This window comes from Sorex fumeus, unplaced genomic scaffold, assembly GCF_029834395.1.
Source record: "Sorex fumeus unplaced genomic scaffold, SorFum_2.1 ptg000063l, whole genome shotgun sequence".
NCBI lineage: Eukaryota > Metazoa > Chordata > Mammalia > Eulipotyphla > Soricidae > Sorex > Sorex fumeus.
The window spans coordinates 84,400,859-84,522,754 of record NW_026606120.1 but is presented as its reverse complement, the minus strand read 5'-3'; the positions used below and the strand labels follow the sequence as shown (position 1 = coordinate 84,522,754).

General features: G+C 39.1%; 2 protein-coding genes across 2 annotated transcripts in view; both read left to right on the top strand.

Moving 5' to 3' along the window:
• Window positions 1-13,290: 13,290 nt before the first annotated feature.
• On the top strand, window positions 13,291-78,053 carry ABCA6 (ATP binding cassette subfamily A member 6). Its single transcript, XM_056127257.1, has 39 exons — window positions 13,291-13,496; window positions 15,244-15,344; window positions 16,575-16,776; window positions 18,486-18,647; window positions 20,325-20,428; window positions 21,094-21,320; window positions 26,204-26,345; window positions 27,993-28,178; window positions 29,858-30,005; window positions 31,302-31,470; window positions 35,539-35,597; window positions 37,426-37,536; window positions 38,539-38,714; window positions 38,942-39,061; window positions 39,515-39,653; window positions 40,369-40,459; window positions 41,248-41,387; window positions 44,597-44,713; window positions 46,372-46,561; window positions 47,151-47,317; window positions 49,512-49,645; window positions 53,201-53,338; window positions 55,537-55,644; window positions 56,885-57,058; window positions 57,242-57,355; window positions 58,724-58,843; window positions 61,218-61,295; window positions 63,696-63,787; window positions 64,437-64,557; window positions 65,205-65,319; window positions 67,148-67,239; window positions 67,491-67,669; window positions 68,102-68,177; window positions 68,251-68,345; window positions 69,773-69,892; window positions 70,404-70,544; window positions 72,297-72,376; window positions 74,682-74,737; window positions 74,867-78,053. The coding sequence occupies exons 2-39, from the start codon at window positions 15,249-15,251 to the stop codon at window positions 74,963-74,965; spliced, it is 4,878 nt and encodes a 1,625-aa protein (XP_055983232.1). The 5' UTR covers window positions 13,291-13,496; window positions 15,244-15,248; the 3' UTR covers window positions 74,966-78,053.
• A 20,397-nt stretch (window positions 78,054-98,450) lies between these two features.
• Window positions 98,451-121,896, top strand: part of ABCA9 (ATP binding cassette subfamily A member 9) — a 75,889-nt gene continuing 52,443 nt past the window's right edge. The window contains exons 1-16 of the mRNA XM_056127435.1: window positions 98,451-98,546; window positions 100,625-100,832; window positions 102,205-102,369; window positions 103,190-103,293; window positions 103,851-104,077; window positions 106,147-106,288; window positions 106,603-106,788; window positions 107,630-107,777; window positions 113,195-113,363; window positions 115,783-115,844; window positions 117,003-117,113; window positions 117,497-117,672; window positions 118,061-118,180; window positions 118,406-118,544; window positions 119,059-119,149; window positions 121,649-121,788. Of these exons, the coding sequence (XP_055983410.1) occupies window positions 98,451-98,546; window positions 100,625-100,832; window positions 102,205-102,369; window positions 103,190-103,293; window positions 103,851-104,077; window positions 106,147-106,288; window positions 106,603-106,788; window positions 107,630-107,777; window positions 113,195-113,363; window positions 115,783-115,844; window positions 117,003-117,113; window positions 117,497-117,672; window positions 118,061-118,180; window positions 118,406-118,544; window positions 119,059-119,149; window positions 121,649-121,788 (2,284 nt within the window). The remainder of the gene's footprint in view (window positions 98,547-100,624; window positions 100,833-102,204; window positions 102,370-103,189; window positions 103,294-103,850; window positions 104,078-106,146; window positions 106,289-106,602; window positions 106,789-107,629; window positions 107,778-113,194; window positions 113,364-115,782; window positions 115,845-117,002; window positions 117,114-117,496; window positions 117,673-118,060; window positions 118,181-118,405; window positions 118,545-119,058; window positions 119,150-121,648; window positions 121,789-121,896) is intronic.

Below are 121,896 nucleotides of genomic sequence, written 5' to 3'. Positions count from 1 at the left end.
GTTCCCCTCAGCCAGAGACTGCTCAATTAAATGACCCTTCTACCAGGGACCACTGAATTGGTGTGTCTTTCCCCAACCCACTCAAAACCAACTTGGTGAAAACAAAAATGTGAGGAGAGACAATTGATGCAAACTGGATAAAAAAAAAAATCCAACCTGGCGAAACAGTCTCAGTGGGGAAAAACAATTGGGGAGAGAGCAGTGATGGTTGTACCACATCCGGTGACACACAGGGACTCTTCCCGGCTCTGTAGTCAGGAACAACTATGCTCAGGAGACTGCATATTACCAAGAATTGAACCAGGTCAGCAGCATGGAGGGCAAATGCTTTAACCCTAGTACTATCTCTATAGCTGATCATCTTTCCCCCAAAGTCTCTGATATTTACTTATCTTACAGAGAGAACGGGATTGGGGGAAAGCATACCCCTAGAAAAGGGGAAGAAGAAGAAGAAATATTTTTTAAAAATAAAAATCAATGCCCTTTACTTCTGGACAGGTACAAAAGGCAGAAAGAAAGGACTTCTTGGATCTAGGAGCCATTATGTTCCCAGATTAATGAAAGATTGGTAGTAGTAAGGCAAAAAATTGTGTCTAAGATCTTTTTTAAGGCTTGTAAAAGCAAAGTAAGAATTGAGATCGTTGTAGTCAGTGAACCTGTAAATCTATTGAAATCTGAAGCTCAGTATCAAGGATAAATGGACACAGTGCTTAAGGAACGCGGAATCTCTGGACTAGAAAATACATATATTTACATCTTTATTTATCGTTTGTTTATTTAGGGTTTATACCTGGCAGTACTCAAGGATTATTTCTGGTAGAACTTGGGAGGGAATCCCTTTGTGGTACCAGGGATTGAACCCCAGTCAGCCATGTGCTGTCTTTTTCCTCTCTTCCCTGGAGGAAGATTATGAAGATGTGTAATATCCCTAAAAAGAAAAGTTCTTATCCGACTCAAGTATTAAACTCCAGAGCTTTATTAAAGGATCACATCTTGACCCACAAGAACCAGTTAAAATGGAGAACTCTGCGTTAGAGAGAAACAACCCATAGAAAACAAAGATGTTTTAAAGAGCCATTAATAGTCATGCATCCCTTAGTGGTGGGGACATCTTGTGAGAATGAGATGTCTGAAGCACTGTGGGAGCTTCACAGAGTCTAAGACACAGCCCATGCGAGAGAGAACTTGAGGGCCCCATGTCATAGGTGCAATCTGTTGCTGATTAAGATGCTGTAAAAATAAGACGTGGCTATAAAACCTACTTTCAAATTAATGAAACTGCTAGAGAAGTTGACAAAGCAGAAATGAGTAAACATGATTCTACATCAATCCCCAACCTCCACCTCTCTCACCATCAACAAAGTTCTATGAGTTCTGTGGCTGGATATCTCTTGCCCATTGATGGAGAAATAAGAATACCGGAACTCATAATAGTGTCGTTATGTTGATCGCTAGACATGAAAGATTCACAGCTTCAGAAGTTGCCTAGAGGGCCAGAGCAGTATGTAGGGAGCTTGCTTTGCATGCCACTGACTCAAGTTCGATTCCCGTCATTACATATGATCTCCTGCACCCCACCCTAAGAGCGATTCCTGGCAAAGCACCAAGAGGAAGCCCTAAGCACTTCTGGGTGTGTCTCAGAAACCAAAAAGAAAAGAAAATGTTGGCAAGAGGTTTTATGTGATACTGAATATTTTATGACACTGCTGGAGATGCTTAGAGATGAGGGGCGAGAGGAGTTACCTCTTATGTCATAACCTAAGTCTCTTGTGAATTTCCAATTGATGTAGGATATAGACCAATTTCTATAACTTCCTAACAGAAATCATTTCTTTATCCACTTTTGTGTCCAATGAAAAATAAGGCTTTTTTGGATAAAGCAATATCTCTTTCCTTGTTTGTAAAGTGTACTTGTTTAGTTTTTTAGTTTATTTTTTTTATTATGGTATCAGTTATTCTCCCGTTGTTCATCGATTTGCTCGAGTGTGCCGTGTAACGTCTCCATCATGAGACTTTGTTGTTACTGTGTTTGGCACATCGAATATGTCATGGTAGCTTGCCAGGCTTTGCGGTGCGGGAGAGATACTCTCGGTAGTTTGCCGGGCTATCCGAGAGGGATGGAGGAATCAAACTCGGGTCGGCCATGTTGGCTGCTTGCAAGGCAAACGCCCTACCGGCTGTGCTATCGCTCCAGCCCATTGACTTATGAATACAAGTGTCTATATTTTTAAGGGCACAGTGTTACTCTATGAAATATATTTTACATTTTAGTTCATTTTAGTAACTAATTAAACAGTTGTCCTTTTAGCCTTGGCCCGATGTGATTAAAATGTGTTCTTGTGTTTATTCTACAGAGTCTAGTATGTCATATGTAGATGTAATGGAAGAAAAAGCCCAAGATAAAGTTTAGATGCTCTAATCCTTTGGAAGGCATCTAGTCAGTCCACTTTGGTCCAAATTCCATCAGCAGCATTTCAGTGTCCAGGCAAACTTCCTCTGGCTGGACTTGGAAGCAGAATATCTATGTAGCTATTCTGGCCTTTTATGTAACATATCTTAGAGGAAGAAGTAACATAATGAGCATTCAGTAAATACCAGTTTAAGAATATGAGTCTCAGCCTGTAATTAAACTACAATGAAGTGGATTGATAGAGAAAGATAAAAACACATCTCAAGCACATTGAAAAGGATGAAAGGTAACAAATGGGTCCTTGTATGGTAAGAACATAATCATGTTTTTCTTCTGAGTCTGAGAATACTGTCTGATCTTGCTAAGTCCATGCCATCTGCTTGGTAGACTCCTCCCTGGAACTGAGATACCTGTGGTTTGGTTAATCCTATCTCTGCAAAGACCTCAGAATACATTATTGGATTGCGCATATGCAATAGCAATACTGACCTCTCCACGTTTCCTAGATCGCCCACAACCATAAACCATGGGAATTCATTAGACCTCCATGATTTGAGTCATTTGTAGAAAAACAATCAGTAAGAGAATTAGACAACATAAACTTTTGCCTTGTACCTTAGTAGAAAATTCAGCAAAGTTCTTAAAAGAAAGAAGCATAGTTCATTCCAGAAATGAAATATCTTTAAATCCTATTTTGAACTGAGCATGAGTCACAGCAGTGGGGAGAGCTTACAAAGCTTCTAGCAATTTCCCCTTTTTTGAAGACAGCTTGATCTTTTGGCAGGCTCACAGAAGTGACTCTCAAGCAGCTGCACCTTCATCATGTGACTCCACATTTGGGATAATAACAGATTGGTTAGAGCATTCCCAAGCTCAGACAGGGGTCATCTGAGCTCGTCCCAGATGCCTGAATAAGAACTGAGATTCTGGCACTTGACGTAACTTCATAGAGAAGTTTCAACAGACTCTCAGAACCAGGCTATTATTTTGAATTAATGTTGGTATAATCCTGATTTTTGATCAGAGTTTTTCTGGCCACAAGTAGATATGTGTTATGTTCTTCATAAAAAAGATAAACAAAGAAGGGCTACTTGTAAGGGGAAAGGATGAAAAAGGAGGGGATATCCATGGCTGAAATGATTGGAATGATTGCTTTGGTCAATAGTTTGGCACTAACTTGTTGCCAAACTTCCAAGTTTGAGTTTACTTGCAAAGTTTCTTTGCAAAAGAATCCTGACAGTGCTTTGTCTGACCTCAATGAAATTTTGATTTAATCTAAGTGAGTCAACATCCCCAGGCTCACTCCTGCTCTGGATACAGCAAGTCAACTCTCTACCACAAAGGCAGTCTGGGAGCACCTGGGCAGAGTCAGATTGGCAAGAAAGCCAGTGCCCTTATCTACACCCTTGAGGCTTAACCTTCTCCTTCTTCACCGTTTTTGTCTGGTGAAATCGTCCTGTTGGTTAAGCCTAAATTGGGTAGAAAAGACACAGGAACTAAATAATTCATCTCACGGTAAATGAATGACCCCTACCTTTAGGTGGAGCTCAGTTGATTCCATTCTCCTATTCTGTTTGCTGTGGAAAAATCGATGATGAAATAATATGGCCACATCTTATTTTTTCAATTTATGTAATTAATTTATTTTTTAATTGAATTACGATGACATAGCCCATTACAAAGCTGTTTGTGATTGGGTTTCAGTCATGCAGTGTTCCAACACCTATCCTTCCACCAGTGATCACATCTTCTTGCTTCTCAAACTCATATATTTCTCCTCTTTCATTATCAGCAGAAGACACTGCTTCCCACTTCAGTGTGAAAATGGAGCCATGGAGAGATGTCTATTTACAGATATAGCCTCAGAGACCCACCAAGGTTCCTTGTCCTGTTACTCTCTAGGATGTTCTTAGCACACATGAATAACATTCCTGTCTATGTAACCCAAGTCCCTCTCTGTCCCCTCTCCCCTGTTCAAGTTCAATCAAATGTCCCCTCCCATCCTTTGCATTATCTTTACAATTAGAGTTCAAAAGGGCTTCTTTTGTTAAGTGAAATAGGATTTCCTGGGGTTAAAGCATTGGCACAGTGGGTAGGGTATTTGCCTTGCACATGACCAACCCAGGTTTCAACTCCCAACATCCCATATGGTCCCCTAAGCACTGCCAGGAGTAATTCCTGAGTGCAGAGCCAGGAGAAACTCCTGTGCATCGCCAGGTGTGACCCCAAAAGCAAAACAACAACAACAACAACAACAACAAAGAAGTAGGATTACCAGTAACAAATAGATGAAAAGGGGAGTTAATGTTATTAGCATTGGGCCCTCCATATCAATTCTGAGGTAAAGGATGGCAAAATAGAGAGGGAAAACCTTAACACTCCCCATGCCAATTTATCAGCCTTTACCTAGAAATTAAATCTATGAATTGATAGAAAACTCCATGATTTCATTAGCAGAACTTGAAGAACAATGTAGGTTGTCAGAAAGTTCTGCCTCTCCTTCCACTAAGTTACAATTCACAGTTAATAGATATTTAACTTATTCACCACAACTTCTAGAACTCAGCTCTTCATGTCTGAGTTCAATATCCTTTTCAAAATCTATTTTATTTTAACACAAGATCACCCTTTAGTTGTTCTTTTAGCCAGATTCTGTTGAAGCTAATTTTTCCCTATTAGTAATTTGTTTCATACAAACTTAGCTAGGTATGGAATTTGAGGTTAACAATTCATTCTTTTCAGTATTTTGAAGATATAATTCCTCTATTTTATGACAACTTTCAGTTTGTATCAATTCTTAGTTGATAGTTCCTTCTTTTTTACTTTGTTTTAAAATATTTTCTTTTTTCTCTTATGCTTTGAATACACACTGCAAATGTATTCATTGTTGAATTTTTATTTGTTTTTAACTTTGAAGAAGACATATTGCTTTTCTAAGTTTTGTCTCATTTCTTCAATTTTGTAAAATTCTTATCCTTTTTATCTTTGAATATGCCTTGGATTATTCTCTTTATTTTCATTATTATTTTATCTGATTTGATGGTGTTCCAGCATGTAGTCTATCTATGGTAGAAACATAGAAACACTCTTTCAAAAGAACATACGTTTAAAACAATAGTCATAGGAAAAGATTTGCTACTGTCTGTAAAGGCTCAGTGATGCTTCTCTATGAAGGGTTGAGCACAGAATGTTCAAAGAAGTTTTCTCTGTACTAGACAAAGTACAGAAAAACAACCCAACCCACTGATGATGGCTAGGTGAATTAATAAATCACCTTTCTTAGCCACATAATATACTACCAACTAGCCACAAAGTGGAATGAACTACTGATAAATGCTGAGAGGAAGAATTAGATAAAATAGAAATGTATTTTATTCTGCTTACGTAAATTCTAGAAGATAAAGGCCAATTTATAGACAGGAAGTAGAGTTACTGTAATCTAGGTATTGCGTGAGGGGAGTGAAGAAACATTAGAAATAAGGATTGCAGGGGCCAGAGAGATAGTGACGTGGGTAAAGCACTTGACTTGCATGTGGTAACTCAAGTTCAATCTGCTGCATCCCAAATGTTCCCCTGAGCCCACAGGAGTGAACCTTGAGCACACAACCATGAGTAAGCCCCTAGCACCACTGGGTGTGACACAGAAACCAAGGGAAAAAGCAAGAAGAAATCAGAATTTGAAAGACTTCAGAAGAAAACACTGGGAGGGATTTATATCTTTTTGTCATCATATTTGTGCAGATGAATAATGTACGCATATTGTAGGATAACATTGCTTTGTCCTTTCTCCCTTGCCACAGGAGCTTAGGTTTATCAGGTTACACCCATCACAGTGCTCCCTAGTCACTCCCATTCATTCGTTTATCTGTAACTGTCTTCCCCAACCAGTTAATCAGCTTTTCCCCCCTAATTAAAATCTGTTAATTTGTAAGGTCAGATCCTTCTAGGACACTGAAATTATATTCTAAGTTAATATTGTCTTTCTCCTCTCCTTATGTCTTTTGAATAGTTTACTTTAAAGCAATGTCCTTTTTGTATAGATACAGGAAGACCGTTAATGTTGTGCTTTGTAATTTAGGATTTAATTGGCTTTGAATACTATTCACTCCCATGCATCTGCTTTCTCAACTTAAGCCTCAGTTGCCCTTGGTTCCTAACACCCCAAAAGCAGGGTCCCGCCAAGGGACGAATAGACCCAGGGCGAGTGGTGAGCTACCCTGGCATTGAAATGGGCCAGGCGAAAGTGTCACGATTCTTAACTATAAGTTAAGAGTTTGATCATAGACAAATGCTGTCATGATCCAAAAGTAACAATGAGACTAGGACCCTGCTAGGGATAGGAAAGACTATCTGGCCTGAGCACTGTAGTCTGAGATTGAGATGACCCTAGGAAAGCAATTCTATAAATTTAAGATATTTCTTACTGTATCCATACAAAATGATTTATATTATGAATGCTTATATGTTTCTTGGATAAGAAGAGGAGAAACACACCCATGGGATTCTGCTCTAGGGTGAGTCCTCCTGCTGAGAGAATATCTGTCCTAAGAAGCGGCTTTCCCTGAGGGACAGAATTCTACCTTTATTGATTGTGACCACACCTATGTGTAATTGTTACTCCAACCCCTCATGCTTTGGGATTTAATTGTACTGTAAGAGTGGGCTGGGGGATCAGAATCGAGACTCCAGAGAAGGAGGAGAAAGGGGATCAGTATCCAGATTCCAGAGTCAGAAGGTGGATGACGGGGGATCGAGAAGGAGAATAAAATAGCATGGGGGAGGAAGCAGGAGAAGAATCAGAGGAGAATGGAGATGGGCATGGAATAAACTGAAACGAAGACCAACCAGCGCAGCCCTTGTTCCTTCCTTCGCCTGCCCATCGCCATTGATCTCCCCTGGGGTGGGGGGAGTGGTGTGAGACTACCAAACGCAGGCAGCGGGAGAGATAGAGCACTGCTGCTGCTGTCTTTTTTTGAGTTTACACAGCATATTATATGCCAAAATATATGTTACAGTTCACTGTATCACTATCCTCCCGTTGTTCACCTATTTGCTCGAGCAGGCACCAGTAACGTCTCCACTGTGAGACTTGTTATTACTTTATTTTGAATATCAAATATGCCACAGGGAGCTTGCCAGGCTCTGCCGTGTGGGCGGGATAGTCTCAGTAGCTTGCCAGGCTCTTCAAGAGGGATGGAGGAATGAAACCCAGGTCGGCCGCATGCAAGGCAAATGCCCTATCCACTGTGCTATTGCTCATAACACTCTAAATATGTATAGTTTAGTGCATATTAGTTATACATCACTAAACATTTAAATATGTCTTAATACATAACCTTGACATTTTACTACCCTACCTTAAATTGACTAATATGGAACTATTATACTCCAATTAATAGTGAAATATTTAGCAAAATATATAGAATCATTAGGGAATTTTATGGATTTTTAATGGAAAAATTAAATAATTAATTTTCTAAGTCAATCCTTGGTAACTGATATAGCTTTTAAAATTGACATCTGATATCAAAGTTTCCTGGTCCCGCGCCTGGCTGTCCTCGCTGGGGCCCCTTGGAGGGGGCGTGTTGAGTTTCCCTCCCTGCCCGAGCAGAGCCCCAGCAGCTGAAGACCTCCAGAACCATCCACAACCATGCTGAGACCACTCTCCACACGTATGAAAGTACTGGAAGAGGAACAAAGCTATGTGAATCCTGGGGCTGAGATCTCCAAGCCTGCTTGGATCGGGACTGAGCATCCTCCACCCAGATCCTCCATCTTCCAGTAGGCAGGGGTCACACCCACCAACTGGCCCCCCAGCACCATGTAATTCCATCAACGGCCAAGACCCAGAGGCTATAAAACCCAGCTCCCAGAAACATGCGGCCACATTTGCGGCTGCGCGACATCTTATTTTCTCATTCTTACTTTGGACAACCTGGCAGGCTACCGAATGTAACAGGCCCACACGGCAGAGTCTGGCAAACTCCCCGTAGTGTACCCAACATGCCAACTACCAGTAACAATGATGGGTCTCATTCTCCTAACCCTGAAAGAGCCTTGAATATGGCACTTTTTAAAATCTCAGGGCTAGGGTGAAGGAGACATTACTGGTGCCTGCTCGAGGCAATTGACAAACAACAGGATGATCGTGATTGTGATTAATTTGTTTCATACAAACTTAGCTAGGTATGGAATGTGAGGTTGACAATTCATTCTTTTCAGCATTTTGAGGGTGTAATTCCTCTGTCTTATGACATCTTTCAACTTGTATCACTTCTTAGTTGATAGTTCCTTCTTTTTTACTTTGTTTTCAAATATTTCATTTTTCTCTTATGCTTTGAATACTCACTGCAAATTTGTTCATTGTTGAATTTTTATTTGTTTTTAACTTTGAGGAGGACATATTGCTTTTCTAAGTTTTGTCTCATTTCTTCAATTTTGTAAAATTCTTATCCTTTTTATCTTTGAATATGCCTTGTATTTTTTTTATTTTTATTTTTTCTATTTTCTTTTCTTTTATTTCTTTTATTTATTTCATTTTTAATTTTTTCAGTGAATCACGACAAGGTACAGTTACAAACTTACAAACTTTCTTTTTTTTTTTCCTCATTTTTTTTATTATTTTTTTTTTACAGTTGTAGATTCACAACTTTCTGTGCTTGGGCCTCAATCATACAATGACCAGAAACCCATCCCTCCACCAGTGCCCGTTTTTCACCACCATGGATAATATCCCTCCCACCCCCATCCCCTCATCCCCCCCCCCCCCGCCTCCGTGGCAGGGCAATCCCCTGTGTTCTCTCTCTCCGTTTGGGTGCCGTGGTCTGCAAAAGAGGCATTGAGTGGCAAACATGTTCAGTCCACAGTCCACCCTCAACACGCATCTCCCCTCCTGGGAGGATCCTCCAAACATCCCCCACTTGGTGCTCCCTTCTCCATCTGAACTGCCCTTTCTTCTAGGATACCCGGCTGACCTCTAAGTTATGGAGTAATCATCCTGGTTATGCCTTGTATTATTCTCTATATTTTCATTATTATTTTATCTGATTTGATGGTGTTCCAGCATGTAATCTATCTTGGATTATGCCTAATGTGCATTGGAGAATTGTATTTGTTTTTTTGAGGGTGAAAAATTGTATCTATATCTAATAAATGCCTGTGTTCCATTTCTTCCTTCAAAGCAAGTATTTCCTTACTGGGGTTTAGTCTAGTTTATCTATCAAGAGGTGACAGAATAGTATTGAAGTCTCCAACTACTATTGTGTTGCTTTTAATGTCTTTTTCAAGTCTATTAGCAGCTGTTTTAAGTATTTTTGTGGTCTCTCATTTGGTGCATATACATTTAGGAGTGTGAGTTCTTCCCTTGATCACAAAGAAATGAACTTTGCTGTCACATAACTTTTTCAGCCTGAAGTCTATGTTGTCTGGTAATAGTAATTTGGTAACCCCAGTCTTTTGAGGGGTTTGTTTGCTTGAAAACCAGTCTTTCAAACTTTAGCTTTCAGTCTGTGTATGCTCTGACCATTCCAATGTGTTTCTTGCAGGCAGCAGAATATTGGGCTCCATTTTCTAAACCATCCTACCATTCTGTCTCTTAAATGGTGCATTTAGCCCATTGGCATTGAGAGAGAGAGATTGTTGTCATGAAGTTTTGTGCCATCTTACAACAGAAATGTGGTATTCCACATACATAACCTCTTTGGTTCTTCTTGTAAAGATGGTTCATTAATCTATGAAGTTCCTGAGTTGTTGTTTCTCTGTTAGATTGTGTATTGTTCCTTCAAATCTGAAAGAGAGAGATTCTATCTGGGCAAAGTATTCTTGGTGAGGCATTCATTTCATTGAGTTATCCCCCCCACTATATATTACTACTGTCTTCAGGCCCAGAAGGTTTTATTTGATAAATCTGTAGTAAGTCTTAAGAACACTCCTTTGTATATAATTTTCTTCTTTGATCTTGCTGCTTTCAGTCTTCATTCTGATTAGGATGCAGCCTGGAGTATTTTTAATTGGATTTCTTTTAGCTGGTACTCTTCAAGCCCCCTGGATCTGGGTACATGCACCTTGTCAACTCTGGGAACTTCTCAGCAATATTGTTTTTGACTGTTGCTTCTTCAGGGTTGCCTTCCTGGACCTCTGGGATCCTGATGATTCTTATATTGTTCCTCTTGAGTTCATTCCAAAGTCCTTTTGTCATTTGTTTATTGTTTTGAGGCATTCTCCCACCATCTTCTGCTGTTGCATGGACGTTTTCTGCACCTCATCTTGGAGCTCACTGATTCTATCAGTGGCTATTACTCTGCTCTGAGGCCTTTTAGTGAGCTTTTCATTCCACCTACCAAATTTCTCAGTTATGTCATTTCTTTTTGTAGTTTCCTCATTTCTGCTCTTGTATCCTTTTGTGTTTTATTGCCGGTTCATTCCATTGTTCCTTTGAGCTCCTTAAACATCCTCAACATTCCCTCTCTAAATTCCATACCAGAGTGGGTGTAGAGTTTGTTATTACTGGTCAGGTCATCAGGTCTACCATCCTCATTCAGTAAACCTGGTGGAGTTCTGCATTGCTTTCCCTTTGTGATGTTTGCAATTTGGAGTTGCTTCTTGTGTGTTTTCGTGTGACTATGTGACCACGGTTAGGATATCTTTGTTTGCTCACGTGAGTTTTAGAGAGATAAAGAAATGTGTGGCCACAAAGCATAGCTTCATGGGTAGGGATAACCCCAACTTGGGGTTCAAGATGGTGAACCTGACTGTCAAACCAGCCCCCAATAAGCAGTCTCTGCTGCATTCATGTCCTAAATTGGGTCCTGTGATGTGTCACATATGCTTAGGGTTTTTTTTTATTTTTTCGTTTTCATGGACATAATCTGATATGTGATGCATATGCTTAGGTTTTTTCATTTTCATGGAAGAAATAATTTGCATTAAGTCAGAAACTGAGCAAAGAATACTTTATACTGCCTTGACATAGTACAGTCTGTTGTTGTTTTTGTTCCTAGGCTCTATACCTAGCACTGATAAATCCTATGAAGTTTCTGGATTGATGAAGAGATACAAAGATTAGGTTCATAACTACCAAGGATTAAGACCAAACCCAAGGCTATGAAGCCAACTCTTTGAACTATTGGATTTAATAACATAAAGTTTGGATGTAACTCACAGTTTTGACTTTAATTTCCCTTTAAATTTTTAACACTCGTGAATTGTTTTCCTTTCTCTTTGTTGCGTGTATTGCTTCTGAATTTTTTAAAATGTTTTATCATGCCCCTTGTGGTTATGTATCTGACATTCTTATTATATAGTTCTTAATCTGTTGCTACCTGGAGGGTGGCTATTTTCTAATCTTATTAGCTAAGCATTTGTGGGAAACCCTCAGGTTTGTATAAGAAAAGTGGTTCCGGGTCAGAGACATAGTTCAGTCAGCTGGAGCACAGGCTTTGAATGTGAGAGTCACAGGTTCGATTCCCTGAACTTCACGTCCACTGAGCACTGATGAGAATGAGCCCTAGGCATAAAAGCTGGAGGAATACCCTGCACATGAGTGGTGCTCAAAATAAAGAGAAAATATCATTCGGGGAAAATATATCAGAAAAAATAAGTTTATAAAGAAGAACAGAAACCATCTAAGAAAAACAATGATAAAAGTGAAACTAGTACCATATTAAGTATTGCTACTACAATTGTCAATAATTGTTCATTGTTTGAGAGAAATGTAAAAATGATTTCTAACAGAATTTGTTGAGTTAAAAACAACAACAAAATTATTGAAAACCTGAACTCTATTTCAGGACATTTTGAAGAAGCATAGAATTTTTGTTTGGATCATTGACCTATGATTGATGCAAAATTGTAACTGTGTCTGACCTCTTACACTTCCCTAAGAAATCTTTAGAACATCTTTATGAAATCTGTTTTTGCCAATTCTTAATGTAGAAGAGATAGATATTTTACTGTTGACTTTAAATTAAAATAGAATTAATTAAAGAGGAAATTACATACGTAATCTCAATGCTTAAACTTAGGTTTCTTAAAAAATATTATTCCCCCCCTTTTTTCAGAAATTACCCCAGTTTTATGATTACTAACATCTGTGACTTGGGAGCCATGTCAAATATTTGCGATTTCCCAATTCATGGACTTTGGTTTTCTGTTTTGCCATTTACTTTGGCAGGTCAAGAAAAGTTTGCAAAGAGAGAGAAAAAGTGAGGGAAAGAAAGATAGAGAGTGAGAGACAGAGAGAACGATAAAGAAAGAGACTATGCAACGGACATTAAATAAAGTTTTATCCTAGTTTTCACGCAAAAATATTGACCCTAATCATTTTATAAGTCACTTAGACCTTAGCAATCATTTTTATTGCATCCACATGCCTTACGTAATTCAGCATCTGCTATGAATAGAACAGAAGAACGTTTTAGTAAACCTTCATATGCTCAGCTGAGGTGTTTCTTCCAATAATACTATGAATTACTTAGTTTCATTAGATTAAAAAGGAAAATAAAGTTCTGCTTCAACACTTTTCCCTCATTGAGTGTAAATGAGACAAATTGGCAGTTGTGTTTAGAAGTCACTGGTGGGGAAATAAAAAAAAAATAAATAACTCAAATTTTTTCAGACACTTTGCATGCTGGGCTTCACCAGAATTTGTTCTGACTCTTTCCCCATCTTGGTCTCATCATGTCCACAAACTTGCTCTAACTTCTTTGTTTACCATTTTGCCCTTATCCCAGAGGATGAAAACCCAAATGCACAAACACAGAGTTTGTTTTATTCTCAACCAACCACGGAGCAGTCCTATTCTTGCAGAATAATTGGCTTAGGGAGAAAAATACAGGGGTGAAACACACACACACACACACACACGCACACACACACACACACACACACACAAACAGTTGATCATGTGCAGTGGAGTCTGACTACTCCCTTTTCAGAAACCAGCCTGGGGCAGAGCTGCTGGGAGTAAGCAGGCTTTAAGGAAAAATGAAGAAGTGGCAATAACATTATTTTCATCGCTGCCTTAGACACAGAGAGCTGTCTTTGACAGTATTTTCAGAAGACTCCTTTGTTTCAAATTTTCCTGACAGTAAGTATATCTCTGTTTTTTTGTGTTATATAAAAGTGTGGGTGGACATAGCTAAATCAATCTACCTTTCAAATGTGAATACTTACGTGTTTCCTAAAGATCTAAGGATGGAAGTTTTCTATTTTTTCCAACCAACGTTTTTTTTTGTGTGTATGCATCAGTAGCATATAGAAAACTAGTGAAAAGCTTTGGTATTAGCTGAAGGAAAAGTATATGAATATTTTGCTATGTAAATCTAAAATAACTTTTGAGAATATAAAAACAGAATTGATCTCTGCTTATTTGAAAACATTTGGGAAAATTTTCTTTCCCGTGTGATATCTTTTAAATTTACTTTGTAGCTTGCTTCCTTGCATATATCAGGACTTCTGAATTCAGAAAATTAAGATTTATTATTTTATTTTTTCTGTTTCATGGAGACACTTCCAAATCATTCAAGTCTTGATTGTTATTTCAGACTCATTCTTTTTCAGTTATATTGTTCATTCAATTTAGTAGATAAATGCTGAAAGAAAGTATTTTGTTATGCTTTCATCTAGTGGACATAATTAATTGTTATTACAGGTTCAACTCATCAAAATTTTTTGGTTTTGTTTTGGGTCACCCTGGCTAGAGCTCAGGATGAGTCCTGGCTCTGTGCCCAGGGATTACTGGTGCTTAAGAGACCATGTGATGCTGGGGATTGAACCTGGGCCTCCCATATGCAACGCATATGAGCAACCCATTGAACTATCTCTCTGACCCTGATCAACATTTTGATATTAATTTTATTCTGCTGTGGGATTTGTATTTAAATGCAAGAAGCCAAGAAATGATCAATATCAGATGAGATATAATTCAATTACTCTATATATTTGAACTTATATTATCAAATATCAAAGTAATCACTTTCTGAGACCAGAGAGATAGTACACAGCCAGTAAATCACTTATTTCTTTGCACACAGCCAACCTGGGTTTTGTTCCCTCACCACATATGGTCTTTAAGTTCTGCTAGGAGTGATTCCTGAACAGAGTCAGGAATACGCACTGCTAGGTATGACCCCAAGTAACAAGCCCCCCCCCCCAAACTCAACAAATCAATATTATATTTTACAGAATATGAATTGATATATTTTCCTTTGTAATAGTTACTATAAAATAATGATAATTGTCCCCTAATTCCTTACTATACCCTCTTTCCAAATGTTGTACAGTGAATATGTTTGATGCAACATATTTCAAATCATCAATTACTAAAGTAACATTTTAAGCATGTATTTATAATGTGTGTAAATAAACATATATATGATATACTTTTGTTTTTTTTTGTGCTTGTGAAGGTAGGAACTATTTCCCACCAGATATCATCCTGTTTTTGATTTTTCCTTTCTTTTTCCTAGGTCTTTTCCTTCCTTCCTTCCTTCCTTCCTTCCTTCCTTCCTTCCTTCCTTCCCTCTTTACCTCTCTCTTTATTCTTTATTGCTTGCTTTCTTGTTTTCTCCTTACTCCCTTTTGTGGGTCACACCCTGTGGTGCTCTAAGCTCTGTCCTGCCTCTGTGCCAAGGATCACTCCTGGCAGGTCAGGGAACCATAGGTGAAGCTGGGGATTGAACTCGGGTAGATCACATGCAAGGCAAGTGCCTTCCCCACTACAACATCTCTTAACCACCTCCCCAAGTATTTCTCATGTCACTTGCTTTTCTATCAAACTTTTCATAGTTTATGTTTCAGTGTGAAAATTTTCTCCTTGTTTGTTTAATGAACAGGTACAATGCATATGAAACAGAAAAGTGTGTATCACCAAACTCAAGCACTTCTGTGCAAGATTCTTCTTGAGAAATGGAGAAATAAAAGAACGAGCGCCTTGGTACGGTGGGAAATTCTCTCTGCTTGAGCTCTTAGTCCTAGTCACTCCCAGTCTAGGCTTACTGACTCTCCTGAATTTAAGTAACAGGCTGGACTGATTTATTTTGAATTGAGGCAAGCATAGGAGAGTCTGATAAACAATCTAAAATTGAAGACCAAAAGTGTTACCCATCTTAAATGAAATGAAAATAGATTAGATAGTAAATTATAGAACCTATTCAAACTGTTCCACATGTAATACTTTTAGAATCTAGAAACACCAAGAAAATCAAATAAAGAATTTGAGGCGCTTGTTTTTAATATCTTCAATTTTCTACCCAGAAAGTACTTTTAAGAATTATGGCTAAATAATACCATTGATCCTTAGTGCTCAATAGACATGTGGGTAATAGCACAAATTTCAATGGTAAAATATGGCAAAGCACTTATAGAAATTGTATATGGAGCTTAAGGAGGTTGAGCAAAGCACTTATAGAAGTTGGGTATGGAGCTCAAGGGGGTTGAGCAATGAAGGGATCTTTGCATTGTCACCCAAGGGGTCAGGCTTTTTTTGTCTAGCGCCTCAATCATCTTCCTGTACCTGAAGACCTGAGTGATCAGTCCAAAGATTAGGAAATAGGAAGACAGAGAGAACACTGATGAATCCAGGAGGCAGCCTGAGAGTGATGCATCATCAATTCTGCCCACATTCCACTCTCAACCCTCTCTCACTTGATTCTTGTTCATTTCCAGAGGGCGCAAACTTAACTTTGTGTCAAGCCAGAAGCAATTGCTACTATCAGTGAACCACTAGGTACTCTCCAGCCATCAGCTACTTTTCCTCAAGTTTGATTTTCAATATTAAGATAAGACAATGGGCAAAGATGTTGCTACTGGCCACCCTACATCTACTGAGGAAATTCTGTGTCTTAGAGATTCTCAAGTTAGATACCCATACAGTAGATAGACTTCTCCCTTGAGTTTTCCTACAAGTTCATTAAGGCCTCTGAATCGTTCATCACTGAATGCAACATTCTGGTATTTAAGAATTACAGATGTGACCACTATGTCTCTAGTTGTAGTTTTCATCCTTTCTCTTGGTTCTGAAGAGTGCAGAAGGAAAAGCAGCCAATGATGTAGCAAAAAAGGAATTTGTTGTCAACAGTTTTTTTTTCTGGTTTTGACAGGTTTTTTAAGGGATTCTAATCAAAGTATAATGTAAATGTGTTCTCCCTGCCCCTCTGTGTTACAGGAATGTGGGATTCCAGCACTTCTAGGACTCTATCTGGGCCTATTTTCTTATTTTAAAGAAAATATTCATTTTCCTGGAATGCCACCTCAGGATCTGGGAAGAATAGACCAATTTAATAGCTCTTTAGTTGTTGTTTATACACCAATATCTGACATAACCCAGCAGATAATGAATCAAACGGTCTTCGCTCCCTTCTTGACAGGTAGGAATATGAATGGAAAAAGAAAAGAGTTGCTTATGCTATATCTTATTTATAGAATGTACACTGTTTAATCTGAAGAGGCCCATTAGGGTGTTTGCCTTGCACGCAGCCAACATGGCTGACCCGAGAGTATCTCGCCCGCATGGGAGAGCCTGGCAAGCTCCCCATGACGTACTCGATATGCCAAACACAGTAACAACAAAGTCTCCAATGGAGACGTTACTGGCCCGCTCGAGCAGTATATCAAGATAATATACAAATTCCATTCATTTCTCCCCACTACCCTTTGAATAAATTAGCCTTTTAAACTCCAAACATCATCAAATGGGTGGTGGTTCATTAGGGGGTTATCTCCCATTTTTATTTGGATGTAAGTAAAATGGTGGGTTTCTAATTTCAGATCTGTAAACCATTGACTAGGAGGAAGAAGTCTTTGGTAGATATGGGTGTTTTTAAAATGGAATGAAATGATTAAAAAACATCTCTATAACAACACTGGGTAGTGGTAAATATAAAAACTAAGGACGGGTCATTTGTTCTGCGTGTGGTGTACTTTGTAAATGTTTTAGGGTGTCTCCTAAGTGGTGCTTGTGTGGCCACTCTTGGTGACGGTAGGCCAGCTGGGTTAGGATTGTCAATGCTTAGCGGAATGTGGTATCCGAGAACCACCAAGGCCATCCCAAGGTGCTTGAGGAGCATGTTGAGCCGGACTTAGTCCTGATGCATGCAAAGCTTGCAACCCTGGTTGATGAGTTAGTTCTATAACCACTTTGTAAACCTCTTCAAATATCAACACTCTCCATGAGGTCATTTCATGACCAAGTAAACAAAAGTGTTTGTTACTCATTGACCAATGGGCCTGGTCTTTTGTTGTTTTTATGGAGTGAAGGTATGGGGAACTGATCCCCAGGCATCATACAAAATCTGTGCTCTCCCATTGAACTACATCTATTTTTAAGAATTTTATTTTAATGAATCATATGAGATAGTTACAGACTTACAAACTTTCATAACTGCGTTTCAGTCAAACAATGTTCAAGTACCCATCCCTCCACCAGTGCTGAACTACATCTCTTGACTTAGTCCTTAATTTTTGATTCCTGACCATCCTAATTCCTGCCCATTAGAAACAAAGTTGCTATGCACCATTGGTAACAGCAAAGATCATCCTGAGAAGTGTCATTGCTTTAATAAATCTTAAATCTGAATTCCTCTGACTATAGAGTAGCTATGACAATACCTCTATTTTTATACCCCTACTTATCTTTAACATAATTATCCTGGTATAATATTTTATACCTAGAACTTACCCTATGCGTCTAATACTTGTCAATATTTAAGTTTATTTTGGGGGGAGGAATATTTGAATCATACCCAGGGGATATTCAAATCATTTGAATATCAGGGGATATTCCTGGCTCTGTGCTTAGGAGTGACCACTGGCAATACTTGGAGACCTACCAGGGATTGGTCTTTCCTGTACTATCTCTCCGGCCCCTAGTACTTGCCATTATTAAAAGGAAAACAATTCTTATGAATATTTTTGATTCTAGAATCTAAAATCTTCAGACAAAACCTGTTCCTCGTTTTAAATGTAAAATTATTTTAGTTTACCTACAGTGAAATATCTATAGTGACATAGTCAGATACCATTTTCAGTTTGAGGGAATCTCTGTAACAAATATTTATCCTTTCTTTGCAATTCACAGACAAAAAAGTCATTGGAGCAGCCAACAGAACACATTTGAATGAAATAATTGATGATAATCTCCCATACGCAGCAGGAATCATCTTCAATGACATGTTTTCTTACAATTTAACATTTTTTCAGGGGTTTTCCATTCCGTTCCTGAAGGAAGATGCTTTCTCAGGTACTTTCCATCACATACCTTATGGCATATTCTTGTTTGCTTGTTCCTTGTTACCCTCCCTTCCCACTGAGGATGACTGTGATATCATACATACGTGGCCATAGTATTAAAATGTTGAGCTGTAGAACTTTTCAGGGTCACACACTGGGTATCCATACTCACAAACTCATACCTGGTGCTCTCTGGGGTTCTCACTCCTTTAGCTCAGATGCTTGTGCTTGGAGAGGCCAGTGTTTTAGTCACTAGGCCCCAACTTTCTTGCTTTCAATGTAAGGAGTAGATGGGGCAGCAAAGAGAAAAGTTCTTTTGGTGAGAAAACAGATAAGGCATTCTCAGTGTTTTAACTCTTTTCGAGTTTAATTGTATGTTCTGTTAGAAGATGATTCTCAAAGGACCCCCTCCTTCACCCCCATCCAACAGACACATAGGGACCTGATAGGTGCCAATGACAGAAGTTGCAACAGGATTCCCAAGTCTGATCAATGTCAGACTTAGGTGAGGATCACCTAAGAACTCAGACACTGAACAGCTTACAAGTGCAGGGATTTTGATAGAGACCAGGGGTTCCTAATTGGGAATGGAATTGCAAAAGTTCTACCAGGTAAAAGGGAGGTGTTTAAATTAACATAAGAAAACAATGGACTTGTGAGGTGCTGGATGACTTTTAATTCGGAGAAAAGGACAGGTGTGGAGGTGCTGGTTTCTATATAGAATAAAAGCAGTGCAGCTGAGGAGGGGTCTGTAAAAGGAGGGGACAGGAAAGTGATTCCAAAGTAACTCAGTGATTAGATCCAGTGGCAACTCATAAAGTTCAGGCAATGCAGAGTCACAGAAGTAAGGAGATCCTAAGTAAACCTTTTGGTTATGGCCCAAAGAATAAATTTCAGAGGGATCAGGGAGGACACAAGGAAATCCTTGAGAGCTGATGGTAGTTTAGACCAGAGCAAGGGAAGCTGAGAAGGAGGGAAGTAAATGGTTTCCAGGAACTTTTTAAAGAAGTTAAACTGATGTGACTAACAGAATCGATTCTTATTCATTCATTCATGTATTATTGATTTAGAAGCCCCAGTCTACACCGTGGAGGACTCTGGGAACTGAATTAAAGTAAATTTGGAGCCTGCTTGCTTGAACCATTCTCATCAGGACCAGGGGGTGGATAAATGTGGGGAGAAGCAGTGCATTTTTTTAGGTACTGGTTCACCTATTTATTGAAAATTTTAGGAAATTAGTTCCTGAAAGAAAGTTTGGATATTTTTTATTGATGGCAGCCAGGAAACACATTTGTAAGAAGAGGTGATCTTTTGAGGAGGTGAACTGTGATCTTTTGAGAAGAGATCAAGAATGGGGAAGAAATTAGCTGTAAATCTACTAAAATGAAATTTGAGCCCCCTTCCATCTGAAGTTCCAGCATTAAACTGCATTTGGCATTTTGAGGCACAACAAGAATTTCAGTATGGTTGGAATAGTATGCTTTCAACTTTGAAAGCTTTCTTGGCATGGGTGCAGTCCATGAGTGAAATGAGCCTATAAAGAACTTTCACTGACTTCTTTTTTCTATGTGGTTAAAGTTCTGACTGGTGGACCCAATTATACATTGTTTTTTCTTGGATTCTTGTTTTCCTTTTTCTAAGGGCCTGTAGCCCATAAAGTTGGTAATGTGTTGTTTGCTATTTATAGCTCATTGTTGGGATTCAAATCAAGAGTTTATGTGTTTACTGGACAGATACTGGAATAGAGGATTTGTGCCTTTACAAGCTGCAATCAATGCTGCTATTATACAAGTAAGAAAAGTTTTAATAGTCCATTCATTCATTCATTCATTCATCATCCTGTTATTCGTCGATTGCCTCGAGCAGGCCCCAGTAACGTCTCTTTCATCCTAGCCCTGAGATTATATTCACGGCTCTTTAGGAGAATGAGACCCATCATTGTTACTGGTATTTGGCATATTTGGTACGCCATGGGGAGTTTGCCAGACTCTGCCCTGTGGGCAGGCTACATTTGATAGCCTGCAAGTTTGTCCAAAGTAGGAATGAGATAATAAGATGTCATAAAAAGATGTCTTGATAAGATGTCACAGCCGCGTGGTTCCGGGAGCTATATTTTATAGTCTCTGAAATACAGCTTGAATAGTTATTGTCAACTAATTCCAGCGACATCAATATATTGATGAAATACAATGCATAGACTTAAATTTTCACATGTTTATATTACAAATGCTAAAACTGGACTCAGGAAAAAAGACATTGCCTTTTTTAACTTTAAATTTTCTAGTGGTTTTAAATGACAGGAACTATAAAAACAACTACTCCTAATGGAAATACCTTACATAACCTTAGAACAATTTTAAAACCAAGCATTTGACTTTAGCCTGATGTCCATAATGTATTTCTATTTTGACAGTTTTTCTACTTCAATGATTTGGTTTGTTTAAACACTTCCCTAGGTCCTGACAAATCACTCTGTGATGGAACAGTTGATGTCTGTTACTGCTATAGATATGAAGACATTGCCTTTTATATCGAAAGATTTTCTACAAAATGAAATGTTTATTTTCTATTGCTTGCTATACTTCTCTCCATTGACATACTTTCTATCGCTCAACATAACAAAAGAGAGAAAAAAGAGGAAGGATGTGATGAAAATGATGGGTCTTCAAGATTCAGCATTCTGGTGAGTGACTGATTCCAGTAGTTTAACATTAGGGAAATGAAGAAGCGGTAAACTAATGCAGTCATTTTTAGAATGACACATCTTAAACTTGATACATTGCCTACATTGTCTTTTCTTTCTTTTTTTTCTTTTGGGGTCACACCCAGTGATGCTCAGGGGTTACTGCTGACTTTACACTCAGGAATCATTCCTGGAGGTGCTCAGGGTTACCATATGTGATACCAGGGATCAAACCAGGGTCGGCTACATGCAAGGCAAACATCCAACCCACGGTACTAGAGTTCTGCCCCCTACTTTTACTTTAGTTCTAGCACTTTAATGTAGTCTTTGTGAAGTTTTTCTGAGTATTCTTTGTGAAATTTTGCTGAGTATTCTTTACTGAGTCCAGAGGAAACATGTTAATACTGTGATGGATGTGCCATTAAGACCAAAGACAACAAAAGAATTACCCACGGTTGAATAAATGATAGAACTGAGAACTGGAACAGCAAGCCCTGTGCCCTGATTACAGCTCTTCTTGAACTGTTCACAGCTGGCATAAAGGACACGTTTAATAAGAAAACTTGCTTTATGCATTGAATAGTTACATCTTTCCCCATCCTGCAAAAGACTTAAGGTGATTTTGAAATATGCACATACGTATGTTTATATTGTGTATATGTATGTTATAATAAACTTAAATACTTGAAGAGTAGATACAGTGTCCTAACTAATAAATAAATAGCACTGTAGCACTTGTCCTCCCGTTGTTCATTGATTTGCTCGAGAGGGCACCAGTAACGTTTCCATTGTGAGACTTTTATTACTGTTTTTGGCATATTGAATATGCCATGAGGAGCTTGCCAGGATCTGCTGTCTGGGTGGGATACTCTCAGTAGCTTGCTGGGCTCTCTGAGAGGGATGGAGGAATAGAACCCGGGTTGGCCGCATGCAAGGTAAATACCCTACCCGCTGTGCTATGGCTCCAGTCCATGCTATCAATAAATAAATAGAACAAATAAAAGGGCCAATCAGACAAATTCTAAGTTGATCAAGAGGTCAATGTGGAAAATTCTGCAATATAATTAGCCACAAAATTAGTACTGATTAGGAATAAAACAGGAGGTGGGTGTTTGATAACCTATGTTTTTTTTTTTTTTGCTTTTTGAGTCACACCTGGTGATGCACAGGGGTTTCTCCTCTCTCATGTGCTCAGGAATTACTCCTGGCAGTGCTCAGGGGACCATATGGAATGCTGGGAATCGGAACCAGGTCAGCCGCGTGCAAGGCAAACACTCTATTGGCTGTGTGGCTGTGCTATCATTCTAGCACCAAAACTAAGCTTTTCTAATATTGAATTCTAGAAGGCATTTCTCTAATATGCTTCATGTCAAGAAAATATTCTTTGTATGAAACTCTGCAATGAATGAGGAACTATCTAATGGGCCATTCCAGATGCATGTTTCCTGAAATAAAATCATGGTGTAGGCAACTTGAATTTCTTTTATATGATGTGTTTTATTAATAGTGAGTTTTAATTCAAGCATGAATTAATTGTAAAATGGAAAAAAGAGGAAACTGTGTTTGGAAATGAAAAAGGGAAGTTTTTTCTTTTCCTGCCGTAGAACTTTGGGAACTCGGTAGAGAGAACTGAAGTGCTTTAGAAAGGAAGTGAGAGGCATCTGTTTAGAAAGCTTATCTGTCAGAGCAGAGCAAAGAATGATGGCAAAGCACTCTCATATTTCACATGGACTGGGGAGAAGGTGGGTCTAGACCAACTCTAGATTAAAATCAGAACCGTGGGGCCTGAGAAGCAGTGCTGGGGTTAAGACACTTGCCTTTCTTGTAGCTAATCCTTGTTTGGTTCCTGATGTCACAGTTTCCTCATTATGTGGTACCAGGAGTGAGCCTTTTGTAGTTTTGAGGTTGGAGCGATGGTACAGTAAGTAGGGCGTTTGTCTTGCATGTGGCTGACCCAGATTCGACTCCCAGTATCCCATTTGGCCCCTTGAATACCACCAGGAGTAATTCCTGAGTGCAGAGCCAGGAGTAACCCTTTAGTAATTCCTGGAGTAATTCCTGAGTGCAGAGACATGTGTGACAACCGACCACCCTCCCCCAAATAAAAGAGTAACTCTGAGCACTGACAAATGTGGCTCAAACCTCTGCTCTATGGCCTTCACCTGCAAAATAAAAATCAGAAAGGCATTGGGTATCAATGGAGAACTCCTCATACTAAGTTTTTCTGGAGCGATAGTACAGTGGGTAGGGTGTTTGCCTTGCACACGGATGACCCTGTCAACCTGAGTTCAATTCTTCCGCCCCTCTCGGAGAGCCCAGCAAGCTACCAAGAGTATCTCACCTGCACAGCAATGCCTGGCAAGCTACCATGATGTATTTGATATGCCAAACAGAGTAACAACAAGTCTCACAATGTTACTGGGCCCACTTGAGCAAATCGATGAACAATGGGAGAACAATGACAGTGACAGTGAATTTATACTAAGTAGCTTATACTTAATTTATACTATGTCACTGTCACTATCCTCCTGTTGTTCATTGATTTGCTCGAGTGGGCCCAGTAACATGTTATTGTGTTTGGCATATCAAGTAGGTCACGGGTAGCTTGCCAGGCTTTACCATGCAGGTGAGATACTCTCGGTAGCTTGCCAGGCTATGTAGCTTAATTTATACTACATTTATACTAAATGTAGCTTAATTTATACTAAATGGAAGAATGGGCTGGAACGACAGTACAGCAGGTAGGGTGCGCCGCCAGATGTGGCCCAAACATCAAAGGAAAAATAATTTTTAAGCTTAAAATGTATAATACCTAGAAGAAATCACTTATATATACATACATTTAAAACTAAGAAAAAGTTTCAGAACCATTTTGTTTGCATAGACTATCCACTAGAAGTACATTTTATGGAAACCTCTTGTAACTTGGAAATCAACGTGACATATAATTAGGACTTACTCTTTAGAACAGTTGAGTTGCTTTGTTTTTGTTATTGAATCATGAAGGTTTTCATAGATTTATTAACAGCTCCTACCCAGACCCCCTTAGGTCCCTGCAGTGAGTTCCCTAAGACATTAGGACAGTGAGTAATTTCCTCCATTGTTATTCCCTTATTGAGAGTTTTCAATTCCTACCAAGAGGAGTTTCTTTCTGGTCCCAGAAAAAGTGAATTCTGCCAAATGTTACACCCTTTCAAAAATGCTGATGATTCTAAAATAGCCTGAGTCATTGTAAGGACAACATACCATCTGTCAAATCAGTTCTGAACTTGCTCTGTGGAGCCACACTGACCACAAGTTCCTGGTTTTTAATTTCTTTTTGCTATTTTTTTTTGCATTTTTGGTCACACCCGGTGATGCACAGGGGTTACTCCTGGCTTATGCAGTCAGAAATTACTCCTGGAGGTTCTCAGGGGACCATATGGGATGCTGGAAATTGAACCTAGTTCGACCACGTGCAAGGCAAATGCCCTACCCACTGTGCTATCTCTCCAGCCCCAGTTTTAGAATTCTTATCTAAACATTTTTATTCAGAAGGAAGAGCTCTGAACAAAGGGAAGTTTTGTATCTTCATCTTAGCTCTGTTATTGATTTATTTTGTTGACCTCGATTAGACCCATTCATTAATCATAGACTTCATTTTTATAATCAATAAAATGAGAAGTTTGGATGAAAACATTGGATTTTTAGATATATGATTAATGATTATTAATAGCTACTCCCTAACAATGTGAAGTAGTACATCTAAATCAAAGTAGTGAAGACTTTTGTGCCATAATTAATATCAGTTTGCGTGAAAAATTTATATTTATCAGCATATTCTGTATGATTAACTTTAACATAGTATAGTATTGAAGGTGATTCATTTTGTTTTAAAGCTATTCATTTGTTAAATTAATTTGTATAAATATGTATCAATTTAAATAAAGGAATGATGGATAGTCAAAGAAATAATGGAAAGGACTTAGTAGAGTTATGACAGTTTGATGATCTCCTACTATAGAAAATGGACTTGAATTGGTTGAGATATGGTTGATAAGAATGGCTATCAACTGTTTCTAATGTTTTTGTTGTTACTTGATTAACTAGCCATTGTTAAGTTTCCTTCCAACTCAACAATTAGAACACTTAGATAATACATGGGCTGGAGCAATAGCACAGCAGTAGGGTGTTAGCCCTGCATGTGGCCAACCCAGGTGACCCGGGTTTGATTCCTCCACCCCTTTCAGAGAGCCCAGCAAGCTACCGAGAGTATCTTGCCCACACGAGAGTATCTCTCCCATATCTTGCAAAGCATGGCAAGCTTCCCATGATGTATTCAATTTGCCAAACACAGTAACAACAAGTCTCTCAATGGAGATGTTACTGGGCCCACTCGAGCACATCGATGAACAATGGGAGGACAGTGCTACAGACAGTGCTACAGATAATACATGATAAAAATGGAGAAACAAGACTCTTAACTGCTTTCATGCAGCAATTTTGCCTTAGAGAAATTACTGTACCTTTTCTTTCCAAAGACAAGAGTGTTCTTAGCAACACTGTATTAGATATTAATATTAGAAATAAACTGCATGCTCATGGATCGGAGCACGTTGGAATAGACTGTTACAGTAAAGTGTGACAAAATATAATGTCGTATATACTGACTAATAAAAAAAATGAATATGATGAAATTATTTGGGCAATGTTCATTCTCTGTGTATAAGTCATGAATACAGTTGGCACTAGACAGTAGGCACCAGCTCAATTATGACAATAAATATTTGTAAATAATGAAATGCTTCATCTATGTTGCTGGGACAAGGTTAATCATTGGCTTTTTAGAATATTTCATAGTAAAGCTAAAATAATCACTGAAATGACTTTTTGTCTTTGTATAGGCTCTCCTGGGGGTTAATGTATGCTGCCTTCATTTTCATTTTTTCCATAGTCATTACAATTGTCATAACAACTACAAACATTATAATCCTGACGGGTTTCATGATCATATTCACACTCTTTTTCTTATATGGCATCTCTTTGGTAAGTTTATGCACTTATTACTACTTTCTCTGCTTTAGATGAGTTCTGTGTAGCAAAGCTTAATGTATTAGCAGGTTAGATAGTCACCTTATTTAAAGTTTCTTTCTTTTTGTGTGCAAATTCTAAAAGTAAAATTTTAACTGACTCACAGTTTTTTACAAAAATATTGATAATAGAGTTTCAGACATTCATTGCTTCAACTCCAAATTCATCCCCAGTGTCGTGTTTCTCCACCAAAGACTCTCGGTATTTCTGTCTCCCCAAACCCTCCCCACTCCTTAGCAAACTCATCTTAAGAATCTATCTATTAGAGTTTGGGTTACATGCCTCCCTAGCCTTGACTCATGGTTTTAATATGCATAGTTGCTTCACCTCTATATTACATCACCAAAATGTTCAAGATCCCTGAACAATACTATGTGTGGTGGCAGTGGTGGTGTTGGTGGTGGGGGATTTGTCTGTCTCTGTGTCTTTTGGGACTGAAAAAAACATGATAAAATTAAACCTCTTAAAAATTGAATTAAAAATTTAAAAGATGTTCTGGCAAAAACTCTGAACAAAAAGAAAAAAGGACATTTTGACTCTAATCTGGGGCCACAGTGGGTAAAACTTACCTTGCATGCAGCTGACCCAGATTTGAGCCCCTGAAATGTATTTGGTCCCTAGAACTGACAAGGAGTTATCTTGAGTACAGTCAGAAGTAAGCCTTCAGCACTGCAAGGTGTGGCCCCCAAACAATAGGTAGATGAAAGATAGATAGATAGATAGATAGATAGATGATCGATCGATAGATAGATAAGCCAAAACCCTTTCTAAATAATTAATGGAAACAATCTTCAAGGGTACAACTCTTTCCCCCTGCAACTCCTTTGTCACATTGTAGCTTTACAAAGCATCACCTCTGGTTCTGAGATCCCACTTTGTGGCTTCCCATGCCATCCCTGTCTTCCTTCTCTGCAGAGCAGGGGTAGGGAACTTGTGATCTATTGGCCATTAAAATCATGTGGTCTGGCTCTGGTGCATGATGGGACATGCTTCTCTCTTGTTCTTCCTGTCACCCATCTACTTGTAATGTACAGCCTGAGAATGATGCTAAAAATGTCCAAATGGTCCGTGACAGAAGAAAAAGATTCCCTATCCTTGCTGCAGAAGCTATATCGATGCTTACCCTTAATACAATCTTTTAGTGCCAAGCCTGCATTTCTATCCTTTATTCAACAAATCAATTAGTGGGGTCGGAGCAATAGTACAGTGCGAGGGTTTTGCCTTGTATGTGGCTGACCTGAGTTTGATCATTGGCATCCCGTATGGTCCCCTGAGCACCACCAGGAGTTCTTCCTGAATGCAGAGCCAGAAGCAACCCCTGGGCATCGCTGGGTATGACCCAGAAAGTCAAAGGGAAAAAAAGCCAATTCAATTAGCTCTTTCCCACTTTTTCTTAGCATAAAGCCCAGGTTTGAGTAGGACAAAGGGCCTTCTTTACAAAGGGATCAACAGAAGGATGGAGCATATTTCTATCTTAGTATTTCTGTTACTGTCACACTGACATTAAATGCAATGATACAAAGATCCTTATTTTATTGTGCTGACAGTGACTCTTGGTGAAGTGGATATATCTAACAGCTGGGCGTCTTCTCTGCCTTTCAGGTAATGTTAACGTTCCTAATGAGTGTGCTGATCAAGAGAACTGCCCTCACAAATTTGGTGATATTTGCCCTCACCATCTTCTGGGGAGGTGTGGGGTTTACAGTATATTACAGGCAACTCCCCTCATCCTTGGAGTGGATTTTGTGCATTTTTAGCCCCTTTGCCTTTATTTCTGGAATGACTCAGGTAAGAGCATAAGTCAATGGTATGTTATTGAGCCTTCAGGACTATCAAATGCCTTATACTTACCCATAATGAAAACGCTTGTAGAGTAAGAAATTTCTTTTTAAGGTCTCTAAGCTAAATGTGTAAATGTTGTCACACAGTCATCTGACAAGGAAATTTGAGTAAGAAAATCTTGAATCCAAATTCGAGAGAGAACAGAGTAAGGTGCATGCTTTGCATGCTGACAACTTTGGCTTAATCCTTGGCACCTTATATAGTCACCAAGAACACAGATCCAGGAGTAAGTCTTAAGCGTTACCCAGTGTGGTCCCAAAGTAAACGAAAAAAAATGGGTAATTGAGTTAAAGAGAGGGTACAAGAAGTAAGCTGGTCGTCTTGTATGAAGTTGAGTTTGGTTTGAGTCCTGGCATTGTATATATAGTTCCTGAGCACTACCAGGAATAACCCTTGAGCACGAAGCCAGAAATAGTCATCGGCACTGCCAAATGTGGTCCCCAAACAAAAACAAAAACAAACAAACAAAAAAGAAACAGGACATTGCCACAGCTCCAGAAACTCCTCTAAACAATTCTTCCTCTTAAAAGTTTTAGTCCCACAGTTTTTTTTAAATTAAGACTTATTTTTTATTAATCTCACAGTTTTTATCGGTCACTTTGGATGAGTTATATTGTATTAGCGTAATATCATATTGTATAAAGCATAATTTAATATTGAGTTTTGGATGTCAGATGAAGTTTCCATTATAGTAAAAGGGCACTATTCTATCATGTTAAGGCACTATTGATTTTCTTATTCAAACAAATAAATTGATATTTTGGTTGTTGGCGATCATTGATACTCTGCGAAAAGTCATCATATTTCAATAGTTGACCTTGCTCACGATGTGATTTTCACTTCATCTGGTTTAGACACTCAACTTTTTTCTATACTTTTTCACCATATGTAAAACACAGATAAAAACAATCAGGCCTACCTATAGATTATGATGTGAGTGAAATGGGATAAGATAAAAAGCCCTTAGATAGTGCTTAAAATATAGTAGCAATTTATGCATAGAAAATTACAAATATAAATATTTACTGGTAGTAATGCCTGGAAAAATGTTTTATAATAATTATCCCAAGAAGCTTCAAAGAATGTTTTTTAGTTTAAAATTTGTATTTCTTTCTTATGTAGAATGGATATTTTGTAATGTTGCAATGATTTTATGAAAACATGCAAATGAATTATGACCTAAATTCCTATTTCAGAACAGTATGTTTCATTACAAGTATTATTACAGAGGTAATTTGTTCTGCAACTGAGTATAAATTTTATGTAAAAGTATGATCTAGATGGCCATATTTACAACATCCCACCCACCATGAAAGGTTGAATTTCCACCCTTCATCATCCAATTGATTCTCTGTTTATTCTACTCTCAATAACTCTTTCCCTCTGATCATCACCATTCTGTTGTTAGAATACAAAGTCTAGCCTAGTCTTAACATTTTATTTTTTAATTCAGTATTTTCTTCTAATATTTCTTTGATTTCTGTAAGATAAAACAACTTAATAACACCACTAAAAGAGCTTCTCAGAAAAGCTACTTAAAAATAAAATTATTTTTCTCTGCTACACTGAATTATTTTTTATTTGTTTAATTTAAATGCTAATTATTATTTCTGTTTGATTCTTAGATTATTCATCAGGAATACAATATGAGTGGTGTAAATTTTCCTGACCCTTCAGGATACTCCTATAGAATGATTGCAACATTTTTTGTATTGGCTTTTGTTGCCCTTTTGTACTTGGTATTGGCTTTATACTTTGACAAACTCTTACCTTGTAAGTAAATAGTGTATTTTTCTCAACTCTATAGGTATTAATCCCATTGAAGATTTTTCCTTAAAATAATATAAATATATATTTAAAATAAAGTCAGACAAGTATTTTTTATCTTTGATTGACTGACTTCTTCAATTTCATAGATTTCAAGTTCTGAATAAATTTTTGTATAAAGAATTATATTTTTGCTTTAATATAACTGCAGGAAATACGTAATAATGATCATTATATCTCATATGTCAGTTACACAGTATCACTTTCTGAAAGTGTTTTCAAAGAGTGAGTTATGAAATTTGTATCATTATATAGTAAGACTAATTAGTTCTTAAGCTACTTTTGGTTAATTTAAGCCATTGTATGGCAGAAATGCTTCCTAATAAATATTTGTTCTTACAAGAATGGACAAAAATGTCAATGAAAAACCTACAAAGGACCTCAGATGCAAATTAGTCAATGTCTTTCTTATTTTCCCATTTCTGGGAGGACCATTTGATATGTGTATCCTTAAATGAAATAACAAAATTAAAAGTAGAAAAGATGTTCTCACCATTTTTCTAGAAAACCTTTATACATTATTATATTTACAGAACTATACTATCCAGGCAGATTTTTCAAAATCTTTCCCAAGATAACCAAAAAACTTTACCCAAGCCCAATGTTTTTCACACACACTAGATTCAAAATGATTTTTTTCATTGCACAATTTATTTTACTTTTTGTATTTCTTCAACTTTACTGCAGTTAAATTTGTCTTAAATGTTCCTATATGTTTATTTGTATTCTTCTCGTACAATTCCAGTTATAACCTGAAGGTCCTTAATAGCAAATCTTTTATTATTTTAAATTTGGAGAATTACTATATACTCATATTGAATAAATATATTGTCTCCATTTTATGTAATATAACATATATATATAGTATTTGATTTAATTGCATTTTGGCAGGACAATTTATGTTCACAAACATGTCTTCAACTATTTTTTTGTGCCATACCATCTTTCTTCCCAAATACTTTGTTTTATTCATTCTTCTAAGTATATTTTAGATCACCTTTAATACAAACATTTGATTTATCCTTTGTTGAAGTTTTATTCTATTACCTAATTTTTGTAACTATTGCCTTGACTTGTCATTGTTTCATTGTCAATATTTCTCCCCTTAATAATGGGGTGTCAGAAAGAAATTAATTTCTCATGATGGTGAAAAAACCAAGACTTTCTGCTCTTATCTGAGCAAAACTTCTTTGTGTACTCTTTTCTACTGATCCAATGTTTTATTGCCTCCCAATTAATTAGATGGAAATAAGAGCCATTATTCTCCATTATTTTTCCTGAATTCATCATCTTGTTTCCAACATCAAAGGACTAATCATAAGGTTATTGAGAAGGAAATAGATACTGAGCACCCACCTGATGATTATTTTGAGCCAATACCTCCAGAATATCAAGGAAAAGAAGTTATCAGGTAACCACAGGTACTAATATAAGTGTATAAGGTTAAAGAGTCAATATTCAATTAATCTTAATGAATCTATTGTTGTTGTTATTATTATTATTTTCTGGTTTGGGACCAAACCTGAAGGTTCTCAGTGCTTACTCTGAGTTCTGAACTCAGGGACCAGGGTGACCTCATGGGTTTCCAGGGATTGAATCTGGATCAGCAGTATGCAAGGCAGCACCCTATCCTTTGTACTTTAGTTCCCTCCCCAATATTCCAGTTATTAAGCAACTGGAGACTGAGACAAATATTACAGAGGGAAAGGATTTTTTGAACATCACTTCAAAACTTTCCCTGACCATCATCACCGAAGAAAAATACTCTTTGCCTAGCTCTATATAATGTTGCTCATCAAGCTCCATCTTGCCTTACTTCCTGTTTCACTCAGTTGTCCACCCACTTCTCTTTTATATTTTCTATTCTCTGCCACATATTTCTTCTCCCATAGTTTTGCTGGGCTTCCCAGGAAGGATAGAAGAAGAAATTTTGAATCAGAAATTTTCATATCTCGGTACCATACTCCCCTCTCATTTGATATGCTATCATGGAGAAATAAATACATTTCTGAGTTTCAGTATCCTTTGTGAAACAAAAGTAGCATCTTCTTTGTAGGGTTACTTGTAACAGATTTAGAGGAGGAATTTTCAAATTAACTGCTCTCTCAGACCCTCCCTTCAGTGATTCAAACACAGAACTATGAACCCACTGGGTTTAAATCCAATGACCTCTGAACATTGAAGATGTCCTGTACATTTTTTTATGTAGATTGATAGCATAGTGGGTAGGGCGTTTGCCTTGCATGTGACCAACCCAGGTTCAATTCCTCCGACCCTCTCGGAGAGCCCGGCAAGCTACCGAGAGTATCCCGCCCACACAGCAGAGCCTGGCAAGCTCCTTGTGGTGTATTTGATATCTTTAAAACAGTAATAAGTCTCACAATAGAGACGGCACTGATGTCCATTCAAGAAAATCGATGAACAAATTGATGAACAACAGGAGGACAGTGCTACAGTGCTACCTTGAAGTTAAAGAATAGCTCACAATACTGAAATGCAATGTATCTTGTGCAGTATCACACACCCTTGTAAATGGGGTACTGAGATTAGAACACCATCTGGCTCCATAGTCTATTGTTTTTGACATCTGGGTACTGCAGAGCTGCCAGATAAGATAAAACTCTCAGTGGGAAGCACAACGTTTCTCTCTCTTTCAAGAGAAAAAACAAATGAGGAATAATGCCGCTGAACTCATGTCCAATGCCCATAGCCTCTCTTTAGCAGTTGAGAGTAGAGAAAAATAAAATGATTTGGGTAGGAAGATTAAGGTCACATTCTGCAATACACAGAGGCTACCCCTGCTTCTGTGCTCAAGGGTGACTCCTGGAGGTACTCAAGGGACCCTGTAGAGTGCCAGATATCAAACTGAGGTTGGCCACACCAAGGCAAGTTTCTTAGCACTTATAATATTTCTCCAGTCTGACATGATTTTTAAAATTAAATAAAATGTAAAGTAAAAAAAGTAAAGGCCCTCCCGTCGATCATCGATTTGCTCGAGCGGGCCCAGTAACGTCTCCATTGGAGACTTTGTTGTTACTGTGTTTGGCATATTGAATACGTCACAGGGAGCTTGCCAGGCTCTGCCATGCGGGCGAGATACTCTTGGTAGCTTGCCGGGCTCTCCGAGAGGGGTGGAGGAATCGAACTCGGGTCGGCCATGTTGGCTGCGTGCAAAGCAAATGCCCTACTGCTGTGCTGCGTTTGAGTGAACTATGGTGTGTGAAAGATGGTGAACTATGCCTGGGCAGGGCGAAGCCAGAGTAAACTCTGGTGGAGGTCCGTAGCGGTCCTGATGTGCAAATCGGTCGTCTGACCTGGGTATAGGGGCGAAAGACTAATTGAACCATCTAGTAGCTGGTTCCTTCCGAAGCTCAGGATAGCTGGCACTCTCGCACGACCACCCACGCAGTTTTATCCGGTAAATAAAATGATTAAAAATATTTTCATTTAATAGTCCAATATTCTAAAGAAAAGTCTAGGTTTGGTTTTATTACCTAGGTATATGTTACTCTTTGTTCTTCTACTGCAGCAAAGGAGAGAAAGGTAGAATGCTTCATGTTGCCACCCTCCACATACCTGCCAACAGCAAATTGTTTCTGTGGTGTTCATTCTGTGCGTCCCTCTCTCTAAGTCTAGATTCTCCAGAAGGAGGTCTGGGGCTGAGACTTCCTGTATTTCAGGGAAAAGGACTATACCCACCTACTATGAAAGCAGGTTCTGGGATTGTACTTCAACCTCAAATCAACCTTTACCTCCAACACCATGCACAGTCCCCATCCTATTTCTCCTCTCTTCACACCCACCCTTTCTTTAGAACATCCTCTTTGATCTTTCCCACCACCACAAGTGTCAGAGCTCTTCATGCCAATCCCAACATGGGAAAGTGATTTTGAACAGCTGTAGGTTTCCCTTCCTCCAAGCAGTCTCTGTTCTCTGAACTCATCAATTCTCCTCCTGGAAACCCATAAACTTTGTGAATCAGAAGTATGAATACTTGCAGTGATACGAAAATGAAGATCTTGGGTCTATAAAATTACCTTTTTGTATGCCCTCTTTCCCATTGCCTCCCTTGCTTCTCTTCTCAGTTGTATTTCTTTGCAGTTACCTCTTTTCTTATGACTTAGACCATTCTTGCAGCATTTCCAGAACATAGTTCAAAGGCAGATTCCAAGCATAAATTAATGGTTGTTTTCATTATTGAAACCAGGCAATATCAGCTACTCCTAAATAACTGCTTACTTATTAAAATAAACTCCCTATTCAATGAGTGACTCAATGCACAAAAATATTCAGGAATAAAATACCAAATCAGATTTAGTGCCAAAATTTGAACCTTTCCCTAAGTTTTTATCTTCGGCATAACCCACCCATAACTAGCATCACTGTTGAATTTTTTATTTCAGTCTGATTCATGCTCAGAAGAATTCCCTGACCTTGAAGATACATTGTGCGTTATATTTTATAATCATGGCATCTCAGATCTATCCAAGGCTGAATCTCAGAGGAAAAGGTTGAGATCAACATTTAGTCTGTATTGAAACCATGAATATCAATTAAATAACCTTAAATAAGAGGGTTCAGCCTGAAAATGTTCACGTTAGACATAGAGAATCCTGTGGAAAATAGAGGAAGTTGTAGGGAAACAAGGAAGTAACATTTAGAAGAAAAAAGGACAGATGCTTTCAGTGAAGAGAAACTCAATAGCAGAAACCATCATTTAATAAGACAGGATGGAAGAATATTTGTTGAGTTTGGTAATTAGGAGATCATAAATGACTTCCAAATGATGAGGTTCACAAGCCAGAGTGCCATTGATTGAGCTGAGAAGTAAAAAAATGAAAATACCAAAGTTGTACTTTTCTCCTCCAAGTTCTATTTTATTAAATACCATGAGTTACAAAGTGATTAATAGTTGTGTTTTAGACATTAATGTCCCGTTACCCATCCCGCCACCAGTGCAAACTTCCCTTCACCAGTGTTCCCAGGTTCCCTCTCCAACCCGCCTTCCCCCACACCCCGACCTCAGCCCCAGCTGTCATCTTGACACCTTTTATGTTTGAATTATTAAAGTTATACTTTTTGAGAACTGTTTTCTTGACAAAGTAGAAAAATTCGTCAAGATCTATAGCAGAGTTAGTGATCAAAAAGATGCTCTAAGAAATAAAACTATAGAGAATGAAGGTGGCAGAGAGTTTTATCGATGACTACAATTAGAAGAGATAAAGGATGCTGGCTAATTTTTCATATTATTAATGAACTGATTTGGGGGACCCGTTTTCTAAAACTAGAAGAAAGTGTGGCTCCTAATAGAGCCTTCTATTTTTCTAGGCAAAACATTAATAGTTTAATGATAACTTCCTAAAGAGACACAGTCTCAGGAAAATGTTTAAATTCATCTTTTTCTGAGTAGGGTAGTTATGCCATCCCTTGTTTCGTAAACAGTGGTCGATGTAAACATTCATTTCTTCTGTTATTTCAGAATCAGAAATGTTATAAAAGAATACAAAGGAAAGTCTGGAAAAGTGGAAGCTTTGAAAGGTAAGGAAAAGATTTCATTGTGATGATTAGATGTGGCTGGAGCGATAGCACAGTGGGTAAGGCATTTGCCTTGCACGCAGCCGACATGGCCGACCCGGATTCAATTCCTCTGCTCCTCTTGGAGAGCCCGGCAAGCTACTGAGAGTATCTCACCCGCATGGCAAAGCCTGGCTAGCTCCCCTTGATACATTCAATATGCCAAAAACAGTAACAACAAGTCTCACAGTTTGTTGTAAGACGTTACGGGTGCCCACTCGAGCAAATCGATGAACAATGGGAGATTGAATACTAGATGCAAAATCCTTCCAGGTGTGTCACGGGTCTATTAACTTTCAATAATGGGATCACACAATGAAAAGTATGACAACTTTATTGTTTAAAAGACAAGTTTGTTTATAAACCACATTTTATTGTCTTTGAGCCTCAAGGAAAGAACATTGGGATTTAAAATTAAAGTCAAGATGGTTAAAAGGGGGGAAAAAAGGAACAGTTCTATGAGCATTCCTGTGCCAGCAACACAAATAATGAATAAAACGGAAATGTTCTGCGAGCTCAGTCCCCTTACAGAGCTCTGGGAAGGGGAGGAGCAGAAACTGGAGGAGAACAAGGATGGCAAGTCTGGTACCTGGCTGAAAACACCAACAAGGGCAAGCATGGTGGGGGAGGCAGCTGTACACGAAAGACTCAGAGAGCATCAGTCTTATATCTGCTCAGGTCTCAGCAGCACAACACAGGGCCCGAGTGTGAGAGGGGAGCCTTCATTCCCAAGGGGAGCCACAGCCAATAGGATTGCAGTGTCTTCTCTGCCCACAACAGTCATGTGTCTAGAGACCAGACAGTTCAGTCCTGATACCACCAGACTGCTTCCTGCTGAACCATCAGACTTTTCACAGAATTTATATTGAATTTCCTGAGTTTTGTATTGGACTTCCTCAGGACTTCTTAAATCCAACGTAGGATGGTGTGACCACACTGGCCAGGGCTGTGAGCAGTCACTCTGGAGGTGAGCACTTCCGGGTAGAGCCCCAGCCTTAGTTCCCCTATGCTCATAATCTCAGTTCTGCAATGATGGGTCACCTGGCCCCCCAAGTCCAACTGCTGGACCATCCAACGGGCTTGTGGTGGAGACTTACAGTACTTATTCTTCAGCCTGTCAGAGGACAGCAAGTACAAAAGATCCCTCTGCACCCCTCCAAAAATAAAACAGCTTTATGCCTGTACTCATTGTGTCAGGAAAAAACTGGGAAAGGTAGAACATAGCCCAGGCAGGGCACCATTGCACTTATGAGATCACGGGGGATAACTATTCTCAAGAAAGCAATTGGGAGCAGCCATCCCAGAAGCTCAACAGGTAGTAGTCCAGAGGTGAGGCAGAAATAAGATCAGGTGCACAGAAATAAGAGCCATCAGATTGATTTTAAGGAATTAATGAAATTCTCCCAAGGCATTTGTCATTGCCAGAAACCAGTTGAGTCACTGGTCCTGGTGCGATGTTGCTCATAGGATCACAGGTGCAGCCCACAAGGACTCAGAGATTCACCTTCAGTTCTCACAAAATGTATTTGATACTCATACCTGTCTATACTGGAAATGAGTGTATTCTAATACTCGAAATTAGGATCAATAGCGTTTTAGAAAATGATTGTGTTGCATTTTCAAATTTTCTAGTGCAAGCATATTATTGTAGAAAGCAGAAAATACTGAAAATTTTATTTGTTAAACTATGGAAATGCTTGAAAATACAAAGTGAAGATAAATTCTCTTGTTCTATTTTCAAAACTAGACCTATATAATGGCCCTTACTTATAATATTTTATTCTAAAAACAGGCTTGTTCTTGGACATATATGAAGGTGAAATCACAGCAATTCTGGGACGTAGTGGAGCTGGCAAATCTTCATTACTTAATGTCCTCAGTGGATTGTCTGTTCCAACAGAAGGTGAGCAAAAACAAATTTCCTAAAGGGGGAAAGGAAGTCATTTGTTTGAGAACACATTGACAATGGAGTTATATATATGACTCATTTTTTAAAAATTTTTATTAGTGAAACACCATGAGGTACAGTTGTAGATTTACAATTTTTTGTGCTTGGGTTTTGATTATACAATGATCAAATACCCATCCCTCCACCAGTGCCCATTTTCCACCACCATGGACCCCAGTATCCCTCCCACCCCCATCCCCCCTATCCCACCCTGCCTCTGTGGCAGGGCATTCCCTTTGGTTCTCTCTCTCCTTTTGGGTGATGTGGTCTGCAAAAGAGGCATTGAGTGGCAAACATGTTCAGTCCATAGTCTACTTTCAACATGCATCTCTCCTCTGGGAGGATCCTCCAAACACCCTTTATTTGGTGCTCCCTTCTCTACCTGAGCTGCCCTTTCCCCTAGAATGCCCGGCTGGCCTCTAAGCTATGGAGTAATCCTCCTGGTGCTGATCTCAGCTATTCTTGGGTATTCTCATATTTTGTTATTTTATATCCCCCAGATGAATGCAATCTTTCTATGTCTATCCCTCTCTTTCTGACTCATTTCGCTTAGCATGATACTTTCCATATTGTACCACTTGTATGTAAATTTCATGACTTCATCTTTTCTAACAGCTACATAGTACTCCATTGTGATGATTCATTTTAAGACCTAAATATGATTGCTTAAAAGAAAATGTTCATCTAATATTTACCAGAACTATAGGTTTTTGAGTAAATTTTACATTTTACATTATTTTAAGGAGACACATTAACTTTATTCCCCTCTGTGTGATATTCCATGCTGGTATACACTATTCTGAGTATGTAATAATAATAAATAACTGTCAATAAATTGGGAAGTCAGAATTTTAGATATTTGTGAGCACATACCAACATTTTTTCCTGATTAAGTTCACCAAGCATTTGCCAAAGCTGTTTTCTTGCCAGCTGCATTATTTGTAACTTTTACTTTAGGATCAGTTACTATCTACAATAAAAATATCTCTGAAGTGCAAGACTTGGAGGATATAAGAAAGAGAATTGGTGTTTGTCCACAGTTTAATGTCCAAGTTGATAGTCTCACAGTCAAGGAAAACCTCAGACTATTTGCTAAAATCAGAGGGATTCTACCACAAGCAGTGGAACAAGAGGTCAGTGGGCATATGTGCATGGGGGGTGGGGATGGGGTGTCCGCGGAGCTGCCAATCATTGACCACGTGGAACCATAAGAACAGAAAGCCCCCCTGGGATGGGCTTGCCCTGTTCAGATCAACTTCATGCCATACTATCGTATAGAAAAATACACTTCTATTACAATGATTAGATGTCCCAGAATGAACTCATTTTGGATGTTAAGGTTTGTTTATTTTCTTGTAAGGTACAAAAAGTTTTATTGGAATTGGGCTTACAAAACATGCAGGATCACTTTGCTCAACATTTGAATGACGGACAGAAGAGAAAGCTGACCTTTGGGATTGCCATTTTAGGAGATCCCCAGGTAAGTGAGATTGTGCACGAGGATGAAGGCAGGTGACAGCAGTGAAGTGAAGCTCTTCTTTCACCAGTAAAAGTAGTAGATTTCTCATTGTGGAGTGTCAAGATACAACCTGCAGTCTATGAACATAAGAATACTTGTGTATTAGACATAGATGGTTGGACAGCTATTATGGGTTAGGGGTGGGTTTTCCTGTTAAATGTTGTTTTGGGGACACACTCAGTGGTGATGGGGCTTACTCCAGGCTCTGTGCTCAGGGATCAGTCATGGTGGTGTTTGGCATATACAGTCTAATGGTTCGAACCAGGATCAGTCACATGCAAGGCAAATACTTTAGTCCTAGCCTTTCTCTCTGACCCAGTTGAGGATTATTTATTTTTATAGCAATACTGTGTTACCATGTGGCAACAGTTAAGGTAGGAGAGACACCTATTTTATGTATGGTCATCTCTGTAGGTCTTATTATTAGATGAGCCAACTGTGGGATTGGATCCATTTTCAAGGCAACAAGTATGGACTTTCCTCAAAGAGCGCAAAGAGGGCCGTGTGGTCCTTTTGAGTACCAATTTCATGGATGAGGCTGACATCTTGGCTGGTAATATCTGTTTTTATCTGTATTAAAATAGAGTATTTGTAAAATGTTTATTCCCAGGGCAAGAATTCTGTTCTCTTTCCCTGGGAGTGACTCTAATCTCTAGTAGTCTGGGGATGAAAGGAATCCATTCCCAAGATAGAATTCCTTACCCTCTGTACACTGGGTAAATTACAATTCGGCAAAAAAAGAAAGTTATTTTTTTCCAAATCATGTATACATTAATTTAACCAGCCAGATCTTTTTTAGTATATTTAGTTAGAAAATAATCATTCTTTAGCATCCAAAATAGAATATATGTCCAAAGAACTTGTGTTTTGTATTGCTTAGTTTTTCAAGAAATGTGATAAGGCACCTGGTTAGCTGGAATTTATAAGCTCATTTTAATGAAATAAAGATTTCTATCTATTCCAATTTTTAGATGCACATTAGATATAGTTATACCATCTAAAACTTCATCTATGTTTTTCAGAGAGGTATCAAATGACTACTAATATCCTTTTTCTTTCTTTTTTTTGTGCTTTTTGGGTCACAACTGGCAATGCATATGGGTTACTCCTGGCTTATGCACTCAAGAATTACTCCTGGCAGTGCTTGGGGACCATATGGGATGCTGGGAATCGAACCCGGGTCGGCCATGTGCAAAGCAAATATCCTACCCGATATGCTATTGTTCTAGCCCCCAATATTCTTTTTCTTTTGCTTCTTTTGGACTCAGATAGAAAACTAATCATGTCTGATGGAAGACTGAAGTGTGCAGGCTCATCTGTGTTTTTGAAGAGAAGATGGGGTCTTGGCTATAACTTGAGGTAAAAACTTGGGAGATGGGTTGGACGCATGTATTTTAATGTATTACATGCAATATATTGACAGTAGTTTCAATGCATTATATTTGATATAGATTCTTTCAACACTGTGTATACAAAGATGGACAACTATGAGAGAGAATTGGCTTGAGGCTTCCTTGCCACTGCACTAAGTAGACAGTGTTTCATGAATGTTCTCCCAGAAGCTACACTTCGGTGCATCTTAACTGATGCTAATGGGAGGCAGCATTTCCAGACCATCGGCTCAGGCCGTCTTCTCTCTTCAGGGCTGCTATACTATCAGTATCTAGGCAATTCTCTGTGTAGCCAGAGATTTTTCCTTCTCCCCACTGAGCTGAGCCATGTAATCCTATATCTTTTCATTCTTGCATAAGGCACACAGTCAAATAATTTCAGGCACTAGTACCAAAAAAATGGAAGTAAGTCAGGCAGCAAACAGTGAAGTGGAAAGTATGTTCAGGCTAAAGGAATTTGCAAAAGATTATATCCTGTAGCCAAAAAGCCATATATATTTGTTAAATTTACTACTTACTACTTACTACCAGATTCTATACAGTCTGGTGTAATAATTTCTCTGAGAAATTTCTTCTGCTTCGTGTTCTCTCCTCTCTATGTTTATCTTCATGTGTAATACATAGTTTCAATTATATCATTTATTTTTCCACGAAGCCAAATAAAGGAGTACTCAAAGTTTATACATTCAATAAAAACTTCTTTTGTGGAAGCAGTGAAAAAAATGCAAATGAATTTTCTTTTCTTTTCAATATTAGTTTGTACAGAAATGAATTATGTGATCCAGAAAAAATGACATCTTTTATTAATACTCACATCCCTGAAGCTAAATTAAAAGCAAAAGGCAAAGAAAAACTTGTATATGCATTGCCTTTGGAAAGAACAAACGCATTTCCAGGTAACTTAAATATGATTAGCATGGAATGTAATTTGCGGATAAGTATCTACCGACTGCTACATTTTTCACTGTTGAACGGATTGGAATTATGTTTTCTGTTAGTTTCTTTCAGTTGCAGAACTTAAGAGGAGTTTTAGTGCAATAAATGTATTTGGTAGTTGATGTCCCAAAGAACCAGTAAGAGGAGGGAACAAGAGAGGTAAGGGAAGGAAACCAGGTGAATGTACATACCAAAGTAATTTATAGCTCCAAGCTATTCAGGTCTTAAAGCACTGGAAGAAAGAAATGAGAAAATAAATAAATCCACTCAGACTAATCTCCTCAGGAGTGGTGAAAAATGAAGAATGTTTGTTTACCTTCCTTAACCACCACTGGCTAAGAGATGCTTGCAGAAGTGTTAAATTTCTAACCCTTCTGACTCATTAGCGTGCTTAGAAGTCCAGAAGAATGCCTTCATGCAGGTTTGCTGTATATTGGTGAGTATAGCAGGGAAGGGAATGGTAACTACCACCCTCCAGGTACTTACTATTGTTAGCCTTGTATTTTACTTTAATTGAGAAGGTGAGTTGTGAGAGGCCTCACAAAGATACACCTTTTCAAGTATTCACCTAGGAGAAGACACACTATAAAAGCTTTTGGGGAAGCTTATTCTTTTCATAACTAGATATATAGAATTAAATAAGACATACAATTCCCTACTTCTATGGATCCTACATTCCATGGAGTGGGGAATGGTGGAATCAGAGAACAAAGTAAAGCATTGTAATTGTATAAAAAATATTGTAAACAGAGTCATAGGAGTTAGAGGTAACTGTTGTCAGTTTGGGGTTGATGTAGAGGTCATAGAAGACAACTGAAAGAAACTGGCAAAAAAAATCCATATAGAGGGAAAATTAGAGTGTCTGGCATATTGAGAATTCAGAGAGGAGAATGGTAATTGGGGAATGGGTAGGATTTTAGTGTTATGTACCAAATTTTCTTTAATTTTCACATTAAAGTTATGTGTTATAATATGCTGTTATGCCTCTCAGAGAGCCCGGCAAGCTATCGAGAATATTCCACCTGCGTGGGCAGAGCCTGGCAAGCTCCCCGTGGCATATTCGGTATGCCAAAAACAGTAATGGCATTCCCCTGACCCTGAAAGAGCCTCTAATCATTGGGAAGAGATGAGTTAGAAGAGGCTGATAAAATCTCAGGGCTGGGAGAAATAGAGATGTTACTGGTGCCCGCACGAGAAAATCGATGAACAACGGGATTGTGATACAGTGATACAGTGATACAGTGAATATGTTGTAACACCATGTAGTTTAAGAAAACATCATCCATATACTGTAGGATCAAGGAAGGTTTAAAAGTTTGTAAGAGTTAGACCCAAAAAATTTAAGAGCAATTTAAGAGCGCTGGCTAAGAGACCCTGGGGTGAATCCCTAACAGATCATGAGAAGTACAACCGTCTCTGATAAGGGTTGCAAAAGCTTATCCTGAGCTATGCAAAAGGACAATTTGCCCTATGTGAGGCATGGCTGTAACTGTAGTTAAGCCTTATTGATGGATGGCTGTAAAACATCTTTTTTTAAACATAAGTCAAAATTTGTTGTTAATCTTGCTTCAACACTTTGGAATGTAGTTTCAGAGTATAACTACAACATCAGTTTTTGAATATTTGTCAGTGGATTAGAGTCCCGTGACCCAGACCCATCTCGACCTCTGAACCCACTGCACCGAAATCAAGTTCTGTCCTACTCCCCGTCTGTGTCTTGACTTTCTCATTGACAAAATCAGGCAGAACAATAGAGTTCACTCAAGTAGAGCATCAGAATCTGTGATGTGATGTGGTCTTTGATATTTTAAAATGTATCAAGAAACTATGGGAAGTCATTAAATGGGAGATTTGTGTGTTGAAACTTATATTTGCATTCTCTGGATATGAAATGTCATCATGGATGAACAAGAGTAGACATTGGGAAGTCAATCATTTTGGTTAGTATGGCTAAATTACCATTTTGGATGTATAGATAAAACTTTTCAATTGGGCTACTTTGGTCTACAAATGCTTGATAGAAATGTGTGCATTTGATACACATTTTGAAGCAAAAACATCTGTTCAGTGACCAATTTATGGAGCATAAGGAAATGTAGGATTTAAGAGGAACTTCTGGAATTTTGACTGGAAGGCTGGGTGGAAGTTGGTGCCATTTGTTGTGAAATGGTGGGTCAGATAGATAGAGCAGGAGAAATTTGTGCTCTAATTTGGAAATATGTGTTTTACACATGCTTTAAGACTCCCAATTTAGGATGTCAGTGACCAGGAATATGCAGTTGGCTATAGAACATTGGAAATAAGAGGACAGAGTGAGAATGAAATGTGGAATCATCAGCATCAGAGGCTTTAATGTAAAGGAATTGGAAGAGTGTACATAGATTGAGTCCTGAGACACTGGAGGAAATCAGAACAGAAATAGGAGCTAGAGAGATAGTCCATTGGGTAGGGCACTTGCCTAGCATACAGCCAACCTGTGTTCTATCCCTAGTATCCCATATGGTCACTCAAGCACCACCAGGAATGTTTCCTTAGTGCAAGTAGGAGAAACACCTGAGAATTGTCAGGTGTGGCCCCCAAAATAAAAATAAATTTTAAATAATTTTTTGTCGACTTGCTCGAGCGGGCCCAGTAACGTCTCCATTGGAGACTTTGTTGTTACTGTGTCTGGCATATCAAATACTCTCGGTAGCTTGCCGGGCTATCCGAGAGGGGCGGAGGAATTGAACTCGGGTCGGCCATGTTGGCTGCGTGCAAGGCAGACACCCTATCCGCTGTGCTATCGCTCCAGCCCATTTTTAAAAAAAACACAAATCAGAGTTAAACCTTGGTAGGATCAACAACAAATGTGTATGTTAGTTTGTGATGTAGAGGTGAGAGACAGACTTCTTTCTGACAGGTCTCATTCACCCCAGATTGTTTGAAGAATATTTGAGAACTGAAAATAGAAGATGGAATGTGAATAGTTTGAGGACAGAATGGGGAAAAATTCTGACATTTTCATTTCAAAGATAAAGAGCTTTCTAATAAAACTTTGCTTTTGCTTTTTGTGCTCTTTCAAAGACACATATCCTGAACAGTATTCTGCATCATCTCTTAAATATACTAATTTACTGTCTAGTCATAGATCAAGTATTTCCATTGTGTCTTATTTGCTGTGTTGCCTTAGAGCTTTTCAGTGATCTGGAACAGGGCGCTGGCCAGGGTGTGATAAGCTATGATGTTTCCATGTCAACGTTGAGTGACATCTTCATGAAATTAGAAGGAGGATCAGCTATCAGTCAAGGTAAACCCTCTTATTGCATTTATATACATAAATTTCCAATCAGTTATCAGTTTTCTACAAAGCCTTATTCACTCTGAAGAACATGGTAAATCCCGAATTTGACTCTGCTTGAGGGGAATGGCAGTCAGTGTCCCCCGATCTCATGAGAACTGAACATAGATCCCTTCTTGGAAAAGACAATATTACTCTTTGCAAACTATTTGCCTTCCATTTGGACAATTTTCTCCTATTTCCACATGTTCAGGGCTGCCTGAATTCATTTAGGACATAAAAGGCACTCAATGAGGGCTGTAAAGTCTGGGCAGATATTTCTATTAAAAATTTCTTTCTTTATGCATCTACTGATCATTCCAGCACCAAAGCTCCTACAGTGTCTGGTTGGGCAACACCTCCAAATTTCACAGACTGACAGCCCAGTAGAAGCACAGAAAATTCGATGGAAAAACTGAGTAGAAGCCCACTAAGCTCAGTGAACAGATAGAATAATACAGAAGGTTCAACTCACACCAAACAACTCAGTAAATTCTCAAGCCATGACTTTAGCAACACCTTTACAAGGCATATGTTGTAACGAGCAATATAAGCTATTTTATGCCTGCTAAGGGAGCAGACTTGGGGGTGGGTGAAAACTGGGGACATTGGTGGAGGGAGGAGTATGTTGGTGGTGGGATTGATGTTGGAATACTGAATACCTGAGAAAACAGCAATGTGAATAGCTCTGTAAATCATGATGTTTAAATAATGCCTCACTAAAATCAAAATGAAAATACAAAAAAATTCTTTACACTAGTTAACATACAACATTCTGCTGGGGTCTTAATGAGGAAAGGCAGGCTCACTTCCTGTGTTTTTTAATGGATGATACTGACAAGTGCTATAATGTATTATAATCTATGCCAGACATTTAGATCAGTCTGTGAATATGTGGCATGACCTCTCTATAATAATCAGCCTTTCGGCAAGTTTAAGGTATTGTTTTATGTATGAGAAAATCAGATCCATCAGCACTTTAATGATGTGCATCAAAATCATGCAAAATTAAAATCATGAAGTAAGGTAGGCTGGAATCAGACACAGGTATAATGGTCTCAAATTGGCCATTAGTGAAAAATATTTTACCTACACATCTAGGTTGCTGACAGCTTAATAGCAGACACACAGCATCAATAACTGACTAGTTCTATAGAGAGAAGCTCTTAGTATCCACCCAAATATTGTTACATCTGAGGCTTTCTGTCTTTTGAAAAACTGGACACATTGGGATCACCCATTAGTGAACTACTCATTTGAAATAAAATGAATTGTATTTTAACAGTGTGCTGAATGAATGTGGAAGTCACAACCTTCGTTAGTTTATAGCACCCTCTGCTTTGCATCCACAAACTAAGACAGTTTCTACCTCTACAAAAGACAAAGCTGTGATGCCTCAAGAACAGCATTAACAATAACAATGTGGGGCTGGGGTGATAGCACAGTGGGTAGGGTGTTTGCCTTGCACCCGGACAACCTGGGTTCGAATCCCAGCATTCCATATGGTCCCTAGAGCACCGCCAGGAGGAATTGCTGAGTGCAGAGCAAGGAAAGACCCTTGTGCATTGCTGGGGTGACCCAAAGAGCAAAACAAAAAACCAAAAAACAATAACAATGGGTGTGTGCAGATGCAGATTTTGAACACTCAGAAGTGATGAGAGACACCAAAAGTCTGCATGAAATGGAACAAGTTCACTCTTCATCCACTGCAATGAGGAAAGCTGTGAGTGCCATGGGTCTATGGCGAATGCAGGTCTGTGCAATGGCCAGGCTTCGTTTCTTAAAATTAAAGCATGGAAGAAAAGAGCTTTTGGCCCTGTGAGTATCAGAGTACTGCAGCTTTGTGAGATAATGAGTTTCCAAAAAGATAAAACGAAAATGGAATTTAAAATCATAACACCCGATTCAATATGTCTTTTTTTAACTTGTTTTTCATTTTTATTATTATGTTTTTAATGAATCACCGTGGGTACAGTTACAGACTTACAAACTTTCGTGCTTGCTTTTCAGTCATACAATGATCTAGTACCCATCCCTTCACCAGTGCCCATTCTCCACCACCAATGATCCCGGTATCCCTCCCACCACCCCCACCCATATTCAACATTTCTACATGGAAAAATGCATGAACATTTTGTATGGAAAAGTATAACCTGCGGTTTAAGTAACTGTAAATACCAGTATGTTGGCATTTGAGCAGCTACATACACTCGCCCGTTTCCTTTTCATCATTTGATAGCCTGGTGATTATGTAAAAACCAGCATTTAGTAACATAATTTCAAAATATTTGTCCCAATAATCATGGCATAGAATAGAATAGACATTTAATAAATATTTGTGAAATGTGTGTCTGATGAATACAATGGCTATAGATTTACAAAGTGATTTTTCCCCCTTCATTGATAGATTGTTGGTATTCGGAATTGCAATTTACCCTTTCATTATGGAAAGGATAGTGTATGGTCTCTTAGATCAAACGATTGACTGGGAATTTAAACCTGAGTTTTATTTCCTCTCTCCTGGACAACTTCCCCAAGAAACTCGTACCAGCCTGTTGATCATCAATAACACAGGTGAGAGGAAACAAAATTTAAAACCAGAACTTTCATTTTAATTGTTAAATGGCACATTGGAGAGGGGAAGAAAATTGTGAGAGAAGAAAACGTGCATGTATGCTTCATTCATAAACAAAATAGACCATACAGCTTTGGTCTGATTTGGAGCTGATGGGGCAAGGCGGGAAAAACCTTTCTAAAAGCTGTGGAGTAGAAGGCTGGAGTGATAATATAGTAGTTAGGGCACTTGTCTTGCACACAGCTGACATGGGTTCTATCTCCAGCATTTCTGATGGTCCCCTGAGCCCTACTAGGTTTGAGTCCTGAGCACAGAGTCAGAAGTAAGCCCTGAGCACTGCCAGGTGTTCTCCCCTCCCCAAATAACAAACCTTTGGGGGCTGGAGAGATAAATCAATGGGCAGAACACTTCTCTTGCATGCAGCTGACCTGGGTTCAATATTCAGCATTCCATATGGTTCCCTGAGGCCAGTCAGGAATGATATCTGAATATCCCAAAAGATTCACAAGCCAACAACCCCCCTCCACACTCCCCCGTACACACACATACACTAACTTGTGGAATAGAGAGTAGAGATACTTGAGTATCCATGTTGACTCAGCTACTCTATTTTCAATCCTCTTTGTTACAGTATCCTAATCTTCACCATAAATATGGCATCTTTATACCTAGTGACTCTCTGGCAGGATCTAGAAATTCATATTTGTATTTTTTCTAAATAATCCTTTCATCTGCCTAGTTCTTGGAATTTGAAAAAGCTCTCTGTTCTGTGCTGAGCAGAGGAGGATTCCAATGCCACCTTGACCTGAGTGCCTCTGACTGACCCAGAGGTGGATCTGATGGGTTATGGAGCCCGTCCAGAGCATCAGGACTGCCTCCCTGCCTCCCTGAGTCTGAACAGCTCGAATTTAAAGACCCAGTAAAGGGTTGCACCTTCACAACTTTTACTTCTGACTACTGCAAACTTTTACTTCTGACTACTGCAAACCAGGGAATTTTATCAGCTTATTTCTTTCTTGACCACAGGGCAGAGTCTGGCAAACTCCCCGTGGCGTACCAAATATGCCAAATACCAGTAAAAATTATGGGTCTCATTCTCCTAAATAACCTTGAATATAATCTCAGGGCTAGGATGAAAGAGACGTTACTGGGGCCTGCTCGAGGCAATCGACGAATAACAGGATGATGAAATGAAATGAAATGAATTTCTTTCTTATCTGCATTTTTTTAGGGGTACATAAAAATGTTCACCTGATTATATCACTCTTTGTATTTTCTACTTTCTAAGGGGAAAATATATTTATGTAATTAAAATATGCTTATGTAATATACAAATACCATATAGATATAAATATGTAAAATAAATGTGATATGCACATATTTTCTGTTAATTCAGAAAATAAAGGAGAAAGGGTAATATTTTAACAATCATTTTGCAGCTATATAATTGTGAGTATCCCTCAGATAACTGCTGTCTCCACAAATGTTTTGACTTCAAGTGGAGTTTTTGTTTTGTTTTGTTTTGTTTTGTTTTGGGTCACACCTGGTGAAGCACAGAGGTTCCTCCTGGCTCTGTACTCAGGAATTACTCCTGGCGGTACTCAGGAATTACTCCTGGCAGTGCTCAGAGGGCCATATGGGATGCTGGGAATAGAACCCAGGTCGGCTGAATGAAAGGCAAATGCCCTACCCACTGTGCTATTGCTCCAGCGCCTCAAGTGGATTTTTATGTTTTTATTTTTTACTTCTGTTTTTTGGGCCACACCTGGAAGTGGTCAGGGCTTACTTACTCTTGCCTCTGTGGTCAGGAATCACTCCTGGCAGACATCAGGGCACCATATGGGGTGACTGGAATTGAACCTGGGTTGGCCACATGCAAGTATCCTCTGTACTACCTCTCCAGCCCCTCAAGTGTACTTTTTTCAGCCATAGAATAGTGTGATCTGGTTTTCACAGTAACTTGCTAATTTGCGTTATAAAGAATTATGAAGTGAGCTAATTACACCAGGAGATTTGATAACAGAAGATGGCAGAGTGATTTCCTTCTCATGGGTCAATACTATGACTGTGATGCCTAATGCTTTGCTCTACTACCGTAAAATTATTGACAATGAACATGTGTAGAGTTTGTTTAAAATTTTTTATATGTTTTATTGCTTGTGTGTTTGTATGGTCTTCTGTTAATATTATTAGAATCAAATATTGAAGATTTTATAAAGTCAGTTAAACAACAAAATATACTACTGGAAGTAGACGACTTTGAAAATAGAAATGGCACAGAGGATCCATCATATAATGGAGTTATCATAGTTTCTGGTAAACAGAAGGTATGTGTGCCTTGCCTCACATTTTTGCTTTAATGAATAAAGTGCTACATTGTAACTGTTCAAAAAACTTAAGGAAGTCAGCCTGACTAGCACACAATGACTTTTCTAAAAACCATTGTGTAACGTTATTGAATAAACAGTAAAGTTTGCATTTTTGCACAAGATTTTTTTATTTTAAAAGGCCAATATTTTATTATTTGAATTAGATTTTTTTAAATTAGAAAGTAGCTAAATATAATTGTGATACTCAAACTCAAAGTATTGAACTTATAATTGCCAAACAATATTATTAGGAACTGAAGTTATATAGAAGACTAACCAGCTATGTGTATATGTATATACAGATGCATATATACACATATAACATTATGTATTATATATTATATAATCAATATATATAATCTATGTAATACTATATATCTAAATGGACTACACCCAGAAATCGGTAATGCTCTGGAGACCATGAAATACCAGTAATGGAACCAAGGACACCTGCAGGCAAATTATATACTTCAGCCTTTTGAACTGTGCCTGGTCCCTCCCACAAAATATGTTTGTATTCTTAGAAGAAACTTGATCACTCGACTTCCCGTTAATCGTCGATTTGCTTGAGCGGGTGCCAGCAACGTCTCCATTTGTCCCTGTCGCGTGCTAGTGTAGCCCAATGGCGTCTGTTCGTTCTAGGAACACGAAGAGCCTCAAAATGATCGTTCATGATCTTGATGAAGAAGTCTGACCATCTGGTAGGTGGCCTGCCACGTGGTCTTTTGACATCCTGTGGAATCCAGTCAGTAACGGCTCTAGTCCAGCAGTCGTCTCTAAATCTCATTACATGACGAGCCCATCTGATTTTTGACACCCTGGCAAACGAGACAGCGTCCCTGATTCTTGATTGCCAACGGAGGTCAAAACTCCGGATTCTTTCTCTCATTTGAATGAAACGTGATATTCCAAGCATAGCTCTTTCGATTCCTCTTTGGGAGACCCGAATAGCGTTCTCATCCTGTTTGCATAGGGCCCAGGTCTCTGAGGCGTATGTTAATGCAGGAAGAACAGTGGAATCAAAGAGATGTGCCCGGAGCCGGAGGTTCTTCGTCCTCTTAGCTATTTCTTCGACGCTCTTGAAGGCGTTCCAAGCCGCTCTCTTCCTCCTGCGCAGCTCGGGTGCCAGGTCATTTGTCATGTTGACTTCTCGACCTAGGTACACATAGCTGTTGCATTCGGAGATGGTCGTTCCGTTGAGAGCGAATGGGGTGTCAGGAATGAGGCTGTTTCTCATAAACATTGTCTTTGTAAGATTCAACTGTAGTCCTACCTTTCCACGCTCACAGTCAAAGTCGGCCAGCATTTGTGCCGCTTGGCTGATGTTTGGTGTTATTAAAACAATGTCATCAGCAAAGCGGAGGTGGTGTAGTTGCCCACCATTTATTTTCACTCCCATTCCTTCCCATTCCAGTCGTCGCATGATGTTCTCGAGGGTGACACTGAAGAGTTTCGGTGAAATGGTATCACCCTGCCAAACCCCACTCTTGACATCAATGATTACTTCTTTGTAGAATGGTGAGATCCTGGTAGTGAATCCGTAATACAGCTCACGGAGGATCCTGATGTATTGAGTTTGAATGCCCTGATTGGCTAGGGCTTCAATGACCGCTTCTGTCTCAACAGAATCAAAGGCCTTCTTCAAATCAATGAACGTTAGACAGAGCGGCATCTTGAACTCCCGAGAAACCTCAATGAGCTTGGTTATCATGTGGATATGGTCGATGGTGCTGAATCCTTGTGGAACCTGGCTTGCTTGCATGGTTGTCCTTCATCTAGTGTTCTGCCAATCCTATTCAGGATGACTCGAGTGAACAACTTGTAGATGACAGACAATAGGCAGATTGGGTGATAGTTGCCAATGTCATGGATGTCTCCCTTCTTGTACAGTAGTACAGTCCTGCTGGTTTTCCACTGGGATGGAACCTTGCATTCAGACAGGTAGCATGTGAAGAGCCGAGCCAGCGTATTGATGAGTACTGATGGCAGGTTCTTCAGGTGTTCAGTTCTGACCTTGTCTGGGCCAGGTGCTGTTCATTTCTTTACTGACGAAATGGCGTGTCGGATTTCTGAAGGGAGAACATTGGGAATAACATATCCATCCTGTGGAATTTGGTGTGTCAGCAGGTGGACATGGCTATCGAAGAGATTTGAGTAGAAATCTCAAATGGAGATTTCATGGATAATCTTCTCCATTGCCCTTCTGGAAGATGGTTTTAGAAGAAAAACCATTAAATATTATTTGAGCCATATGAAACCTATAAGACAAAAGTGTTTCCAGTCTACTATCTCAAGATATTTGGATTTGGATAAAGAGCAAATCAAAAGAGATCTCTCAGCAAAAATGAGTATTGAGAATACTTCCTAACCATCAGCAACTCTCTACTTCTTGTACTCCAATAAAAAATTGGCTGCCACATTAAATAAAACTACATCTGTTTCTGATTATAAGGAAATAAAAGCAAAAACAGAAGCAAAAAGAGGAATCATTGAATTAGTTTCCACCTACACTTTATGTCAAAAACAATGTCATCTTGTTACCAGTTTGGAAAATGATATTTTGTTTGTTTTGGGGGTGCACACCCAGTGGTGCTCAGACTTACTCTTGGCTCGGTACTCAGGAATCACTCCTGGCAGATATGGGGTATCAATTGGGGTGGTGGGGATCGAACCCAGGTCAGCCATGTACAAGGCAAACGCCCTACCTGCTACACTATCTCTCCAGCCCCCAGGAAATGATATTTCTTGATAGCTTATTGGTACTTAATTACTTCTCTAATATGCTGATGCATGAAAGGTTAGATGTCCACTGTCCTCCGTTGTTCATCAATTTGCTAGAGTGAGCACCAGTAATGTCTCTATTGTGAGACTTGTTGTTACCATGTTTGGCATATCGAATATGCCACGGGGAGCTTGCCAGGCTCTGCCGTGTGGGCAAGATACTCTCAGTAGCTTGCCGACTCTCTGAGAGGAACGGAGGAATCGAACCTGGGTCAGCTGCGTGCAAGGCAAATGCCCTACCCGCTGTGCTATTGCTCCAAATCGTGGTTAAATAATATAGTCCATCTTTATTGAGATACCAATATTTTCATAAACATCAAGAACAGAAACATTCTGAGAAAGTGCGAAAACACTTCATTTTGATCATGAGGATTGGATGAACTCTAGCAAAAGATCTCTATTCGAAAGTCCCCGTTCAGTTGCTTTGTGGTTGTTGATGTTTTGCATTCAGGCTGTCTGTTAGAATCGCTTTAAAGTTCCCTTTGCTGATATTTTCTCATGGGTGAAATGGGGACAAGATGATCTAAAACTAGTAACACTAATTAAAATTGCCAAATGTATGTGACATCTCTATGATGGTCTTAGACGCATGAAACTGAAATTTACTGGACTGTTAACTTAAAGATGGTCACATAGCTAGAAGGTAGCACTGTTTGAATCTTATTTATAAAATCTTTGTCGGTGATTTAGAATCAACATGCTTTATTTTAGTTGTCTCTGCTTCGGTTGCAGGATTATAGATTTTCTATTGTGTGCAACACCAAACGACTGCATTGTTTTCCTATTCTCATGAACGTCATCAGTAATGGGCTACTTGGAATGTTTAATCACACACAGTATATTCGAATGGCGAGAAGCACATCTACTGTAGTAAGTACCAGATGTGTTCATTCTGAACAAAGAGAAATTTGACAAGCAATCTGTTTTTATCTCCCTAGCTTTTGGATATTAATGACTTATACATCATGAAAATCAATATTTTGTACCATTATCTTATTTTTTTCACTAGTAAAATTTATTTTTATTGAGGTATCACGATTTACAATAATAATGAAGCTGTTATTTTGCAGTTGCAGAGCTACTTTCCAATCCTTCCACCAGTGTGTTAAGATCCCTCCACCATTATCCCATAATCAGCTCTACTGATCATCTCAGAATTTGTTTCCATTGGGGATTGCCTAATTACCCTCCCTTTAATTGAATCACCCCTTTTAATGGAACCACTTTAATTGAGATACACAGTTACAAAGCTGTTCATGGCTAGGTTTCAGTCATACATTGTTCCAACACCCAACCCTTCACCAGTGCACTTTTCCCACCCAGTTTCCCTCATGCCACCACCACTGTCCAGCCAGAGTATACTGCAAGCTCTCTCTATCCCCCTCTTTCTTTCTTTCTCTTTCTTTTCCCCTCCCTCCCTCCCTCCCTCTCTCCCTCCCTCCCTCCCTCCCTCCCTCTCCTTTTGCAATATAGGTACTGAGAGGTTATCAAGTTTCTTCCTTTACCTACTTTCAGCATGCCATTCTTACTCAGAGTGATCAGTTCCAACAATCTTTTGTCATGGTGATCCCTTTTCTATTTCAACACCTGCCCCCCCCACACCCCACACCATCCCTCTGCCACCTTGAAGTAAGCTTCCAACCGTGGGCCAGTTTTCCTGATCCTTGTTTCTACTGTCCTTGGACATTAGTCTCACACTGTCACTGTCACTGTCCTCTTATTGTTCATCAATTTGCTCGAGCGGGCCCAGTAACATTGTGAGACTTGTTAACTGTGTTTGGCATATCGAATATGTCACGGGTAGCTTGCCAGGCTTTGCCGTGTGGATGAGATACTCTCCGTAGCTTGCCAGGCTCTCCGAGAGGGGCATAGGAATCGAACTTGGGTGGGCCATGTCAGCCACATGCAAGTCAAACGCCCTACCCGCTGTGCTATTGCTCCAGTCCAGTCTCACACTATGTTTTTTTAAAAATATATATCCCCCAAATGAGTGCAATCATTCTATGTCTGTCCCTCTCCCAACTCATTTCACTCAGCATGACACTCTCCATGTGAATCCATTTATAAGCAAATTTCATGACTTCATTTTTTTGGTGGCTGTATAGTATTCCATTATGTAGATGTACCATTGTTTCGTTATCCAGGCATCTGTTCTCAGGCACTTGGGTTATTTCCAGATTCTGGCTATTGTGAGTAGTGCTGCATTGAACATAGAAATGGAGATTTTTTTTTCTACAGTGTGTTTTTGGGTCCCTAGGGTATATTCCCAGAACTGGTATTGCTCAGTCATAGGGAAGCTCAATTTCTAATTTTTTGGAGGAATGCTCATATTGCTTTCCAAGAAAGGGTTGGACCAGGGGGCATTCCCACCAACAATGAATGAGAATCCCTTTCTCCCTACATCAGCACCAGCATTGGTTGTTCTTCTTTTATGTCTGCCAATCTCTGTGGTAATCCCTCTATTTTTTATAGACTGCATATTTATGATATTATATACTATTTATCTTTTACTTTCCGACTCACTTCCAATCCCATCTAAGTTGCAGAAAAATGCGCAACCTTTCCATCTCGTCCTCATAGCCCATTTGGTCTCCATATTTACTTCCACGGGGTTTTAATGCTTTAATCCTTCTTGACATGCACCCTCAAATGTCCCAGTTGTATATTTTATGTCTCTTTTTTCCTAGGAGGTGAAGCCTTGTGCTCAAAGATCACAAATTATCCCCCCTCAGCTCCATCCATAAATGTTGATGAACTATATGTAAAATAGCACAGCGGGTAGGGTGTTTGCCTTGCACGCAGCCAACATGGCCGACCCGAGTTCGATTCCTCCACCCCTCTCGGAGAGCGTGGCAAGCTACCAAGAGTATTCGATATGCCAGACACAGTAACAACAAAGTCTCCAATGGAGACGTTACTGGGCCCGCTCGAGCAAATCGATGATCAACGGGAGGGCCTTTACTTTTTTTACTTTTTCCAATACATGAAAAAACACATTCATATGATTATTAGTATTTGCTTCATTTGCTAAAATTGTCCCTAATTTAAAGTACCATTTCTATCAACAGTTACTTTTGTTGAGCTGGTTTGGGCTGCCTGAGAGTACCATTTTCTTGTTTTTGGTGGTCTGCAACATTTCTCCTTACTTTGCCATGAGCAGTGTCGGCGATTACCAAGTAAGAGGGAATGATGGGGGCGTGTTAAAAAAAAAGATATTTGAGATACTTCAGTCCTAGTTGTCAGTGCTGTGCATTCAAAACATTTTCCTGTGAAAAAGCCATTTAAATGTATTCCTAATTTAAATAATAACTTAATTTTTCATCTCTTTCAAGTGTGGTGCATTTTTAAGTCAAATTACTTTTTCATTTTAGAATTACAGTAAAAACGCAATCATTTCATAGCAATTCAAGTTAATGTATACTTTCAAAGAGGAACATTATAAAACTTCAACTGTATTATTTCCCTAACTATTGGAAGAAATCATTTAGATTGGAATTGAGGACGAAATTTAAAACCTGAGTAGTTCTTCTGCAAGAGTGAACACAACTTTTAGAATTATATTTATTTATATTTGGTTATGTCCATTACCTAGGTAAAGGAGTTAAAACAGATTTGGAGCAATCATCCCTCACTGTTCTGAACCATCAACTCTTCCAGAATATATTTGGGTTATGGAGAATTTATTTTTCTTTGGAGCACACAATAACTTTTAGCAGAGGACTGATTTTTAATCATTATGGTAGCCACTATTCTTGAGGCGTGTGTGTGTGTGTGTGTGTGTGTGTGTGTGTGTGTGTGTGTGTGTGGAGAAGGGACTGAACCCAGGGCCTCACATATGCAAGGAAAATGCTTAGCTTAGAAATGTATCCCCAGCACACTTTTCTATTCCTACTTTTGGAGGATGGAGACAGTCAAAGAGAGCTCAGAAAATTCTAGAGCCATTCCTGTTGATATTTGGCCAACCAGAACAGACAGGCTAACTCTCTGTCCTGAGAATGCAGTACTGTTTGGGCCCTGTCATGCTGGGAACCACCAGTGCCATACCTGTTATTCCTGCCATACCAGGAACCATGCAGTACTGGGAATCGAACTGGAGTCCCATGCAAAGTACATAGCCTTGACCACTGTGCTACCTTCCTGGTCCCCACATTTCTGTTCTTTATTTGTGAACTCAGGTGGTTGCGAATAAAGTTTATAAAATTCAAAAATACTCTCCTTCAACGTCAAGTTCCCACATAATAAGCACCTAAACTAAAATTTTTCAGGAAAAAATTCTTAGAAGTTTTAAAATGCTGAGAGTAATTTTAATTCTAAGTTTAATTTAGGCTACTTATATTTTTTTCTAATGTGCTTGTTTTGGATTTGGATGTGAACTGATCCTCTAAATATCTTTCTATTTATTTTTTTTTTAATCAGAAAAGTTGTAAGTCCCAACTATGGACTTCCGGACTCTTTCCTTCTGCTTACTGGTGTGGACAGGCACTGGTTGATGTCACCCTTTATGTTTTTATTCTCATTTCTCTTAATCTAATTGTAATACTTGAAGCTATTCAGGACATTCATCTATCGGGACTAATTTTGTTTGCCTTGGTAAGTAATATCTTATGCAAACAGCATCAGGACATTCACAAAATGTATCTAACAGTAATATTTCATATAATTAAAATAGTTTTATTTTGTGACACATAATTTTTAAACCATGAATAATTCATGCAAAATAGATATTTTAAATATTTCCTGTTTTAACCTTGATATTATTTGAATTATTTTCAGGTTGTAATTATGCTTGGTTTTGCAACTTCTCTGGTCTTCATGACATATGTGATATCATTTCTTTTTCGCAAGAGGAGAAAAAATAGTGGCATTTGGTCATTTGCCCTCTATTTTGTAAGTACAGTTACAAACATGTAAATAGAGTATCTTTGAAGCTGGAGTGATAGTACAGTGAGGAGGGCTCTTGCCTTGCATGTAGCTAACCCAGGTTTGATCCCCAGTACCACATATAGTTCTCTGAGCCCTTCCAGGAGTGATACCTGAGTGCAGAGCAAGAGTAAGCCCTGAGAACTTCTAGGTGTGGACCCCCCCAAACAAAAATAACAACAAAGAACAAAAATAGAACAATAGTTTTAAAAAATAAACTAAAAAGAAATAGTGTCCATTCCAAAACTTTCAATGCAATTCATATATAATCATCGTTGTCTTGAGCTATGGGAAAGTTGATACCTTAGATATACACTACACAAGGGAGAGAGAAGTAGAACTTATTGATGAGTCATGCCTTGCATGTGGCTGACCCCAGTTCAATCCCCACCATCCCATATAGTACCCTGAACACCACCAGGAGTAATTCCTGAGTGCAGAGATGGGAGTAACCCCTGAGCACTGCCAGGTATGGCCCAAAACAAAACAAAACAAAATAAGAAAACATTCTCACATATATCCAGCAAAGATGGATAAAGAGTTCACATGTACACTTCATGTTTTACACAACTTTCAGTTACGAATAAAACTGATCAGGATGGCTGCGGATATGTCTGTTTCTGTGAAAAATCTATCTTTTATCCTGTACTTAGTATAACTAAAACCTTGCTGTTGTTAAGAACTGAGGTCAATTTTTAATTCCTCATGAGATTGTTTAAAGTGTATATCATGCTGGTGACTAGAATAGCTGTCCTTTGGTGATAGTGGGTGTGATCGGAACGTCAGCAGATGTCTCCACATCTTTGAGTGAATTCATAGTCTCTAGTGATTTTGTATCCATGACACTGTCCCAGCTGTGACAACTTCATGGGTTGTCACATGAGATGTGACAACATCTCATCCCCTATTTAAAGAGGAATCAATCTTTCAGGCCATATTTTCAGCCCAATAGTGGAAGAACCTTCTTAGCCTACTGAGTTGTAGACCATGTCCTTGATGAAGATTGGACCCTGTCTTATCCCAATAGCTAAGAAGGAGAAAATGACACACTTGTGTATGTATTTGTAAATCTAGTGGAATAAGAGAAGTCACTTAATTGGACTTAATGGGAGTTTCAGAAATGAGTGATTTGGGAGAACAATACAGAATGTGAGGTCATGAAAATACAAAACTATGATGACATGAACCTCTAGATGTACCTTGGCAAAGAGTTTGCAGAGATTGTTTAAAGGAAGGGAGTTCTTTGGATTTGCCATCTTACATGCTTATCATGCATCTGAAATACCAATGGACTGATTAAGACTGATAAACACTATATTTCAACTTGCTTCGTAGGTCTCACTCATCCTCTTTGATACCATTGTTATGCATGAGTCGCGTATACCCACTTACATTACTGCTATGATATTTTTTCCACCCATTATCTTGATTGGATTTATAAGAGTTATTGTGGAGGTAAGAAATGTTTCCAACTCTGTCATTAATATTAAATTGGCACCCTAACTATTAAAGTGTTTTCCCAAGTCTATAGAGAAAAGAATGTGATTAATGGTTTCTTGAAGGTGAGAACAGTAAAAATGTATGAGATGATCTTTTGGGGGCAATGAGAATATTCAAAAGTTGATTTGTGGCAATGTATTTCTAATGCCTTGCATATTCTGAAAATACTTGTGTACTTAAAAAGGATAAATTTTATGGTATGGGAGATTAACTTCAATAAGGGCATTAAGTTTTGCTATATGAGCTTTGCAGAAAACAGTTATTATCAATTGCTAAAGATAATGCCAGATTGAAAAAAATCATCTAGCTTAATGAGTGTTATTCATTTAAAGAATGCATTCTTGTACAGTAGCATGTTGGGGGCCAGAAAGATGGTAAGGTGCTTGCCTTACATACAGCTAATTCCAGTTGAATCCCAGGCACCACGTATGCTCCCTGAGTACTTCTGGGAGTGACTTAGCACAGAATCAGGGGTAAGTCCTGGTCCTCAAACTCCTCAAAGATATCTATTGAAAGCTATACTGTATTAGTAATCAGAGGTTCCTGATAAACAAGATAGCATAGTCCATCCTTTCACAGAACTTGGTGAATACAAAGACAGAACAACCAAAACTAATCAAGGCAAAATGGAAGGAAAAACTGCTGAGGACAGATATTTAAAAAAAAGGACTGATGTCCTCTGGAGAGTTCGTGTTTAAAGTCTCCCAACTCTTTTGGGAGAAGCAGTGTTTAAAGTCGTGAACAGTAGTAAAAATTAAAGGAAAATATCAAATTATCTTATCCATGGAGTATCAAGGAACAGTAAAGTAGTTTCAAAAGGACAACAATAGTAGATTCTGAGAGGCTTCCAAAGAAGAGAGTTTGCTAAATCCTGGGTTAAGGGAGCGAGAGGGAGTGGACCTAGAGACAGTGATGGAAAGATACTGATACTCTAGTGGTAGGTGTGGAATTGCACGTTTCATTCTTAGAACATAAATATTGTCAGTATTATAAAATTTGGCGACTAAAAGTTTAAAAACTTGAAAATAAAAAAATTTACCAAATGTGACAAAAGACAAGCATGTTCTGTAGAGGAAAGCAAAAGAATATATACAGGAAAAATAAGGAGACATTAAAGAGACAATATGATCCAAATGGAAACAGGTGTAGGAGAAGTCACTAGCTCAGCGAGGGACATAATGTGAGAGCCTGGAAATATTCTGAACGAAGTGTCAATAAGGGAAGCACATTCCCAGTCATCCATATTCTTAGGCTCCTAAAATACACTTGAAAAAAAATACCTTTCCATTGACTGAGAGATGCCTGAAATTCTATTTGAAAATCCCTTCTATAGCTTAAAAGCATTTCAACCTAAAATATCAGTTGATCTGCTAGATGAAATATGTCAAACCGGATCCGGCACACATTTCTAGGAATGAATCATTTTTTAATTTTTGTTTTTAGCAAGATAATAAGAGTTTAATAAACAACTTTTTCAGTTCATATGATATCCAGTGTTTCACTTCATCACTCCACAAGAATAAATCAATGGCTGCTTCCACACAAAAGTCTGGTTTTCACTTTCTTCTCACATTTTCTTTGCATATTACACACAATCTTTTATGGCATTTTAATTCCTAGGATTCACCTTATTAAAAATTAAATAACCAATATCCTTTCTTTAAAAGTATAAAGGGGTCCAGAGTGATGGTACAGTGGCTACAGTGTTTGTCATACACAAAGCCATCCCAGGTTCAATCCCAGGCACTCCATACTATCCCCTACACTCTGCCAGTAGTGATTCCTGAGTGCAGAGTCAGGAGTATGCCCAGAGCACAGCCAGTATGGCCAAATAATAATAATAATGAGTTATTTTTAAATATGATTTTTTATTCGAAGCATCATTATTTACATTATGTTAATTATATGGTTTTGTACATAAAATGTTCCGTCACTTCACCCTTCAACAAAATTTTTGCCCACTATTATCTTAGAGTCCCCTCCTGACCACCCTTCATGCCCCCTGACACCCCTGCCTTGGTAAGCTCAGTTCTGTAGATCAGTTTCTCAGGTTCTGTTGTCTTTGACCATTTGTTATTCATATACTATGTTCCTTTATGTCTCACATATGAGGGAGATCACTCTGCATCTGTCCATCTCCTTCTGTCTGACTTCATTCAGAGTAATACCCCACAGTTACCACACTACCTGATTGTAAATTGCATGATTTTGTTTTGTCTTGTATCCAAGTAGTATTCAGTTGTGTATCTATAACCCAGGAATATGTAAAATTCCGTATTACTTAAATAAAACTGATATATTTCCACTTGACCACTTTTTGTCTTTGCAGAAAAACTACATGTATCACGAAAGTGTGGAAGATACAGCTATTACCATTAGTGGTGCAGATTTTCTACTCTGTCTCATAGTAAGGATTTCCTGTATAAATCACAACCCATTTTGATCATTAGCATTGACTACAACAACTCTTTGATCTGATCTGATCTATGCTTGCCTTGGGAGCATCTTTAAGATTGTCTTATATGAAGTAATTGGAGTCGTGTATGATTCTAAATCCTGCTTATTTATTTATTTATTTTAAATTTTTATTAGTGAGACACCATGAGGTACAGTTGTAGACTTACAAATTTTTGTGCTTGGGTTTCAATTATACAATGATCAAATACCCATCCCTCCACCAGTGCCCATTTCCCACCACCACGGATCCCAGTATCCCTCATACCCCCCCCCCCATCCCCTCCATCCCACCCTGCCTCTGTGGATTCTGCTTATTTTGATTTTCTTCCCTATTCTTATTTTTGTATTGTGGGCCAGATCCAGCATTGCTCATGGTTGCTCACAGAGGTGTCTAGTGGACCATAAGGTTCTGGGGATGAAACCTAGGTATCATGTATGCAAAGTATGCTCTGAGCTCCTTGCACTAGCTCTCTCCACTGTCCTCAATTCTAGTCATTTTTGTACGCATGAATGAACCTATATCTAGAATTAAATTGTATTGCCATGGTTATTTATCCTGTTTTCAGCCACCTCCCAATTAGAAAGACTTTATAAAGCATATGTGCACAGTACAATGTAAATCCTTTCTATTGAAACTAAAAGGACACAGTTGAATAAAAAAAGGGGAAAGGGGAAATGATCATATTGCATATTTACAGGCTGAGGAAATCTACTATCTGACTATGATATTAGTACTTGCTAGGCACAAGAGCAAACAGCCATACAAGTCATGAATCTTACCTTTAGTGGAGGAGGCAGAAAATGAACCAAATGAATAACATATGCTATGTCAGGTGCATGGTCAAGAAAAGTTTGGTTGAGGAACATAAGATCTGATGGTGGCAAGAAGTAAGATGTATTTGATCTGCCATTTGACCCAGCTATAGCACTCCTGGGAATATATCCCAGAGAGGCAAAAAGGTATAGTCGAAGTGACATCTGCAATTGTTTGTTCATTGCAGCACTCTTTACAATAGCCAGAATCTGGAAAAAACCTGAGTGCCCAAGAACAGATGACTGGTTAAAGAAACTTTGGTACATTTACACAATGGAGTACTATGTAGCTGTTAGAAAAGATGAAGTTATGAAATTTACATACAAGTGGTACTACATGGAAAGTATCATGTTAAGCGAAATGAGTCAGAAAGAGCGGGATAGACACAGAAAGATTGCATTCATCTGGGGAACATAAAGCAACAAAAAGGGAGACTAACACCCAGGAATGGCTGAGATTAGTACCAGGATTTTTGCTCCATGACTGGAAGGCCAGCCACACGTACTAGGTGAAAAGGAAGCTCAGATAGAGAAGAGAGCACCAAATAAAGGGAGTTTTGAGGACCCCCCCAGGGTGGGAGAAGCATGCTAAAAGTAGACTATAGACCAAACATGATTGCCACTCAGTGCCTCTCTTGCAAAACACAGTACCCAAAAGAAGAGAGAGAGAACAAGGGGTAATACCCTGCCACAGAGGCAGGATGGGACGGGGGGGATGGGGGGTGGGGGGATGCTGGGACCCGTGGTGATGGATGATGGGCACTGGTGGAGGGATGGGCACTTGATTATTGTATAACTGAAACTCAAGCACAAAATTTGTAAGTCTATAACTGTACCTCATGGTGTTTCACTAATAAAAAAAGAAAAATAAATTTAAAAAAGTGCTCACTATAAAAAAATAAAATTGTTCACTATAAAAAAAAAGAAGTAAGCTGTAGGAATAGCTAGGAGAAGAACATTCCTGAAGAAGGGGTAAAGCATGACTCTGACATACAGGGTCAGCCAGAAGGCCAATGTGATAGTGAAACAGTGACAAAGACCAAGAGGGAGTGTGAGGTAAGAGGTCATAAGGGTAAAGTGTGGACAGAAGTGGATCACATGGAGTATTCTGGAATTTAGATCCCAATATTGAGTCATTGAGGAGTACCTGGACGGTTTTAGCAAAGTTACACAATCACACTTAGGTTCTAATGTTTGGTGTTAGAATAGGTGTATGGGGGAAGTGGAGAAGGATACCAAGTAGCAAGGATTCATAGTACCATGACGAGAAATTATGGCTGGTTATGGTGTGAAAAGCATTTGGGTTCTTTATAGTTCTATGGCTTGGATACAGACTGGATATCGGCTGTGGGTAGAAGAATGGAGGCCTGTTCTGTGAAGTTGAATTGTCATTAGGTAGCCAGACCTTTGTCTCTGTTTGTAAGAATGATTCACATTGGTTTCACCTGAATTTCAAAACCCCTCTCGTTGGTTTGAAATGTTTTAAATGCTCTTTAGGAATAAATGCCTAAATATAACTGTTTTTCTTTGCTCCTAGCCTTACGTTCAGACTTTGCTATTCATTTTTGTTCTAAGATGCCTGGAAATGAAGTATGGAAAGAGAATCATGCAAAGAGATCCTATTTTCAGGTTGGAATAAGAAAGCATTTACTTACTATTTATCTTAGTATTTCTAGGTTGTTCTCTACTATCAGTTTATTAAGACGGTATTATAAAATTCGTATTTTAAATGAAGTTTTTAACAATGAAAACTGCTGATGGCCTATAGATGACCAGAAAAAAATCAGACTTCTTGGCAAGTTCTGTCAACAATCACCTAGGGGAAACAGTTGATCCTGTAACCAATCAAGCACGTCATTCTCCCATCCAAAATACTGATATGTTTTTGAACAGCAGGAATAAGATAGAATTGATAGAGAGCCGGATTCACAGCACTTCATGAATCAAAGGACTTAAGAAAGGATTCATAGTAAAAAAAATACTGTGATGAAAGTTGGAGGTGGTTAAGATAGGCTCAGAATCCCCAAAGGAAGTGTGGGTGATCTAATTTGTAAAGAAGTCGCAGTGTTTGTTGACAAATTTGAAAGGATAAGAGGTGCTGAGTGGGGTTGGCATTAACACTGAGGATAGGATTCTGACTACCAGGAATGCTTGGCATAAGTGGAAGCATCCTTATTCTATGGGGGGAAAGGACAATGGTGAACTTACAGAGAAGCTGAGTTTTGATCCACCTTCAACAGGAGATTAGCCCATGTCCTGCATTTCATATTTTCTGCAGAATTTCTCCCCAGAGTGGAGGTGCACGGCAGAATCCAGAACATCCTGGAGATGAAGATGAAGATGTTCAAGCAGAAAGAACAAGAACAGCAACTGCCCTCACCACTTCGACCTCAGAAGAGGTAGAAAAGCAGGTGGCCAAGGGGGGTTTCATGGGCATAATCAAGAACTATGACGAGCAATGGTGTATGGGCTGTTGTTCATTTTGAAACTGTCAAGTTTGGTGTTTTTTAAAATTCTGAAATATGCAGATATTTTCTAGGAATGTCCTGAGACCTCAAAGAAAAACACAAAACTCTAGAGTTCTATTATTTTGTTTATTTTTTATTTGGGGACCACATCTGGCTGTGCTCAGGGATTAACCCAGCTTTGTGTGCAGGCATAACTCCTGGCGGGATTCAAGGAATCATGTGGGGTGCCAGGGATTGAATCCTGGTAGGCTGCATGCAAGACAGGCAGTTAACTTGCTGTACTTTCTTTCCAACTTCAAGTTTTATTCTTTTTTAATATATGAATTGGTTTGGATAACTAGAGTTAAAAGGCAATGAGTTGGCTTCTCTGAAATTATATTTTCTAAGTGTATTGAGAAGAGATCGAAGTGGCAAGAAATTCCATCACCAGTATTTACATATTATATTTTAAAAAGCTGTCTAGATTAATCTCAACTCAAAATGTGACTGGGTTTATAACAAGCAAGATTATAGTATGAATATAATAGGAGCAAAAATCTCAAAATCCACGAAAAAAATCATATCATCATCTATTCCAGAGACCAGTCATACTTGCCAGTTGTCTACACAAAGAATATATGGAACAGAAGAAAAGTTGCTGTTCAAAACCAAAGAATATAGCCATAAGAAATATCTCCTTTTGTGTTCAAAAAGGTTTGGAAGAATCACTTATTTTATTCGCTATTAGTGTGAGACATACCCACTGAGCATCTATGATATGGGCACTGTTATAGTTAACTGAAGCATTCCTTCATTCATTCAAATTACTACTATTATTATTTTGAGTGTGCCAGGCATTGTTATAGGCTCTGGGGATAGAATTATGAAAGGAGTGGGTTAAGTTGCTGTCCTTATAGATTTTTTAATTCTGCTGTGGATTTATTTTTTTAAAGGTTATTGTCTTTATTTTTTTTTCTTTTGGGAGTCACACCTGGCGATGCACAGGGCTTACTCCTGGCTCTGCACTCAGGAATTACTCCTGGCAATGCTGTGGGGGGCGGGGAGGGTGGAGGGGGGCATGTGGGATGCTGGGAGTCGAACCCGGGCTGGCAGCATGCAAGGCAAACTATCTGTCCTCTGTGCTATTGCTCCAGCCCCTTGTGGATATATTTTTTAAACGATCTTATCAAGAAATTGATATCACATAGACAAGTTCTAGGTGGAACATTCAAAGGTGTGAAATGTTGTGGGTGATTGGTTATGGTTAAAGAAGGTCTTTCATGAACAGTAGTAATAGCTAAGCCATAATCTGAGTGACTTGTGTCCCCTGTAGGGGGTGATGAAGAGACAAGACCTCCACAGGCAGAGAACGTAATAAAGGTAGAGACTCGGATACAGAGATAACTTGGGAGTAGTCAGAAAAGTACAGTTGAAAGGTTTAGTGGAGGAAAAGAATGAGTTTAGATAGGAGGTCAATAGAACAAGATTGAATTCAGGTGGCAAATGCAGCATTCAATTTTAAAACAAATTAGTGGAATTTGGTATATTTAGGAAGGTGATTTGATTATGATATATGGCATTCTATTGATCTCCAGAGTTGATTCAGGTGATCTGAATAACTCAGTGGAGCTTCAGTTTCTCCTTCACTGTACCATACTGGCCCTCCTGAATCTGTCTCTTGTCGTTCTTTAGCCAAGAGTATATGGACCTCCAAACAAGCTCCCAAGTTCGTGGAATACCATAAGATATCTCTGAGCTAGTCTTTTGTCAACATTTAACTTTTGTGTTTAAAATATTGCACATCTGGCTATTTTTCATTGATAGATTTGGCTGACAGGCAAGGTACTCTGATGCCAGATTAGACGAAAGATGATGGTAGCTTCGATACAGAAGGTGGATCTCAAAATAGAATGAATGTTCCTGACCTCTCAAATTTAGAAATCTCTTATGTACACACCCAGAACATTTAGCTCCCATAGAAAACTATTTGTCACAATTTTAAGTGAACAAGTGTAGAAGTCCTCTCATTATCTATCAAGAGTATATTACAGGAACCCACCTCCTGGGATGTCTCAACCTACAGATAGTACTAAACCTCTTATATGTCTTTTTTATGCATACATAACTATGATACCATTTAATATATTAGGCAGATTGAGAGATTAAGAAAAACTATTAGTAAAGTAAAAAACTAATAATATACTATAATAATTTATCTGAATGCTCCCACTCTCTTTTTCAAAATACATTATTGTATGGGCCATGTTTTTAGACTTTGGTTGATCTTCAGAGAGCAAAACCAAAAATAAAGGAAAGCTATTATAAGCTGGAAAAAGAAAGACAGATGTATTGACCTCAATTCAATATTTTTCAGTTACTTTATCTAATTATTGGCATTAAAGTTTATGCCTTTGTGATAATTATGTATTTACATTTTGTAAATTTGGTGAGATATGATCTTATCTCAGGAGTTATTGAAGAAATGGCTTGGTGTTTACCACTATTTCACTTTGAATATTGATAGCCAGTGATTCTCTTTCAGGTGAAATTTTTGGATTACTGGGACCCAATGGAGCTGGTAAAAGTTCATCTATGAAAATGATATCTGGAGTCATAAAGCCAACAGCTGGAGAGGTAGTGAAAACTTAAAAAATGGTTTCTAATTCCTCAACAGATGTCTCTTAATAACCACAGGTTATATATCTGTAAGAGTAAGACTTGGGTTCATTTCAAGTGCTTTCTATCCAAAATAGATGAAGTAAGTTCTTTTCTATTTCTTTAGTGCTCTAAAGCTTTAGGAATATGCAAGTTTTCTGCCTGTTGCTTGAGTCATTGTGTGATTGGGGAAAGAGTGATTGTGTTTCCAAACCTTTCTGCTCTCGTAGGTGGAACTGAATGATTGTCGCTCATTTTGGGATCAGCAAGGAGATGGCCAAGTCAAGTCCCTGGGGTACTGCCCTCAAGAGAATGTGCTGTGGTCCAGTCTAACAGTGAAGGAGCACTTTGAGGTGTTTGCCTCTGTGAAGGGTCTGAACAAAGAGGATGCCAGTGCTGCCATTTTACGGTACAAAGGGACCACTTGTTATGTGGGAGAAAGATTTTGCCAAAGATGAAAAACTCACTGATGAAGAAAGGAGAGTTGAAATGTTGTCTGCGCCCTTTTAAAGGGTGCATCAGGGGGAGGGCAGGAATAGAGCACAGGTCTGATTTCTCACACCTCTCATCGATGGATCTAAACTTGAGTTTTGTTTTCATCCATTTATCCATTCCTGAGTTCTTTTTCATCCTTAATGGATACTAATTTGCATTTCTCACTGCTCCAACTTTTTATAATACAAAGCCATTCTCATTGCAACAAAAAATTTGTTTCTCCCTCTGATCACGGAGTTTTAGTTTACAAAGTCATACCACCAAGCTTCTCTGATTCCATGACAGTTCTGTGTAGTTGCGTTTTCTAAGGAACATCTCTCCATATTCTCATTCATTTTCCCATCAGATTGGTGGCTGCTTTTGAACTGCACGAACAACTGAATGTTCCAGTGTGTAAATTAACAACAGGAGCCAGTAGGAAGGTAATGTGTCGAAGGGTAGTTTTCCCAGGGCTGATTTGGTGGCAGCAAATAGAATTGTTTCTCTGCATTTCAGTTGTGTTTTTTGCTGAGCATCCTGGGAGACTCGCCCATCCTGCTCCTGGATGAACCTTCAACAGGCATGGGCCCGGCTGGTCAGCAGAAAATGTGGTAAGAATCAGAGTAAGCTTCCAAGCTAGTTGAAGAAACCTGCTAAAAGTTTACACTGATCTTGGAAAGTCAAATCTACCAGTTCCTAATTTAGTAAAAACAATCTATCCATTAGAAAATCATATATTTAATGAATAGATTCTGAAATGTTATTATATATTTGTATGGTGTTTACGTGGAGAACATTGAATTATTTTACAAAAGTTTTAAGTATTAGTATTTAAAGTATATGTATACAATTTTTAGTGTTGCCTTCAAATTGTTCAGATGTCTGTAACTGTTTCCTTAGATGTTATAAGCTTGCTGATATCATTTCCTTTTTCTTTCTTTTTAATAATCAGTTAAATCTGCTTTTTCAGTTTTACTTAGTTTTCCTTTATATTTATATTTCCTTTATATATATTTCCTTTATATTTATTCCTTTATATTTCCTTTATATTTAGTATAGTGGATAGGGCATTTGCCTTTCACACGGCTGACCCGGGTTCAATCCCTGGTAACCCATAGTAACCCCTGAGCATCACTGGGTGTGGTCCCCCCAAAATTGAGATTTCCCACACTAAAGACAAAATAATTGTCAATAATTAGACTCTTTCCTTTGCTCTACCAAGGTGATGACCTTCTCCAAACTATATATTTATTTATTTATTTTGCTTTTTGGGTCACACCCAGCGATGCACAGAGGTTACTCCTGGCTCTGCACTCAGGAAACACCCCTGGCGGTGCTCAGGGGGCTATATGGGATGCTGGGAATTGAACCCGGGTTGGCCGTGAGCAAGGCAAAATCTGCTGTGCTATTGCTCCAGCCCCGCTTTCCCTTATTTTAATGCAGGACTTTCTCATCTTGACTAATACATCACTCCAATTCACTTTTATACTGATGACTTTTTAATGTTCTGTTTTTAAGAAGAAATGAATTATTAAAATGATGTGAATGAATTAAAAAATAATGTGAATTTATAAATAGTCATTGTACAATCAACCAGTTCCAATAATGGACCAGGCAAAGCTTATCTTTTTTCATCAACACCTCCACCACCATTTTCCTTCCCCCAATTATTTTGAAGCAAATGCCAGACATTATATCTTTGATTTATAAAAGTTCTAGTTATTCTTTCAAAAAGTTTTGTAGTCTATATTTTAAAAAAATAGAAAAATCAATTTATTCAAAATACCATTGGCACCCCTTGAAAAATAAACCAGTTCTTTATGTCATAATAAACCTATTTAGTATTTATATTTCTTTGTTGTTTAAAAAATTGAGGTACAAACATTAGTTTTAAACTATGTTTTCCTATAAAATTTCTTCTCAATTTCCATCTTTTTCTGTCTTTATGACTCTGTGTGTGTGTGTGTGTGTGTGTGTGTGTGTGTGTGTGTTGTGTATGTATTTCTTTTAACAGTCTTAAATTTTTGGTTCACTTTAGGAGTGTAATACAGAGTGCCATTAAAAACAAGGGGAAGGGGGCCCTCTTGATTACACATTACCTGGCTGAGGCCGAAGCCCTGTGTGACCGTATCGCCATCATGGTGTCAGGAAAACTTAGGTATGTGCCTACTCAGAGTTTATTCTTGATTCCAAAAATGATATACCGTGTGGAGAGAGAGAGATAGTATAGTGGATAGGGCATTTGCCTTTCACACGGCTGACCCGGGTTCAATCCCTTGTAACCCATAGTAACCCCTGAGCATCACTGGGTGTGGCCCCCCCAAAATTGAGATTTCCCGCATTAAAGACAAAATAATTGTCAATAATTAGACTCTTTCCTTTGCTCTACCAAGGTGATGACCTTCTCCAAACTATATTTGAAGTTTTAAATGACATAAGGTTCAAGGGATGGGGCTGGAGCCATCACACAGTCAGAAGAGCATTTGCCTTCCATATGACCAACAAGGTTTCGGTCCCTGGCATCCCATCTCCCAAGCCCCTGTCAAGAGTGATCTATGAGCACAGAGCCAGGAGTCAACCCTGAGCACTCTCTAATGTGACCTCCAAAAGAAACAAAAAGGTTTAAGGAAGAATACTTTTTGACAGACTGTCTTCCTTCTGACTTCTAGATGCATTGGCTCTATCCAACACCTGAAGAGTAAATTTGGCAAAGATTACATCCTAGAACTCAAAGTGAAAGAAACTTCTCAGATGGCTTCAGTCCATACAGAGATTCTGAAACTTTTCCCACAGGCTGCCCAGCAACAAAGGTAAAAGGAGCTTTGCATTATAGAGAAACATGGAGATTTTCTAAGTCAATATTTTGGTGGTCAGGGGGTGTTCTTTGAGATGGCAGGGTAATTTTATTTCATAATGAAAGTTAGGATCTTAAAATGGATTTGATTTGGGGGTCAGAGTGATAGTACAGCTGGCTAGGTGCTTGCTTTGCATACCACTAACCTGGGTTCAATCCCTAGCACCCCAGATGGTCCTCTGAGGTAATTCCTGAGTGCAGAGCCAGGAATAAGCCCTGAACACTGCTGGATATGGTTCCCAAAACACAGAGTAATTGGAAAAAATTAAAGGAAAGTACCTTTTGATGACTGAATTCATGTGTGACCCCAACCAGGTCTGTAGTGCTCTTTCTCGGCCTTCCTGAAAATACCTAAAGAACATGAATATTTAAATATTTGTTTATAATTTAAAAGATGTAATTATTAAATGAATATTTTATATTCTATTAAAATATTATATGAATATTATATGAATATTTAAATATTTGTTTACAATTTAAGAGATGTGTCCCTGTATCTTTGGGGAACGAAAAGGAAGTGAAACACAAACGGATTTTTAGTTCCTTTGAAGAGATAAACATGCCAAAAAACCACAGCATAGCAACTGGTGTTTTCATTTTAGCAGTATAAGTTTAGTGGAATCATCAAAGGTGTAAGTGTGTAATACTATCCTCCTCCCAACTTTTTAAGTTGCAAAACAAGAAATAGTTTTGGTGAAGGTGGAAAAATCGTGAATACTAAATGTTGAATTATAATGACGAGTGGAGGGTCAGAGCAACAGTACAGCAGAAAGGATGTTTGCCTTGCATGCAGCCAGCTCAAGTTCGAACCTCATCATCCTGGATGGTTCCCTGAGCACCGCCAAAAGTAATTTCTGAGTATAGATCCAGGAGTAACCCCTAAGTATTGCAGGATATGATCCCCTCCTCTCTGCACCCCCAACAATAAAGGGACTGAATTGAAGAGGGTTCCTCTGGAGACCTCTAGGGCCTCTAGACACCTCTAGGGTCCTCTGAGAGCATAAAATTGGAGATGAATTGAGGATGGAGCATGAAGTCAGGAAGGTAGAAGGAGCACAGGGGAACAAACTGCCAAATATTAGTCTGGCTCTTCTCAGAGATCAGTGATTATTTTAGTTTTTAACTAGAGCCTTTTGAATCCTTCTCTCCCAACCTCATATCTCTGGTTTGTTTTGTTTTGTTTTAGCCTTCTGGTTGTACAGATGAAATGTTAAACTGGAAGTCTGGGGTTAGTTAATCAAATTTGAACTAACTGAACATATTAATTCAGCAGACTTTGGTCAACCAGAAAAATGTTTGTGTGACCATTAATGGAATTAAACTGAACCAAGGCCATTTTAAAAATTGTCCCTTGATGGGGCTGGAGCAATATAGCACAGCGGGTAGGGCATTTGCCTTGCACGCAGCAGACCCAGGTTTGATTCCCAGCATCCCATATGGTCCCCCGAGCACCGCCAGGAGAGATTCCTGAGTGCATGAACCAGGAGTAACTCCTGTGCATCGCTGGGTGTGACCCAAAAAAGCAAAAAAAAAAAAAAAATTGTCCCTTGATAAATAATTTATAAATTTCATATCTAAGTAATATATTAATTTGCATGACTTTTACTTTAAAAAGGAAATTGCTGATCTTGCCAATATTTATTTTGATGGTCATTTTTTTTTTCACCTTTGAAACGCGAACTCAAATATGACATTTTCTTATTCTCAGGTATTCTTCCTTCCTGACCTATAAACTGCCCATGATGGATGTTCATCCGCTGTCTCAGGCTTTTCACAAATTAGAAGCTGGTAAGATTGGCCATTTAAAAATAAACTTTCAGGCTGGAGAAGTTGAGTAAAGCCTTTGGCTTGGTTGACCTGGGTTCAATTACTGTCATTCCATACCATCCCCGAGCCCTGACAGGCATAATCCCTAAACACAGAGCCAGCAGTAAGGCCTGATCCACAAAACAAATGAATGAATACAAATGAGCTTTCAAATAATAAATCCCTACTTAGAAGGAATCTCATTCAGTGGGATTGTAATTAATGGGAGATAATTACAAAGTATCATTTTTCTACAAACTGGTGATTCTAAGAATTCTCCTGGTGGGATTTTACCCCAATTTTTAGTTAATCCAACTCTCTGGAAAGTGTTCATCTCCAGTGTGGGAAGGAAAGTTGCAGAAACCAATGCATATACTTGCCTGTCTTTGCAGTCGATTCACAACATAGATCCAGGAAGGCCCCTGCTTGGTTTGCAGGATAAATTCATATACGCCATGAGTTATTATTCCCTCCCGCTCTCTTCCATGTCCATTCTCCTCTTATTCCCCCCTACTCAACCAGTACCCCTGCTTGACTCCCCACTAATAAAATAAAGGCAATGGAAGACCTTCTCCCCTCTGTCCTGAGCTCTGCTTTTGTGTGACAATGAACAATGAATGAGCAGGTTAAGGCCACCCCTGCTTTTCATGTAATGCTTCTTGCCCCCTTTTAATGGTTCTTTCCTTTTCTTCATTCTCATTTTTCCACTTTTAAGTAGGTCATTCCCAGTTGCAGATATTCCCAGTGCAAAGTCTGATAACAGACTAAAGGCCAAAAGCTCAAACTCTAAGCCTAGTCCTTGTAGATTTTCAGAGAGTCATTCTCACTAGCTAGGAGTCTTCATATTATGCCATTAACAAGGCTAGACTTCAATCCCTTCATGTACACATAATTCATTTCCTTTTTTTCTCTTTGGGTCACACCTGGCCATACACAGGGGTTACTCCTGACTCTGCACTCAGGAGTTATTCCTGGCGGTGCTCAGGGGAACCATAAGTGATGCTGGGAATCAAACCCAGGTCGGCCACGTGCAACGCAAATAAGCAGGGGTGGCCTTAACCTGCTCATCTCTCCAGCCCTACATAATCCATTTCTACAATATTAGAAAATTTCGGTGTTACCTGGAAGGGGCCTTAGGAACATCAAATAGGTGCATTTGTACAGTCCCTACCTGGTTGTGTTTGATTGAGAGTTTAGAAATCTCTGACTTGCTCCTTCAATAGACTTCCCGAACTCCCTATTCTTCCTAAATTCATCCCAGAGATATTCTTCTACTGCAGGACTAAGTATTTGCTTCTTTCTGCCTGATATTACTAGATATCCAGCAACACCCTAACTTCTTTCTAATTTCTGCTCAGTTTATATCTCAGCTTTCCACAATTCTTCTGTTAAATAATGTATTCTTGAACTTGATTCATTTTTTTCTCCATAGTAGATAACATCATTAATTATGTGATTCAGTGCTTATTTATTTAATACCAGTACCCTTCCCACTAGAACGTATGCAATACAAATGCAGAGAATTGGTTTTCTCCTGTGTTTTTTATTGTCCTACCTAAAAGTAGCTCATGCCAGAGGATTTTCAAGATATAAATACTGAACCATAAATACATATCTCCAGTGACTCACCTCATACAGATAATCTGGTAATCTGGTGGGGAAGCCTGGGGACCGGAGATGGTACAGCAGATAAGCTGGTTGAAGTACCTTACAAAGATGGGTTGGATCGGGCTTGAGCGATAGTACAGCAGGTAGGGTGTTTGCCTTGCACACGGCCTACCTGGGTTCGATTCCCAGCATCCTGTATGGTTCTCTGAGCACCGCCAGGAGTAATTCCTGAGTCATAGCCAGGAGTAAGTAACCCTTGTGCATCGCCAGATGTGACCCAAAAAGAAAAAAAAAAGATGGGTTGGGTCCTTTTAAAAGGGAAGAATGAAATTGAAATCTTCCTCATGTATAAGAATCTATTAATCAGTAGATTAATAGATTTAATAGTTACCTGCTCAAGCAAATTGATGAACAATGGGAGGGCAGTGCTACAGTACTTACTCAGAAGCTTTATCTCCAAGATACATGAACATATAAACATCAACATAAAATGAGAAAATTCTCCTATGCAATTATATTAACTCTAATTTTTCATTCCATTATTCCCTTTTTCCAAGTATTTGTTTCCCCAGACTTAAATTCAATGTGTATTAATGATCCATATTTTGATTTCTACAACATAGAAAAAAATCCTTGCTGATAAATTATAAGCATCAATGACAAATCTTTTTGATTTCAGCAAAACATAAAATGAACCTGGATGAGTACAGCCTCTCTCAATGCACCCTGGACAAGGTGAGTAAGTTTTACTGGGTTTGCATCCTTGCTGTGTCAGAGAAAAGTGACCTGTATGTTCCCTTGTGATCGGGAAGACAAAAGGAAACTTGGTCATTCTTGTTTCCTTCTTCTTCACCTCCTATTTAGGTCTTCGAAGAGCTTTCCAAGGAGCAGCAGCTGGGAGAACTCGATGAAGTTGACACAGCTATGAGATGGAGACTGTTACCTTATTCAGACGACCCTTAAAACCTCATGTCTACTAATTCTTTGTTGTTGTGTGTCATATGCACTATGCGCTATGAATAATTAGTAGGATATATAAATTAAAATTTTGTTGCCATCAGCATCAACTATATTTTGTATATTTAGTTGGTTACCAAATACATTGTTAAATTGAAGGGTGATAGAAAATTCATGATAAAGATAGCAACACTTCCTAAAAGTGACTGGAAGTACCAGATCCTGGGTTCAGAGGATATAAGACCACAAGAAAAATATATGAAAGGATGATGTTTTTGGAGCATAACATTTATTAAAAAATAGTCTTGCTAACATACAGAAGGATGTAACCTACAGCCATAGGCCACAAGATTGCTAACCCAGTTTAAGTTGATTAGGGCATCACCAGAGTCTTCTCTGGAAATCTTCTAGAATTCTCTTTACTTACAAGGGAACATATGCGCATGAGTAAAGCAGTTGAAACATGTCTTTTCAAAGTACTGGGAGTAACCAGAGCATTTAATTGGATTTTTAAAATTTTAGATTGTTGTGTTGCATTCTTAGGATTGTAGTGGGGGTATCTAATCTCTTTTACAAATAGTTTTTGTGTATTTACTACAAGCATTGACTCATCTTTTTAGTAAACCTATGTATGCATGTATGTGTGTATAGTTTTACATATATGCATGTACCCATATTTTTTGTATTCTTAGTGGGAAAATCATCTTTAGTTTGACATATTAATGTTATATTACACAATATCTGTTCATTTTTATTATCATCTCATGAGAAAAAAATTTGAAAACCAAGCAATATACTTGATGCTCCTTTGTGATATATAACTTAAAATATTGTCATTTTTACTGAAGAGAATTTGTATAGTGTGGAAAATAGACATTAAATAAAATTAAGTAGTAAATCACCATAATATTTTTATACACATAAAAGTCAACTATCAATTTTTGTTAGTGCATTTTAACATAGTTGGAATTATAAACATTTTAATTAAATATACATATACTTAGATTTGCCGATTAATTTAATTTTGACTCTATGATGACTTTACTACTTTCACTTGATCACTTGACTTCCCGTCAATTGTCGATTTGCTTGAGTGGGTGCCAGTAACGTCTCCATTTGTCCCTGTCGCGTGCTAGTGTGGCCCAATGGCGTCTGTTAGCTCTAGGAACACGAAGAGCCTCAAACAGATCGTTCATGATCTTGATGAAGAAGTCTGACCATCTGGTAGGTGGGCGGCCACGCGGTCTTTTGACATCCCATGGAATCCAGTCGGTAATGGCTCTAGTCCAGAGGTTGTCTCTAAATCTCATTACGTGACCAGCCCATCTGATTTTTGACACCTTGGCAAATGAGACAGCGTCCCTGATTCTTGATCATGATCGTCGACGGAGGTCAGAACTCCGGATTCTTTCTCTCATTTGAGTGACATGTGATATTCCAAGCATAGCTCTTTCGATTCCTCTTTGGGAGACCCCAATAGCGTTCTCATCCTGTTTGCGTTGGGCCCAGGTCTCTGAGGCGTATGTTAATGCAGGGAGAACAGTGGAATCAAAGAGATGTGCCCAGAGCCGGAGGTTCTTCGTCCTCTTAGCTATTTCTTCGACACTCTTGAAGGCATTCCAAGCTGCTCCCTTCCTCCTGCGCAGCTCGGGTGCCAGGTCATTTGTCATGTTGACTTCTCGACCTAGGTACACATAGCTGTTGCATTCGGAGATGGTCGTTCCGTTGAGAGCGAATGGGGCATCAGGAGCAAGGCTGTTTCTCATAAACATTGTCTTCGTAAGATTCAGCTGTAGTCCTACCTTTCCACACTCACGGTCGAAGTCGACCAGCATTTGTGCCACTTGGCTGATGTTTGGTGTTATTAAAACAATGTCATCAGCAAAGCGGAGGTGGTGTAGTTGCCAACCATCTATCTTCACTCCCATTCCTTCCCATTCCAGTCATCGCATGATGCGATGACTGAATTTACCACTTTATATTAATTATTTGCATTCTTTTCAAATTTATGCTTTTTTGTGCTTTATTCTTTTTTGGGCCATCACTATAGTAGTAGTGCTAACATTTAAGCTTTTAGTGTAAAAAGTTATGGATTTCCAATATCCCAAAAGTACTAAAGATCCCCCACCACCATCCTTATGTTACTTCTGGACTGTATCTTCCTTTTCACAACCTGACTTCTCTATACCAGTTGGTATGTCACTTTTATATAATTAGAGGATTTGTCGCCATTAAATGCTTTTATTCTCTTGCTTTGTTTCCTTATATACAACATATGAATGAGATCATCTAGAATCCATCCTTCTCCCCCTGACTTACATTGCTTAACGTGATTTCTAATTCCATCCAAGTTAAAGTAAATGGCAAATTCTCATCTTTTCTTAAAACTGAATAATATTCAATTGTGTGTCTCTATATCAGATCTTCTTTATCACTACCTGCTGTTGAATGCTTAGGCTATTTCCCGATCTTAATTATTTCAGCACTGCAATGAATATTGTGTGCATGTATCTTTCTGGGTTAATGATTGTTGTTCTTAGGATACTGTAGAAAAAATTATTTAACATTTTTATTATACATTTTATAAACTTTTAATACAAACAAATATTTTATCTGTATAGTTATACATACTTATGCATATATTTATATTTGATAAATATATAGTTGCATATTATATTTACAGGGCTGGAGCGATAGCACAGTGGTAGGGCATTTGTCTTGCATGCAGCCAACATGGTCAACCTGAGTTCGATTCCTCCACCCCTCTTGGAGAGTCCAGCAAGCTACCAAGAGTATCTCGCCCACACGGCAAAGCCTGGCAAGCTACCCGTGACGTATTCCATATGCCAAACACAGTAACAAGTCTCACAATGTTACTGGGCCCACTCGAGCAAATCGATGATCAGTGACAGGACAGTGATTTTATTTACAAACTGGTGAGAATTAATCTGTAGTTTACTGTTAATTCAGAGACTCTTAAAAAGTCCATTTGTAGTACAGTGAGAGTTGAAATTAGATTATTTCTAAAACTCAAGCAATAAATTATCCTGTCATGCAAATATATAAATATCAAAATATATTATTTTACACCTCATCATAGAATCTTTGTATTCTTCTTTACAATTTTTTTCAGCTATAGAAACTTTTGCAAAACGCTGATAACCAAGTAGATGTAGCATGAGTATTGCAAAAAGTAACTGAACATAGTTTACTAAAATCATGGGGGCTGGAGTGATATACAGTGGATAAGGTGTTTGCCTCACATGTGGCTGATCCAGGTTCAACCCCTAACACCACCAGGAGTGTGTCTGGAGCTCTGCTGGATGTGACCCACAAAAAAATCACAATCACAAATCATCCTGTTATTCGTCAATTGCCTCGAGCAGGCCCCAGTAACGTCTCCTTCATCCTAGCCCTGAGATTATATTCAAGGCTCTTTAGGAGAATGAGACCCATCATTGTTACTGGTATTTGGCATATTGGGTACGCCAAGGGGAGTTTGCCAGACTCTGCCCTGTGGGAAGGCTACATTCGGTAACCTGCCAGTTTGTCCAAAGTAGGAATGAGATAATAAGATGTCCTATGGCCACGTGGTTCCAGGAGCTGATTTTTATAGTCTCTGAGTCTTGGCCGTTGATGGGATTACACGGCCAGTTGGTGGGTGTGACCCCTGCCTACTGGAATTTGGAGGATCTTGGTGGAGGATGCCCGGCCCCAATCCGAGTAGGCTTGGAGATCTCGGCCCCGGAACCCACGTGACTTTGTTCCTCTGCCAGTACCTTCATGTGTGCGGAGAGTGGTCTCAGCATGGTGGTGGCTGGTCCTGGAGGTCTTTGGCTGCCGGAGCCCTGGTCGGGGCGGGGAGGAAAGCTCAACCCACTCCCCTCCAAGGGGTCCCGGCGATTGAGGATAGTCAGGTGCGGGGGCAGAAAGAAGACTGCACTCTTCTCTTCCGGGATCTGGTTTTTATAGTCTCTGTGTCTTGGCTGCTGATGGTATTACACAGCGCCAGGGGGCCAGTTGGTGGGTGTGACCCCCGCCTACTGGAATTTGGGGGATCTGGGTGGAGGATGCCCGGCCCAAATCCGAGTAGGCTTGGAGATCTCGGCTCCGGAACCCGCGTGACTTTGTCCCTCTGCCAGTACCTTCATGTGTGCGGAGAGTGGTCTCAGCATGGTGGTGGCTGGTCCTGGAGGTCTTTGGCTCCCGGAGCCCTGTTTGGCATACACATACACATACATAGTTGGTGTATGTGACCCACAAACCAGAAAAATCAATAAACTAAAATCATAATAATATGATTGCTTATAAAAACTGTCAACTTAGGTTTTGTTAGAATTGTGTTCAATAATAATGGGTATAAAAGAGATCAGAATAGGGGCTGGAGTGATAATACAGCAGATAGAGTGTTTGCCTTGCACGCAGCCAACCAGGGTTCAATCTCCGGCATCCCATATGGTCCCCGAGCACTGCCAGGAGTAATTCCTGAGTGCAGAGCCAGGAGTAGTAACCCCTGAGCATCGCTGGGTGTGACCCACAAAGATAAAGAAAAAAGAGATCAGAAAAAAAACAAGGAAAAAATATTGCTGAAATTGAAAAATAGTTACATTATTTCTAACTAGATTTCAAACAGAATTAAGCTGATTTAGTTCTCTGTTTTGCTGACATACTCCTTTTCTCTCACAGAGGGCTCACCAATCCCTTTCTTTGATGAATGAGTTCCAGCCAAACTTGGCATCCTAACGGGAAGTAACTGTTAGAGATAAAAAAGTGGAAAGATAGATAGTGGGAAGTGTTTTGTCCCTCCTCTCCTGCTGTAGCTCCTGGTCTCAAAGAGGAGATGTATCCTTCCTGGCCTATAGCATTTTCCTCCTATACTTATACCCGTCACTTCTGACTCCCCAATTGCTGTTGACCCTGGAATGTCTCACTCTTTCCTAGTACACAGCCAAAATTTAAAGTGAAAGTCAAAATTTAAAGTGTTTGCTCCTACTGTTTTATGATTCTACAGGCTGCTGCTCCAAATAACCTGGGTTTTTTGTAAAAAAAATTATGTTAAAAAATATGATAGAGATACATAAATGATGGTATGTCAGTTGACCCCAATTCTTTCCAATATCTTGCTTTTTCATCTTTCACCTTGGTTCTTAAAAATCTCATATTGATATCAAAGTCACTAAAATATATTTTTAAAGGTGAGAAATATGGCAGAGTCTGGCAAGCTCCCTGTGGTGTATCTGATATGCCAAAACCCAGTAACAATGGTGGGTCACATTCCCTTGACCCTGAAAGAGCCTCCAAAGTGGCATTTGCTAAAATCTCAGGACCAGGATGAATGGACACGTTACTGGTGCCTGCTCGAGGAAATCTATGAACAACAGGATGACAGTGATACAATGACAGGTGAGGAAAGTCAAGTGATTCAACTGGGCAGGTGTTGGGTAGTGAATGTGGGGAAGATGGTGAAAATGAAGTGAATGTAGTAGAAATGGAAAGTGTTGAAATAGGCTTTTGGTGTATGGATATTGAGGAATTTGTAAACCAAGGGAAACTCCCAATAGGCACCCAACATTAAAACTATCCCAGCAAGTTCATCCCATTTATCCCAGTTTGGAGGAATTTTAAAAAGCTAGAAAGTGAGTATTATAATGAGAAATCCCACCTGGGAGAATGGATAAACATCTGAACCAAGTCAAATGTTGAAGTGGAGGCCAGCGTCTTCTAGCCTGGCCTGGTAGGAACCCAAAACTACATGTACACATGTGGATAAAATTTCCAGGGAAGGGGAAAGATGAAAGGTGCAAATCCTAAACACAGAGCATTGGGTCTGAAAGTTGTTGGTAGAGTCTTGATGGTCATGAAGTTTAGAGTCAGAGGATGTGGGGATACAAAAGTAGGATAGTTCTGGAAGGGAGATGTGTGCTAAAAGTAGATAAGGGACCAAACATGATAACCTCTCAGTATCTATATTGCAAACCATAATGCCCCAAAGTAGAGAGAGAGTATGGGGAAAATTGTCTGCCATAGAGGTTGGGATGTGTGTGGGGGGGGCAGGGGGAGGGATACTCGGAACATTGGTGGTGAAAATGTGCACTGGTGGAAGGATAGTTGTTTGATCATTATATGACTGAACTCAAACATGAAAGCTTTGTAACTGTATCTCACAGTGATTTCATAAAAAATAAAAGATGTGAAAAACAAGTTGATAGGCTTGGGGTCAGAGCAATAGTACAGCGAGTATGGAGTTTGTCTTGCATGCAGCTGACCTGGGTTCAATCTCCGACATTGCCATGTCGTCCCCCAAGCACCACCAGGAGTAATTCCTGAGTGCAGAGCTGGGTGTCAACAAGATGCCAAGTAAAAGTCTCAATTCTTACACTACCACTCTGGCACCTGTGGGAATTGAATTGTAAACGTTACTTATTAGTTGTGGCTTTTGTGATGACTGTGAGGATCCCAGAATTATGGTGTTTGTTAGAATGAGGACACTTTGTGGCAGTGCTGTGTGTTCCTTGTCATCACACTCAGGCTGCATGCTCACAAGACACCATCGTTATCTACCACCCACTATCCCTGAGCCCTCATGCTATTGCTTTATCATTATCATTATTATTGGTATCATAATTATTGTTACTAAGGCATCATTATTTATAGAGTTGTTCAAGATAGGGTTTCAGGCATTCAATATGTCAGCACCAATCCTACCAGCAGTGTCAACTTCCTTTCACCTGTGTCTCCAAAAATCCAACCACATGTCCCATCTCCTTGGAAGGAGAATTTTTAAATTTTGTGATTGTAGTTTGGTCTCATGCTTACATGTTGTTGGCGCTGTATTTTAGATATATGCATGTCCCTTACCTCTGCACAGTCCATATGTGCCTTAGGCTCCTGACCCTGACCCCATTACTTCCTGTCCAACTCTTCTTACTCTCCTCTTCAATTTATTTCCTTTCCTGGATTTTAGTGAAATAAAAATTTTAAGTAACTACCTCCCCAAGGACCAGTGGTATCATGGTAGGTGGTGTAATTTTATTAACCAGCATTTTTTTTGTCTTCATCTTTAATGAGATAGAGAATTTAAATCTGATCATGCCTCCTTCCTCCCCTGTCCCATAGTTGCTGTTTGATAATTAAATCTCCACTGTGCTTAACATGCCAAGCTCACCCCTCCAAAGAGAATTTAATCATGATTACATTTCTCTACAGGGTCAATATTTAATTGGTGTACCCATATATTTGCTATTTTCTGTCATCTAAATAACCTTGGGTTTAAGAGTAGCACTGTAACACTGTCCTCCCATTGTTCATCGAGTTGCTCAAGTGGGCACCAGTAACGTCTACATTGTGAGACTTGTTACTGGTTTTGGTATATTGAATACACCACGGGGAGCTTGCCAGACTCTGCCGTGTGGGCAGGATACTCTTGGTAGCTTGCTGGGCTCTCCGAGAGAGAGGGGAAATCAAACCAGGGTCTGTGGCATGCAAGGCAAACACCCTACAGGCTGTGCAGTTGTAGGCAGAGAAAATTAGAGTTGACCCTTAGAAGATAAAAACCACAAACCAGGAGCTTTTATTTTTCATATGTTAATGATACCCCAATCAGGCTTGCTAGGAAGCTAATGGTTTGGTTTTGTTCTCTGCAGCTCGTGTTTTTCTTAAGTATTTTTAACTTAAGTATTTAAGTTAAAGAGAGAGAACTACTAAAATGAGAGTAGTTGTTTCAGAGTTATCTGTAAAAAGGAAATCCCATATTTTAATTACAGCATGCATCTATTTTATCCTTATACACCCACCCCCATTTAGATGATTTATCAGTCAATTCATCTTTGCCAAACACCCTAATGCTCAAAATATCAATCTTATTTTAACTTCGTTTCCTTGTTTCCTTGTTCCATTTCTAGCATTTGGATATTCATCTTTATTTCAATTTGGTTATGTTTTATTCATCCATTTAATTGCTTCTGAAGGAGCAAAGATGTCACCCCTGTCAAGTAGTTGGTAGAAATCTTGCAATTGTCTTTAAAAATCACATTGTGTACTATGCTTGGTAAAATGAGAAATTTAAAAATAACTGGAACATTTTTCTTTAGTTTTCAATCTTTCATACTAAGTAAACCAGAAAATTTACCAAAAACACAAATAGCTGGTAGGAATTTGCAGTTGTCTTTTAAAATTACATTGAGTGCCATGTTTGCTAAAATGATAAATTTAAAATAACTGAACCAACATTTTTCTTCAGTTTTCAATCGTTCATACTAAGTAAACCAGAAAACTTATCAAAAAATCTGTATTCCTCTGTATTCCTACAGTGAATTTAGAAACATAATGTTTGCCTATGGTAAATAATGCTTTTAGTGCATGGGATACAATTTTGTTTGAAGTTCTCATCGAATATTTTACAAAAAACACTAAGCTTCTATAGTCAATAAATAACTTTTGAAGGGAAAAGTTATAAAAATAGAACACATAGGCATTCGATCAGATATGGAAAACAACTTTTGGAGGGGAAAAGTTATAAAAAATAGGAGACATAGAGATTCAATCAGATATGAAAAATACAGAAAATGTTAGTAACAAAATTTTATGAATTTTGCCTGAATTTCTAAGTCAGTAACTGAAAAAAAAAACTGAAGTTTTACCATCTAGTATTCTGTACTTAAATAAAGTCACAATTAATGTACCCTGAGCTAATCTTACTCAGTCAACAAAGTTGAAAAAAAGTCAGAGTCGTTATTGTTTCCTTATGCCAAACCTGATGAGCCTGGTACAGCCTGTATAAATCTACCCAGAGCTTTTAATGACGTGATTATAACTGAGAGTTTCCTAGAGAGTCCCAAACGTAAGAGTTAAGGCAAGTCAAAGGGAGAAAGCTCTATAGATCCAATGAATCTATAAATTCAACATTAGTTAATAGAACAAACAAACAAAAAAAATAATCCAGTTGTGCACAAAAGTATTTTGCAAAAACAATAAATCAGAAAAATAATTACAAAATCTGGCAAGACATATGTCAATCTGATATAGGCAATGTGTAGATAGGAAAAGGGCCTGGACAATTAAACAGGCCAGCAAAAGTTCTGGAAAGAAAATTCCGAGGCTGATCCACTTTGTGGATATGGATAAGACCTTGAGCAGTGGACCCTGAGGAGATTGGACCCCTCCCCCTGAAGGAAATTCATCGAATTCCCTTGGACCTCTCCCTTAATCTGATTAACTTTAGTGATTCAGCCCAAAGAAGACCATCATGATCACGATCACGACAATCCTGTTTTTCATCGATTGCCTCGAGCAGGCCCCAGTAACGTCTCCTTCGTCCTAGCCCTGAGATATTTTGAAAAGTGCCATATTCAAGGCCCTTTCAGAGTTAGGAGAATGAGACCCATCATTGTTACTGGTATTTGGCATATTAGGTACGCCACGGGGAGTTTGCCAGACTCTGCCGTGTGGGCAGGTTACATTCAATAGCCTGCCAGTTTGTCCAAAGTAAGAATAAGATAATAAAATGTTGCGTGGCCACAAATGCAGCGATATGCTTCTGAGAGCTGGGTTTTATAGTCTCTGGGTCTTGGCCGTTGATGGGATTACACGGCGCCAGGGGGCCAGTTGGTGGGTGTTACCCTTGCCTACTGGAATTTGGAGCATCTGGGTGGAGGATGCTCAGCCCCCAGTCGAGCAGGCTTGGAGATCTCAGCCCCGGGACCCGCATGCCTTTGTTCCTCTGCCGGTACCTTCATGTGTGTGGAGAGTGGTCTCAGCATGGTAGTGGCTGGTTCTGGAGGTCTTTGGCTGCCAGAGCCCTGGTCGGGTCGGGGCGGGGAGGGAAACTCAACCTGCTCCCTCCAAGGGGCCCCAGCGAGGAAAGCCAAGCGCGGGGTCTATAAACCCAGCTCCCAGAAGAGAACAGCGCAGAGTCTCCTGCCCCTGCTTCTGGCTTTCCTCGCCGGGGCCCATTGGAGGGAGCGGGTTGTGTTTCCCTCCCCGCCCCGACCAGGGCTCCGGCAGCTGAAGACCTCCAGAACCAGCCACCACCATGCTGAGACCACTCTCCACACGCATGAAGGTACCGGCAGAGGAACAAAGACATGCGGGTCCCGGGGCTGAGATCTCCAAGCCTGCTCGACTCGGGGCTGAGCATCCTCCACCCAGATCCTCCAAATTCCAGTAGGCAGGGGTCACACCCACCAACTGGTCCCCTGGCACCGTGTAATCCCATCAACGTCCAAGACTCCCAAGACCCAGAGACTATAAATGAAGACCATAACCACTCCCAAACTCCCTGGTAACGTCCTTAGCAACAGATCTTTACCTGGGAAGGAGCCCCAAGTGGGGGCATGTTGGAGAAACCCTCTAAAGGCCACCTTGAACAAAGGAAGGGTGTGCATATGCTGCCTGAGCCCACATGGCTGAGCACATGTGGCATTTAAGCACATGTGTCACCCGCATCTCTCCTCTTGAGATGTGTACTTTCATGCTTTCGTGTCTAATGCTAGGATGTGTGTTGGGGCTTTCTCTCTCTGCCCCTGGAGAAACCTGTGTTCTCTCTTGAGTCTCTCTTGATTGTGTTACTTTCTCTCTCTCTCTCTCTCTCTCTCTCTCTCTCTCTCTCTCTCTCTCTCTCTCTCTCCACCTTAAACCCTCCAAATAAAATCTATTTCACTGCTTGTCTACTCCTGAAATTCCTTTCTGCGAGGCGAGACAAGAACCCAGTAACCCTGGGTCCCGGGTGGTAGAGGCGGTTGTGGAGAGAGTGACTGTCTTTCTCCTCCCCACTTCACATAAGTCACTTGTGTGGCCCACCAACATTAAATCCATGTAGTATTCGCATAGCCATTTTTGTTACTGTTTTGTTCAAAGAATTACAAATTTGAGTAACTCACTTTATTCTAAAATGACTTTTTGTTCATTCTTGCTTATTTTAAACATGTTTTTGTCTTAAGCAATCAGTAACTTCAGAAGTCATCAATATCTTTATTGAGTCACCACTAACTGGTTGTCCAGGAATAAAAATATAGTTATTGAGGGCCAGAGGGATAGTACAGTGGATAGGGCTCTTGCCTTGCACTCAGCTGACTTGGATTCAATGGTCCCTCAATTGAGCACCCCTAGGAGTAACTCCTGAGTGCAGAGCCAGGAGTAAGGCTTGAATATTGCAGGGTGTGTTTCCCCCACCACCCCAAAAAGAAAATTAAATATAATTATTGAACCATCAATTCAGAGGCAAATTTCAGTCTTTTCTTTTGTTTGAAAGGGGCTTCAAACTTATCAGACCTATTAGCAGAAGGAAAACTCTTTCCAACCTCAGAAGGGATTTGCCTTGTAGGATTTGCCTTATCTCTGGGGGTTTCTAGCAGATGGAAGGTAAACTTCTATTCTTCTGAGAGCTGTTTCAAGATTCCCAATTGTACACCAGTTGCTTAGAACATCTATTTTTAGAATCTGCTTCCTATTTCACAGAAAACAAATAATTCTCATGGATGAACTCTTTTTGTTGTTTTGTTTGGGGGCCACATCCAGCTGTGCTCAGTTCTTACTCCTGGTTTTGTGCTCAGGGATCGCTTCTGATGGTGCTCTGGGGACCATATGTGATTCTGGAGGTCAAAGTAGGTCAGCTGACTGTACCATCAGTTCAGACAGGGGGAGAACTCTTTACTTCCTATTTTCACATTTAAAATTATTTAGTTTTCACTTCACCTTGTTCTCTTCTGATAGAGTAAGAAACTCTTCTCCTTTTTTAAGGTTGTCTTTTTATCTTGGGACTCACCCAATCTTTTTTTTATCCCTATCCTTACCATCCATCCCCTGCTCCCTCCGCCAAAGTGCCTCCCCACAAAGGAAAGCTCCATCTGTTTCTTGATTTCTTGAGTATTTTCAGCATTCCCTTTCTAAATTAATCTTTAATAAAAATCTAACCTTGACCAAAACAACACATTTAGGATACCACCTAACTGTAGACCTTGAAAGAATAAATGACATTATTGTTTTATTTTTTCATTTCGTTATTATATATTTAGCATTTAAAACTCAAAATATGTATTGTGAGCATCTTCATGTCACATTCCAAGCTGTAATGCATTTAGTGGGGGAAGATTCTGTAGACCTTTCTGATGTTTACAATTCCTGACGGACTGAGTATAATTTAACTGAGTATAATTTAAATGCAATGAGGTGAACACTATTATTGTGTGCTGTGGAGCTCTTGCAGTAGGAGGGGAGAGGACCCAAGAACACACCTGGGGAGAGAGCCAGCAATTTTCCTGAGGGAGGAGAGGTAAAACCTTGGACCTGCAGGCTAAATAAGAATAAATCAGAGTTCTAGAAGGCCAGGGGGAGAGGGAATTAGAATGAGAGGGCAAACAGAGGTAAAGGAGAATGTGGTAAACTCATTATAAAGACTCAGGTCTCAGTATGACTTGGGTTGGGAGTAGGAATTAGGGAAGGGAGGACGGGGAGAGGGAAGCAGGGATCAGGTGAGGGAAATCTTGTGTATTCTAGCAAAGATCTAGGACACAGTGAAGGGAGCAACTAGACTGACATTGTAAAGATTTCATTTTCAATTAGAATAGAGAGACTGAAAACGAAGCAACACTTGACAAAAGTATTCACTGGAAAATTCCAAGAACTTAAAAAAAGATGCAAGTTCTTTGATTGGTTCAGGGACTCCAAAGTACCACACAAGATGAAAAAATCAACCCCAAACTGAAACCTGTATCTAAGCTCTGTTGTCATAAAATTTTATAGCCTGGTGGTTAAAGAAGAAAATCTTAAAATATCCTAGGCAGGAAAACAAAACACCTCAAAGGAAGGAGAGAATGAAAGAATTATGCAAGAATTCTTAGCAGAGAACTAGATGTAAAAGGCTATGTTTAAGTTGAAACAACTTAAGCCATTTTTAGTTAGGCTCAAAAACAAAAGAATAAACAAAAATCCTAGCAAAACCTACTAACAGAAATATAGGTGGGAAAAATGGACTGATTTATTAGTACCTAACTTATAGTTGTCTAAGAAAAAAGTTCCTATTAAGATAAGCTTGACAGAATAACTAACTTAACAAATGTACATTATGTAATCACTGTAGCACTGTAACACTGTCATACCATTGTTCATCAATTGGCTTGAGCGGGTGGGCACCAGTAACGTCTCCATTGTGAGATTTGTTGTTACTTTTTTTGGCATATCGAATTTGCCACGGGGAGTTTGCCAGGCTCTGACATGGAGGCGGGATACTCTTGGTAGCTTGCCGGGCTCTCCAAGAGGAACGGAAGAATCGTATCTAGGTCAGCTGCGTGCAAGGCAAACACCCTACCTGCTGTGTAATCAAGATGGCAATCCTTTTTTTTTTACTCAATCATCCTCGTAATTTAAAAATGCCTATAATTTTTCAGAGCTGCCACCATATTAACTCACCTAATGACCCTGTTCTACTGACTTTTTACTAAGTCTCCTATAAGGTACACACCAAGAAGCTAAAATTTATGTGTTGGATTATAGTTCCAAGCATTTTAGGTTTAACATTGGACTGTTCTTTCTTCTCCAGGGAGCTTAAATTAATTATATTGCACCCACAATAGTGCTCCAGGGAGCACACCATATCTCATCCAGACACTATCAATCCTCTGTGTTTTCTTTTTTCCTTTAATTTATTTTATTTTTAAAAAATTGTTCACAATAATTCATTGTATTTAATATTCAAACACCAATCCCACCACCATGCACCTTCCCACCACCATAAGAGCAAAGTGTGTGAAGATTGTTGTGTTTCATACTGGAGCCATTTAAACCCTTGTATAAGATATTACAAACGTGTGTGTTAAATCCAAACAAATGTGTGCTACTTTTGGTATATCAGTGGGCTAGAGTATGATGAAAGGTTGCATGACCTTGAATGTGGCTGCATGCTCCAGGAATTCTGAAATTTAGAATATGATTATAGAGCAGATTCTCTCATGGGTAAGGCCTATGTCACTCTCTTCCAGGAGATTTATTTCAGAGCCCGCAGATTTTGGCCATTGATGAGATTACCTGGTGCCGGGGGCAGTTTGTGGATGTGACTACCAAGCTACTGGACTTTACATCTGTTGACTGTACAACCACACCTATGTGTAATTGCTATGCCCAACCTTTCATGATTTGCTCTATAAATAAGGCTGTGAGAGTAGGAATGGGGAGGTGGAATACAGGAATGGGTGAGACTGGAAGGAGGTAGAGGGAGACTAGATTGGAATAAACTACAACTGATCACCAACCAGCCTGGTCCTCATTTCCTTCTTCATTTGTCCATTGTCATTGTCTGTTCAGGTGTTAGGGAAACTGCTCCAGAGCACCAAACACTCGTGGCAAGAGTGCCCACACGTATTTTATGAACACACATTTGGGCAGGCCCACGGGACCTTCCAAGTGAGTCTCAGCTAACATAACTAATGTTTTAATGTGAGGACCTGAGTTACCAGGGAATTACCTGGGTCACCCAGAATCAGCATATGGGGGAAACATGTGGTTCTGGGGATCAAATAGAGGTGGGCTTCAAGCAAGGCATGCTCCTCAAACCATATACTATCTCTCCAGCCCCAAATGGAGAGACTATCTGATAAAAGGGGATGTTGTCACTAGGGTTGAAGGAAGATGAAAGGCAAGAACAGAAAAGAGTGTAGGGAGAGAGGACACAGTTCAGCTTCTCACCAGATGACTGGACCACTTCCTCCAGCTTTCTGTGCAACACCAGGGTCTTCTAAGCCTTTGCACACAATGATGAAGACTTTGCACAATGGTTTCCCCATGCCAAGTGGTCCATTATAAAAAAACTCTAAGAGGGAAATTCCAGCTCCACACAAATACATTAGCTGGAATCACTATTAGCACTGTAGCACTGTTCTCCTGCTGTTCATCGATTTGCTCGAGTGGGCACCAGTAACATCTCCACTGGGAGACTTGATGTTACTGTTTTTGGCATATCGAATACACCACAGGCAAGCCACGCTCTACCATGTGGGCAGGATACTCTTGGTAGCTTGCCAGCTTCTCTGAGAGGGACAGAGGAATCGAACTCAGGTCGGCCACATGCAAGGCAGATGCCCTACCTGCGGTACTATCGCTCTAGCCGGAATCACTATGAGTGACCAAAATATAGGATGTGAAAGAAAGGAGACCTTAAAAATGGGCACATCTAGTGAGGAAAGAATTATGAACTGAGGCATGTACAAGTTTCAGTGCAGCTCACAGACCAGAAATGATCTAGGTCTTTGCCCCACTTTTGCTCCTTCCCAGCCATGTGAATCTGGGCGAGAGATTTCAACTCTCTGTGCCTCACCTGTCACATGTGTAAAATGGTTAGCATCACGTCTACTCCCAAGCTGCATATGTGACTTCAAAGTGATTCGTGCCCGCACACAATAAGTGCCCTATGGGCTGCTAAGTTGATGCTGTAATGCCAGTGCCTTACAATTTTGAAATCCCATTAGGGCCTTTAAAAAAATATATTGATGCTAAACTTGTATTTGAAGAGTGAAGACATAAGACATAATCAGGAAAATGGTTGAATAAAATGGGCAAAATTAGCTTGATTGTGGGAAAGCTATTACAGAAATTACCACAAAGTGCAGGTGAAGGCAGAGGACACCATACTGAAGGATCAGAAGTGTCTGGAACAACTAGAGAGCTCGCTCAATGAGCTGAGCACATGCTTTTTAATGTAGGAGTTGTTGGATTGATCTCCAGCATGAGTGCAGTGTCTGAGCACAGAGATCCTAAGCACCACTGAGTAGCATTGCACTGTAGGATTGTCCTCCCATTGTTGTTCATTGATTTGCTCGAGCGAGCACCAGTAATATCTCTATTATGAGACTTGTTGTTACTGTTTTTGGCATATCAAATATGCCACGGCGAGCTTGCCAGGCTCTGCTGTGCGGGCGGGATACTATCGGTAGCTTGCCGGGCTCTCCAAGAGGGACAGAGCGGAATCAAACCTGGGTGTGTTGAATGCAGGACAAACACCCTACCTGCTATGCTATGGCTTCAGCCCTGAGCACCACTGGGTATGGACCAAAATCCAAATCCAAAAGAGAAGGGTCAGGAAGCCAAAACTCCTAGCCATCAAGCTATGGGGAATTTATTCCCTGACATGTGTATCTTCTCTATCCAAAGGACTGGTGATGTGATTCATCACGATGATTTGAAACGTCTACAAAAACAACACGATGATTTGAAACGTCTACAAAAGGCAGCACACATACAGAAACAATCAGAGCTTTTGTTGCTGTTGTTTTTGTTTGACAGTCTCTTGCACCAAGCTCCGTCTGTTTCTACTTTGCTTCCCTCGCATTCTAAGTAGGATTCCAATTTCTGGATCTATAGCTGGCAGCAGAGTAAATATGAGTGAATAACTGTGAAGGGAACGGGAGAGAGGTAAGGAAAATGCCATGTGCTTGTCACGAACAGTAAGGCACAGAGGAGCTCTTTGGTTTAAGAAGAGTGCGTTTCCCCTGCAGTTGCATACTCAAGACGTGCAGAAGAACTGAGACTGGCGGACAGCAGCTGCAGAAGAGGCTCGTGTTCACCTTTCCTCTTCAGCCAAAGACAAACGCCATGCATGACCAAGAACTTGTGGAACTGGCTTATCTTCAACTGATATACATCCTCAAAAAATGAGCTTAGGGGAGATGGGACCCCTTACAAAACATTTCTGGAACACCACGAAAAGGAGCACACACCTAAAAGCAGGGAGTGCTTATTTGTTCCTGGAACTTGCTGCAGAAACAAAAAGGCTGTGTGGATCTTGAAACTGCATGGGGTTTTGTCATACTTTTTCCTTTGTTTGGGTTTGTGCAGTTCTGGAACTCAGACCACGGGCCTCACATGCTGCCATGTGCTCTAGTGCGTCCTCAGCCCAGGTATTTTGATTTTTTCTTTCTCTTTTATTTTCTCTCTTCCTTTCTCTCTTTCTCTTTCCTGCTTTCTCTCTTTTTTCTTTCTTTTTCTCTTCCTTTTTATTTTCTTTTTCCTTCCTTCTTTCCTTCCCTCTTTCCTTCTTTCCTTCCTTTCTTTCTCCTTTTTGTCCTTCCTTTCTTTCTTCTTTTTTCTTCCTTCTTTCCTTTCTTTCTTCCTTCCCCCATTTCTCCCTTTCCCTCCCTCCCTCCCTTCCTTCCTTCCTTCCTTCCTTCCTTCCTTCCTTCCTTCCTTCCTTCCCTCCCTTCCTTCTTTCTTCCTTTCCTCCTCCTCTCTTTTTCTTCTCTTATCTGCATGATTCCAAAGTTCAAACCCAGATTCTCAATCCTCAAACACACAAAGCCTGTCCTCTACCTGAGTTATATCCTGATTACAATTTTATTAATTTCCATTTCAACAAAGACACAGCCACTATTGTGCAGATGGCTAACTGAGATGTGATGAAAATTCAGAGTTCATTTTGTTCCCCTGGGAAAAGAATTAGACTACTTCATTGCCAGGCTTTTAATTGAAGAATTTAAGAATGAAATTTCAGTGGAAGATTTAGAGCAACTTTCTGACTTGCATAATTTTTAGCCATCATTTAAAAACCTTCTTGTTTTTTCTTGTCTGCACTGACTTCTTCCTTCCTTCTCTTTAAGAAATTGTGTTTGGGAATCAACTCTCCCGTTGGGGGCCTTGGAGGAAAAAGCTAATTGAAAATAACTCGATTCTCTTTGATTTGATAGTTCCTCATGTTTTGATACGTCCAGCCAGCCATCTGCAGCTCCGAACTCCCTGCTGAGGAACTGGGGCGAGACAAAGAAATGGAAAACTGGTAAAGAAGTCACCATGTGATGTGAGCAGCTTTTGGCAGCCAGACGGAATTTAGACCACAATCCTTTTCGGAAATCAGTCTAAAACGAAACTGTTCACAATAAACATGAAATTAAAAAGCATGTTGTAGGAGTGACCCAAAAGGAATGTGATTCTCCTCCAGGACACACAGAGACCCGGGGAGGAACTATTTCTAGATTCTTGCTCCAGCTTTCCTAAGAGTAAGTTAACCTCTAAAATTGTGGTATTTTGCATGTAAACTATAACATAGGACTTCAAAAGAGGGAATTCCAAACTTTGGGGATGGAAACTATTAAATGCAATGAGTGAAAAATCTGTAAGTAACTCAGTGAGTTTTGAGTTTGCAAATCATCTGAGTATTTTGTGGTTAAATAACCATTTGGAAAACTAATATTTTTTTCTCCATTGTACACCACTGTTAAAGTGTGTTTCAATAAATAGAAAATACTATTCATTAGGATTCTAGAGATAGATTAAAAAATAATGCAACTTAATTTTGCCCCTTGGCAAATATGAGCTCTTGGCCAAGATATTTGAATTACTTATCCTTTTTGTTCATTTGCAATTCTGCTTCCAGAGGAATTGTAGGCACCGGGTGAATATAATGACTTCTGAGATTTGGATTGTTTTAATTGACTTGAGAATTTTATTAACAAAAAAACTCAGGGAAATATTTTCTTGATCATGCTTATCACACTATTGAATATCTAAGAATTTTTATCTAATTGCTGTGAACTATATTTTTTCTCTGAATATTAGAATTTCCATCTGACTAGGAAATAACTGGCTTTTAAAGCCAGGTCATTATTTTAAGGTAACACAACTTCCTATTCAGAACAATTTGATCTATTACATGTTTTGAGCTACTACCATAAAAAGTGCTTTGTTTCCTGATACTTCCAGATTTGCAGTTAAAAAATATTCTTAAATGTCAGGGACAAATAACCACAATCATGACAATTAATTTTTTTAATTCATAAGTGATTTCCAGAAAACGCATCAATCTACAGAAATTTCTCTCTTTCTTTCCCTCTCTGTCCCTCCACCTCATCTCCCCTGCCAACACACACACACACACACACACACACACACACACACAAATATATACTTAACCCTTCAGATACTGTGGTTTACCAAGGCATTGATTTCTTAATTGAGAAGGTTTCACATGGATTTAGTTCACATCTCCAGGCAAATGTCAAAATCTGCTCCTATGTCATTATTTTATCATGAACTCATTCACATAATTCCTGCATCCTTTTGCTCTTCCATGGACCATTTCAAATGCAAGCCCTAACCACCTTTGTTCCAGGAGTGGGACTCATCTTAAAAGAAGCCACCAACAGCAGTTTTATCCACAAACCCTTGTCTACAGCTGCTTTGAGAATTTCTTTCTGTTCAGGTTTTAGTTCTGATGTGCCTACCCCTTCCCAGCTGCTGGTATTCATTTTCTGTGACTGCTCTAGCAAATGACCACAAACTTAATGGCTTAAAACAAAACAGATTTTCCATCTTACAGTCTGGGAGGTAAGAAGTTAGATGTGAGTCTCCTGAACTGACATCAAGAGGCTGGCTTCTGCATTCCTTTCTCCAGGATGGAGAGGAGAGTTCTGTTTTCTTCTTTTAACCAGTTTCTCCAGGCTGCCCACATTCCCTGGCTTGTCACCTTTCTTCCTCTCTTTTCAAAGTCAGAAACTTGTATGTGATACTTGTAGGTGATCCTTTTCATACAGCATGGCTGTGACTTCTGCTTGCAATTTCCCCTTAAAAGTATCTGGGATTATTTGCTTTCTTGTTTTAAAAAATATCAGATTAGCAATCTTCATTTCATCAGTGATTGCCATACAACATAAAATGTGATTAGTAATACATTATTATAATTGATAAAGAAAGCAAAGGACTTAATTTGAGCCAAGAGATGGGATTGTCATGATGGGATTGCCACAAAATTGAATTCCCTGGGCAAAACCAGGGTTAGACCTTGTGCATTGGAGATGCGAGGTTACGTTGAGTAGATGTGATCTTCCCGTTTGAGATTGTCTGCAACATATCCATAGTTTTGCTCCGACCCCCTAGTTAAAAATCAGTAATTTTATGCAGGAACTTAATCACCAGAAGTAACTTTGCTAATAACTTTCTGATTGTCATCCCTCTTCAATATAGCACCAAAGTAAGACAGCATTAACCTAAAAATTTTATTAGCTAACCAAACTTGAGCTCTGAACACCACAACAAACTTCAAGTCACTGTTGTTAGATCATTCCCTAGACCAATTCCCTCTCCTAGAATGCGAGGTTTCATTGGGTTAGATTAACCTTTCATCATGGTTTACAAAGGTTTGTTACAGAAATTCAATATTCTACCATTACTGTCACCTTCACTCCACCATTGACTCCATTTTCTCCAACCACCCCTTGTAGGAAGCCTATGATAATTTATTTTTATGTTGTTTCTTACTGTTAAATGGTTAACAGAATGATCAAAAAATATTTCCACCTATGAAAATTTGTGAAAATTATTGTATCGTATCATGGGGACTATGAATTCTTATCTGAGGGTTTATTAAACCATTGTTGCAAGTTAAACCATCTGTGTTTATGTTTTTGTTAGTTGAAATTGGTTTTCTTCTGTGTTTCGTTCCCATCCAGTCTGGTATTGCAGGTGTTGGAGATGTGGCACTGCCACATATGTGGCTGCATGCTCCAGAAAATCCAAAATATTTAACTAGGCAGTCTGGCTGGAGGCAGGCCTGGCTTTGGGGTGTGGGAGTAGCTGCCGGGGCTTTGTTTGGGCAGAAGTGCAGCAACATTTTAAAGACAGTACCAAGTTCCTTCCAGAAATCCCTTTCAATAGGCTATGTTTACCAGCCAGTGGGTCATTTCTGCTTGTTCTATTTGCCATTGATGTAAGTGTGTTTCATCCTGTGTATCCCAAGGTTGCAGTTGAAAAGAGTAAAAACATTCTCAGCGTCTAGATTCTTTTTTCTCTCTCCTCCCTCATTTTCACTGACATGAAAGCAAACCCCATGCTCCTTTCTCAGCCTTTGACTTCACATGGCATGTGAAGTGAAGGAAGATTGTGTGGTTCTTAGCACTTTATCAATAATTTTAGACTAATGTAATGTTCTTCATTAATTTTTAACTTAAAATGTGGGTCAGGATTGTTGAAAACTTTCTTTGTCTATTTTCCATAATTTGAGGCAAATTTTAATAATTTGACCTTTACAGGGGATATTTGTGGTTCACGGTGAAATTATAGTGCAGCTTTTCTATGAATGGATATTTCACCTATGTTCTCTGTTTCCTTCATTTGATAATATATTTCTAAGAAACAGAGAAAATCCCTTTCCCATTCTGCTTGGAAGATGCCAGACAGGGTCCCCCCTTAATGAACTGCTGAGTTTGTGTGGAGCCTTTGTGAAGTTCCTTGCTGCCTGTCTAGGGGCTGATAGAGTCTTTGAACTGGCACAGATTGGCCCGATTCCCCACATAATCCTAAAATAATTTTTTTGTTTGGGGGCCATACCCAACTGTTCTCAGGGCTTCCTACTGGGTCTGTGCTCGGGGAAAGCTTCTGGCAGGATCAGGGGATCAACTGGGGCTCTGGGGATAGAATCCATGTCAGTGAGATACAAGGTAAATGCACACCCACTGTACTACCACACCAGCCCTGATTCTAAGATAATTTATTTAAATGATAGCACAGCGGGTAGGGCGTTCGCCTTACAAGCGGCCAACATGGCCGACCCGAGTTCGATTCCTCCGCCCCTCTCGGAGAGCCCGGCAAGCTACCGAGAGTATTGGATATGCCAGACACAGTAACAACAAAGTCTCCAATGGAGACGTTACTGGGCCCGCTCGAGCAAATCGATGATCAACGGGAGGGCCTTTTTGGTTTGGGGGCCACACCCGGCATTGTTCAGGGGTTACTCCTGGCTCTGAACTCAAGAATTACTTCTGGTGGTGCTCAGGGGACCATATGGTATGCCGAAAATCAAACCCAGATTGGCTGAGTGCAAGGCAAGCATCCTACCCATTTTACTATCTTGTGTCATGCTGGTTAGGAACAAACGCTTCTGGCATTTGATCATCTGGTTGTATCTCTGTTAGTGATGTATGGTCAGTCACTTTCACTCTCTGTATCTTATTCTCTCATCAAAAGGGAAAAATAATAGGGTCTATCTCAAAGGCTTATTATAATGTTGAAATGAGTTAATTCTAACAAAATATTTAAAACTAGAACATAGGAAAATTCCATAAGTATCAGTACTGTTTTTTTCTCCATATCTCATATTCAACCTTTAGTCACTCTGTTCCAGTCAGTATGACTATCAGCATGACTATCTCTAAAATTTATAAGTTTTTTTAATCGACTTTACTTGAGTTCTGTTTATGCCAGATTATTTTTTGAGAATTTGGGGGAATTTTATTTAAAAGTAAATAAAGATTGAGTCAGTCTTAATGTTGAATGTATAGCACTGTAGCACTGTCCTCCCTTTGTTCATCAATTTGTTCGAGCAGGCACCAGTAACATCTCACAACAAATTGTGAGACTTGTTGTTACTGTTTTTGGCATATTGAATACGTCACAGGCAGCTTGCCAGGCTTTGCCGTGTGGGTGAGATACTCTCAGTAGCTTGCCGGGCTCTCCAAGAGGGGCAGAGAAATCAAACCCAGATTGGCCATGTTGGCCATGTGCAAGGCCTTACCCGCTGTGCTATCACACAATATAACTAATTTAAGAAAAGCCCCTTACTTATATTTGTTATGTTGGGAGAGACACACCAATGGTGCTGAGGGGTTAGTTCTGGCTCAGTAGTAGGAGATTGATAGTTACAGAAACCATGTCGTACCAAGGAATTGAACCTGGGGTTCCCAAATGTAAAGAAAGTATTCCTGTCTCCTGGTTATGTTGTTTATATATATTTGAATTTATAGTTCCTGTTTAATACTCAGCATTAATTCCCATACTCCACCATCATGTCATCTTTTATTGTTTTTATTTTATTTTATTTTTTCTTTTATTGTTTTCTAATGGCAAACGTTTAGTTCCTGGAAGTCATTGGGGGAAAATGTGTGTTGCATATAGTACAAATTAATATAAAGAATACTGTGGAATAATTTCTTAAGAGTTTCTCTTTTAAAAATAAAAATTGGATTATGGTTGTTACATTCTCTTCATATCAGTGGTTCCTCCCTTTCTTCTAAATCCAGCAATAGCCCTTATGCTTCATACCCATATTGGTTTGTGCCTTACCACAAAACTACATCATGATGAACATCCTATACAGGCCCCTTATGGACCATGTGGGACCTTCCTTGGCAATGTACTCAAGTAGCAGACTTGATTGATGAAAAGTTATAATGGTAATGAACTGATAATAATAAATTACCGAAATAATTGTGGAAGTCTGGATTCCCACCCACAGACATGAAGCACATTCATTATTGTGGGAAATTAACACTATTCAACTCTCCAATTTTTGACAGTCTAAGAAGGGGTAACTATAAGTGGCATATTGTAATTGCTTTAATTTCTGTTTCTTTCAATACTTAGCTTGGACACTCCTCCTCAGATTGGATTTTGGCTCTCCTCTAGTTTCCAATTGGAAACAGCTGTTAGGATGTTTCTTTGGGGTTTGATTGCATAATATTTTCTATTTCAGAACTTCAGATTTACTTCCTTCCCTTCCTTCTTTTACAATAAACAGGTCAGAATGTGCAAAAGGCACATACACGTGGGCCAGCAAACATGGGCCCTTCTCTGCAAGAACTTTCTTAAAAAATGGAGGATGAAAAGAGAGACCTTTCTGGTATGACCTGACTCTATCTTCTCATATTAAGAAAAGAATAAGTGTAAAGGTATTATCTCAAGCAGCACAAAAGCTCATTTTCATGCTTCAGAATTTTATATGTATTTTATTTCTAATTAGAGGGCTTAAATTAAAAAAAAACCTAAACCTATCTATTATTCCAAATAAGATTTCTTTAAAAAAAAAAACAATTAACAGTATTGAAGTCATGGTGCTTCAAATAAAAACCATATATTATTATATAATTATTTGCATAGGTATAATTGGAGGTTTTTTTTTTTGTGGGCCTCACATAGGCAAAGCAAGTGCTCCACTACTGAATTACTTGGAGGCATTTGAAAAAAAAAATCTATGTTTAGACATTTTCTAAAAAAAAATAAAAGCCAATTCTCCAGAACCAATTAAAAAAACCAAAGTTTAAAAAGTGCTCAATTGTAGCACTTTTACACAACTGTAAAATGAATACACAATTGCCAATATCAATTTGAAGAAAATGATGAATATATAAACAAAGGAAAAATAACATTTTACTCTTGCTTCTATTGATAACGCATTTGTTATTTTTCTGATCACTGGAACCATTAGATGTACTTTGTGTAGGAATTTAGTAAATTCATACAAAATGGAATAGCTTAAAATCACTGATGAAATTATTGCAGTTCAAAGGTCTATATGTTATCATCCACTTTTATAAATGTATGTCTGTGTTCTTTCACAATAGATATTAAGTGTTTGGATTCGTGGTGATAGAAGTATACAAAAAAAAACCCTGTGTAGAGCAGGGACTGTATAAATACAGATATAAAGTTGGGCCACCCCAGCTGTGCTCAGCATTACTCCTGTCTCTGCACTCAGGGATCTCTCCTGACAGGGTTCTGTGGGCCATATGGCAAACCAGGGATTGAACTTAGATCAACCGCATGCAAAACAAGCACCCTACCAGCTATAATGCCTCTTCACAACTAACACACAAGGTGTTTTAAAGAGGTCTATATCTTATTTACCAGATAACCCTATTGTGGTGTGTTGCTCTATATCCCTTTTATATAAAGTGTAATCTTACTACTGAATTTCAAATGTATCCTCCTGCATTTTCAATTCTAGATGTTCTGAAAATGACACAGACTTTAAAATTATTTTAATGAATCATATTTGGGAACTTTTTTCTACATACAAAGATCAAATTATATTTAATGCTGTTGATAAACTGCTATTGATGGATGTTGACTTTTAATTAATTCCATAACACCTTGTCTAGAATCCTGCTAAAACTGGCCCAACAGCATCAGTGGGTTGGGCTGGTCACAGAGAAAGAGATAAACAAAGGACCACACACACAAGGACTGTGTAAGAATCAGGGTTCTGTGAACAGCTATTGGAGGTGGGTTTACAAGCAGGCTATTTATTCAGTAAATATCCCTCCCCCAACCTGTCTCCCATTGGTTAAGTTAACAAAGACATGAAGGACACTTAGCAAGCTCAGCAAAGTTCTATAGTTAGATAAAGAACGGAGGCTGGGGAACTTACTCAATCAGCAAGTACCCTGAAAGTATGAAGTCATGAAAATTTCCTATTCTGTTTTTTCCTTTGTTGCCCTCTACAACTAAAATATCCTCAACTGTTTTATTTTCTTCTTTCGTGGGTGCACAGTTCATTATATTCTATGATCTAGACTGGTTAGCCCAGGGGATTATCCCAACCTTGAGGTTTTTTGTTAGGAGGACAATCACCCACACTACCTACCATTTCTTCACTATTGCCACATCAGTTTCAACAAGACTGTGAATGGTTGCGATATTATCAAGCAACCCAGACTTTAACATTTGCATTAAAGTATAATTCACTATTTTAATGAGAATCTATGGAAATTTCAATGGGAATTGATGCTACAACTCTGCTCGAGTTGATTAGGGGGTTATTTTAGATGGTGCAGGTTGAAGGACAAAGGAAAACTGAGACACTAGAAAATTAGCAGAAGAGAAATGAAATCCATGCTTTATGACAATGTTGTTTTAAATGTGTTTAATCTGTGATGGCACAGCTACTGTTTGTTCACTTTTTCTCTTTTTGCTGTATAGGAATGGTTTTTCTCATTTCTTCTAGTACTGTTTGCATACCTATTTTTCTCGAATTTACATCAAGTTAATGACTTTCCTCAATTGCCTGCAAAAGATCTGGGTCGTGTAGATAATTTCAATGATTCGAATTATGTCATTGCATTTACACCGGAATCCCAAACAACCCAAGAGATAATGAACAAAGTGGCTTCAGCTCCATTCATGAAAGGTATGCATTTTGTTAGTTCATGATAATTTTCTTTTCTGCAAAATATGCAGATTTATTTTGGTATTTCCTTTATAAACTAGCAAATGTTCAGGTTTCTAAATGAAAATTAACAGCATTAATGCATATTTCTTTTCAATGGCGAGGGCCCTCCACCACTGTTTACCAATCTTTCATTTAAAACATTTTATGTTAAAAGGTTATCCTCAGAACTGTCCATATCAAAATGTAATCATTTAGGATTATCCTAACATTTTTAGAGAGTCAACCTGAAAGCTTCTGAGACTATTTTCAGTAATTTTACAGATTATGATCTCAATGTGTTATATTAGAATATTATTATTCTAACACAAAATAACTATTTTAAAACTATTAATATGTGTAATAGTTTTATCTGAATGATAAAAGGAAATCAGTTCATAAATACTATGAAATGTATAAACAAAGGTGAAATAGCACTAGTAATTTTACACAAATTATAGTATTTTAGATTATGGAAAGTACTGTGTTGTAAATATTATCAGCTAATCAATGAGAAGTAAGTGATAGGACTATACCACCATTTTGAAACTCACCCAATGAATACATCTGGATACTGATGGCTAGTAGTTGCTGATATCTCAAAAGAGATACAATCAGAAATGGTGATATGACAACTCTCATAAAGGGACACACACACACACACATACAGACACCATGTAGAGTTATAAACTTGCCTGAATGATCTGGTGTGGTTTTGATTAAACTTCTGGTACCTGCTATCATACTGTAATTTATATAGATGACAAAGGAAGAAGGTGAATTGTACAGAGATCATACATTAAAATGAATCCAGCTTGAGGGAAATTAACTGGCTTTGACGAACTGGCTTTGACGACCTAAGAGTGTTAATAGTGTTGCAGGCAGGTAAATAAGGGCCCTGGTAATGTATATTTGGGAAAAACAGCTCTGTAACCTGAACCAGCCTGAAACTCTGGAGGCCTTTGACATAAAGGAACCATCTTAAGAATGTCAGGAATCATCTCCTATGTGTATCTGGGACTTTACATGTTAGCATCATTTTTGCTGCTATTTCAAATTTATTGTGCTCTAATGTATTGGTTATATAGTTTGTTTGCAAAAGCATAACTTACATGTGATAAAAGTAATTGCTTTGCGACACTTGCAGTTTGGGGGAAGATAGTTAGCACTTCCCCCACCCCCCAATACTCAACACAAAGAATGTTTTTTTATAAGACCAGAATTGACTTTAATTAAGAAAAAACTTTAGCATAATTTGATTTAGCAAAATTGAATATAGAATTAGACCTGCCTTTTTAATTAGACCCCATAGAAATCTTGTTTGTTTCACGATTCCACATTTTTCACATGGCAGGAAGAACAATCATGGGATGGCCTGATGAAAAAAGCATGGATGAATTGGACTTGAACTATTCTACAGATGCAGTAAGAGTTATTTTTAACGATACTTTTTCTTACCACTTGAAGTTTTCCTGGGGAGGAAGAATTCCTGAGGTGAAAGAACACAGAGACCATTCAGGTAAGTTCCCAGTTTAAAAAAAAAAAACTTTTTTGATATTATATTATCATTTTCAAGGAGACATATGTGATAGCAAAAGTGGGCATATACATATAACAGACTATTTGTAGACAAAATTGAAATTAATCTTTACTAAATAAAGACTAAGTTTTTAAATATATTTTTAAGGAATTATACTTGGGGCTGAAGAGATAGTGAAGGGACTAAGGCACATGTCATGCATGCAGACAACCCTGGTTCAATACCTAGCATCACATGTCCGGGTACAACCAGGATGCCCTTCAACACAGATGGGTATAATACATTCCTGAGCATCTCTGGAGTGACCTGAGCAATCCCAGGCACTGTGGACCAAGTTACACAGCATCTTTGGTACTTGAAATGAATTATGAGCCCAGTTGGCTGAGGACCACTAGGACTATCGCCCAGACTTTCTGAATATCACTTCCATCACTGCCCCCAAATAAATTAGATTTACTAGTATTCCTGAATAAAATTTCAAGAAAAGACTTTTGCACAATTATTTCCAAAGAATTTTTTAAAGTTTAGTGTTTCCTTGGCTCATGAAATGCAAAATCAAAACTCAACAACACATTCTAATGGAGAGCATTGTAAGAGTAAATAAAAAATCACTAAGACCTTATTTTAAACACATTCAGAGAGAAATTCTGGTTGATTCTCTTTGAACATACTCTATAAAATTCAACTGAGAAGTCTATATTTCATGAAATTTGGTCACATTGTAGAACATTAGAACTTATGCTTTTTTTCTGGCATCATGATTGTCCCATCCCATTCTGTTCATACTCTTTTCTTAAAGCTCATTGTCAAGCAATGGATGAAAAACTCGTGTGTGAAGCTTCAATGTTCTGGGTGAAAGGCTTTGTAGCTTTTCAGGCTGCCATTAATGCTGCTATTATAGAAGTAAGTAATAAGTTTAAACAATTGCCTGTAAATTAAATTTTGGTGAATGGTGATGTAATGAACTGCCTTGGGTTATCACTGATTTTATTCAATTAATTTGACACAATATACCGAATGACTACTATAAAGAAATCATGATGGATTGCACAGGATTAGGACATAAATCAAACAAGCATTGGCACAGTTCCTCAGGGATACTGTGTGTTGGGAAGACAATATAAATTTACAATCGTCACCAAAGTTTCTGTTCTATTATGGAATTAAAAATGGTGTGCTAGACAGTCAAGTAGAAGCTACTATGATGAGAAATATCAGAGAAGACCAACTAACAAGTGATATTTTAGTTGAAATTTCAAACATGAGCAAAATTTAGCTCAGGAGAAATTCACTTCAAAGCAGTCAAGAGAAATAATAGACATGTACAAGAGTTTTGGAGCACCAGATCATGATAGGAATACACACTTAAAAGTGGAAATGCATAATTATCTTTAATTGAGAGAAAGTACTTGAGGTTGCGATTCATTCAACCATGAAAATGTGTTCATTGATTTGTTTAGATCACAACCAATCACTCGGTGATGGAAGAATTGATGTCAGTCACTGGTATAAATATGAAGATGTCACCATTTGTTGCCCAAGCAGGGCTGGAGACTGATGTTTTCATTTTCCTCTGCATTATCTCCTTCTCTGCTTTCATCTACTATGTATCAGTTAATGTTACACAAGAAAGGCAATACATGAAGTCGCTAATGACAATGATGGGACTTCAAGAATCAGCATTCTGGTAAATCACATGACTATAATTGATCCTGTAACAAAAATAATTACAACAAATTAGCAGACGATATTTCTAGACCTGTAAAGTATCATCTTTAAACCTGATGTTTCATAAGAAACAAATTGTGAATGAATGGAATAGATGGTTCTGTAGGCTGAGTAAATACAATTTTGATATTTCTTTATTTTTTTTACATTCCTCATTGTAAAATTAATTTTATGATAGCTAAAGTAATCTGGCCTCAATAGTGTTCAACTTAGGTATTACACAAAGTTAGATACTCCACCACTACTAGTTCCCAATATCCTCCACCAATGTCCCTATGTTACTTGTACTTCACCTCTTTATTTCATCAGCCCTCCTATACTCCTTGGTAATGTCAATTTTGCAATGCAAGGCCAAGCATTTGTCATCATCTGATACTGTCCATGGTTTCGTTTTGTTTTTATGCCACAGATGAGGAGGATTATTTTGTATTGTCCTCCCTCTGACTTACTTCACTTATGACAAGTGAAGTAAGTTGTACCCACATTGCAACAAACTTGGATATTTCATCATTTATTAAAGCTCCACAATATTTCATTGAGAATATGTTATGCAACTTCTGTATCCATTTTTTCTGTTGTTGAATACTTGGGTTGTTTCCAGATCTTGGCTCTTTTACTGAACACTGCGGCATATGGTCCCCTGAGCCCCACCAAGAATGATACTTGAGCACAGAGCAGGAGTAAGCCCTGAGCATTGCTAATTGAGGCCCCCACAAAACCATAAATAAATTAGTTGCTAATACAGTGTCTTAAAAAGCACACACACATAAAACGCACACGTGTAAATACATGCACATCTATATATAATGAATAAGGATTAAAAAAGATCAAGGGAGGGGGTGTCCCACTAAGAAAGAGTTGTGCTAGTCTATTTGTGTAGCATTTGAATGGCATGAAGGAAAGGTTTGTAGAAAGCAGACATGGGCCATTTCAGACTAACAAAGATCTTTTGAGAAAAGAGAATGATTGCAATTAGGCAAGACTCCCAAAACATGATAGCAGTTTCTACTTGGAATAAAAGAAACTTCAGTGTTCATTGTGGGCTCATTTATACACCAGTTGCTACATTTAAATTCATGTTATTTAATTCTCATTAAGTTTTAGTAGAGGGTAAGCTAGTTTAAGTTCTCCTGGTTACAAAGTAGAGAAAACCACCTCAGATCTGCATAACTTAATAGTTTATTTTTCTCCCTTATAAAGAAATTTCTTGGCATTGAGAGTAAGAAAAATTGATCTTTGTATCTCCATATTTGTATCTGTGTTTTAAGCCTCTGTGTGTTTATCTCTCTATATACCTAATCTTAAATTTTCTATACTGGGGTTGGCAACCTATAACACTTTTGTGTATAACCTGCAAACTTAAAACGCATCTTTCATTTGCTAATGCTTCAACAAAAAGCCCAAAAAACTATCTTTGGCATGCAGAAATGTATATGAAGTTAGAATTTCAATACCTATAAATAAATTTTTCTACAACCATCATTTGTAACAGTTTTTGTGCTACAAAGCCAATATTGGGTGTTCACAACAGACAGATGTAACAACCAAATCTAAAATATTTATTTTCTGGCATGTTAAAAAAAAATTTCCCTGACACTTGTATCAGCATGATTTTTAATCCACAATGTTGATTACAATTATTTTAATTGTAAAAAAGTAGAGGAAGTCCAGAACTGTCATGGGTGCCTTCCTTGAAATCTGATCTAATTATTCTCATTTTATCATTCTATCAATCAGACTCATTCTTTGGTATTTTACAACTAGCCACCTTTCTTACCTTGCTTGTCTGTTTATTGCCCTCCTTCACCCATGAAGTAGGGAAGGGAAGTTTTTTTTTTATTTAACAATATTTAATAGATTCAGTTTGCTATTTTAGGCAGAGACATTTGTTGATTTAATAGCTATTCCATTCCCTTTGCTCTTGGTATATGAGAAGATCTTTGGTATATTTACAGATCTTTGAGGAATGAATAAATGAATATAATGATGAAGTGATGGCTCAGTGATGATGGTTTGTCTCTGTACCAGGTTCTCCTGGGGGTTGATGTATGCTGGCTTCATCTGTATCATGGCCACTTTGATGGCGCTTGTTGTAAAATCTGCCCACGTGGTTGTTCTGACTGGCTTCGTGGTAGTCTTCATCCTTTTTCTCCTCTATGGGCTGTCTTTGGTGAGTTGGTGAATTAAATATCAATCTTCCCCCCACCCTCTCTATCTCTCTCTCTCTGCTTTTCTGTCTCCTTCTTTCAATTCTTTCTCTATTTTCCAGTTATTTTAAGGAGAAACCTACCAACCTTTTCTCACTAATTCCAGTCATTCATTTTCTGCTGTTTATGCTATTTGAGCATTTTCATGAGATAGTATCTAAGGATGAAATTAACTCAGATGAATGAACTATTCATTTATTCCACAATATTCCTTTTTAAATCATACTGAAGACTCTCATAGAATTATACACTCATAGAAGTTTTTCTCTCCTTTCAGATAACTTTAGCTTTCCTGATGAGTGTGTTGGTAAAGAAGCCTTTCCTCACGGGGCTGGTGGTTTTTCTCCTAACTGTCTTTTGGGGAACTCTGGGATTCACAGCGTTATACAGACACCTCCCTGCTTTTTGGGAATGGACCTTATGTCTTCTCAGCCCCTTTGCTTTCACTTCTGGAATGGCACAGGTAAGTGTGGATGTGACTATTTCACTTTTGCATCACATTTGCCTCTAAGTAATTCATGTAATAGTTCCAAACATCCAATTCCATATTTATGTTTCTAAATTTGTAAAAGGCTTGGAGAGGTTTAACTTTTGTCCCGCAGGTAATTTCAGAAAATTTAATTCTAGTGACGATATAAAAAATATTAAATGCTGCTAAACAGCTGTGTTGCATATTGTATTTGGACCCACTACTTGAATGCTATCTTCCCTCCATATATTCACTCTTAAATACAATCCCTTGCCTAAAAACGTTTTCCTTTTCCTCACCCTAAATTCAATGGAATACTATTTACTGCTCTGCTAAAATCTAATCTTATCTGAGTTTTATAGCACAGTGGTAGGGTGTTCGCCTTACAAGCGGCCAACATGGCCGACCTGAGTTCGATTCCTCCGTCCCTCTTGGAGAGCCCGGCAAGCTACCGAGAGTATTCGATATGCCAGACACAGTAACAACAAAGTCTCCAATGGAGACGTTACTGGGCCCGCTCAAACAAATCGACGATCAACGGGAGGGCCTTTACTTTTACCTTTTACCTTATTCCACCTGGAGGACTTGCAGCTGCTGCCTGAGAATCTTAATGTTTAAACCCACTTCCACTAATCCCCCAAATTTCCTTAGTAGTAGATAATTTTGTTGCTTTGTTTACCAATAGATTAAAAATCTGTACAGATAATAATTCTGTTTCATTTACCCTTTCAATCCTAGTGTCTACTAGATGCAAAAATAAATAATTTACAAATATTTAAATTAATGCTCTTTTTAGCCTTTTTTAAGTCCAATATCTGTATCTTTTTATTTCCAGCTGATACACTTGGACTATGATGTGAATTCTAATGAGCATTTGGATCCTTCTAGCAACCCATATTTAATAATAGCTACTCTCTTCATGTTGATTTTTGATTCTCTTCTCTACTTGGTCCTGGCATTATACTTTGACAAAATTTTGCCCAGTAAGTAGTGACCCAATTTCATTCATTCCATTTCTTTAAAATAATAGCCTACAATGTATTACGTTTAAATTAGCAAGCATATTTCTTCAAATTTTCTGAACTATGCCTTGTGGGATTCTGTGTTTATAGAATTGCTTTCTAAGATCATGTTCTACCCTCATGCTTTTGATGATTTCCTTTTATTTATTTATTTATTTATTGATAATTTTATTTTATTTTTTGGAAAGAATTTTGTTGTTTTTGTTTTGGGGCCACACTCTGAAGTGCTCAGAGCTTAGTCCTGGCTTTACACTCAGGCACTCCTGGAGGTGCTCAGGGAACCATATGGCATTCTGGGGATTGAACTCAGCTTGGCCACATGCCAGGCATATGCCCTATCAGCTGTACTGTCTCTCTGGCCCCGATGGTTTCCTTTTAAATAGAGATACTTGTAGAAGACTCCACTATCAGTGCTTGCACAAGAACTAGATGAAGAATGCTGGGGCCTGACACTGGGTTTTAGAAATTTCTAAATGCGAGGTCGACGTGAACGTTTCTTGTTCAAATTTTTACTTTGCTCTCCTCTCACAACTTCAAGTAAAGTTTCTGCCTGTGACTCTCTTTCCACGTGGGCTTCCCACAGTCAACTCCCCCTCTTGGACTCCTTGTCATTCCCCCTATGTGAATCCTACAAGGTTCAGACTCCAATCCACCTCCTAGGTGAAAGGAAACAATTCTCAGCTTTGAACTCACCTTGCTGGCCCCATGATTCAAACCAGGACTTGCACTGATACACTTTCATTCCTGCTCAAGCATAGGTGGTTCAGGATTGACTTTTCTTCCTGTGATTGGGACATAATTGCACCCTAGTAAGAAAGTAGACCCTGGCCCATGACTGCATGTTGCACTATATGGAGTGGATATAATCCTTTGGCTCATGAATGCATCGCATACTAAGCTAACCCCTTCTGGTTTTATATGTTTATTGGAGTCCTACTTGTTTTTCCCAATGGACTTGTTTAAGTCTGAAGATTTGTATTGCATTGTGATCATGTGAGCATGTTTGTTTGTGTCTGAATTGCTGCAAATAAGCTCCCTGGTAACATCTCTGATAACATTTATGGCACCTATTATCATAAATAAGAATGATGGAGGGGGCTGGGGCAGAGATAGTACAGAAGTTAAGACTTTTGCCTTGTAACAAAATTTGTAAGTCTACAACTGTACCTCATTCTGTCTCACTAATAAAAATTTTTTAAAAAGACTTTTGCCTTGTATACAACCAATCCTGGCACCACACTTGGTCCCCTGAGCACTGTCAGGAGTAATCTCTAAGTACAGAGCTAGGAGTAGGCTCTAACCACAGCACCCCCTCCCAAATAAACAAAATAAGAATAATAGGAAGTCAAATAATTCAACTCAGGTCCTCCTCTCACTCTCTCTTTTACCCTCAAAAATAATTCTCTCTATGAATAAGGATACATTTTAAGATGAATGCAATAAATGTAAGGTTAAGAAGTTCATGCCAGGACCTGAGCAATAGCGACAATAGAGGATAGGGCACTTGCCTTGCACACAGCAGACCCAGGTTTAATTCCAGGCATCCTATATGGTCTCCTGAGCTTGCCAGGTATAATTCCTGAGTACAAAGCCAGGAGTAACCCCTGAGAACCTCCAGTATGGCTAAAGACAAACCAAAAAAAAAAAATAAACCAGGATGTTTAGTTATTCAGGATGCGGTGGTTTTGCATTGCTAACACATCTTTAAAATTAAGGTGAAGGCTGGAAAGATAGTGCAAGGGTTAAGACATTTGGCTTACGTCCTGCCAGCCCTGGGTTGGTCCTTGGCATCACATGTGGTACCTCTGAGCAAGCCAGGGGTCACTCTTGAGCACACGACCAGTAATAGATTCCTGAACCCCTGAGCACTGGTTGAGGTCCTCAAACCCAATGAAGAAATAAAACAGAAAAATAAAATAAAACATGAACCTTGAGAGCTTGTTTGAAGGTTCTAGCAGGAAGTGCAGTTACTTGTATACCCTCAAACTAGGAATGTGTCTCTCTTCTTCCACTGAACACAGAGTCTAGCTTTGGAAAAGATGAACAAGGAATAATGAGTGTGCAAAGGGGACCCCGACCCTAACCCTGACCCTGGGTCAACAGTCAGATGAACCAAATATGGCAATCCAGGGAGTGACATATCACCATAGGATTGCAAGAGATTATTGCAGGCAATTAATGAGGCAATAAATGAACTGTTACTAGAATTTTAAGGAAACATGAATATCAAAAGAGGTTTTATAAAGAAGGGACCACAGTGTAGGTACTGCTTTACAAATGGGCCAGAAATTCTTTTATTTTTCCTGGGCTGTGGCTTAGAGAGTTTGAGAATTTTCCTGGGGCAGGCTTTGTAATCGAGAAGGTCCCTCTCCACTGGAGTTCCTTGAGGTCAGCCAATTGAGAGACAAGGTGATGGATGAGCTAGGAAAGAGCTTTCTTAGCAACAAGCCTGCAGACTTGTGGGCTCATGTGATAGAGACCCATTCTGCCAGCACTAGCCCCCACAGCAGTTTATACAGGAAAAAACAGCGAAGCACATTTCTGAGACAGGACATGCTGAAATCTGTTGGGGGTCAGGATGGCAGATAGGGTTTGTCAGGGCCTGGTCTTCTGGTATCTGTTATCTTGTGGTTCCCAGGATTTAGACCTGCAAATCTGAAAGGAAGATCTCTTATGAGTGGGTCCCTTCATTGTCTCTAGTTCTTTCCCCTTTTGTCCATGAAGAAATTCTTCTGCGGTCTACATGCTGGTTTCCTTCTTTGGGTGTTTGGAAGGACAGGACAGAAGAGACAGAATATTCTTTTTTTTTTTTTTGCTTTTTGGGTCACACCCAGTGATGTGCAAGGGTTACTCCTGGCTCTGCACTCAGAAATCACTCCTGGTGGTGCTCAGGAGACCGTATGGGATGCTGGGACTCAAACCAAGGTCAGCCACGTGCAAGGCAAACACCCTACCTACTGTGCTATCACTTCAGCTCTGAGATAGAACATTTTTCATACTTAAGCTAGGTCAGCCTGTGCCTGTCCCTATCACCCTCTGCCCCTCCCTTAGGAGTTGACAACTCATCCCACCTCTTAATTCCTTTGTGCTGGCTTCAGTTTTAGAAGAAGTTCAATGTCATTCATGAGCACTCCTAAACAGAAGCTCTGAGAAGAGGCATCTCTCTTGAGTTCAGTAAGAGGAAATGATTCCAGAAAACCCAGATCTGTTTTAAGAAAAACAGTTAGACAAAGCAACAAACAGGATATATCTGAATTTCATAAAAATGAAAGTCCTTATCTTATCCTTAAAAAGAAGAAGGAGACACAGATGGCTATTAGGCTGCTCTGTATTGTTGGTAGTGGGGTTTTTTTGAAGGGGAAGAAACACTCTTGATAGTGCTCAGGCCTTTCTCCTGGCTCTGCACTCAGGGATGAATCCTGGTGGGACTCAGGGGACACTCTAAGTTGCTGAGGATTGGTCTGGGTTGGTTGCATATAAAGACAAGCACCTTCTCCATTGCTATCTCTCCAGCCCTGCATGGTATTTTAACAAAATTCAATATATCATTGTAACTGAAAGCATCCGACGTTATGTATGGTTACAGCTGAGGCATGTTCAAGCAGCACTTTAAACAATTATTATGAAGAGTCATATTGAGGACAATGGCAATCATTTAGCAATGACAGTACAACACCCAGAGGAGGGTTGAAGTGAGTCAAGTATGGTGAACTAAAGAGTACATTTTGAATTAGATTTAAGTGACTTGTTGATCTCTGAGGACTCCAGGCTTGAGAAAATATCACCCACATTTGACATCATATCTCTTTCTTTTTTTTTTTTTAATTTTTTTTATAATTTATTTATTTATTGAATCACTGTGGGAAAAGTTACAGAGCTTTCGGGTTTAGGTCTCAGTCATGTAGATACCAAACACATTTCCCTTTACCAATACTCATTTTTAACCCCGAACCCCAATAGACCCCTACCTCCCACCCCTCCCAATTCTTTGTGAGGCAGATGAGTTCTAGTTAATACTCTATCTACTTTGACTAGATAGATTATTTCGATAGAAGATGCACAATTATTGTTTAGAGTTTACGACCCCCCCCCCAATCAGACATGCTGAAACAGCGTTGTGAAATGATTTGCTTTCTACAACTTGGTTTAAGAATAAAATGATGTTGCGGCCGCGCAGTTTTGAATTTCTGCTACTTTACTTATTGACCCTGGAAGAATTTCTATTAAAAGTTAGCTAGTTAAGAGATTAGTTTCTGTGCCCTGGAGTCGTGGCCGTGCCGGAGAGCCGCTCGTGGGGGGCAGCTGGCGACCTCGGTGGGGCGTGGGGGACGGCCCACAAAGCCCCCCTTCCCATGAGGTCCCCGCCGCTCCCCCGAGTCCGGCTCAAACCCGCTTTCCACAAGGCTCCCGTGCGGCCGCCATCTTTCTTTCCAGAGAGGAGCGGGCGGGCCGGTCAACGCCCTTCCCCCTCCGGGCATTCTTGGTGGCGCGGATCAACACAAGTCCATTTGCTTTTCTGCTCCAAGCGGCTGGTTCTCTGTGCTAAGTCCTTGTGCCTCCGGGGCCGTGGCCGTGCCGGAGAGCCGCTCGTGGGGGGCAGCTGGCGACCTCGGTGGGGCGTGGGGGACGGCCCACAAAGCCCCCCTTCCCATGAGGTCCCCGCCGCTCCCCCGAGTCCGGCTCAAACCCGCTTTCCACAAGGCTCCCGTGCGGCCGCCATCTTTCTTTCCAGAGAGGAGCGGGCGGGCCGGTCAACGCCCTTCCCCCTCCAGGCAGGCTTGGTGGCGCGGATCAACACAAGTCCATTTGCTTTTCTGCTCCAAGCGGCTGGTTCTCTGTGCTAAGTCCTTGTGCCTCCGGGGTCGTGGCCGTGCCGGAGAGCCGCTCGTGGGGGGCAGCTGGCGACCTCGGTGGGGCGTGGGGGACGGCCCACAAAGCCCCCCTTCCCATGAGGTCCCCGCCGCTCCCCCGAGTCCGGCTCAAACCCGCTTTCCACAAGGCTCCCGTGCGGCCGCCATCTTTCTTTCATATCTCTTTCTTAACATAGCCAGCAACTCTAGGAAATGATTTAAGTATCAGGACAAACTAAAGTTAAGATTGTCCTTAATGTCAGCTTTTCTTTCCTCCTACACTATCTCACTCTGTTTTGATTTAGGTGAAAGTGCTTCCTGTGTCTCATTAAAAAAATAATAAAGAATTTTTGCTTCCCAGTTATAGTTCATTTGTCCCATCTTTTTGCAGATACCAAGAGCATATGGAGGCAATAATACCTAAGTTATCATGAGTGATCATATGTGTTCATGTTTATATCAAATGGGGTGCATTGACCTCTTCTGTCGGGTGCTGACTGATTCAGGGTTTGTCTCCTATTCCTATAGCTGAATATGGACGGCAACAGTCCCCCTGGTTTTTTCTGAAGTCTTCATTTTGGTTTCAGCACCAAAGAGTTGATCACATGGTCCTTGAGAATGAAACAGATTCAGATTCCGCATCTAATGACTCTTTTGAACCAGTGTCTCCAGAATTCCATGGAAAAGAGGCCATCAGGTAACAAATAAGTTTCACTGAGGATCAAAGGGAGAACAGTATGAGACCAGAGATGGAAAAGACAAAACACAGATGGGACAAAGATTTGTCCCTTTGTACTTACCTACAGCTGGACCACTATATTCATTGCTAATCTTACTTTTCTTTCTTGGGGGTTGGAGGAGAGGTCACATCCAGTGATGATCAGAGGTTACTCCTGGCTCTGCACTCAGGAATTACTCCTGACAGTGCTCGGGAGATCATATGGGATGCTGAGAATTGAACCCAGGTCACCTGTATGCAAGGCAAATACCCTGCCTGCTGTACTATCACTCAATCCAGCTAATTGGACTTTGTTTTTTAGTTTGAAGGATAGCAACAAGAATCAGGCAATGTTTTTACTTTTTTGTTTTCCTCACTTTCTTTTTCTCCTCTTTCTGCTTTTATCTCTTTCTTTGCCTGTTTCTTTTAAAGCCTAGACACTACCTATGTCTTTCATTACTTTCATCCTACTTTCTCTGACTCTTCCTCACCAATAAGATGAGAAAGAAGAACTAGGATACAGAAAATAGAAGAATGTACATCATGGAGGTGGGAAAGAAATGTGAGAAGTTTGGAGTACTCATACTAAGCTTAACTTCCCTCTTAGATGAAGTATATGTTTTGTTCTGTTTACTGTTTTCTTCCCAAGCAAGAGTTCCTAAGTTCCCTAGATCTTTCTTCCAATTTTGTTTATCAGTGATTCACCCATTTTTTTATAGTTCTCAACAAAACTTTCTTATCCACCTATTCCATTCATCCATTTTAACCTAAACTCTGAATATTTAGCTTCTAATACTCCAAGTTCAAATAAATAGACACAAATGAATAGAACTCTCTCCTTCCTCATGCATTAACACTGGATTCTCAAGAACTGGGATCTCCCTCTGAGTGGAAAGTCTAAACTCTAGGTCCCTTCCGGTGGTAAAGCCAGAATTAGATGCTGAATAAGAAGCTTACTGGAAGCCTTAAATATTCAAAGACACATTTTAATTTGCCTATAAGGCAAGAAGGAAGATAATGAATGCTTGTGAACTATAGATAACAAGATTAATCCTTGGAAAATAATTCCCAGCAACAGATGGAACAGAGAGTCTCCCATATTTGATGATTGGAATAGTGTAAAAAGTTTGCCTAGGGACTGGAAATGCCATACTGACTGCTACGTTCATTCTTGCTAACTACTCAGCATTTAACAGACCACTGCAAAATTCTTAAGCTCTGGGTCATTCCATCCCAGAGACCAACCCAACTGGGCTCCTCATTGCCTAACTGTCAAAAAGGCAAAAGAACATGTCAAATTAAACACATTTTAGGTTTCAGGAGAATCATGGAAACAGCACAGCCATTGCTGTGCATATGCCCAAATCTGGTTTGATATCCAACACCATATGATCTGCATCCCCCCAAGTATCACTACGTAAAGTGTTGGTTGTTCCCAGCAAGTGCAGGATGTGCTCAAGCACCCCTTAAGCACCATCAGGGTGGCCTTAGTGATCTCAGTCCTATAAGGTTGGAGCAGCATCTCATCCTCAATCCCTCAGATTGATTAGCCAGGCCTGGTTGGTGGAGAATTCTTAGGAGTGACCTCTAAGTCAAGTAGAAGGCCCATCATACCAGGCACCTTGATCCTGATCTTGCCTTTCCAGCCTCTAGAACATTGAGAAACATGCATGTCTGCTATTTAAATCACATAATTGGATGATATTTGTTACAACACCCTTCACTGGCTGATACAAGTCACCTGCTGATTTATGTTAAGGATATAAAGAAGACAAAAAGAAGAACATGAACTAAATACAGGAACTGGCTCAAGATAAATCTTCAAGATATTTCATATTTTTTCCTCTGCAGTCATTATGCCTTGTTTTTCTCTTTCTTTTCAGTCTTTGGATATTCATAGGATTCCAAGCTCTTTTATTTATCTTCACTTATTTCTCCTACAAATCTAGCTGAGTAACTCTAGGAACCTCATTTAACTACTGAGGAACTTGACCAATGAGTTGAGTCCATAGAATTTGCAAGGGCTAATCAAGAGCTCTGTAGGGACTTGACACAGGATAGGCAGACTCAACCCTCCTGATATTTCTGGAAGATTGATCTGCTTCTCTTCTTTTTTCCCTCCTGGTAGTCCCAAAGACTATTAAATCTCAAGATTTCCCTTACACAATCCTTTGTCTACACTCTCAGTTTTCTATTTCCATGTACTGGCTGCTGTCTCCAGTGTGTCTGTGATCAGGAATGCTTTTAAGGACAAGATACCCTGTATGTTCTTTAGTCACCTGGGTCAACACAAAAGAAAGACCTCCAGATCATCTCACTACGCCAAACTCTTGATACATCAATCCTGTCTATCTCCACAATTCCCTCAAAAGCATTTTCATCCCTTTCTTTTTTTCAGAATAAAAAATCTTAAGAAAGAATATGAAAAGGGAAAGCATGAAAAAGTAGAAGCTTTGAAAGGTAAGTCCAACCAACCCCCCCTCAACACACACTACCAGAACCTCCACCAAAAAAATAACCATATCAGCTTTAGCTATTTGATGTTGTGACTATGCATCTCTGTTAACATCCTGGTAGGGGTTAAGAACAAACTTTTGGAACCCAAGAGTTAGTTAAAGTTGGTTAGAGTTAGTAAAGTGCTTGGCTTGCATGTGACCAACAGCAGTTCAGTTCCCAGAACCACATGGCCCCTGAGCATCGCCAAGAACAAGTCTAGGGAACAGGTCCAGAATTGGCTTTCTAAATACTGCCACTGGCAGGTCCCCCAATCCCCAACCCTGAAAACAACAACAACAAAATCCAAAAAAATCACAAAACTTCATATATCACAACCCTTCTTTATCGGAGCATATTGTTTCCTTCCAAGCAAATTTAAACCCTGTAACAATTATAGAAAGTCAGGAAAGGTCGGAATGATAGTACAGAGGTAGGGTGTTTGCCTTGCATGTAGATCAAATCACATATGGCTCCCTAAGCCCACCAGGAGTGATCCCAGAGAGCAGAGTCAGGAGTAAGTTTTGATTATTGTCAGGTGTGACCCCACCCACCAAGGAAAAGTCAGGTAATGCTACTAATATATGATGGGTTTGAATAAAACCTGATAGTCTCAATTTTCAACTCATCCCATTCTCTGCTTCTGAAATCAACTTTATTAGTCAGCTTAGCTGTAATGGCAAAATTTTCTTTTATCCAAAAAATTATTAATTCCATAATAATGGATCAGGATAATAGGATAATATTGTAGATAGAAAATGATATCCCAAGAAAGAATATTTATCTGTCTGTTATTTGGCTATTGTTGCAGTGTTTGGGATCAAAACCAACAGAGCAAGGAATATCATTCTGTGGGTACAATGTTTGGGTTTCAGGGTATGAACTCAGAGGCTCACAAATGCAAGGCACAGACTCCTCCCTGTGCCACTTTTCTAGTCTGAGAAGAGACCATTTTAAAATGAAGAATCCAGGGCAAACTTTTATTTTGACTATTGCAGACAGGAAAATGGCTCAGAAGAGAAAGGAAAGAAACTATGTAGGTATTTGTTTGCTGCAGCTAGAGAAATATACACATACAATAAGAGAGAATAAAAATTTTCATAGAATTCTTTTGAAATAATTCAGGTCTGATATTGGACATATATGAAGGCCAGATCACAGCCCTGCTTGGTCATAGTGGGGCTGGGAAAACGACCCTGTTGAACACGCTCAGTGGACTCTCAGTTCCAACCTCAGGTGAGGAGACCATGAACCAGTGATAAAACATAGGCCAATGAATTAATTGTGCATTTTGTGAGTTAATTAATGTTGTTAATGATTGAGTTATTAATTTCATGAACTACTCATCACAGCACTTCAGAAAAAAGTCTAAGCAATCGCTTTAAGTTGACTAACCTTCTGTTTCTTTAAGAAAATTCTTGTGGGTTAAAAATTTCACAACAAGGCTTGCTAATTGGTACTCCAATAGAATCAAATGTCTCATCAACATTAAGTTATTAATTAGTCAATCAGGATAAGCTTTTTAAAATACTCCGTGATATTCAGGAATTGTTTTCTATTTTGGAGTCTCTTGCATAACGCTTGGCACATTATCCTGATGCTAATTCTCTACCTTATAGGTTCGGTCACGATCTATAATAACAAGCTTTCCGAAAAGTCTGACTTAGCAGCTGTCAGCAAGCTCACTGGTGTTTGTCCACAATCCAATGTGCAATTCGGCTTCCTCACAGTGAGGGAAAATCTCAGGCTGTTTGCTAAAATCAAAGGGATTCAACCCCATGAAGTGGAGCAAGAGGTAGTAAAATCTGCCAGATACCACTCACATTTTCCTCATGAAAATGCTCCCTAGCTGGTGTTTCTCAACCATTTTCTGATATTACTTCTTTCCAACCTTCTTTTCTTCATGTGGCTCCCACTAGTTAGGACCCTATTCTCATTCTGTGATCCCTCACTTATGCAATTTTCATCAATGACCCCCTTGGGAAATCCTAGGGTCCAACAGGGGACCATAAGGTCTGCTGTTGAGAAATGATGACCTAGAACATTGTAAATGTATCTATGCTACTTAGACCAAGTTCAACACCTAAAGGGGAAAAAGTCCTATTAATCAGGAACAGCAAGATAATAATGTTTTTAAAACAAAAGTTCTGTGTTTTGAACAAAATGTTTTTTTATCTGGTCAGGTACAGCAAGTGTTACGGGACTTAGAGATGGAAAATATCCAAGACATTCTTGCTCAAAATTTAAGTGGTGGACAAAAAAGAAAATTAACATTTGGGATTGCCATTTTAGGAGATCCTCAGGTAAGCTGAGTTAAAAAGTCTTTGTAAAGCAAAATTTTGAACCATAAATCTATTTTATTCCATTGAACTTAATTTTTAAGTTAAAAAATAAATGTAAAAGAACTCTGGAAGTGGAACATTTAGTACTTAGCAAGTTCTTTCAAATGCTTTTTACTGGTATCTAACTTTTAAAAACTATCTTGCAGCAAAGGAGAAAGTGATTTTATGTGTTTTTCCACTGCACAGGTTTTACTATTGGATGAACCAACTGCTGGATCCGATCCACTTTCAAGGCACAGAGTATGGAACCTCTTAAAAGAGAGAAAGGCAAACAGAGTCATTCTCTTCAGTACCCAGTTCATGGATGAGGCTGACATCCTGGCTGGTGATTCTTGGTTTTCTTTCATATAACTTTGGGAGCAATTAGGGACATGTGTAGAATGTCTATAGAAACATCTGATATAGGGGCTATGTATCTACCATGAGCCATGATGGCAATTGCTCTCTTCAATTGAAGTGTCTACATCCAAGAGTAGAACCGCTCATCAGTTGTAAAGTAAATAGCATAATATCATAGGAATACTTTGTTCTGATCCATTGCATAACTTTTTATTGGTTATAAAACATGTGGGATACACTCAAGGTTGTGTTATCTCTTCTGATGAACATCAGTTGGATTGAAACACACTTTGAAGGGTATAATTTTTCTAAGTATGTTAGAGAACAAACGAATGCATTGTTTCAGTTGTTGGATGGGAAAAGAAGTGACTTACACGTGACAAGAATTAGAATGTCTATTTTATCGGATCATGCTCTTAAAACAAATTATCAAATAATAAATGTTTTCTTTTGTAATTGTAAAAGAACAAATCCCTAATTTTATTTATTTTTCTAATTAGACAGGAAGGTATTTATATCTAATGGAAAGCTGAAGTGTGCAGGTTCTTCTCTATTCCTGAAGAAGAAATGGGGCATTGGCTACCACTTAAGGTACAGTCCTTGTTGTTGCAAACAGACAGGAACTATGTATTTTAGTACATTGCAAGAGAACTATTAGGACTCTTTCACACTGCTCTCTTAGCTAGAATGAAGGATATTCTATTTCAATTTGATATATGAAGGAAGTAAGGTTACCATTAAACTAACTTCCAATAAAAGTTTTGGAAAATATTTAAAAAGTACTTTGTCTGCTAATATTCTAACCCTCTGGTCTAATTGTTGTTTATTTTTGTGTGTTATGAAAATTTCATATAATTATACTCATTATGCAAAATAACTCTAATACAATGGTATTGTTAGCTTCCTGTGACATGTCAGAGTTTTAGTCATGTGCCCAATTCCTCATCCTTTGTTTGTGGTAAGGTCTAAATCAAAAGGACCTGTGTGATGTGACTGGTTCTTTTTCTTGCTCACAAAAAAATATTAATATTTGTCGAAAAATAATTCATTTCAACCCCAGAGGTTAAATGGATGCCCTCATCATTTACTCTGCATGTTTAGCCTGATCTGCAATGTGCCACTATTGTTTGGTACAGCCTATGCAAACTGAGACCTCCAACTAAAACAAACCATTTGCTATAGAAACATCTGATATAATGGCTATGTATCTACCATGTTCTCATACCTGTTGCATAATCTAGTGTTTTCTGTTTAGGATAAGACAACGTTTGACACAACCTCTCCCCACCCTTTAAATAATGTTCAAATCACAACCCTTCCTGAAAGGTCTTTTCTGAATATTTTCTCCTCACTAATTATTCTCTTCTCTGGAACTCTGCAAGCACTATTTTAACTTGTAGCCTTGGGAAACTTAATTAACTTAGACTGTCAATATTTTGATTTATAAATCAAATCTTATAATGCCTCTATAGCTGGAAATATTGAACAAATGAGTACACAGGGCAGGGCACAAAGGGTAACTGGTTTAATTCAATTTTCTTCTCCCTACTATTTTATTTCCATTAGGTTTCCAGTCCATTTGGAAAAGGAGCTCTAGTCTCTTTTTGGCATCATGAATGACGCTCAGCTCAGGGTTTGTAAACAAAGAGTAGTATTTTCTATAGTTAGATTTTTAGGTTTATGTTCCAAGCATCAACTATGAGTCCCTCATTATTCCATCCATTCGCAAAGTTCAGTGGATATGACAGATAATAAGACTGCCGCTCCTGAAGTATCATTAATGTTCTCATCAGGAAGACAGGGAAGCTCAGAGTTGAATAAATTTTGGATTTAAAAAATATAGATGAAGGTTGGATGAGAGAGCTGCAGTTTGATTGCATACTCAGCTCAGGTCTGATCCCTGGCACCACAGGGTCCCCCAAACATTGCTGGATGCAGCCCTGAAGAGCTTGCAAGATATACCCCTCTGGAGGCCTTTGACACTGAGGTTGGGTGGCCTTGAAACCACCTGGCACTGCATCCTTTAGTGCCTGGCACTGCATCCTTACATTGAAACACTGGTTGATTGGCCAAAGTTGCGGGTGGGCCTCCACAATGGAGAACTGTCTGGGAGGGCCCCATCGCCTGAGAACTGCTTGGGCGGTCTCCCTTCCCCGCAAAAGATAAAGTCATCTAACATCTGTTTTAACATTATTTAGTGCAAGGCTACATACTTAATTTTATTCTGTCCTTCAAAATTTATTTGAGAGCTGAGCATTCTTTCATTTTAAAAATTAGTAGCTGATGTTCAGCTGACAATAAGTCTGGGTGTTGGAAGCTGAGTCACTGTGAAAATAGGACCTTAATGTCTGTATCAAATTACCACTGTTATTTTTTGTTTGTTTGTTTTGAACCATGATAAAAGCCTCAGTTCTTGCAGAACTCATAATGTAGTGCAAAGAAAATTCAAAGTTGGGCTTTTTTCTTATGACCATTTTCATTGAGGTCTTATGATTTATAAGTGTTAATTAGACTTTTCATGCATGCATCATTTTCACACTTGAGCCAGCCCCAGAATGCCAGCTCCCTCCACAAGTGTCTCAAGGACCTTCCCAGTTCCTCTTCCCTTGGGAGGTCAGTTCTATAGACAAAAATCGTCAATTCCTGGGGCTGGAGCGATAACATAGCTGGTAGGGTGTTTGCCTTGCACGTGGCCAACTCAGGTTCGAGTCCCAGCATCCCATATGGTCCCCTGAGCACCACCAGGAATAATTCCTGAGTTCATAGCCAGGAGTAACACCTGTGCATTGCCGGGTATGACCCAGAAAGAAAAAAACAAACTTAAATTCCAAGAGCACCATTGGGTGTCCCCTCCACTGTGGCTGACTACTTCTGTCTCCAAATAATGATTCCTAATTCAGCTTTTCTAACTATCTATTACATGACTTCCTTTGCATCTAATAAATGATGCAGGTCTGAGGGTATTGATATTTTAATGTCTTGCTTCTTCCATAAAAGAATACACTGGTTTCTGATCTCATCATATTCATTAGGAGCAAAACCACAGATATTGGTTAAGATTAACTTTAACTTCCTCTTTTTAAAATGTAGTTTGCACCTGAATGAAATGTGTGATCCAGACAACATAACATCACTTGTAAAGCAGCATATCCCAGAGGCCAAATTAACAGAACAAAGTGAAGAAAAGCTTGTCTATATTTTGCCTTTGGAAAGGACAAACAAATTTCCAGGTAACAGAGTGGAGACACATCAGAGTCATTGTTAATCACTGTTAATGATGTCACTAATAATAGTGGTAGGGCTAAGAATGACAGCTGACATTTGTATGCTTGCTAAAA

Bases quoted from the DNA above. Each gene is read 5' to 3' on its own strand.
- ABCA6 (XM_056127257.1), top strand. From the start codon at position 15,249: ATGCATATGAAACAGAAAAGTGTGTATCACCAAACTCAAGCACTTCTG. The intron at 20,429-21,093 runs GTAAGAAAAGTT...ACACTTCCCTAG, and splicing joins TCAATGCTGCTATTATACAA to GTCCTGACAAATCACTCTGT. The intron at 46,562-47,150 runs GTGAGTATCAGA...CTTCATTGATAG, and splicing joins AGAAAAGAGCTTTTGGCCCT to ATTGTTGGTATTCGGAATTG.